This window comes from Puccinia triticina, chromosome 14A (genome assembly GCF_026914185.1).
Source record: "Puccinia triticina chromosome 14A, complete sequence".
NCBI lineage: Eukaryota > Fungi > Basidiomycota > Pucciniomycetes > Pucciniales > Pucciniaceae > Puccinia > Puccinia triticina.
The window spans coordinates 2,683,770-2,813,152 of record NC_070571.1 but is presented as its reverse complement, the minus strand read 5'-3'; the positions used below and the strand labels follow the sequence as shown (position 1 = coordinate 2,813,152).

General features: G+C 46.0%; 14 protein-coding genes across 14 annotated transcripts; 9 read left to right on the top strand and 5 right to left on the bottom strand.

Moving 5' to 3' along the window:
* Positions 1–13,371: 13,371 nt before the first annotated feature.
* Positions 13,372–16,249, top strand: PtA15_14A270 (uncharacterized protein; the record flags this gene model as incomplete). The annotated part of the gene is made up of 2 exons (XM_053162969.1): positions 13,372–13,679; positions 16,243–16,249. 2 exons carry the CDS (start codon positions 13,372–13,374, stop codon positions 16,247–16,249), a joined length of 315 nt encoding a protein of 104 aa, XP_053026942.1.
* Positions 16,250–41,580: 25,331 nt separating this feature from the next.
* On the bottom strand, positions 41,581–42,056 carry PtA15_14A269 (uncharacterized protein; the record flags this gene model as incomplete). Its single annotated transcript, XM_053162967.1, has 2 exons — positions 41,581–41,927; positions 42,017–42,056. 2 exons carry the CDS (start codon positions 42,054–42,056, stop codon positions 41,581–41,583), a joined length of 387 nt encoding a protein of 128 aa, XP_053026941.1.
* Positions 42,057–53,838: 11,782 nt separating this feature from the next.
* Positions 53,839–59,389, top strand: PtA15_14A268 (uncharacterized protein; the record flags this gene model as incomplete). The annotated part of the gene is made up of 18 exons (XM_053162966.1): positions 53,839–53,896; positions 53,984–54,195; positions 54,298–55,314; positions 55,410–55,602; positions 55,672–55,774; positions 55,844–55,935; positions 56,004–56,140; positions 56,204–56,315; positions 56,395–56,512; positions 56,583–56,778; positions 56,858–57,031; positions 57,098–57,297; positions 57,372–57,541; positions 57,620–57,831; positions 57,919–58,135; positions 58,225–58,358; positions 58,437–58,784; positions 58,868–59,389. 18 exons carry the CDS (start codon positions 53,839–53,841, stop codon positions 59,387–59,389), a joined length of 4,215 nt encoding a protein of 1,404 aa, XP_053026940.1.
* Positions 59,390–68,203: 8,814 nt separating this feature from the next.
* PtA15_14A267 (uncharacterized protein) lies at positions 68,204–70,990 on the top strand (the record flags this gene model as incomplete). The annotated part of the gene is made up of 2 exons (XM_053162965.1): positions 68,204–68,415; positions 70,963–70,990. 2 exons carry the CDS (start codon positions 68,204–68,206, stop codon positions 70,988–70,990), a joined length of 240 nt encoding a protein of 79 aa, XP_053026939.1.
* Positions 70,991–80,643: 9,653 nt separating this feature from the next.
* Positions 80,644–81,906, bottom strand: PtA15_14A266 (uncharacterized protein; the record flags this gene model as incomplete). The annotated part of the gene is made up of 3 exons (XM_053162964.1): positions 80,644–80,775; positions 81,602–81,744; positions 81,852–81,906. The coding sequence occupies 3 exons, from the start codon at positions 81,904–81,906 to the stop codon at positions 80,644–80,646; spliced, it is 330 nt and encodes a 109-aa protein (XP_053026938.1).
* A 256-nt stretch (positions 81,907–82,162) lies between these two features.
* On the top strand, positions 82,163–86,743 carry PtA15_14A265 (uncharacterized protein; the record flags this gene model as incomplete). The annotated part of the gene is made up of 7 exons (XM_053162963.1): positions 82,163–82,579; positions 82,647–82,701; positions 82,880–82,977; positions 85,832–86,109; positions 86,181–86,300; positions 86,379–86,591; positions 86,674–86,743. The coding sequence occupies 7 exons, from the start codon at positions 82,163–82,165 to the stop codon at positions 86,741–86,743; spliced, it is 1,251 nt and encodes a 416-aa protein (XP_053026937.1).
* Positions 86,744–90,186: 3,443 nt separating this feature from the next.
* PtA15_14A264 (uncharacterized protein) lies at positions 90,187–91,385 on the bottom strand (the record flags this gene model as incomplete). The annotated part of the gene is made up of 4 exons (XM_053162962.1): positions 90,187–90,516; positions 90,693–90,785; positions 90,858–90,918; positions 91,264–91,385. 4 exons carry the CDS (start codon positions 91,383–91,385, stop codon positions 90,187–90,189), a joined length of 606 nt encoding a protein of 201 aa, XP_053026936.1.
* Positions 91,386–96,275: 4,890 nt separating this feature from the next.
* On the top strand, positions 96,276–96,479 carry PtA15_14A263 (uncharacterized protein; the record flags this gene model as incomplete). Its single annotated transcript, XM_053162961.1, has 1 exon — positions 96,276–96,479. The coding sequence occupies one exon, from the start codon at positions 96,276–96,278 to the stop codon at positions 96,477–96,479; it is 204 nt and encodes a 67-aa protein (XP_053026935.1).
* Positions 96,480–99,612: 3,133 nt separating this feature from the next.
* Positions 99,613–100,423, top strand: PtA15_14A262 (uncharacterized protein; the record flags this gene model as incomplete). Its single annotated transcript, XM_053162960.1, has 3 exons — positions 99,613–99,641; positions 99,736–99,988; positions 100,109–100,423. 3 exons carry the CDS (start codon positions 99,613–99,615, stop codon positions 100,421–100,423), a joined length of 597 nt encoding a protein of 198 aa, XP_053026934.1.
* Positions 100,424–103,693: 3,270 nt separating this feature from the next.
* PtA15_14A261 (uncharacterized protein) lies at positions 103,694–106,412 on the top strand (the record flags this gene model as incomplete). The annotated part of the gene is made up of 9 exons (XM_053162959.1): positions 103,694–103,823; positions 103,923–104,005; positions 104,106–104,200; positions 104,264–104,373; positions 104,477–104,566; positions 104,696–104,899; positions 105,001–105,060; positions 105,154–105,407; positions 105,558–106,412. The coding sequence occupies 9 exons, from the start codon at positions 103,694–103,696 to the stop codon at positions 106,410–106,412; spliced, it is 1,881 nt and encodes a 626-aa protein (XP_053026933.1).
* A 907-nt stretch (positions 106,413–107,319) lies between these two features.
* On the bottom strand, positions 107,320–108,826 carry PtA15_14A260 (uncharacterized protein; the record flags this gene model as incomplete). Its single annotated transcript, XM_053162958.1, has 5 exons — positions 107,320–107,338; positions 107,419–107,486; positions 107,585–108,022; positions 108,117–108,335; positions 108,419–108,826. The coding sequence occupies 5 exons, from the start codon at positions 108,824–108,826 to the stop codon at positions 107,320–107,322; spliced, it is 1,152 nt and encodes a 383-aa protein (XP_053026932.1).
* Positions 108,827–109,017: 191 nt separating this feature from the next.
* On the top strand, positions 109,018–109,614 carry PtA15_14A259 (uncharacterized protein; the record flags this gene model as incomplete). The annotated part of the gene is made up of 1 exon (XM_053162956.1): positions 109,018–109,614. The coding sequence occupies one exon, from the start codon at positions 109,018–109,020 to the stop codon at positions 109,612–109,614; it is 597 nt and encodes a 198-aa protein (XP_053026931.1).
* A 543-nt stretch (positions 109,615–110,157) lies between these two features.
* On the bottom strand, positions 110,158–110,681 carry PtA15_14A258 (uncharacterized protein; the record flags this gene model as incomplete). The annotated part of the gene is made up of 3 exons (XM_053162955.1): positions 110,158–110,247; positions 110,345–110,442; positions 110,528–110,681. 3 exons carry the CDS (start codon positions 110,679–110,681, stop codon positions 110,158–110,160), a joined length of 342 nt encoding a protein of 113 aa, XP_053026930.1.
* A 2,228-nt stretch (positions 110,682–112,909) lies between these two features.
* Positions 112,910–113,269, top strand: PtA15_14A257 (uncharacterized protein; the record flags this gene model as incomplete). Its single annotated transcript, XM_053162954.1, has 2 exons — positions 112,910–113,012; positions 113,082–113,269. 2 exons carry the CDS (start codon positions 112,910–112,912, stop codon positions 113,267–113,269), a joined length of 291 nt encoding a protein of 96 aa, XP_053026929.1.
* Between the last annotated feature and the right edge of the window lie 16,114 nt (positions 113,270–129,383).

Here is a 129,383-nt window from a genome sequence, read left to right as displayed (position 1 = left end):
TTAGAGGGGCAGGTCTTTCAAACCACCCGTAAGTTGTAATAGCCTTTCAACCTATTAGCAATTTATTTCCCCCTCAGAGGATATTTTCACCAAATAAACATTTAGTGTCCCACAAGAGTCCCTACATCTGGTGTCCCAACAGTGGCCGATTACCTTTGGAAAGATCATCAAGTCATCAACCAATTTAAGCAGATCATCAGTAACTTCAACTAACGGGGGATCAAGATAGTTGGACGGCGGCAAGACAGGATTTCAGGAACGGATAACGGCAGGAACAGGATTTCAGGAGTGGACGGCGAGGATCAAGACGAGGATAGGATATCATCAGCAAGTGACCGAAGGGATAGGATTTGGCGTACGTGGCGGGATTTGGATCTAATTCTGGATTACAACACCAGGGAGTGGGAATACGGGGATTTGACCGAGCAAGAGAGAGAATTTCTGAGTGAATACTGTGATCAAGTCACCAGGAAGAAGTCAGAAGATTTGGAAGAGCAACTGATTGGATATCAGCGATTACCCATCATGGATCCACCACTTCAAGATCAGTCAGCTATTATTCAAGAGCAGTCTGCAATTATTCAAGAACAGCGAGCAGCTATGAAGGAGCTAAAGGAAATGATGGCAGCATGGCTAGCAGAGAAGAAGGCACCAGAAAACGTACCTATACCAGAAACTCCAGTTCAACAAGGACCGTCACTCCAATTCGCAACTTCAACTCCATTCACTCCAAGACCAGTGGGTATGGACACAACCATTCAAGGAATTACGGATAGCGTGGGGGAAACACCTGGATCATCACCAAACTCTAGTCAGTTCAGATCACGAGCAGAGATCAAGTTAGTGGACGAGGAAAAGGGTGTTTTACTAGATACTAAGAAGATGAACTTACATTTTGATGGGACTGAAGTGGAGTTGTTCATTCAGCGTGTGGAAAAGATAGCTTCAATGCAAAAAGCTGGTGGACAAGATGTGGCTTTACAATTGCCATTCTTGGTGAAGGACCGGAAGATTAGTGAATGTATTGAGAACATGGAGGGCCATGAGAACCGGGATTGGGAGTTGCTGAAGAGGGAACTCATTCGAAAATGGGGAAGGGCAACACCAAAAAGGCGATTCAATGAGGGCTCAATAGGCACCTTGGTTGAAAAGTATGCAGACAAGGGTGGCATCCAAACAAAGGAGGAGTACCGGTCGTTTATAGGTGATCTTGAGGAAATACTGGCATACTTGAAGAAGATGGGATACGAGGACGTTAACACGGAGAGTGGGGAACCACTTTGGAAGGCAATTTCAACGGAGATACGGCGAGACGTGGCACGTGATATGGCGCATAATAAGAAATTACGCAAGACCAAGGACGGAAAGGCACTGGTACCTAAGTTGGAACAGTTGAAGGAATATGTGGAGGCATCATTGGCGGTATTGGATATGGACGTGGGTACTACAAAAGGTAAGAATGTCAGCAAGGATTCAGAAACCAACAAGGAAGTTCAAGCAAAACCCCAGCCAGAGGCGGGCAATGATAAGGTAAAGGCATTAGAGGAGGAAATTAAGAAATTACGTACAGATTTGAATACTAACTTGAATACTAACCCAAATTCTAGACCTTTCCCACCTCATTTAGCAGCACCAAGACAGCCAGCACCAGGATTTAGACCAGTGGGACCAGGAGGACCACTGTTCCCACGGCCACCAATTCAGTGTTTCTATTGTAAGGAGATGGATCATACAGTTATGTTTTGTTCACACCTGAACGGAGATATAACCAAGCGGGCAGTTTTCAAGTCGGGACCAAACTATTACTATCCCAACAAGGAACCAATTCCATCGGACACAGGGGATTCTATTCGGGAACTGGTACGGCGATACGCGGAGCGGGTTGAGTTAAGCAGGGAAGGAGCGGAAATACGAGCTAATATGGCGGCAGGAAACACGGGATTGGAGAAATCGCATGAGCCAACAGCAACCATGATTTCGACTAACCAATGGGAGATGTGGAGTCCACCAGAGATGCATTACGGCGAGGAGGATGAGGAAATTCAGATTGGGTTTGGCTTGAGAAGATCACCTAGAAATGCAGAAAAGGAGAAAGAAACAGAAAGTCAGCCAACTCAATCCAAACCGGAGAAAGTGGAAAAACCCAAAGAAGCTATACCTAAGCCCCCAGCGCCAAATCAAGAAGCCAACAAAAAGCCAGTAGCAGGACGTAAGAGGAGGTCAAGTTATCCAGGAGCATGGGTGGAAGGAACATCGGAGGACGGAAGCAGCGAAGGCGAGGAGAACCAGGAACAGGAGCGGCTACCGGAGAAAGAAGCGGAAAGCAAAGAGGAGGAATCAGCAAAAGAATCAACGGAGAAGAATGTGGATAGAGTCAAAGTTGGGGGGGGATTAAGGAAGAAAATACTGAAGCAAAGTTTCACACTCACCTTGGAGGAACTCTTGCTAATTGCACCAAAGTTTCTCCAAGACTTGAATAATCTGCCGGCAGGAGAGGTCAAGATGGCGAATCAACAACAGAATTCAGGAAGATGCAACCGGAATGACTTTGAGGAAGAATTTGACTGTAGAGGACGTCCAATTCACCCAACAGCACCTTTGACTTACGCATGCCCGTTGGGATTTGTGAACATAACTATTCAAGGACGAAAAATTAAGGCATTAGTGGATAGTGGAGCTGAACTGAATATTATGCCAGAAACGGTTGCGCTGCAGTTACAACTGCCCACCAGGGAAATCAGTATGAATATTACGGGTATTGGCGGTCATTCTTCACCCATTGTTGGCTTAGCAGAATCTATTCCATTTCATATAGACCTGGAGGACAACAAGGCGGCTAATTTCTTCATTGTTCGAGGCAAAGTGTATACAGTGTTGGGAAGACCATTTTTGGCGGATCACAAAGTACGTCTGGAGTTGTCCAAGTCACGAGGAGAAATCCTGAGTTATGAGTTGTGGGATGGAGAGAGGTTGTGTATACCCATCTGTGCTCCAGAAGTTCCAGGATGGGAGATGGGACCGCCTAGAAGGATTGCTGATAAATGTTCTCATAGTATTCAAGTGGGCCAGTATCAGACTTCAGGAACGGACGGACAAGCGGATAGCGGAACGGACGGACAAGCGGATAGCGGAACGGACGGACAAGTGGGTAGTGTAACAGACAGAGGAACGGATAGTTTAATAAATGGCGGACTGGAGAGCCGGACGGACAACGGAGAAGACGGCATAACCAACAACGGAGCGGATAGCGTAACCTATAATGGAGCGGATAAGGGGATAAATGGTGGAGAGAATAATCAATTGTGTACCACCTGGTCTATTAGAAAAGAGCCAAAAGAGGATTTACAACAAACAATGTGCCCTCCAAACACCCCTTCAGATGAGATTTCATATTATTTTGGTACGCCGGTGGAAATGGTAGAGCTGAAAAATACCTGGGACCTTGAACCTAGCAGTACTACGGCACCTCCAGCAGTCGAGCTTAAGGGGGAACCTGAGGACGGATGGATAACAGAAAACTTGGACCAAGTACTGAATTGGGATACCAGTTGGACAGACTGCCCCACATATACTTCATCAGGACAAATACGCAACTACAAGGTGAACAGTGCATTAGGATTGGATTATATAGATCAAGGGTTTCCCACCCAAGAATTTTTACGAATATACCCAGAAACACTTCCTTCAATGGCGAACGGGTATTGGGCAGAGCTTCCAGGGCATACGGCCGGACGAATTGGGTTCATTATGTTGTTGAATGGTGATGGGGTGGAAGGTTATCTGAAGAATGAGTTTATCTGGCCAGGTCATTGGTTGATTCAGAAAGGTAACCAAGAGGATTTACACTGGGAAGATGATGGAAAATACAACAGGGTATGGGATGCTCTTAATGAGAAGGAGAAAGGTGAAATCTTAGCAAAAGCAGCATCCAGAATGGTAGGATTGTGGAGAATATTCAGATTATATGGATTGGTGTGGGCCACACAAGAGCAACAAGAATTAGTCAGGAAATCATATGCCACTTTTTGGAAGGCATGGGAGCATCTAGCTTGCGGTTGCTGAGATTCTTCTAAAAAGATAATTGATTGTACAAAGAGACACAGCTAAAAATACATAAAAATCAGGGATGTAAGTTACAAGTAAAGATAAAAATATTAATGTGTTCTTTGTTTGGTTTGCTTGCACATTAGACTTTGTAAAAGTAGAAGGGCCTAGAATTACCCACTGTGGGGATTTCCGTGCTTAGTTATTTTGTTCTTTCCTCAGTTAATTCATTGTCTTATTCTCAGTTTGTTTTTAGTAGGGGAATAGCTAGTAGGGCCAGAAATCATGATGGTTTGTTGTATTTCAAGCTTCTTTCTGTTTTAGGGGGTTCATGTGATAGTGAGAGGTAGAAAAGACAGGTCGGTAGCATAGGAAGGCGCAGAATTGATGAACAGAGCAACAATGAGCTAACAGGAACAACGGAACGGAGATCGGCGGGTACAATGGCCGGGGGCGAGTGGCAAGGACGATGGATGTATACGTGCAACGATTGGGCTTGATGCTTACAGATGGAATCAGTCTGAGTAACGGCGATAGTAAGATGGCGCGATGCTTGGGATCATCAGCGCAGCTAGCAAGAATAGTAGACGATCAGGCTAATACGATAATATGATTTGGTGGAGTAGTTAAACAAGGAGATCAGCGAGCGGATAGCAGTGGAGCTGATTCATTTGCAATATTGATAGCGGCACTGACTTTGATATGAAAAAGAGAAAAGATTCATGTCAGCAACGGCACGTGTGGGCAAGTAAAACAAACAGGACAAACGAAGATTAGGTGGTCGGTAGCAATATAAAGCACGGCGGCGGTGGACTAGGCAGCGTCTTGATAACTATACAGGTCAGGTGATCTCAAGGAGAAGAGAATGTCACAATCAAGGAGCAGCAAAGAAACCCTTGGAATCGGCCCGGCGTTAAACAAGTCGCGGTTGGCATCTATAAGATCAGAATTTAAAAACACAAACACATCAATCAAACAGATCAGCAATGCTAAAATCATATCAATAGTAAGAGATAGAGGATGATGTTCTTACCTGCGGCGAAGGAAGCGGATGAAAGGGGTGAGGAGTTGATAGGTTGAGCAGGTGGGTTAGTGCAGGTTAGTGCGGCAAGGTCCGGTACGATCGGACTCGACTATGATATTGCACCTCGAGAAGCGAGTTCAGATTATGTAATCAAGAATGGGTCCGGTCGGAATTAACCTAAGGGAAGCGTTGCAGCGAGGCAAGCTCAAGGAAGCGACGCGCAATGGCGCGCAAGGATATCAGGACATCACAAATTTGGACAGGCAATAGTGGAGCATGGATTTCATCATTTACCTAGGCCTCCTTGGCAAGAGGTAAAACTGCTTAGGCCTCCTTGGCAAGAGGTAAAACTGCCTAGGCCTCCTTGGCAAGAGGTAAAACTGCCTAGGCCTCCTTGGTAAGAGGTAAATCTGCCTACTCTCTCCTCAGCAAGAGACAAAACTGCTCATGTCTCCTCAGCAAGAGATAAAATTGCTATGTGTAAACGTATACTTGGCTCCTCAGCATGAAATTCAAACGGCTATGAACAGGAAATTCAACAACAAGCGCAATATGGAATTACAGATCAAAATTGGAGGACTACAGAATATTATGGACAGTTTTAGGCATAGGAATTCAAGCATTTTTATACTTCAAGACTTAGTATATAGAATATATTGGAAAGCATTTGGTAGGCAAACAGTTTCCCTTGTTTAGCTGAGGGAATAGGGTGGGCCAATTTGAAAACAAGTTACATTTTTTTTAGTATGAAGAGTAGTCAGTCATTAGAGGTTACAATCATTGGGATATTCAAAGGATAGGAAAATGGACGGACGGACGTTTGGAACCGGAAGATACTAGCGGGCGAAATGGATGGGGTGGAATAGGACTTGGAATTTTATAGCAAAACAACAGGGCAAAATAAGAGTATTTTGGATTAGCGGGGTTCATCAATTGCGGGCATCAGGACTGGAAAAATTTGTAGAATCATATTGAGCAGGTATCAGGAGGGAAGGATGAAATAGGCCGGATCTTATTAAATACTGCTTGTCAACAACCTTTTGCGGAATAAACTGGCTTTTTCCTTGGAACAATGTCATTGGTGTGGAGAGGAAGAAAGATAGGATTGGGATTTTTTTGTCTTATACTGGATCATGGATGGATGTCACAGAACAACAACAGGGATTACAGTTAAGATGTAGTGGTGAATTTAGACATTTGGAACTTGGAATTGGACTAGTTGTAGGAAGGGGAGATGAATCACTAATTTTAGAATACCTTATTTCAACTGGCGCTTTGGTATAGGAGGAAAATAACTATTGGACACGGCAAAAATGGGACTCGAAATATTAGATTGGGAAGAACGGAAATCACGACTGTTGGACAATTCTTTTTGTGAATAATTGAATATGGTTCTTTTGGCATTTGTCACGAATGCTGTGGACAGCATTAAGTTGGGGGGGGATGTGGTGCTCCATTGGTGTGACAATGCCAAAAGCACATTGCAGAGGTATTGAGACAGCATAGATACAGCTATCATTCATTATAAGAGGAGGAAGTTATATATAATACAAGCAGTGTATGTGTTGATGGGAGGAATGGATTCATTACAGATACAGACAGATGGATGAGGGATAGTGTTAGCACGGACGGAACGGCAGACTAGGATCATGTAGGATGGACGGCGTGATCAGGGATGGAATGGAGGACCATGACTAGGTAGGATGGCAGGGAGGTGGAAGGATGTTATCAATAGAAGAGGTGGAAGGTATTGGGAGCACATGTCTCAACCAGGAATGGAAGGGAGGATGGTGTGGTGTATCAAGTAAGGCAGTGTTGTAAGGGTATATTATCTTTATAAGGGTGGTATATTACTTTATAAGGGTCTAGGATTCAGTAGGATGGGATATGGATGTAAGTATTAATTAGGGAGGAGGAAGAAGGAAGGATGGAGCAAGGTGGGAGGAGAGGCTTTGACCCCCAATATTCTGGATGGAAGAAGGCAACAGCTGGACATGCAGGCATATGGTAGGTTACGGAAGGTTGTTTGGGTCACCTAACAACACATGATATCATGCAGTGCAGCATATGCAGGCAGATAAGGTGTTCAAGGAGCCTGCCTGCAGAATCAATTACATCATTCTTTGGCAGGCAGTGCAACACATGCATATATTGCTGTGCAACTGATATCCCCTCCTGCAGAATCCATTACCTAATTGTTTGGCAGGCAGTGCAACACATGCATATCTTGCTGTGCAACTGATATCCCCTGCAGAAAATAGCCCTCACAAGGAGTTCCCCTGGAGCTAAATTCCCTCACCCTTCAATATATAAGGAGGCCTCTTTCCCCCCTTCATCAGATCTTTTCCCCATCAGCCTACAGAGGTTTGGTCACAGTGGTTAGTTTAGTTACAGTGGTAGTTTAGTGGTATTTTAGTGGTAGTGGTAGTGGTAGTGGTAGTGTTAAGTTTGAGTCAGTAGTAGTAGTAGTAGTCAGGAGCTCTAGTAGTAATTAAAGTGCCTTATCAAGAGATTGTTAAGGAAGAGATTATTACCAACTTCATCAACAACAATTATAACAAGTAGTAGTAGTGTAGTAGCAACCAGGAGCTCTAGTATTGATTAAAGTGCCTTATCAAGAGATTGCTTAAGGAAGAGATCATTACCAACCTTCTCATCAACAACCCAACATCAACAACAATTGTATTTTACATAATTGATCCCACTGGATTACATTATCCCTCCAGCATCAGAAGTTGTAACAGATCTGCAAGAATAGTGATTTGAGGAATCTAGGTCTGATAGAGATTACTATACAAAAGTAAGATCTATCTTGGAATCAGCCACATCTTTATAAATATTGATTACAAGACTCTTAGTTATTTGCATAGTACCATTAGAGGGGCAGGTCTTTCAAACCACCCGTAAGTTGTAATAGCCTTTCAACCTATTAGCAATTTATTTCCCCCTCAGAGGATATTTTCACCAAATAAACATTTAGTGTCCCACAAGAGTCCCTACACCGGCTATAGAATGTAAATTGGTACCCATGGGGGGTGCCTAGTACTGCTTGGGGGGTATGGCTCAAACTTAACTAAGTCCCCCACCTGAGGCTTTGCCGGAGGGACTTATGACTAATCTGCATTTCTTGCATGAGAGATCCGGATAATTGACCACACTGATCATTATATTCCTCATTACTCAGTCAATTCTCAACCCCTCCTCACAAGACCCATTTTTTCTGAATGGCATTGCTCTCAAGAAAAATATCATGTATTTTATATTCCTTGTATCTAGCTCATTTATCTTTAAAATAAATATTTCAAAAAACAGAATAAAAATCAAAATAATTGTGATGTCAAGCACATCACTGCATTTCATTCTTGATTCATTTAGTATTTCCACAGTGCACTGACCTAACTGCATTGGGACCCAATTGAAGCTATCAAGCCTGATCAGGATTACATGATTGATGATCTCCACTGAGCCACCCCAAACGGAGAAAAAAATATTGTTGATCCCATCAAAAAGAAAAGAATAAAATTGATTGCATTCAAAATGGCTGTCGTTGTTGGCCAGCCAATTGGTGCTCCCCACAACAATGCATCTATTACGCTACAGTTGGCGTTTACCACCCTAATTTAGAGGGTTTTTAGAGCCGCTACGCTAAACTAAATTGTAGCGGACGGACTATTACAATTACAGCTAGCTCAGATTGGGCAAAAAAGTGCAATTTTTGCTACAAATTACAGCTAATTTAGTGTAGCAAGCCGCTGATTAGCTGCAATTTAGCATTAGCAGGTTGGTATTACACTAAAAATTACAGCCCCAGATTATTAGCAACAAGCACTACGATTTAGTTTTAGCGGTGCTAATTAAATTTAGCGTAATAGATGCATCGTTGCTCCCCACAACCAACAATTTGACTTCATCTTTGGATCTTCATGCGTAAGATAAGCCTTCAAAAACTGCTTTGGGTTGAGGCAATAAGCATGCAAGACTTTGTCAAATAACTTGAGCTTATCCTCTAAGTGCGGGAGACAGGGTAAGCTTTTGAGACACATGATCTTGCGGGGAGGTATTTGGATCAGGTGTATGCGTCAAAGGGATATGTTGTACCAGGATTCTGATTGGTTGAGGAGATTGACAATCAGCGCTAAGAAATCTAGGATCAGAGCTAAGGAGAGAGATTTGGTGAAAGGAAGAGGCACACATACTTATATAACGTTGAATTGGTGAATTGACCTTGAGATAACTGTGCACGAGCAATTATTTTCTGATCCGGTGGAAATTCCAAGAAACTCGAGGAAACGGAAGTTTCAGAAAAATAAAAGAAGGGGGAAGATGGAGGCAAAAAATTCTGAAATTATATCAGAAGGAGGGGCAGATGCAGGCATATCATCCACCCAAAACTTAGAAGGTTGGGTATTGTCAGAGTTGAGTTCTGGGGGTTCAAACAAAAACACCACCAAAAAAAAAATATCTCTCATGCAAGAAATGCAGATTAGTCACAAGTCCCTCTGGCAAAGCCTCAGGCGGTGGATGTTAAGATTTCAGCTCAACAGGTTGAGGCAACAAAAAGGGGGGCTATCTTGAGGTGAACAGATAGGACCAAGGAGCAGGGTTGAGATTGTTGAAGCTCAGACTTGATGATTTTTATTTCATGTCCGAGGAGCGGACTTTAACCAGACAACTAGAGAGCCCCCCAGCAAGATCCAAAGGGGGGCATAACCACAATAACAGGGGACAGGACAGGTGACAGGACAGGACAGGACAGGAAAGAATGACTGGACAGGTTACTGAACAGGTGACATGGACAGGACAGGAACAGGAGACAGGAACAGGGGACAGGAACAGGGGACAGAAACAGGGGACAGAAACAGGAGGACCACTTGGTCAAACAGGGCAGGAAAGGATTAGACCACTTGGTCAGACAGTTAAAGAGGCCACTAGGCCAAACAGGAAGGAAAGAGAGAAAGTGAGCAGACAATAAAGCTCAAATTCTGACAGTGGAGGGACTTAGTTAAGTTTGGGTATGGCTCACATCTGTGGGGTGGTTCTGCCACTGGGTGTTTCACTTGGTACCTGGTTTTGGACAAAGAGTGGTGCAGTACCTGGGTACTGCCCACAGGTACTGCTTGCCCCCGCCGGGGAAGGAGGGTAAACCCCACCCCCTCAACCCTTGGCCCACTTTGAACTGCCCTTGATGGCTGAAAACAGGTCATTGAGGACATTCCTGCTGTAAGAACAACTCCTCAATAACCAGTGTGTCCTGTTTGTCTGGGGGAGTACCCTTGATGACCATGTCACCAAGAGGTCCTCCCCTCAATTTCCAACCTGTTCTGTTCATCAAGGGGAGTAACTCTTGATGACTTATACATTCCAGTCATCAAGGCCACCTCTTGATGAAATTTTTTATGAAAAAGGCCAGCAGTACCCACAGTACCCACCAGGTGGTGCCGGGTGTGGTACTAGGCTGACTTTGGCTGAAAACCCAGGTCTTACCCTGGTGGCAAATGGCACCAGGGTCTAATTTGACATTATCTATGGCCGGCACAGGTCATTTATAAAGCAGAGTATACACACACCAATCATCAAGCAGAGTATACACATCCCTTGATGACTGGGTCTGTTCCAGCTATTTATAGGAGTACTCACCTTTATGAATTTTTTTTTTCTGGCCGTCAAGAGAGGTAAACACTACCCTGACATATTCTGTTTGGTTTATAAAGAGGAGTAATCCCCTCAATGACCAGAAAACCTGGTAATTGATAGGAGTAAGTACTCTCCTTGATGACTGGGTTTGTTTTGGACCAGAATGGACCTGGTGTGGTGTTCAAACTGGGGCAAGAGTCAGGATCAAGAAGTTTGGAATTGAGGATTTTGGAAAGGCAGAGTGAGATATTCAAGTTTCTGCCTCAATTTTCAGATCTGCGTTGTTCCACAAGATCCACAAGAAGTGGTGTTCAATATTCAAGGTTTCAGCTCCATGCTGCTGGAAATTCTTCAATTTTCAAAGGACTAGTGCTGCTTGATTGTGCATCATCCATCTGTTCAGTTATTTTCTTTCCTTTTTTTGGACATGCTCTCATTCCCCAGTATTATTGAATTTCTTGATTATTGATTTTTTTTCTTTTTTTCCCACAAATGTCTCTTTTTAAATGATTTGTTTAAATAAAACAAGGGTTGGCTTTCCAAAGCCAGACTTTTTAATTCAGGGCATGTCTACATATGGGGTGATGGGATACATCACCCTGGATGGCTAAGATTGAAGGTTGTGTAAATGTAAATCTGAACTTTGGAGCAGGGAAAAAAGTAATAGGAGCAGAATTTGACAAAGCTGAGTTGGTGGATCCAAAGCCAAGAAGCTCAGGATTTTTGACTCCAAAAGATTCCTTGATTGGGTTTTGGTAAGTATCTTTCCTGGGACATGGAAGTTGGTTTACACCAAAACCCCAAGATCCTCACATACAAGACACTGCCACTTGGGTGTAAGTTCCTCCTCCCTGTGGTCAAGGGTTGTGTGTCACACCTGGACAAGTTTCCCTTTCTTGCCAAAACGGGACAAGGGTCTTTGACAAGTTGGCAGAGACCTCAAAATTAAAAGCGTGCTGTGCACCAAACTCCATAACTTTATCATCCAAAATTTTTTGACAAGTCCAAGCATTTGTGAAAAAACAATAACAATAGTTAGATTAACAGTGTGGTATGTCAAAAAAATAGTACTTTTTTTTAAAAAAGAAAGAGGGGGGTTCGTCAATTTGACGGCCAAACTTGGGCGCTTTTGAATGCAGAGGAGGACTTGGCCTAACTTAACCAAGTCCCTCTAGTGGGGGAGGGGGGGGATGCTGTCCCACAAGGACCCTGCAAAGGAGGTTAGTGGTTGCTTTTCTCCCTCAAGGAGGGACTTAGCTAGGTTAGAGCATCTCCACCGTGAGTGCTAAAATGTGTTGCCAAATCTTTGGGTTTGGCAACTGGGGCGCAGTTTTAGCAACCTGCAGCAAGGCAACTTTGCACAACAAGTTGCCATAATTGGCAGCCTGTGATTGTGAAATGTTTAGTTTTGTATTGCTGTTGGGGGAGAAAGTGAGAGTATCACATGAGAGATGTGTGATACTTGCAAGGGTGGTGCAAGCCTTAAGGTTGGGGTGCTTAACCTGTTTCCAAACTTGCAAACAGCATAGCTCCCTAGCTTAACAAAGCCACAGCACCTAACTTAACACAAGACCCTCTTTGGAGGGCCTGGTGCAGCCTGGCTGGCGCGGAGCGCCCCTCGCAAAGAAAGCCTCCAAAGGAGGGACTTGCGCCGTATTATAGTGGGTAGGGGGGTATATGCCGCCGGCGTATACCCCCCTACCCACCCTACTCTTTTTGGCATTTGGCAGGGCATTATTTTAGAAACACTATCAAATTTGATCCACTCAACCTTTTTTTTCTTGTTCAGTGTCCCATGACTGCCTGCTTCTCCTCTACAAGCATGCCAAGATTCAAGTGTCCCACACACTTGAACATTGGTCTTTTTCCTTATTTTCCATGGGCAATACATCCGCAGGCTGCTTATGTGATGTAAAGCCAGTCAGAGTACAGGGAGTGGTGCCATCAAACCTGAGCACTTTGAAAGTCTTATTATGACAGTAAAAAATGGCTAGAAGGTCCAAAAATAATGCTACATATCCTACAAGATGCAGGAGAAGGAAGTGGTCATTTGGCTCAGCGGAACCTTCATGCTATTCCTCACGACTGAGGAGGTACAAGCAATAGAATGGAGAACAGCAAAAAAACAAAAAAAGAGTAGGGCAAACACTGGCACATAGTGTGTCCCTCCTTCGGAGGGTCCCTGCGGGACGGCGTCCCTCCACAAAGAGAGGGTCTTAGTTAAGTTAGCCACAGCGCCCACCAGACTTGTGTTAAGTCAGATAGCTCCTGAGAGGCGAATTTGCCGATTCGAGCAGGCTTTGGCGGTTTGGGGTGCTAAATCTGGTTTACCCGCGGTGGAGATGCTCTTAGGGATGCCGTGGGCTAGAATGCTTGATCTGGAGAACCTTATAACTGGCTGGTGAAAATTGATTGAGATTGAGTTTTCACCAGCAAGCAAGGTTTAGCGGATCCCTCATCAAGCCATTAGGCGACGGGAAGCCCTCCACTACAATGCAACTTGCCAACTGCCGTGGATGGCCTGGTCATGTGAAGGTCGCGGTTCCGGTCGGATTTCAAGTGTCACTGGCGGGTGAACCTGCATTCTTCTGCTTGGCTCCCGGCACAATGGACAGTATCTCATCCCAGTCCGCGCGAAACACGGGAAACGCGATTGTGGACGAATTCAGATGGCCGACTCAAGCAACGAACCACCAAACCTGAATAGGGAATCATCCGACTCCAGCAGTGAATCATACAACTCCGGCAGTGAATCATCTGACTCCAGCAATGAATCACACAACTCCAGCAGTGAATCACACAACTCCGGAAGTGAGCTATCCGACTCCAGCAGTGAATCATACAACTTCAGCACTGAACCATCCGACTCCAGCGGCACCAACTTCGAAATCGAATCATTTGCATCCGACTCCAGCGCTGAACTATCCGACTCTGGCGCTGAACTATCCGACTCAAGTGAATCAATTGACCATCTAAAGTATCAGCAGTATTGGTACCTAGGAGGTATGATTAATTCTCATCAAGAAGCATCAAGCCCGGCATTTATGAATCCTCAACTTATGCGCTGGGAAATTCTTTGATCCTGATCTGCAGATCGCGTTTCCGAGGGATTTAGACATCTGATAAGCAAATACTCGCCAAATACCATTCATCGTCGTAATCAATCGTCCTTTGATGTGGAAGTCAATTCCAAGCAAGTTCTCTTAGATCGACTAGAATCAAGCCTCCTGCCTCTCCTGCGTCAACAAATCACTGCTCTCTCACGATTACTAAGCCCTTCTGTACTAATGGAAGACCCTGGGACAAAACTCCAGCTGTTATTAGAAATGCAACCAGAGCTCGAGCGCACCATCGATCAAATTATATCTATTGTCAACACTGTCTTTCCGGAATTGGTATCTACAGCTAATCGAGCCGATGATCAGCATCTTGGGAGATTGAAGTCCTACAGGCTTCAGTACCTCAAAATTGCATTCCTTGACGATGAGGAGGGGTTCTTGACCGAATTGGGTCTAATTTCTCGTCGGGCCTATCGACTCATTCAAGAAATGAAGTTATCATCGAAGAAGCTAGCTCGGAGTAATTCGCATGAAATATACAGAAGTTGGCTGGACACTCACGTACAATATGCATTACTTTCGATCAACTCCGCTATTGTATCGCTAAGTGGATCCGACCTCGACGTTGCCCAAGATTTTTGGCCAGCCGAGTTAAGTGCTATCGAGAGGAGGATATGGAGCATCACCGCCAATGCCAATCTACCGCCCACCATGGAGAGCAACGGCCAACTGGGCGCAAGGAGTTTCACCCGCAAACCAGCCCTTCAGCTAGCCAAGTTATCAATACCAATAATGAAGCTATCCAGGATTTTTTTCCTCAAGACCTCGAAACGCGGGCTGAATTCAAAAGGGCTCCCGTTCTTTACCAATATGAGTTCGGTGCAAATCCAAACTCTAGCGGATTCGATCAAAATCGTCGATGGCGAACTCGACGACTTCTACTCTCAATTGAATGCAGACAATACAGACGACCTGGCTATAATTAGTCGCGAGCTCTTGGACACAGCCGCTAGACTGAAAAATTACTTAGACATTCCTATGGTTCTTCTGCTCTTTCATTTTGTTCACACTAAAGACTTCCCGGATAAGGATTATTATCATAGTTGGCTTTGCGATTGGCATAGTCTTTTCCAATTTGCCATTAATAAGTTTATCAATGCTGTTGAATTATTAATTACAGATCAGCTGTAATTTTTTCCTTCTCAATTTGTTTCTTCATGAAATCTTCATTCTTTGTGTCAAGCGTCCTCACCAAAAGCAACAAGCATGAAAACATGATGCAAATAACAAATTGGTTTTGAGGATTTTTTTCTTCTGAATCAGATCCCTCCATGACTATCAAAAATTGTACTTACCCTCCACCAAAATCTCTTAAAGAAAGAGTCTTGGAAAACAACTCCCAAACTTTGGGAAAACAACTCCCATTTCCGGATTTCCTTTGCCGGGACCAAATCTCGACCAAGTTCAAATGTCAACCTAGCCCTTTTTTGTGAGTTGTTTTCCTAAAACAGGGTGTTTTTTGGGAGTTGTAGCAAGGGTGGGCAGTTACGTTATGATACATTACGGCGGGCTAATTGGATACTGTAACTTTTTTTCACTTATCCAAATTAGCCATTTGGGTAATGTAACATTTTTTTGAGTAACCTAATGTAAAGTAACTTTTCTATTTTTGGGTTTTGGAGGTTTTGGATAACATAACTTTTTTGGGGTGAACATTTTTGTTCAATATTTTTCAAAAATTCTTTTTTGAAATATGAATTTAGCTTAACACTGCCCACAAGCAGGTGACAAAATATGGATTCCACCACATTGATGTTTTGCCAGCAACACATCTGAAGTTACTGCAGCTACTTTCACAGTCACATGCAACAAAATTCTTGGTTTGTCACCTGCTTGCGGTGTGTAATGGTTAGTACTTGCCTCTTGTATGTTTTGCAACATGCAACATGCAGGTTTGCAACATGCAGGTTCAATCCTCACTGTACACCTGTTTTGACCTGACACCCTGGGCAGAAACTGGCATTGGTGGCTGTTTTAAATAAGCTTGATCCCAATACGCACTCATATTGAGCAAAACAGCCACAAACAGTCATCTCCCTTGGGAAGTTACCACCAAGTTACCCAAAACTGGGCAAATCTGTAATGTAAACCATTTTGTTGGAAACATCTGGGTGAAATAACTAGAAAAAAAGGACCCTTTTTCTGCGGCAGATATTGTAACTTAGAGAATGTAAAAAGGCACCCGGCACCGCCCACATACACCAAGCACCTACGCGGTGGTGCCGGGTCCCAGTTTTTTTGGACAAAGCCTTGTGGTACCCGGGTACCTCCCCAAGTAACACCCATCCCCCCGTGGGGGGGGGGGGGGGGTTGGGGGCGCGGACAGCCCCAGCTCAGCGCCTGCTTTGATGTGTAGACTAGAACTCATACATATCAATTGTGGAACTGTACTCATTGACCCACCAATATGACTCGCACCAGGCACTAAACCACTTCAACACAGGACACTCCACCTGAGGAAGAAAACATCCCCAGCACCAGGAAAAATTTCAGCCCTCTGCTAGCCCAGAAGGCGGAGATACTGACAAACTGTGGGCCACCACAATGGAGGGCAGCCCGCAGTGCAGGACATCCAACAATGGAGCAGCCAGTGCTTGATGAATCCAACTGAGAGTTGCTCACAGCCTTGAGTCTGTGTTTACCACGGTCTTTTCTGAGAAGCTGTAAAATTCGTGAGTATTGTCTAAAGACTTCTCACAAAGTTCCTCCAACTCCTGCCGTTGAAAGGCATCCCACAAGCCAGCCACTTCAGGCTAGTGTATAAGTACTAGGGACTTTTCCTACCAGGAATAGTCCCCAGATCAGTTACCATGCCCAACCAACTTGTTGTCTTCAACCACTTACGCCAAACGCAACAATTGGGGCTATTATTGATCCCTTTTCCTTATTTCCATCCTTCCTGCTCTCAACCCGGCTCCTTGTTTCCACTAGGTAAGTCGGGCCTTTTTCCCTTGTCCTAGACAGGACCCTCTCTACGAGTCCTACAGACTTTTATTCGCTCAAACAACCTGTCAGCCTTAGAGTCAACACAGCTCACCTAAAGTCTGCCTCTTTTCTACTTACTACATATGAAATTACATCATATCTTTTTCATCTTAAGAGATATCATTGTTTTGACTTCGTTTACTCATGCAATTTTAACCCTAGTTACAACTTACCAATTCTTTGTAACTATACTCCTTCCCTGAGTTCTTGAGTTGTGGCGCGCATGCGCAGTTGTGACGTGTCAGCGCTACCAGGTGCGCCAAACCACATGTACATATGTAATTACATAAGCAAACTGTGAAAATTTTCGAAGTCAGGATCCCCCTTGCCTGAGGAGGATCTACAGACTTCAGCACACCAGAACTACACCCCAGATAACCCAGGATCACCTCCAAAGAGAACACCACGCTTGTCAGCCTTAGAGTCATCACAGCTGACCTAAAAGCTGCCTGTTCTACCTTTGTTACATATAAATTACTTTATATCTTTTTCATCTTAAGAGATAACCTTGTTTTGACTTCATATTCTGTTTCCTCATGCAATTTTAACCCTAGTTACAACTTATAAATTCCTTGTAACTATACTCCTTCCCTGAGTTACTGAGTTATGGCGCCCTTGCGCAGTTGTGACGTGTCAGCGCTACCAGGCGCGCCAAACCACATGTACATATGTAAATTACATAAGCAAACTGTGAAAATTTTCGTAGTCAGGATCCCCCTTGCCTGAGGCGGATCTACAGACTTCAGCACACCAGAACCACCACCCAGATAACCCCAGGATCACCACCAAAGAGCCTACTCTACTCCCAGTATACCTACCGTCACAGGCGCCTAGGATATTGACAGTAAGTAACCTCTTTCACTGAACCTTGATTATCTCAGAGGTACAACTCTGTGTCTTGCTTGATCTGCCTTTTCTTCTTGCTTTGCCTCTTCCTTGATCACAGGGCTGTCCCTCCAATTCTACAGGCCTTTGCCTCTATCTTGATCACAGGGCTGTCCCTTCAATTCTACAGGCCTTTGCCTCCATCTTGATCACAGGGCTGTCCCTTCTTATCATCAGGCCTTTGCCTCAAAATCTAGGTTCAGGGCTGTCCCTCAGGTTTCCCTTTAAGAACCTTGACTGTCCAGAGAGAAGTCTAAAAAACTGTGGCTGGATTAAGACTTATCTAATCCAGATACCCTCCTGAGAGGAAGCTGTAGCACTTCTCGCACAGATTAGCAGCACTCTTCTGAAGAGTAGCATTGCCAGTGGACGTGCATTCCCACTAGAATAACCTAGTACTTCTCTTCCTTCTTATCCTGCTTGGTTTCTCTCTCTCTTTCTCTTTTTTCTTTTATAGTTGTAATTTCTTTATCCCAAGAAATCCAACTATTGCCCCCCCATTTCTTGTGTCCTGCTGTCACTATAGAGACTCAGGCTCACAACGCTCCCAGTGTACCTACCGTCACAGGCACCTAGGATATTGACAGTAAGTAAACTATTTCACTGAACCTTGCTTATCCAGAGTGAAACTCTGTTGCTCTTGACTGTTTCTTCATTTCTTATACTCTTTCAATCTTAAAAGATCAAAAGGTTATCTCTGGTTAAGACCTATAAAACCAGAGCAGAGTAGTAACCCTACTTCTGAATCCCACCAACGTTTCCTTGTTGTGAGTGGAGGCTGTTGCACTCTTTTTGGCCTGGCACAGCTGGCATTCAACTTTTCCAGGTTGAGAATAGCCCAGATCAATTTATAAAGACTTAAATTCTAGGCCTGATCTTCTCTCTTTCTCTCTTTCTTTCTTCTCACTCTGTTTGTATTTCTTTATCCCAAGAAATCCAACCAGATTCCCCCCCTTTTTTCTTGTGTCTTTTTGTCACTCAAGAGACACAGGCTCACATTGGGTTCCAAAACAATGGAGCAATCTACAGGATGATCAGGATAAGAAATGGAAAGCTCATCCGTACCAGGCACGCTCTGTTCAAGGAATCAATTTTTCCTACTCTGTCCGTATCTGACAAGACTTCTAATTGTAGGAATGACTCATCCTCTCTAATGTTTGATCCCACTGATGATGACAAGTTTCATGACTGTTCCGAACATCCTGACACAAGTTTGAACGACAATACCTCCAAAGACTCCAACTCAGACTCCTCTGAAGCTCTGGCTGTCATTCCCGCTCCTACTTCTCCTCCCACACCCACGTCCAATATTACTTCCAAAAACATACTTAATCATCCTCAAAGACCCCAAGCTTTTTTCATGCAAGCTATTGACAAAACACCAAAATTTTTTCATCAGACCGTCAACTGTTGTGAGGCTTCTCAGTGGATCACCGCTATAAAGAAGGAACTTGATGCCATGGAAAGCCTTAACGTTAGGTCTGTTGTGAAAATCATTCCCGGCGTGAAGTTGTTTGGCACAACATGGGTTTTTTGGAAGAAGAAAGATGGATCAAGTGCCATTGAATTCAAGGCTTGCTTGTGTGCTCAGGGGTCTTCTCAAACCTACGTTGTCAACTTCTCAAAAGCCTTTGCACCCATGGGTTGAATAAATTATCTTTGGGTTCTGATATCATTTACTGCAGCCATGTGTTATATTCCATTCCTGCTCTAAGCATTCTGACACCCACTCTTTGTTAGACTTGATGGTCCTGATATAGTGATAAGCAATGCCAATAAGACTTGTCATCCCAGGATTACATACAAGCATAACAGCGGATAATGTCTAGACTAAATGAGCCCAGCATGCATCAGTGCACTTAGCTTACACCGCCAGCAAACAGCTGAATTAAACCAGATTTTGTTGCGCTGACAAAATCAAAACTCAAATTCAAACTGGCGCCCCGGTTTTGTTGTAACCTGTTGTGGATTTTGTCACCTGCTATTCTCAGTGGCAGGTGCAAGAGGTCATGACTCCCTCAATGGCCAGTGCTAACCGGTCATTGAGGGGACATACACACCTAGCTCCCTTGATGGCCCATCTGCACCGGCCATCAAGAGGAACACCCTAAACCCTCTCAATGGCCGGTGTGGTGTGCTGTGCCTGTTGCAATGCCAAAAGCACATATGTAAAGGTATTGTGATAGTAAAGTTACATACAGGTGGAACCCATTAAAAGAGGAGGAGATAATCTTACACATCAGTTACAACATTTACATACATACACTCTTTGGTAGCCACAGCGGATTGGACGGAAGAATACACGACGTGGATACAAAGACAAGGGAGGAGGAAGGAAGGAGGGCCAGAGAGAGGCTTTGACCCCCAAATCCTGGAAAGGAGGAGTATTCTAGTTGGGTGCAGAGTGCATTGAAGGTGGCTTGGTTACATAGCAACACATTCTGAAGGATATGGAAGGTGGCTTGGGTACATGGCAACGCATGACATCAGGCAGTGCAATATATGCAGGCAGATAAGGTGTACAAATAGTGTCACTGCAGCATAATTCCCTCATTGTTTGTGTGGCTGTGCAGTACAGGTGTACATATGCTGTGCAACTGAGATCCCCTGCAGCTAAATTCCCTCAAACACATTCCCCTGGAGCAAAAAATTCCCTCACTCTTCAATACAAAAGGAGCTCTTCTCCCCCACATAATTTCTCTTTTTCACCATCAACCTATAGAGGTCTGGTCACATATGGTAGTTTAGCAGTAGTATTCTTGTGTAGCCTAGAGTCAGTCAGTCAGTAGAGTGTTAGTGCAGTAGTAGAACCCACAATCAACAACCAACCAACCAACCAACCAGCAACAAACCAACAACCAACCAACAACCAACCAACCAACCAACCAACAACCCATTCTCCTTATTAGCATATTAGCAGTAGTAGTAGTAGTAGAGGTAGTAGTACAAATTATAACATCAACAACAGTAGAGGAATTTCACCAAACAAACCATGTTATCCTTACTTATAACTGGTCCAAAAAACATTGAATTAGATATTTAGGTCTGATAGAGATTACTATATAAAAGTAAGAGCTATCTTGGAATTTGCCGCATTTTCTTAAATATTGATTACAAGACTCTTGGTTATTTGCATAGTACTATTAGAGGGGCAGGTCTTTCAAACCACCCGTAGATTGTAATAGCCTTTCAACCTATCATACAATTTATTTCCCCCTCAAAGGAACTTTGATTACCCATCCATCCCTGGAGTCCTACACCGGTTAGTACCGGCCAGCAAGAGTAAAGCACTATTTATACCCTCAATGGCCGCTACTGACCGACCATCAAGAGGTGATACGCATAACCCTCAATGGCCTGTAAGTACACCAGCCATCAAAAAAAAAAACACTAAACTCTCAATGGCCCGTACTGGCCGGTCATCAAGAGCAAAACTCTCTTGGTGATGTGTATACACATCACCCTTGATGACCAGTCAGTACCAGCCATTGAGAGGAACATAATACAATCTTGATGGCCTGGACTGATCAGCCATTGAGGGGAAATACACATCCCACTTGATGGCCAGTCAGTACCGGCCATCAAGAGGAATATAACACACTCTTGATGGCCTGCGCTGACTGGCCATCAAGAGTGAAGCGCTTTGCTCTCAATGACCAGTTGGGTCACTGTGCAAGATGCACATTTTCTCTCAATGGCCAATCAGTACGTACTACTACAGGCCATCAAGAGTGTATTATGTTCCTCTTGTTGGCTGGTACTGACTGGTCATCAAGGGTGATGTGTATACACATCAACAAGAGAGTTTTGCTCTCAATGACTGGCCAGTACGGGCCATCAAGAGTTTAGTGTTTTTGTCTCGATGGCAGGTGTACTGACAGGCCATCAAGGGGTATGTGTATCACCTCTTGATGGCCAGTCAGTAGCGGCCATTGAGAGTATAAATGGTGCTTTACTCTTGCTGGCTGGTACTGACCGGCCATCGAGAGGGTGTAGGGTGTTCTTCTTGATGGCCGGTACAGATGGGCCATCAAGGGAGCTAGGTGTGTATGTCCCCTCAATGACCGGTGAGCACCAGCCATCAAGGGAGTTGTGCTCTCTTGCACCTGCCACAGAGAATGACAGGTGAAAACACACCTGGGGCGCGAGTTTGAATTTGAGTTTGCAGCGCGACAAAATCCGGTTTACGTCAGCTGTTTGCTGGCAGTGTTAGTGGTCAAAGCAACACTCATGAAGTTTGGAGTCATGTGTTCAATTCCCATAGTGCACATCTATTATGGGTTCTGACACCATGAGCTGGGACGTTCAGCAGCTTGATGTAAAGACAGCCTTTCTTAACGCTGACTTACAAGAATCCGTTTATCTCTCAATCCCCCTGCAAGGTGTCTCCGCTGACAAAAAGACCTATTGCCTGAAGCTTCACAAATGTGGATGGCTGGCTGTCTGTGCAAGAAGCTAGGCTTCAAGGCCGTTCCACTCATGAGCCTGCCCGGGTAGTCGTTGATGTGTAATAAGGGATCCTTTGAAAATTGGGGGTTGGCCAAGCATTAGGTGCGTCAGGATTCACACCAAAGATTGACCTTTGGGGGCAAGCCTCTCTGTGAGACAGAGACGGGGCCCTCCTCCAGAGAGGCTTTGTTAAGCTTGAAGAGATGCAAGTGGCAAGTATCCCTCAAAAGACAAAGACCCTCACTAGGCTCTTTTCTGGATTCTCACTCCTTTTTTCAAGCATTTTTGGGAAGATTTCCCTGTAAAGTTGTAATTTTTTCATGCATGTCACATAGCACATTTTGATTAAAATTGATAATATCAATGTTCTATTTGTGTTTCAAACACCAAAAGCTATTTTGTGTCTGTTCTTTTTTCTGAGACAAGTTTAATCTCTTTCTTTGTATCTTATTGTTTTCAAGTGATTATAATTTATAGCAATCAACCTCTACGGAGTGAAAATACAATGGGTAATTCAGCTCATGCAGTTTGGCCTTCAACAGTGACTTGCGAGATGAATCTAAGTGAGTGGAGACAGCGTTTGACTGAGTATGGATTACTCAAGGAGTACAGCAATGTATTGACCGGTTTTGAGGTTGGTTTTGACCAAGGTATCCCAGGACATTTCATAGAGGGAATGCATTATTTTACGCCAGACAGCCCTAAATTGGCAGAGGTGGTGAGAGACAAGATAGAGGATTCAATCAAGAAAGAATTAATAGCAGTTCAAATGTTTGAACCTTTCTCCCGCAATGAAGTTATAGAGAAATTTGGGTTTTTCAGATCAAATCCTCTAGTTGAGATGGTGAAAAATGACGGTGAGATTTGGCAAATAGAAGACCTCTCCTACCCACAGAAAAATGCAAACATTGAATCTGTGGACACATTTGAACAAGATTTTGATACCACTTGGGAAAATTTCAATACAGTATCAAAGTTTTTTGCTGGAGAGAGACACCAGGGGGGGATGTGTTGCACTCTCTAGAGAGTGCCGGACCGTAATTTCTATCTAGAATTCTGGCAGATATGTTCCATTGCTTCATGTGTAACTGAATTGTGGGTTGGTTGTATGTTTATAATCAACTCATACTGATCTTATCTGTATCTAATCTTGTTGTGTCTGGCAAGTTAAACTGAACTAATGGGTATTTCCATCCAGTGGCCAGTGCACAAAAATGGATTCTCCGCCAACCAATTTGTACCCGCCATCAAGTGGAGAAATCCTCTGCTTAATTACTCAGTTGGATTCCCATCAAGTGGAGAAACCCTCCACTTGATGAATGGTTTAGATGATCATCAAGTGGAGAAATCCTCCATTCTATGATCTTTGCTATTGACCATTGAGTGGAGAAATCCTCCACTTGATGATCATGTATAAAGCCCATCAAGTGGAGAAATCCTCCACTGCATGGACAGTTTTTATGGTCATTGAGTGGAGAGCATCTTATCTCAATTACTTGTGTATACCCACCATTGGGTGCAGGAATCCTTCACTTGATTACAGGTGACTGGGCTGTGAAAGGACCATGAGCTCAACAACCAGTACATGTAGGTAATTGAGGAGTCTCTTTACCAGCTTGATTAACCAGCCATTACTGTACATTCATTGAGCTGTGCAAGTCCCAGCTAAAATGCCAGTAAATTCTGGCCATTCGGCGGCGCGCTTGCAAGCTGGGGCGCCACATTATACTGCCTACAGAGCTTGGGAATTTTGGCTTGATGACCAGTATGTGCTGGTCATCGCGCTAGGGTTTTGCCCATGTAATGAACAATAGGTACTGGTCATCAGTTTTGAGCTTGGATAGGCAGCGTATTGGTGTCCATGGCACTTGTCCACCACAACACTTGGACTAACATTGCAGTGGACAAATGACAGGGGTCCCCGAGTCGGGGAAGCCCTATCCCAATAGCCAGCAGAGACTGCACATTGTACCGGCCTTTCTGAGATTGTTTGAAAGCATATACTTTCCAAAGAGCTTGGGAAAGCCCAGCTATAAGGCCAGCATGTGGTGGTCAACAAGCCAGGAATTTCCCAGCGCGATGGACAGCACCACCTGTTCATTGAGTCTGGGTACAGGTGTTAGCTGCTGGCCAATTTCCACCCTGAAGTTCACGCAAACATGAGGGTGGACATTACAGAAGTAAAAAAACCATCCTGAGTGAATAAGGGCCATGCTGTGCCAATCCAAATTTCCTCACCCGGCCACAGTTCACTTGTGCCAACCTTCAAACACCCAGAGACAATTTTTTCAATAATTGTCCTCACATAATTATGCTGCTCCTGCTATCCTAAGGCCAATGATTTTGAGTGGTCTCGATACAGCAGGTCCAAAGTGCGGAATTCATGATTAAAAGCCAGTTCTACGTAAGTACCTGTATGTGATAAGAGCAATCAGTACTACTTTTTTGAACCATGCACATGGAAATAAAGGTACATGTGATAAAATAATGCTTCAAATAGGAGAAAATTTGTGGAAAAAAATTGTGGAGAAGATGTGAATATGGTCAATCTACAAGACAAAATGTGTTATCCACACTGGGATGTGCGTGAAAATTCAAGAATTGACTGCTCACTGTGGAGCTCTCAGACCAGCTGTTGAAGTATTTCTCCAGCTGGTTCCAGGAGCAAGGGAATATTGGTGCGCCTTTCAATATCCACAAATATACCCCCCTTTCCCTTTAGAAGATTTATTTTGGCCTCTAGGCCGTGCGTTTTCCAGTCAGTTGTAGGTAAAGTTTCAGAAATTGTACCAAGTGTAGTCATGTACTAGGCAAGATTTAGATTCACAAATGAACAGCTATTCACACTTCCAACTTGAAAATTATTTTATGCCTCATACCTTGGTAAAAATGATGAGGAAAACCAACTCCGGTATTTTCACATTTCATATTGCTTGGAGTACAAGCCCACATTATGCAGGTCTTCCTAGCTCTGACACTGTTTGATACTTGAAGAATACAAATTGATTTCAAACTACTTTCTGCCCAATTTGATATGGGAATTGGCATGACATAAATATGCTCAAAGAATTCATCTTGCAGCTGGCTGATCCTCTGAAGTTGTTGTATTTTACAAGAACTTTTCATAATTTGATGTTATGTTTGTTTTGAATGAAAAATTCTGCAATTCAAAATATTCCCTGTCACTTGGCTGAGGATATATTTGAGCATAAGGATAGGGGAATTATTGGATAAAATTGTGTGCATTGAAGCTCAATTCCACAATTGTGATAATGATGAACCCAGCACAAAACTTCAGCAGAGATATATTCATGTGTTGGAATTGTGTGAAATATTATTCCAAAACAACTTGAACTAAAGTTACGCCTGTACTGTTGGAAATAAAGTGAACAAAGATTCAAGGTTAAAATTGAACTCACATCAGACCTAATTCAATATAAAGTTACAGCTTGGCACTCTCTAGAGAGTGCGACACATCCCCCCCTGGTGAGAAGGAAGATCAAACTATCCTTGGCCCACTGGGAAAAGGCCTACCAGCAAATCCCCACCAGAATGGACCAGTGAAAATATTTACTAGTGAAGGATTTCAACGGCCAATTCCTATTACAAAGATACTAGGATAAATTTTGGAGGGGTGGCTGGCTGTGGTTCTTTTGGTAGACCAGGAGACACTTGGAAATAAATCATGAAATCTCATTTTGATCTGGTCAACATCTTTAGGTGGGTCAACAACAACCTTTTTGTCAGGGTACTTGGCAGGGATAAAGACATGAAGGATGTAGTGGCAAATTCAAAGATGCTGGGTGTCTTGACAAACAAAAAGAATTTATCCCCTTTTTTGGCAGAAAAAAAGTTTATTGTTTTGTTTGGAACAGACTTGAGAAAACGGTTTGCCTACTGGATGGCAAAATCAAAAAACAAATCTTGCATCTCTCATCTTTCCTCAACAAGAAAGACAAATATAAATACTTGTGGGAAGGCTCAATCATGTAGCCTATATCCTACCACATTTGAAGTGTCACCTGAACTCACTGTATCAATGGCTGATGTCGTGGCAATACCGGAAAGCAGCATGCCACCCACCCAAGGACGTCCTACAGGAGCTGGCCGTATGGAAGGAGACGTTGGAAAATTTTGAACCCACACACATCATCAACTATGGACCACCAGTTGACATTGGTTGGTGTCAGCCTGTATGTAACTAACCGTGTCTGAGAGGGTTGTTACTATCAAGATGATGGTGTAAGATGCCAAGGATGGGGCAATGGTTTCGTGGTAAGACCTGTAAAAGGTTTCACTCTATCAGTAATCTTGACTGAGAGGCTTGCTCAATTAAGGCGCATCCAGATCAACACAGGGTGTTAATAGGCATCCAAGGAATAACTCAACTTGGGTTCGTGGTTTTACCTACAGAAAGGTAAGGGTAATCAAGAGTTGATGTTATTCCTGAATTGAAAGATGGGTGAGAATAAAGGCACTGTTTAACTATGTATGTGTTAAACCTTGCTATAATAATATTCTGAGGGATAAACAGTCCTGGGGGGCGTGTTTATATAAAGGGGAATGAGCAGGAGGGAACATGAGGCGCTTGGAGGCGCTTCAGGACCAGGGGGGAACTGGAAGCGCTCAAGGGAAGCAGGTTCTCATGAGGATCAACATTGGAAATGATCAGGGCAGTGTAATGATCAGTACTGATCCTGGATCAGTAGCTGTGCACACTAGCTGATCATAACCAATCATTGATTCCATTCAGTGCTCTTTGAATTGGATTACATCATGTATTGTTTATGTATTTATATCATAACCAATATGTTATGTAAATAGGTACTGAGGCGTAACAGGGGATAAATGAGTGATACCTGTCTTGGGGTATTTCACGTGTACAGTAATATTACAATGTATTGTAATCTTACTGTTTTGCACGTAAATTAACTCTCATAACAACAGTACATTATGGTAACTATATTTAACTATGGTTATCTGTAATGTAATGTATAACAGGAGTACATTCTTAAGCTTGTATCTAATGATGTACATATGTAATAAAGGTGTAAAAGGAATGTACTATGAATAATGTGAACAATTGCAGGTACTTGGTACGTGTAAGGTACTGTGACATGTACTCTGTGGCTGACAGTTGGTTAGGTGATGCATCAACTTCTTTTGGCATTGGCGTGCTAATATGCAAAACCTGGGCGCGATTCAAGCTCCATGACCCACAAGGCTGTCCGCAAAAAAATTCTTATTTAAAAACAGTCGCGGTTTGTCTTGGCTTACTCATGCATTTAAAGCTAAGGTTCACCAGGGAAGAAAGTGTTGCACTCTCTAGAGAGTGCCAGACCATAATTTTTGTCTAGAAGTCTGCCAGATATGAGCCATTTCCCCATGTGCAAATGAGTTGTGGGTTGGCCATGTGTTTATACTCAACTAATACTGATCTTATCTGTATCAAATCTGGTTGGATTTGGTGAGTTAGACTTGTATAATGGCTTTCTCCACTCCACCGCCATTACACACACATATTCTCCACTGACTGGTGTGTACCGGCCAGGAATTTGAGACAACCTCCAATTGATTACTGTGTTGCATGGCCATCAAGTGGAGAAAACCTCCGTGTAATGACTGGTTTAGATGGCCATCAGGTGGGTGATTCCCAACTCCATGATGCTGTGTAATGGCCATGAAGTGCATCCATCCTCCAGTTGATGAACATGTATCCCAGCATTTGAGCAGAGACATCCTTCACCCAATGACTGTTGTGTATGGCCATTGAGTGAATGGATTCTCATATCAATAACTGGTGTATACTGGCCATTGAGTGGAGATGTCCTCCACTTGATTACACATTAATGGGCTTTGAAACACCCAGCTAAATGACCAGTACATGATGTTCATCAAGCAGGGACTTTCTCATATTGACGAACCAGGAAGAATTATATATTGCGCTGGGGAAGTCCCGGATCAATGCTCAGTACATGCTGATGCTGGCCATCCAGCTGGGCTTTGGAGAGCTAGGTGGCCATTATATACTGCCTCGCGAGCTTGGGAAGTCCTGCTCAATGACCAGTATGTGCTTTTCATTGGGCTAGGGCCTCTATGTGATGACCATCAGGTACTGGTCATTGGATTTGGGTTCGGCGAGGCTGCAGATTGATGTCCACTGCAATTGTCCACCATAACGTACGGCCGAACCTTGCGGTGGACAAATTACAGGGGTCCCCGAGTCGGGGGAGCCCTATTGCGATGACCAGCACTTATTTGGCTTCGGGGACGCAGCAGATTAATGTACACTGCACTTGTCCACCGGAACGTACGGCCGAACGATGCGGTGGACAAATGAAAGGGGTCCCCGAGTCAGGGGAGCTCTATTGTGATGACCAGCAAGTACTGATCATTGTGCCAGCATTTCTGATCTTTTGAGGCAGTACACACTGCCTGTCAAGCTCAGAAAAGCCCAAATGGATGGCCAGCATGTGGTGGCCATTGAGAGGCAAATTTTCCAGCGCGATGAACAGCACCCACTGTTCACATTGAGTCTGGGTAAATGTGTGATATTTTTGGAAATTTCCACCCCAACATTCGCCCAAACATGAGCGTGGACATTAAAACAGAAAAAAAACCCTCACCTGGGAAACAGGGGGATGCTAAGCCAATCTGTGTTTCCCCACGCGTCCATAGTTCAATTGTGCCAACCTTCAAACCCACATACACAAATTGTTTTAACACTTTTCCTCACAAATTTTGTGGCACTCCTGCTGGCCCATGACCAATCATTTTGAGTGGTCTGGATACAGCCTGACCGCAGTGCAGAAGTCTCAACTGACAGCAGGTGCTACATCAGCACCATGTTATGAGAGAAATCAACACCATGTTGTTGCATCATAGACATGGATACCTGTGATGAAATAATGCTACACCAAAGAAAATTAATGGAAAATGGTTGGTGAAGAAAAGATACAAGATGATCAGTCTACAAGACAAATGGTTCTAACCACACTGGGATATGCGTGGGGATTTAAGCATTTATTGGATGAATTCCTGTCAAGATCTGCGGGTCTCCCAGAAGTGATCTAGAGCCCAAAAATCTAGACGCTCCTGCAAAAATTCAGAATTTTTGGGTCTAACTCAAAAGCTGTGAAGGTTCCAGATGTGACAGGAAGTCCTCCACTGTTCACTTTTGAGTTCTAAGACCAGCTGTTGAATTATTTTTCCAGCTTGTTCCAGAAGCAAGGGAATATTAATGCACCTGTTAATATCCACCAATCTACCCCTTTTCCCTTCAGAAGCTTTATTTAGGATTCTAGACAACATTTTTTGGTCAGTTGTAGTTAAATTTACAAAATTGTACAATTTTTAGTCATGTACTAGGCAAGATGCATATTCCAAAATGAACAGCTATTGGCACTGAAAAATTACAAAATTATGTTTCATCCCTTGGTAAAGATGGTAGGGAAAACTGAATCCACTATTTTCACATTTAATATTGCTTGGAGTACAATTGCATATGAAACAGGTCTTCTTAGCTTTGGTGCGGTAAGGGTTTGATACTTGAAGAACAGAAATATTATGTCAAACCACTTTCCTCCCAATTTGATATGGGAATTGACATGTCAGAAATATGCCACAAGGATTCATCCACCAGTGTGCAGATCCTCTGAATTTGCTATATCTCACAAGTATGTTCCATAATGTGATTTTATGTGTGTTTTGAATGAAAAAATCTGCAATTCAAAAAAATACCTGGCAGTCGGCTAAGGATACGTTTGAGGATAAAGATTCATACATTCTTGGCAAAGTTTGTGTGCAATGAAGATCACTTCTGCAATTGTAATAATGATGAAACAAACACAAAACTTCAACAGAGAGATGCTTGTGGGTTGGCATTGAGTTATAGATCATTTCACAAACACTTGACCTACAGTTACACTGGTATTGGGAAGAAAGTGAACAAATAATTAAATTTAACATTGAACTCACATCAGACTAACTTACATACAAAATTACGGCCTGGCACTCTCTAGAGAGTGCAACACTTTCTTCCCTGGTGGTTGCAGAGCGGAAAAACCTTGGTTGTGTGGAAATATAACACTACAACGGAAAACGGAATCAACAACAAACAGTCCAGAGACACCCAGGCGAACGCAGAATGGATGAAGATTCAAACCATCCTCATCAAGGAGAACATTAACCTTGTGGTGCGAAGGGTTTCGTCAAAGGACAAAGGTGCAGACTCTCTGTCAAGATTTGTGGAAAGATAACACTACAACGGAAAACGGAATCAACAACAAACAGTCCAGAGACACCCAGGCAAACGCAGAATGGATGAAGATTCAAACCATCCTAATCAAGGAGAACATTAACCTTGTGGTGCAAAGGGTTTCGTCAAAGGACAAAGGTGCGGACTCTCTGTCAAGAGGTGTCAAGTCAGGCCAAGATGTTTGGCACCAAATACGTATAGATATCCCAAAGGATTCAGAGGCCATTCTTTCCCAGGTGGTATTTTTGATATAAAAGGGCAAATGTAACACGTTTAATTTTACTACTCCCTGGGAAAATTGAACTATAGAAAATAATGAAGCATTCACAGCGGTTTTTTTTTGGTGCACTCATGGTCTCAAGGAAACTAAGGATCAAAGATGGGGGGCTTGCGTAGGCTCAGGCTTCTCCCTGAGTTAGTGGTGTAGCACCATCCGCCCATCTTGCTGCTGTGGTAACAGCGGCCCCTTGTTTTCCTCTCTGCTCCAGGAGGAGAGACTCTTTAGATCACAGATCCCCGGCTCAGGAAGATAACTCATGACCGGTTCACACCTAGTGATTGATGGAACCTAAGAGGTTTCAAGGGAGCTCTCTTCTGAGACCCAAACACCAATCCCAGTGAAAACCTATACTCAAGTAGGGACCACCGGATCTACAGTCAGGATCCCGTTGCCCCTTTGCAGCGGGGTCCTTCCAGGAAAAGTGTGCAGGAGAGAAACAAGCAGAGACAGCTTGGACCTGCTAGCCGCCAACAGGTACCCGCCCACAGACACAAGGTACCAGCAAAGAGGTACCTGATGACATCTTTAGTAGATGTCTTAATTGTAGATGTCTTAATTTAGGATGTAGAGGGGCAACTAGAGCTCTCTAAATACCAACAGGAAGTCATCCAGTTCTCCCGGCAGTGCTGATGCGCACCCTCATCATTTTTTTGAGGCCTAAACTCAAAACCTGATTGAAGGAATTTGTTCTGAAGGTCAAAGGAATCCTGAAGGATATTCCATTGCTCTTGAGTCTTAAGATCCATTTTTGGATTTTCTGATAATATTCAGGATTGAATTATCTAATCTGCAACAACTGAGTGGCTACAGGTGTAGGATCTGCGGATATCTGCAGGTTTGTGAATCCAAGATCCACAAGGCTTGATGGTTGTAATTCCTTATTTTACATTTCTTCTTTTTTTTTTTTTTTTTTTTTTTGAAAGATTAGTACAGGGAGAACAGTTGGTATTGACAAGATGAAACCAGCACCATTTGAAAGCTAAGGTCCAGAATTATATTTTGGATCTGGGAAAGGTCGGCAGGAGCTGTGGATGGAGGAGGCTGGGTGAGGCTAATTATTTTTACTCCAGCCATTTCATGATTTCTTTATCAGCCAAATTTTTGACTTTGTGCACAGGTCTTTGTGGTAAGCCACAGCAAGCCTCTCACTGGGGTGGACTTGCGTTAAGTTAGGTTTGGTCTGATGTTCTCCGATCAGGTAATGTTGGACCAACCAACACCAATCACAGGAAGTGAACCGGTGGTGTAGCAATGGAGATTTCTCCAAATTGGCTATGTTATTTTCATCCCTTGTTGGAAATTTAACCTCCTCTTTGATCTTCCCGTTAGGGTCCATACACAACAATACAAGTGAAAATTGATTGTCAACAACTCTGACAACAAGCTCAATGGCCCAGCAGACCGGAAATATGAGGATTTCATCCTCAAGACCAGGTACCAGTCAGGGTGTCAACGGGTTGGGTTTGGGTTGAAAAACAGCGCCCAAACCCGACCCAACATTTAGCGCAGGTTGGGTTGGGTCGGGGCAGATTTTAAAATATGCTGCCTGAACCCAACCCAATGTCATACTATTTTGGGTTGGGTCCGGGTTGGGTTGGTTCAGGTCTTGGGTTGACCCGACCTCTTAGGCGCCAAAAGCCCCCAACTTGACTGTTGGAGGCGTCATAGTCGGGTCGCAGGCTGACCCAATTAGGAAATAGGCTGCCCAAACCCAACCCGACAATTTTACAAGTCGGGTTGGGTTGGGTTTGGGTCATGTCATTTTCTTTAAGAATGTGCCCAAACCCAACCCAAAACCCAACGGTTCTTGGGTTGTTCTTGGGTCGGCCCAACCCATTTACACCCTGAGGTACCAGTCTGCCCACAAGATGGCCTTTAGCAAACGTTGCCATTGCCATACTATCCAGGATATTCCCAGCAAAACTGCTATGTATGTAAATAGTTTAAAAACCCCGGGGTGGAAGAAAAGGTACCACCCAACTCCACAGCCGCAGCGGGGATCAAATCTCCCCCGGAGAGGTATAACACCAGGCCATAACACTCCCCTGCAAGCCAATATCACTGATAAAAGAGGTGATATTGGATTAGACACCAACTGGGCTGGTGTAAAACTACACACAAATCTAAGTGTTACTCCCCAACAGACTTGTTAACTGTCAACTTTCACACATACTGGCTACTATACTAATACTATTTTCAAGACTATACTATGTTTCATCTAAAGATGGGACTTTTGGCGCCCATGAACTGTGGAACTATTTTAAGGCAGCCACACTCCTAAATCAATAATTGGAAGTTACTGGCGCGCAGCAAAAGGAGCTAGGTCCATTTTAGGCGCCCCCTCTACTCCACAGCTAGGTGGAGGCTCACAGAACCTCTGAGAACAGACACCTAGCCAAACTACAATCCATGATACGTGCACACACAACGAGACGGGTTTATGTGATACTACCTCAGATTGAGTAACACGGAGAGACCGGTCCATGGACCAGAGGACCAACCATAGAGACACCTAAGGGCGCTCTAGGGTCCTCAAGGACAGACAGGTGAGTATTTAAGCCACTGGTGCGTCCAGCAACTTCCACCTCACCAGTCCCACTCATTCCATCCTTTGCGTTTTGGAACTTCTACGCAAGGCGGGATCTGAGCTTGGAAGGGATATAGCAAAAAAACCAGGAAAGTTTAAGCTAAAGGTGCTTGAAGGGCTGCCTTCCTATAATAACTCTGGGAGAAATTTACACTAAGAATTTTAGTGTGGCTAAATCAGAAGAAATATTCTTAAGTATTTCTACTGCAGACCCTAAAAACCAAGTATCTGCGCGTGGGATGAGAGGTGTTATAATTTGATGTAAGTGACTTTTTAGAATGGTCAATTTAAAGTTGTTATGTTATTAATTTCTCAAGTTTTATTTCAATTTATATTATAACTATTACTATGATGATCTTACTATTTATATGGGTGATGGAAGTGGAAGTAATTTCTTAATATCACTATTTATGCTGGCATGTGGAAGAAAGGAAATAAGAAGGGGCAGAAGAGGCCTCCTTATATAGTAAATAAACTAGTCTGAGAGTGGATTTTACAAGTGTGAAATGGTATACTACTTTGGGATGCTGTACAGTTGTAGTGTGAAATAATAACCTATATCGGGAAGCTGTACGTGATATTTGTGAAATAGTATACTACTTTGGGTTATGATCACTTGGCTTGTTCCTCCTTGGGGTGAAAACATTGTCTAAGCGTAGATTTTCTAACATGTTACATGTGATAATGGAATCTTTCAGCAGTGTCCCCTTCAGTCCTAGAGTAGATTTGTACTATGTAATGTATGTGATTTGTATGTGAAACTAGGATTCTACTATGTATTTGATTATGTGATTAAGTAGACTGTTACTGGTTTTCTGGGTGATAATATAATTGGGAAATCTGTGTAAGATGTTGGTTGTAATATGTTTTGTACTATAATGGTTTTGTTTGTACTTTATAATATAATATTATGTTAAATTGTTCCTTTTTTGATGTGTTTGGAAGTGGATTAGTCTCACCACACTGGGACCAAATGCGGGCACCAAGGCGGTAAAGTTAGCTGTTCCAGTTCCAGCGGGAGGGGGAAGGGCAAAGCTGGAGGCAGAGACGGGCAGGTTACAAATGCATTGATATTCACCAACCGCTTGGCTTCTCTGATCTCCTTTGTTGCCTTGATCCCATCCTTCACTGGTAATTGCAAGTCCATCTACAATTGTCTGAAAAAAAATCCTTCTGAGGTTAGCAGCTCCTGGGCATCCTTTCAAACAGCTCAAGTGCCAAGAACCTTGGCAGCATTGTCAGACTGCCCTCTCTCAAGGTAACCAGCATCAGCAGTCAAATGGTCGGGCAAAGGATGCGGCGGATGGAGAGACTCCTCTATCTACTCGCCACCCTTGCCCTTGTCTTTGTCCCCTGGCAGTGGCACCCATCCAGAGCTTCCCTTGATCACATCTTGATCCGTCCAAAATTGCAACCCTTCATCTCATTCCCCCCCCCTCTCCTTGTTTTTTTCTTTTTTTCTCATTTTTTCTGGTTGTAAAATGGTGTTTTTTGCTATTCTCATCTGTTCTTTTTATCCATGATAATGCAGATTCTGCTACCCTGCGGGTGGCAGCTTTCAGTTCAGCTGCATAGTACCAGTTGACCCGAGATTGTCGAGGAGTGACCCAATGCTCCAGTCAGAAGCCGGGCCGCCACGGCCTGTCTAGTGTTGTTTGTAAGACAAGGAGAGCTCGCCGCCTCCATGGAATGCCCGTGGCTTGCGTGGAATCCATGAGATGATTCCGGCGAGGCCACCCTCACAATTCTTGGTGTGGCCCACGTGGGCGTGTGGACTGACAGCCGCTGGTCCGCCCCCTGCAAGGGTCAGCCGTGGAATCCTCGTCAATTCCGAGTCAGTCCCGCGTGGAGGTACTCCCCGGGTGTATGCCTGCCGGCGGATGTTTGGTCGGGGCGTGTTTGCCGGCGACTCGACCGGGCGAGTTAACATAACTTGCCTGAAGTCGAGTCAACTTCACCTGAGCTTGAGTGTCGGCGGGGGTGTGGCCAGATTGGCGGCAATTTGACAGCGCGGGGGTCAATTTGCCGGTGGCTTCCACCCCCCGTCAATCTGACGGGCGAAACTTTAAAAAGCGAAACCGCCGTGTATTTAGCGGGTAATCGTATTCGAAACTAGGTATGGTGATGAGGCATACTGAACACAGATTTTGACCTGAAGTGGGGTTCTTCAAGTATCAAGAGGCCAAACGGGCGAATGTACATACATAGACACGTAAGATGATGAAACGGAGGTCCTTTCGATTTCTGTCGAAGAATTGGGAGGAACTGGGTGCTTCGCCTAGCGGTAAGTTTCAGACCTTGACACTGTCCCTCAGCGAGATCACAGTATACAAAAGGGGTTCAACTCTTCTAGACGTCTGCGACTCCAGACACCGGCACCGACCTGGTTGACCTCACGCTTTCTTTGCCTTCCTTTCAAATTCAATGCACGCCATGCCTTCAAAGCGCCAACGACTAGCCTCAATCGTTTTGTGCTGCTTTCAGGCGGCCCACTACATAGCCAAGCCTGGCTGGGAACAAGCCAAAGAAGGTATCTTTCATCGTTTCCTCTTCTCCTACATGATATATTCGAAATACCAAAATCATATGATTTACTGACATTGTCCCTCAAAATACAGAAGCCACTTCCTTACTACTAGGTGCTGGGGATAGTCGACAGCCGTTGAGTTACGATGTAAGAATTGGGTCAGCCGCAGCTGAAATTTCACAACTAGCCTCACTTCCAGTTGCCCCAACACGTCAGTGACATGTCTCATCACGTAGTAGTGTAAGCTTGAAAAGCAGAAGAAAGTGATTGTTTGTGATTAAAAATCAAACTCTGTGAGGGATAGGGGTCGCGGTCTCTCCGGAATGGAAACCAAGTGCTCACTTTCATGGAATCACTCTCTTTTCAACATTCTCAGGTTTTTGGAAACTGACGCTAAAAATATTTGAATAAACATCAGGGCCAGAAGCACTGGATGATGATTTTAAACTTTTGCGCAAACACGTCTTCCTGTTCAAGGCCTACCTTGACGGGAAAGGACTTCTTTTCAGGAGAAAGCGGTACATCTTTGCACAACTAATCGACATGTTAATTGCAAGAAATAACAAATTACAGGGCCACCTTGAAAAACTAAAAGGGATTCACAAGATTATAGAAGATTGTATCATAGACGGGTTACTCAAGCCCACCAATGAACCTCACCTGCCGTCACCAAAACTTTCTGCTGATCAAATAGGGAAATGGCTCAAAAAAGCTTTCCAAGGAGACGAGTTTGCATTCTACTCAGATTAATTTGACCATGAAATTTCACAAACTTAGATTTCCATTGATTGCAACTTCCTTCCAGATTGTCCAGATTGGAAGACCGTTACAAATCTACGGGTACAAGCTACAGATGGACAATCAGAAAATTAAACACGGAAGAGGAAAAACTGTAAGCCTGATCAATTGAATTTCTCTCAGGGAGTTCTGTTGAACCGGCCAAACTGACAGGGCATATTCTGGATGTGTTCATGGATAGGGTTACATGGGGATGGCTAGAAAGTTTACACAAACTGATGCACGAAATTGTGTCGATTCAAAATGTGCGCGGAAAGCTCAGAGGCTTCCAAACCAACCAACACGAAGCTTCGGAATTCCTTTTGCTCCAGCAATTGGTGTTCAGAACCGTCGAAATTCTTTACAATAACGGAATGATTCCTCCCAAACATCTTGAGAATTTCTTAGGATTGGAGGGTATAAGAGAATTTGCTAAAATTAATCACTATGTAGATAAGACTCCCACCCCTGTGTACCTGATACCAAGGAGGAATTATCCAACTACGTGCCCATGGTATTACTCCCACTTGGAACTCCTGGATAGACAATGTGGCAGCCATTGAACTTCAATTATTCAGTTTTTTGTTCATTTAGCTCCCTTGATTTTTGCTCTGAAATGGACATGTAGTCACACATATACCATCCACTTTAATTTGTCCAATACTCCATTTCCACTTGTTCCTTGATCAGAACATATCAAAATCTTGGCTTATGTTGTAGTCAAGTGATACTGCTCTCCCAGCACTTCGGCCCAAATGATAAACAATAATTAGAACTTCAATGAAAAATATTTCCAGTTATTTTGAATTTCATTTATAACTTCTTTCTGGTTAAATACAGATTTCAAAAGTGGTTCCCAAATTGGCTGAACCCAGTGCCAATTATGAAACAGCTGCACACACAGGCAATTGCTGCCTAAAGATGGCAATTGGGACCCAGGTACTCACCACGGGTACCCAGACCGCCGACCTTTTTTTTGCCAAATCAGATACCTGTACCCGTACTTGTATTTTGATCTCACATCCACACATCTTGGCTACAACGGACATCAAGAGCTTTATAAGCTATTGAGCTATACCAGTCATCATCAGCTTTATAAGCTAGGGGTGTAAACGGGTTGGGTTTGGGTCAAAAAATGGTGCCCAAACCCAACCCAACGTGAACCCCGGGTTGGGTTGGGTTGGGACAAAAGTTCAAATCCACTGCCCAAACCCAACCCAAGTTACAGGGAGTCGGGTCCGGGTCAGGTCTTGGGTCAACCCAACATTTTATGCTTAGCAAATCTCAGAAATGAGTGCACAGTTTGTAAGCAAAAGAAAAAAAAATCTGTGTGTTGCTGTAGGATAGATTACAAGAAATAAATAAAATAAAATGTTTAGTCATCTGTGAGTTCTTCTGTTTCCAGAGACTCCGGGTATAGGCTTTTGTGGCTGCGGATTCAGTCTTGCGCACATATGAGGGCCTCAAGACTGAGTGTTTTGGGCTTCATCCTTGTTTGGTAGTCACTGAGCACTCTTCCACCGGTTGAGAAGGAAGATTCTGAAGCAATCGAGGTCACCGGAACCATCAGCAAAGTTTTTGCCAGCTTGGAGAGGTTTGGAAATCTTCCCTGGTGGGTGCTCCACCAGGCAAGAACTGAAAATTTCCGAGATTCAGACACAACAGGTGGTTCTTGAAGGTACAGATTGAGCTCAGCAGTGGTTGATACAGCTTGGGTGGAGTGAATCTCTGTGATGTATTTCTTGAAGCACATGTCAACATCATCGTTGTCTAGAGTCAATTTTTGTTGAGTTGGTTGACTAGCTGTGGATTCTTGATCCACATGCAAGTTAGTTTGCTTCGACAAAAGCTTGTTAAACCAGGTAGAGAGCGTTTTTTTATAGCAGTGACACTAATTGCTGCTTTGTCCGTACCAAGATTGTCAGCAATGAGAAATTCTAGCATTGCCAGTTTTCAGCGAGGATCAAAGATGAGGTTGATCGCCGCAAAGTCCTTCATCTTCTCCCAGTACTTGTCAAATTTCTCTTGCATTGGTGTAATTAAGTCGCTCAGGTCTGCTTGGCCATCCTTGAGATTGTTTGCGCGTGCTTTGAGTTGTGTTTCAATAGTTTTCATGTATTTTTAAATGACATGTGCTGTTGGATAGTGTGTCATGGCCAGTTTGTTTGTAGCTGGCAAGCAGTAAAAGAGATACACCGCTCAGATAATGATATGAACATTCAGTGAAAAAAAAACCAACTTGAAAAAATACTCACCCACATTGAAAATGGCCAAAAATTCCTTCATAGCAGCAACGGTGGGCCAATGCGTTACGTTACAATATTTAGGCCTAAACACGTAACGCAAGGACCGTTATTTTTGAGAAAAAGGTGTTAATTTTATTGAAAAAATATCAAATTTTCAATACTTTACAATAACTTACAATACATTTTTGACTGTATCCATGAAAAATGGCCAATACTTGCTGTTATTTAGGGTATTTTTGCGTATTTTTGCACCTGTGGGTGTTATAGTTAACTTATTTTATACACTCAATAATCTTAATTTTCTGTATTGTAACTTATTTTTTGATACTTTACAATACTTTACGGTTACGGTTAACTGTAACGGCCCACCGTTGATAGCAGATATCTTGTGCCACTTGGTGTTGGTTGGGCAGTTGGTGAAGTTGGCATCTTGCAAGGCCAAGTTATTGAATGCTTCTTTGTGTGGAATTTCCAATTTCAACATCAGATATTTTGAGTTCCAGCAAGTCGGAACATTGAGCAAGGGGAGTGCTTGCCCTTCTTTCATTTGAGCTAGGTTGATGGCCTCCTTGAAGAGCTGTTTGCAAGAGGGAGTGCTTCTAGTTTATTGGAAACCATCCCGGATCTTGTTGATGGCATAGGAGAAATGCTTGAGGCCATCCTTAACAATAAGATTAATGACGTGAGCAGCACAACAAACATGGAAAAATTTCACATTCATATCTGACAGATTGGTGCTTTGATCTTTCAGAACTGAGCACACTCAAGCTAGGCCTGTATTGTTTACTAGTGCGTTGTCCACAGTTATAAAGCCAACCTTGTTGTAAATCTTCCATTCCGCAATAGTCGTAAGTAACTGTTCAGCAATTGCTATACCAGTATGAGGAGTTGGAAACTTCTTAAAACTAAGGATTTGTTTGCAGAGGTTCCAATCAGAATTGATGAAATGGCAAGTTATTACCATGTAGGGTGTCTGGTTTGATGAGGTCCAGACATTGGTTGTCAGGGAAATCCGATTGACTTTGCTAATATCTTTCACAAGCTGGGCTTTCATTGACTGATATAATTTGAGGACCTTGGTTGTTGCGGTGCCATGGCTGAAGAGTTTGAATCGTGGTTGCAAAGAGTTCACAAACGCTCAGAATAGGGGCTGCTTGACTAGAGTGAAAGGATGTTTGTGTGCAATTACAAACTTGATAAGTAGATCACAAGATTTCTTTTGAGAAAAGTTCCACATTGACAAAGAAGAAACCAATCCATCTGCAAGTTTCATCAGAGACTGTTTGCTCTTTGTAGCATAGGAGCTACATTGTTCTAGGTGGCGCCAAAGATGCTTTGTACCATTCGTGCTCTTCCCATCCAGCTCAGATAGACAATGGGCAAATGTTGCCTTCACATTTTTTCCTGGGGCGCAGCCAAGTATAAATCAATCAATTTCTTTTTTCAAATTTGAAAAAAAACATACCATGTGCCTTTTTCTTAAAATGTGTCCAGATATCACTGATGGCCTTGCACTTCCTTACAGATGGATCAGATTCAGTATTTTGATCAGTAGGCTTGCTTTCTCTTGGGTTATTTGGAGTCTGGGATGTTCCTGGAGTTGCTAGGTTGTTCTGAGTCAAGGCAGAATTGGATTTGGGAACATGAACTTGAATGTCGCAGGATTTGTTGGATGATGATGGAATGGCATGCTTATTTGCTTGCTTGGTGGATCGCGCCATTCGTGATTGAGTAATTGGAGGTGTGGCTGTGAGACTCTCAAAGCAGGGACTTGGATTGCAGAGCAACAGCCTCCTCAGGAGTCAGAGCATCCGCATCCGTGGCTAGATTAGCCAGGGCTAACTAGCTCAGATTACAATTGGAATAGGTTAATCCAATCAGCCATCCGCACGGGTGGGGATTAGCGGGTCCAAGGCTGTTGGAGCTTATGTGTTTAGGTGCCTATATGTTATGTGTTTGGCACCTAAACACATAAATTCCATGCTGAAAAGCATGATGAATATTCAATTTGATCTTAGTCCCAGGATTAGTGGGGTCTACATTTATACCCCACTAGCTCCAAACAGAGCTCCGGGTCAAGTTGATCCCCGGTTGACCCAACCCAATGCGGGTGCGGGGTCAAACTAAGTGCCCTAATCCGGGCTAACTTAGCGCCTGGTGCGGATGGTCTCAGGGACCTTTCCTAATCAGGTATTTGTTGGGTTCACGGGCCAACCCAAATGCAAAAAGTCCTGCCCAAACCCGACCCAATTATCCAATTGGGTCTCAGCGGGTTGGGTTGGTTTCTCAAAGGGAGGCCAGAAGGCTGCCCAAACCCGACTCAAAACCCATTGGGTCACAGGTCTTTGCGGGTCGACCCGACCCATTCACACCCCTATAATATAAGCTATTGAGCTATACCAGTCATCATCAGCTTTATAAGCTATTGAGCTATACCAGTCATCAATAGCTTGCAAAGCTCCCTTATACCGTTCATTGAGAGTATTGCAAGCTATTGATCACTGGTTGTAATGGTCATTAGGGGCATGGTAACTTCATCTGCTGGCTGGGTCATTGGGGGGGGGGGGGGGGGATGGGGTTTCTGAACTCCAACATGAGACCATGAGACATGGGCAAATGGAAAGATAATATTTTCTTCTGATTTGATCAAGGAGATAAGATAGTGTACAAGAGATTGAGATTATAGAGTACAATGTAGGAAATACATTCCACCAACAAAAGCTACAAGAGAGGGAATGAGGTTACAGATTAAGGTTGGCCAACACATCAGGTCAAGTTGGCCATTGCATGAGCGAGGTGGCTGAACCCAGTCGCAGCCCGGCGCTTACAAGGAGCTGGAGCAAGAGGGCGGGGGGGAAGGTGTTCTTGAGCACCGGGGCAAGGGGCAGCTGGGGTGCCAAGGTTCTTCTGGGGCACACCGGCGTACTGGCTGCACAGGGTCCACAGGTGGGGGTGGTCAACAGTGACTTGGAGCACATTGTCCGGCTCAAATATTTCCCTCAGGCTGAGCAGCTTTGACTGTACCATCAAGTAGAGGTCCTTCTGGGAGGCGCGGCGGAGGGCTCGCCGGAAGGCAGGATCTTTGCAGGCAAGTTTGAACCGCCGGAGTATCTCTATAAAGCAACAAGTGCACAAGAAGTAAGTAAATAAGATGCTTGCAGTATATATCTACCCATACATGTTTCTACAAAAGATTGCTTACCAAGGGCTTGAGCCGCCTCAGATTGGGGAGTATCCTCCATGTCAAAATAAGTCAGGGAATCTTTTGCCTAGCGCTGGAGGAGGATGGGAAGTAGAGATATTGGGAGGATATGTCTTATCTTTGAAGGTAGAGTTGGTGGCTGTGGAGTATGTATACCGGAAATACTTTTTACCTTGTGCCTAGTGTAAGGTAGACAAGGGCGAGGAGGAGAATGGGCGCCAGGAGTATTGCTGGATAGGTTGTGAGAGTAGATAATTGAGAAAGACTCAGACTTATTTATATTGTACCACTCTGAAGCTGAGCCCAGCTGCTGCTTTGTTCCACCGGCAAAAGCTGCTCCCCTTGTCCATCAGTGCTGCTGCACTTTACGCACTGTAACTGCTGAGTCTTCAGGAGACCGCTGCCCACGCGCCCTTGGGAGACAATCACACTCAGTGGTTCGGCTTGGCTGAACAACACTGCCATGGGCGCCTTTGTTAGAATCTACCTATTTTTTGGGGCCATCCAATGCATTGTGAAAATCCGGTATTTGGGATCCCGGTTCAATGTATCTTGCCAAGCTTGTCAAGTCAGCGGTAAGATATGATCCCCAAAATTTTGATCCAAGGCAATGTAGCCGTTGGTAAGCTTATGATGTGGGTCGGAATATAAGCTCTCCCTCTAGTTCTGCAATTTTTCTCACCTGCTAGCCCCAGAATTATCTTGATGCGCATTTCTTCACCCAATCATGCAAAAAACAGTGGTTTGTCTTTACTATATTCCTTAGAGATTCACCAATGAAAAGGCACAAAGAAAGATGTGGAAGAGGAGAGTCATTGATACAGGTATTCATCTTGCAAAGTGATATCATACGCCCAGTAAAGTGGTGAGTCAATCTCTGCAGGACGGAAATATTGATGCTGTACCTCCTTCCTCCGGTCGAGTGTCAAAACACCTGTGGCGTTGTGCTGACTGGAGAGAGCATGTACGGCTTTTTCAACTCCGCAGGCCAGAGGATAGTGGACCTTGGTTGGGATGTATCTATTGTGTCAGGCACGGTGATGCCAAGGGTAAAACTCTTCTAGCTACACTGGTGACTGCGCAGCGGTGCGGTGGAGCGCGCAGCAAAAAGCGCGGTGAAAATGCAAAATAACTGGGACAAGTTATTTTTAATAAACCCAAAAAAAGGGGTTTAACGGATGGGGCCAGGAGCGCCTGGGGTGTTTAAGTGCCCTCCGCAGCTCTTACAGGGTCTGCGCACGGGGTGCGCAGAGGTTTTTGTAGCCTGTGACTTGAGGGGCCCTGTGAAAGGGGGTATTTGTACGTCAAAACACACCCAGGATAGGGTTTTGGGATAAACTCCTGGTAGAAAAGGGAAAAAAACGCAGACTTACTCTAAGCAAGAGTCTGCGGCAAAAAAGCGACCAATTCAAGAAACCAAGGTCAAGGCAAAAGGCAGGCTGGCAAGAGCGTCAATTTAGACAAGGGCGGGGCTGACTTAGGCGACGAGGTGGTTGAAATGTATCTGGGGGACCTTTAATCGCCCAAAGTCCCCAGTTTATATAGTCAAGCTACAACCGGTAGGGTTGTAGCTCTGTTTAGTTATTCTTCCTTTGGCTCTTCGGCCGGAGGAGTGGAGCGTCGGCAGGAGTGTTCGTGGATTCTACAATCCACGTCGCTCCTGTCATACATCTTTGGAGATGGCGGGCTCTCTCCCTTGATCCAAGGGATGGTATTAGTTTTCCAGTCATTTTGTGACTGTTCATCTACGGCCGGGGGAGTCTCAGTAGTTCACTTTACTGCTACACTGCTCTGGCTGTTTCGCATTGGTCTTTCTGTTGACACTCTCCTAGTTTGATTGAACTGGAGAATGTCTTGCTGTTGTTCCAAAATATGGGTTTATTTTCTATTTCTATATTTTCTCATGATCTTACACATTTGTTCTCACACTATTTGCATATACATAGTCTATTATGGTTTTATTATCTCATCAACCAAAATATGTACTTACAATTACTATATATAGTCTCTCTTCATGAAATATATGTCTCTTGGGGGAGTTTTCTTTGTCTTAGTCAGATATTAGGATTCATAGCTCTACAGGTTATGAGCCCGCGCTGTGACCAGCGGGATATATCTTATTGCTAAGCTTCACCCTTCTGTGGATAGCTTGTTGATCCGTCTACTCTCCTCCCGAGAAACATCCTTTCTCAAACATATTTACTTCCACCCTTCCGTGGTTTTATCGTCAAACATCTTTATGGTCAAGACAAGATCTGATTGGCCTGACCTTATTCGTCCGGATTTTTCAGCTAGAGTAACCCCACCCCGAAGACCACTCACTTCCATCCCCAAAGAGTCCTTTGACTTGAATCCTTTTGTATCTGCAGACTCTTCACTCTCATCCGCTTCGTCTCATACCATGTCAGCCAAACAGTCAAACATTCCCTTCCCTTACTCTTCCGTTGACCACACCAACTCCAACCAATCCCCCGCCAAAAATTCCTTTCCAGACGCCAGAGAATCTAAACCCCCCGAGTCTCTTGATGCTATTATTGCTCGGGAATTGGAAAGAACAGGCCTCGCCGGGATAGATGAAAACCTCCTGAAGGTTCTTCTCATTCGGAACCTTTCAAACAACAGCCAGACAATTGCTGCGGCCTCATCCTCCCTTGTCTCCAGCCAACTTCAATGGCATCAACTCGGTCAGCAAATTTCCCCTCAACTCTCTCTGGACGGAACAAATTTTCCGTTGTGGTCGGCTGCAGTGATCAACACCGTCAAGAGCATAACGCAAAATGCCAAGTTCTTCAACACTGACGTTTTGGCGACTGATCCGGCGACATCCAACGGCGTTTTGGCACTCCTTCAACATTCGATTGATCCGGCGCTACGCTCATCCCTCAACGGGTTGACCGCGTATGGGGCCTACCAGTCTTTGAAGAAGCAATTTGCGGGCACTCCTGGTCTCTTATCCTGAGTCGATGGTCCGACAGTGCACAGGCCCCAGATGCATCGGACTCGATATTGTCCAGTTATGAGGCTTTGAAGCGGAGCTGCATCAATCTGGATGAGAGGCTGGGGGGTTTGACAGTAGATAAGTGTCTAGCTCTCTCTTTTCATGCCACCAGTGCCACCCACCGGTATCAGCAAATCATGGCTGATTCCGTCGATTCCCGGATTGCCATCAAGCCAGACCACATTGTCACCTCGGAGGAACTCCTACATATGGCAACTTGTCTCCATCAATCGGCTTCGGCTTCGGGGACGGCATCGGCAATGGCTGTCTCATCAACTTCCGGCCGCGGATCTCCCTCTGGTTCCTATCGTGGTGGACGCGGTCGAGGGGGTTTTCGCGGGTGAAAAACAATCTCCCACCGCTTGAAGACCCGAGGAAGAAGAACCCGGCGTGGCGGCCTCAAAAATCAAATGTCCTCTTGGGGCGATTGGTCACCAGGTCTGGAGAACTGGCGTCAATCTCAGCGACACCAGAAAATTCAGAGGATCTCCTCTGCGACACAGGCGCTACGCATCATGTAACGTCGCATTGGTCTATTTTCTCCCATATACGTCCTGCCAATTTACGGTTGCGTGTCGCGTCTCAAGACCGCATTCCCGTAGACGGCATTGGAGACGCAGTTGTGCCAACACGTTTTGGAGATTTGTATCTCAAGGATGTCTTACTGGTGCCTTGGGTCTCCGGAACTGTCATTTCGGTTGGTTATTTCGACAAATGGGACGGTGGTGTTGCTTTTGAGGACGGTCGTTTCACTTTTAACCAACGGAACCAACTCTTCCCAACGTACATAAGTCAATATCGATGGTTTATTCCTTCCCCCACGTCTTCTGCTTCCCTTCAGTCATGTTATCTCTCTCCTCAATTGTGTTCCATCTCTACCTCGGATCTCTGGCATGCTTGGCTTGGCCACATAGCAGTGCGCTTCTTTAATCGGACCATAAACAATCAATGTGTACATGGAATTCCTTTAAAAAAACTACCCCTTCCAAAGTCGAAATGCCATTCGTGTTCTCTATCGAAAAGCACACATGATCCCGTTCAGTCTCCGTCTCGTGAAGTAGCCGACGCGCCTGGCAGTGTGGTGGGAGTAGATCTTGTTGGCCCCTTTCCTGAGGCCCTTGATGGGAGCACTTATGGACTCGTTATTCATGATGTGTTCTCACGTATGACCTCGGTTGTGGGTCTCAAAGGCAAGGCGGTTTCGGATTGGATTCTGAATTTCAACAATTTGACCCCCCACACTATCAAAACGATTTGATCGGACAACGCTGGAGAATTAACGTCAAACAAATTCAACAAATTCCTTCAAGATCATAATATTCGCCACGAGCTGAGCATCCCGTACGAGCATCATCAGAACGGCAATGTCGAAAGGACAAATCGGACGTTACTGGACATGGCGCGGACATTTTTAATTCATGCTAAGTTGCCTCCATTTCTCTGGTTTCTAGCCATGAAACAGGCCGCCTACATCTTCAACAGGGTTGTACATACTGGAGCTGAGAAGTCGCCGTATGAATTATCGATGGGAAAACAGCCATCCCTTGACATGATCCGCGTGTTTGGCTGTCGCGCGTATCTGCACGACATCAACTATCCGAAGCAGTTCGTGCCACGGTCTACGGCTCTCATTTATGTTGGAATCCTGGACGACTCTCATGGCTGGCTCTTGTGGAACCCGAACTCAAAGAAACTCGAGCGGGGAGCATCTGTCATTTTTCACGAGGACGATCTGCCTTCTCAGCTCACCAACTCGGGTTCTGTCAATGCAATACTCAACTCGATTCGGGTCGAAAGGCTGGGCGATTTCAGTCAGCTTCGTGAGCTAGAGCTCCAAGATGCCTGCCTTGAGTCTACGGTTTCGGAATCCCCGTTTGTGTCCGATGCGCCGTTCACTTATCAACAAGCAATTAATTCGACTCTCCGGGCCGAATGGAAGGCCGCTATCGATGCGGAAATTGGGATGATGGTCGATCTGCGAGTTTGGGAAGAGGTACCTGAAGCCGAAGCCAGAGATATTCTCACATGTCGCTGGGTTTTTGCTCTAAAACAAACACAAGAAGGCGAAATTTCGAAGTTCAAAGCCAGGATAGTCGCTCAGGGTTTCAAGCAAGTTCACGGGAGAAATTTTGGCGAGACTTTCGCGCCAACGCCGACTTTTCCTTCTCTGCAAATCCTTTTGGCGATGGCTTCCCGTTTTGGGTGGCCTGTGGCCTCCTTTGACGTGAAGAGTGCATTTCTCCACAGTGATATCGACTATGATGTTTACATCCGCCCTCCGCCCGGCGTCAAGGCCAAGCCAGGTTGTGTCCTCAAGCTCCAGAAGGCGCTGTATGGCACCCGCCAGGCAGCTAGATGCTGGTGGATCCACTTGAAGACTCAACTTGCAAAAATTGGTTTCTGTCGGAATACATCTTCTGACACGCAAGGCGCCAAGAGGCGCAGGGGAGAAACTGAGTGCGATGCAATGCTTCGTAAGCCCCTCAGTTTCATCCCTCCAGACAACAGACACAGCCACTGACCCCGTTGTTTCGTTGTCCTTACAATAGGCAAAACGTGCAACAATCCCCCGAGGGCGCAGAAATTGGCACAAGAACACGGCAACATCAGGGCAGCCTCAGGATCCAGTTCTTCGATCCTGTGAGTATATAAAGAGCAGCTCAAGCTAGCTTTCGGAGCACCAGACTAATCATCATCTGCTTCCGTAGACCACTGTCACAGAGAATTTCAGATAGCTCCAACAGCCTTACTACTCGCATCAGTCACCTGACCAACGAGTAAGTCACATCAGCTCTATAATCTTTAGATAAAGGCACATAGTTGCTAACTAAGTTGCTTTGCAATCTCAGCCCCAACAGGATCAGTTCAACGCTCTAGAATCAGCAAAGACAACACCAGCGTGCAGAACCTAAGAGGTATTCCGCCTCCCAAAAGTCGTCTCTACGAACCAGGCATCATGCTAACATGATGCGTAATATTATTTCAGAAATCTTTATCTCCTTTTCCGTTCTATAGCCGATCCCACTCAATCATCTCGCATTCACCGTCCTTAGGCTTTGTGCCCTCGAATTCCATCTCTTCAACACTAGACTTAGAGACACGGCAAATTCGCCTGCTCTTAGGTAAAATCCACTCTCACTTAGAAATCAGAATCAGAATCCAAATAAATCACTATCATGTATATAGCTTTCATATTGGGTCTGACATGAAATATATCTCTTAGTTGTCCATAATCTTACAGTTTCGTCCCGAGTCCTGAAGATCAGTCAACCTATGTCTACCAATCCGGCAATGACATGGCTTTCTTATGGGTGCATGTCGACGATGGTCTGTTCACAGCAAGTTCCAAGGCGCTTTTGGAGGTCCTCAAGTCCCGTCTCTCATCCGTCCTTGACCTAAAGTGGGATGAATCGTTGTCAAGCATCGTAGGGCTGAGGGTCCAAGAGGTGGATGGCGGTTTCCAAGTCAACCAACCTATGCTAATTGAAAAAATCTTGAGTTTTCAGCCCTCCGCCATATGTACTCGTACTCCAATCTTGTCCACCAATCTTGAGTCTAACCCCTCGAATGGCGACATGGATATTGACTATCTCTCGCGCATTGGTTGTCTTCTCTATCTAACTATGGGATCCCGGCCCGACATCACATTTGCGGTCAATTTCCTAGCTCGTTTTTCGATGGCGCCGGATGCTTCTCACTGGGCTGCTCTTGATCACTTGATTTCCTACATTCAATATAGTGCGAAGTTGGCGCTACCTATTGTGGCTTCCAGACCTGTCGAGGAAGGCGTCGTAACATACGTTGACGCTAATTGGGGTGGCGAGGCTTCCAGATCAGTGCATGGTTTCATTTCCACCGCATGGGGAGCCCCGGTGTCGTGGTCCTCTAAACGGCAGACCTGCGTTGCGCGATCAACTTGCCAGGCTGAGTACATGGCTTTGTCTTTCGCGCCGAAAGACGCTTGTACTATAGCTTCTGTTTTATCTCAGTTCGTCAATCTCCCGCCTCCTCTTCTGTTGTGCGACAACAAAGCTGCTGTTCAAATCAGCTCCGATTGCCGAACCCGAAAAGAACATCAACATGTCGACCGTGAATTTCATGTGATCAATGAACTCCTGTACTCTGAGAAAGTCCGCCTCGAATGGATCTCGACCGACAGACAACTGGCCGACATCTTCACCAAGGCCCTTGGATGGCGGAAGGTCTCGTAATTCTTGGCGTTGACAGGATTGCGTTTGCAATCCATCACTTTGGCAAGTAACAGGGGGGAAGTATGCGCTAGCTGCGAGGAACATGCGCCCCCCACATCTGTCCGTCTCCCTCCACAAATCTCAAATCATACCGGCGGTTGATTGGTTCTACAGCAGCTAACCATTTTCACCTTATACTTTACAGTGGTCTCTGCGGCGGTTGAATTCCCTGGATCTTTCCATTATTCCTTTATTTTATCTTTGCATCCGGTCATTTTCATTTCTTGTCTCTGAATTTTTCTCTCAAATTTTTTGCTGTTTCTTGTTGAGTTTTTTTTATTTTTCTTTCTTTTGAAGCTTCTTAACATTTTTGTTTCTTTCTTATATATGACCATTTTTTTTCTTGATTTGTGGTTGATGAGGGGGGGAGTGTTGTTCCAAAATATGGGTTTATTTTCTATTTCTATATTTTCTCATGATCTTACACATTTGTTCTCACACTATTTGCATATACATAGTCTATTATGGTTTTATTATCTCATCAACCAAAATATGTACTTATAATTACTATATATAGTCTCTCTTCATGAAATATATGTCCCTTGGGGGAGTTTTCTTTGTCTTACTCAGATATTAGGATTCATAGCTCTACACTCGTGACCCGTTCTCTTAGCTTGAGAACGGGTTTTAACCAATTCATTAAGTTCTCTGGCTGTTTCTTTTCCGCTGGAGTTCTACCATTCATCCCTCAACTCGGTCTAGGATTTGAGGGGATATATCTTACATAGTTTTTTATGTGCGGCGCTCTGCGCCGTAATTAATATTTACTAATGAATACTCTTTTTAACCTTGTGCGCGGCGCTCTGCGCCACTGTTATTAACAAAAAGGATGTATTTTGTTCTCTTATCTCACTGCCAGCATAATTAGCTGGGTTAAGGTTATCCCAGTTAAACTGGGATGAACTCAACCAATTTAAACTTGGTTGGTCTCAACTGATGAAATATAAATCTAAGGTACCCCCCTTGGATTTATATTTCATTGGTCAAGATCAACCCATTTTAAATTGGTTGAGTGCATCCCAGTTAAGCTGGGATGACTTCATCCCAGCCAAATATGCTGGCAGTGTCTTTAGCGGCCCCTTGCGCCGCTACTATATATACTAGAGTAGTTAGCCGGGCTCTAACTTATTATAGTAGCCCGGCTGACATATTGAGCTTGTCTCACGCCGCCGATTGTCAATCAATCCCACTCTTGCTTTCTCTCAAGCTGTCGCCAGGTGGGGTTGATGCCATTCAGGAAAGAAACTCCCTATTGTGCCGGTTGTGTATTTGGGCTTCTTATTTTACTTATTTCACAATTTCCACAATTTTTGGCACCAAAACAGGATTCGAGATAAAGTTGGCGCGCGCCGCGCCATGTGAATCCTGGAAGGCGCATAGACGACTAGAAAAGAATAGATAATATTATATTTAATTGGAAAAAAGAGATGTTGTAAATGATTTATTGGACAGGATGTCATCCAGGAAGTTTAGTGTATGTAGTGCAGCATATGATAGCATCAGATAACAGATCAGAGCGGGGAAATGTTGTTTGGGAACACCACTCAAAAGATCAGATCAAGCTGGAAATTGCATCAGCCTGTTGGTTCAGCCCAGGTGCGTCTTGTTACTCCGCAGGCTTGGGCAAAAGTGTCAGCGGTGGGTTACTCGGGGGAAGATGCGAATCCACTTGATGGAAGTCTACTGGAATAATCCGGTGGCTCTGAGTTGTAGATGGGGTTGAATCTGATCCAAAGAGTTTACGCCCAGCAAATGATAAGTTTTGAGAAATTCAGGCTTGAGTTTCCAGAAAGTGATTTCTTGATATGAGGGGAACTGGCTATTTGAAGTAGTGATTTGTTGATGTGTCTTGAAATAAAGAGAAATGAGTAAAAGATGTTTATTATTTTTGTCTCTTCTGAAAGTCTGGGGAAAAATAGAATCCAGTGAGTACAGCTTATATCTCACACCCTGGCCAAGGCCAGAAGAGGGAAAACCCCTCTCCTGCCTCTCTTCCCACACTTGCTACGGGCAGCTGCGGCACAGCAGCCTGTAGCAAGTACCAGGCGTCCATTCTGCCAGCTGGGCATTCACTGGCTTTAGGGTTAGGGTATGACGGATTGACGCAAGGTGTTGCTTGGGTGGCGTGTTCAAAGATTGAGCTTCTCAATCATGTGAGCGGGCCCGGGAGCTACTGCCTAGTAGATCCCCAAGCCAGCTCCGTGTGGGCTAAGGGGAGTTAGCCACCTCCTCACTTTAGTCGCCGCTACCTTTGCTCAGGAAGCTCAAGGTTTCTGGGCGCCTCCTTCTGGGAAGGAGAGTGAGTCTGGCTCTAGGGGGGTTGTGTCAACCCTCCTTTCTGCCGCTAAACTCTTAATGGTTCCAGGTATCTTAGGTGATTAACACTCTAAGGTCGGAGCCCGCCGGGCGGGTGGGATCCACAACTGGGTGGGTGGGTGGGCGCGAAAATTTCCTTTGGGTTTCGACGGAAGGGAGTCGGCCGGAGAGTACGTTAAGGTTCTGGTCGGCGATCCTGAATCTAGTCTCCCCGGTTCCTGCCGGCGACCCTGGTCCGTGGGCGGGGAGCCGCAGCCGCATCTTCTCCCCCGTGCTGAGGTCTCTGCGCCTTCTTGCGCTCTGCGCCCGCAGCGCGCGTAGAGTCGGTTCATTGGGCGCTGCTTCATGGACGTCGCCCACATCCGCTTGCTCCTGTAAACTTTCAAGAAGCGGCAGCCAAATCAAACTTAAAAAAGTCCCTTGAGAATTTGAGCCCCCGGGGGGTAGGCTGAACTCACAAAGCGAGCCTCCATCAGGAGGGACTTACACTGTAGCTCCCCACATTGGCACAGCAAGAATGCCACTTTGATTCCAGTTATGTTCACAGCTGGTGAACAAATGTGGTCTTGTAGGGCTGATAGCATCCTCTGGGAGAAAGCTACACAAAAAATCAACCACCCAATGTGCACACAAGCTGCAAGGTGCAGCGGTCAAGTTGCGCACTGCTTGTAATTCCAGCTGTTTGGCTAACTTAACAAAGTCCCTCCTCTGCGGGCTGAGTGGGGAGAAGAGTGACGCCAACTGCAGGGAGGGACTTCGACTTATGTCGGGGTGCTCGCCTGAGAGCATCGGCCAAAAGCCTGGTTCAACTTCAAGACCCTATAGCTCGCTCGTTATGCAAGCTACATATGAGGTCCCGAGCATTGACAGATGCACCCGCATCTCATCTTTCTTCCTGTCAGCTCAGATTTACAAAGGAAAAAGTAGAACAGACAAGCAAAGCCAAAATAAGAGAAACAAAAACTTGACCCGCACAGACCTGCGGGGCCAGGCACTGCCTGAGAAGACCGCCGTCTTGAGTCTGGGTGAGCTTTTCAAAAATTTATTGAAAAAAACTTGAAAAATGTGATGATGATGTGATGAGCTCAAAAATTCAACAAAGTATAAAGCAGCTTAGCTTCCGATAATGGGAGGGGTAGCTTTGAAACTACAGGCTACAAAATTCAAAGTGTGAGTTTGCATCACTTTTTGGTGGATGGTCTCCCACCCAAATGGTGCGATAGCCCGTAAGCCCCTCCCTGCGGGAGGGGTGGCTTCGCCACCAGCCAAACTTAAGCTCCACCCAAATGAGCTACCCCCCGGACCACCACCCGAACTCCGAACTCCAACCTCCTGCATGGGGAGGGACTTTGATAAGTTAGGCTGTTTGGGGATTTTTGTGGAATTTCTGTGGGTGGCATGATTTTTGCCAAACACCTGAAATTATGTAGGTTGGATAGGAAAAATCAGGCCTACAACCTAAGCTATTTTATTCCAAAGAATGTCAAGCAGCAGCGAGGGACTTGGGTTAAGTTCGCAGCCAAATGGAATTTCCTGCACAGCCATCTCGGCTCTCTGCTGCGGAATGGATTATGTCAACAGAGCAACTGCGGACTTGGCCACAGGAGGGATTGACAGATCCCGGGACGTTAGCAGAACTGTCGCAGAAATGACACGTCCTGGCAACCTCTAGGACCGCCATGGCACGTTATGGCTGTCTTGTTGGCTGTAGGTCAGATTTTAGAAATATTTATTTCATTGATTGGTGATTAGTTTGTATGCTGTCTTGACTAACCTAGAAAAATTGCTCATGAACAATTTCTTGGGAAAGAGAGGTTAACAACCAAGTGGCAGGAGGACTCAACGGCTGTAGTTTACACAAATCTGTGTATTGTAGTTTGGCCTTGTAATTTACTTCTTGAAAATGGATGAGAACTGGGAGTTGACCGCAAGAAATTCCAGGCGTATGTGTTACGCAGTGATCCATAAGCAGGAGGTCCGGGAGAGGCTTGACTTGTGTCAGGTGCTGTCCGCATCCCGGGTCCAACGGCCCGGGCATCATGTCGCTCTCCATCTCCATCACCCTCAGCTTGGCGATCGATCAACTCCGAACCTCAACCACCCTCGAAGGAACGACCCGCGAAGGCGCATGCCATGAGGCAGCATAGCTTGACCACCGACTAATCACTGCAAGTCAACTCCAGCCGCACTACCGTACCTAGTCTGAGCTTGTTTCTCAACCGCACATCACAACTGATCCTCCCTCCCCGAGGGCCACGATGGCCACAACGAGTACTCCACACTTCAAACAGGGTGACCGGGTCTCAATACCAAAAGGTGTGTCCAATTCCGGCCTTTTATCAGAGGAAATAAATCATACCACTCCACCCAGTTGCTGAATCGCACTTGTACAATTCTTACCAGCTGGTGCAGGTCATGTGGCTTTCGTCGGCTCCACCGAATTTGCTAACGGCACCTGGGTAGGCATCATTCTCGATAATCCTACCGGAAAAAACGACGGATCCGTCGATGGTAAACGCTACTTCACCTGTCGTTCTGCATCGGGCGTCTTCGTCAGGCCTAGTCAAGTCACTCTCTTGAGTGATACTAGTACTAAATCTAAATCAACTACATCCGTAAGTCAGCATTACCCTTCCCAGTCTAGTCTCTGCGATGATTATCACACTGGATTGACTGACTTCACATATATCAACAAAAAAAAACATATCTACCCTCAGCGTCTCTCTACTATCCTAACACCCGGAGCTTCTGCCCTCAGTCGACCCCAATCAAGCAACTCTAACATCTCCACTACAAGATCCTTAGCAGGAACCTCCACTCGCATTAACTCCAAGGCTACCAACCTACCCAACTTCAAGTCACCCCCTCCAATAACTCGTTCTTCAACCCTAGGTCCAATGTCTCCCCCAAATCGAAACCCTCGAACGCTTCTGAAAACCAGTGCTGAAAGTTCCTCCAGGGCTAGCCGGAGCACAATGGCATCTGTCAACAATTCTGTCTCCGGTAGTCCAAGCGTAAGTAGAAGAGGCAGTACCACTAGCGTCTCGCGTCCAGACGCTCTCGCCTACGCTCCTAAAATGACTCAATCAACCAGTTTCAAGGGGCGGCAACTCACCCTGGGCGCAGCCTCCAAGAAAATCGTTCCTCCTAGCTCTCGATCACCCGAGCACATGTTCAGCAGTCATGCCAAGCCACCCGACTCTCTAGCCAATCTGATTGGACTCACTTCCAACACAGGTACATCCGACCAAGCTCGCTCTGATGATCTATCACTTTTCGAGGAAGACCCTATGCAAGACTTGGGGGACGTGGACGGCTTAGATCTAGATGAAGCAACTCCAGTCAAACGAGCTGTCAACCCGCTACAGCCGCCCCTTGATCCCAAATCGAGCCCCCAAATCAGCTCTCAAAATCCTAGTACTACCACACCCGTCGATCATTTATCTCTGACCTCAACACAGAAGCCCCCCGACGCAATTCACAAGACACCTGTTCGGTCAACGCTTGATGCCGGCTCTGGATCCCCTTACCCCAACACGGTCCCATCACGCGTCCATGAAGAATTATTAACGAAATACAAACTCATGGAGGCTAGACGCAATGAAGACAAAGAAAAACTCAGAGAACTAGAGAAGCTTAAGGAAGATAACGAAAATTGGTCGACTGTGATCAAGCCGAAGATGCAGGCTAAAGTTAATGAATGTCTGGAAGAAATCAAATCTCTGAAGAAATTGGTGCGTTTGTCATTCTCAAGTTCATAGTTTCCCAATTTAAGATCAGGTTTAGGTTTACCCAAGTTCTTCTGTGGACTGAATCGGAGATACTGTAGAATAAAGACCTGGAAGTTTCTCGACATGAAGCGGAAAATCGCCTGGCCGACTTTTCGGATGAAGTTGAGTTAGCAACATTAGACAAAGAGATGGCAGAGGAGAGACTGGACCAGACCGAATCGTTGCTAGTCGGCATGAAAGACGAATTAGAAACGCTCAAAGTCGAGCTCGTTTCGTTGCAAGAAATCCAAGGTATGATAAGGTTAAAGTCTCGCCATCGCCATCTTGAAGCCAACCTCTTTTTCAATTCTATTCTAACAGCTCGGATCGAATCCGGTGGGTCCGAGGAATCAGACCAATCGACCACACTGAAAGTCATCCAGCTGGAAAAACAAAACTCGCGTCTCAAGGAGGCTTTGGCACGGTAGATATGCATTTCCCTCCTCTTTTTCTTTCTCGAGAAACTCACTTGTTAATGGCTAATTTCCTACAGGATGCGAGACCTGTCTCAAGAAGCAGAGCAAGCCAGTCGGAAACGAATAACCGACTTAGAACAAGAATTGGATTTATCCGCCGAGTTGCAAGGTAACGACAGCCAGCATGGAGCTTGATTTGTCTGTAGTGAACTGATTCCGGTTATTTCTGGCGGCCAGGCGAATATAGCGTCCTGTTGAGCCAATTAGAAACGGCTGAAAGTCAAGTAGAAGAATTAAAGCAACAGCTGGATGCTTCGATGGGAGTCGAAGATATGCTCGAGCAATTGACGGAACGAAACCTGACTCTCAACGAGGTAAAATCCTCCCAACTTTTCGGTCCACGGCTTTCCTGACATTCTTGTAATACCCCGCCACAGAAAATCGAAGACATGAAGATGATCATAGAGGATTTGGAGGCTTTGAAAGAACTGGCCGATGAGCTAGAGGAAAACCATGTCGAAACAGAAAAACAGATGCAAGAAGAAATTGGTAAGTCTCATATTGAAAACTATGTGCTCACAAGCTCAACACGCCGAATGATCTATTCTTATTCTACTATCACCTCCAGACTTCAAAGATCTGCAGTTGCGCGAGCACAAAAGGCGCAATGAATCTTTGGAAGAATCTGTCGCGGATTACGAGAACACAATATTGCAATTCCGAGAGCTGGTTTTGAGCTTACAAACGTTAGTACAAGGTTGTCCCCGCGATTTTGTCCCGAGGCCTGACATGTTTTTATTTTTTCAAATGTAACAGTGATCTCGATGCTATGCGTGAGCGACAACAGATCCAACACAATGAGTCGCAAACATTAGCCAGTCAAACGCAGGCGATGTTGAATCTGAACCGCAAGCTACAGAACTCGAGCGTGAAGGGGCAAGTGAAGGCGATAGATCTGGAGTTGCGCAAGTTGGAATCCACCCAGGCAATGCTCCAATGTAGCATAATGAAGGTCAGTGCCCTTCGGATCACTGTTTTCTAAACAATATTGAGCTTGTCGAAATGGGCCTGATGATATGTTTCATACACAGCCATACCTACTCCCCGCTTATTATGAAGGAGATCATGACGCCGTGGAGTCGCTCATGTTTTTCACCCGCTTGGCGGCCAAGACGGATCTCGTGTCCTCAGTGATCGAACAGACCAACAACATCAGTGAGATCTCGAATGGGACTGTGACCGAAGTCATCCTCGTTGCTTGTGATGTAAGTGCTTATTTTTTTGTCCTTAAGAAATAGCAATGGGGAATGTTGACCAAATCGGTGATACAGACTCGATCGAAGTTGGCCCGGCTCTCGGCGCTTTCCAATCGCTTTGCCGCATTCATTCGCTCTTGCCCGCCCGAAAGCTTCATCAAGATGGGCGGCGTTTACCAGGAATTGATGGCTGCAGAAAAAAAGATGGACGGGTTTATTGATGCTTGTAAGAGGGAAGAACTCAAGGAAGGTGATGTTGGGAAAGAAATTGAAAGGTTGGTCTTTCAATCTATCAGCCCAACTCACATTCCTCTACCTTTTTATAACTCACTTACTCTCTCTTGTGTAGGTTTTTGCCACAGATGCGCCATCTGGCAGAGATATACATGCCCGATTCTGACTACGATGTGGCCGAGCTTCAGTACGGGGATATTTATACCCTCGATGTCGACTTGGATTCGATCTTAGTTTGTATCGCGTTTGCCAAGCAAACCATTGCCGCGCTGAAACAAGATGGCCGTTCGTTATTGACTCCTACACAATTTTCTTATTGCTATATGAGCCCATCGCTGATGTTGTTTCTTCATTTTCTTTTAGAGATCGATCCTAATGCGGATTTATCTGACATAGTATTCCGTCCACTCCAAAATCTACTTGGGCAAGCACGCACGGCCAAGGTGATATCCAAGAAGTTGCTGCGCCGGTTGCAGGACCTGATGCGCCAGTCTTGTTCACTGAACCCGAACCATTCGAATGCTATGACGGTCCTAAAAGACAACACATACGACCTCGCTAACGTCTCTTCACGCGTAAGCAACAATTCACACTTCCATACTCATGGGCAGAATTTGCCAGTATCTAATGCTCGAATGTTTGGCAACTCCTTTTTAATTTAGTTGGCAGATCTGGTGGGACGGTATTGCTCGGAGCTCGTCTCATCCAAGGAAATCTTTCAGTTGGATACTTACAATGACATTCTTCAAGAAGCCACGCGTGACATCGTCAAACACACCGGAAGACCTCTGGAAGAGTTTTTCACTCTACTTAGTCATTTGGCACGTGACCTGGGGATAACCCTTGGTGTAGCAACTGATCCCGAGCATGTCGCGAGAAGTAAGTGCTGACTGCATCTTCATTGGTTTTTGAAATCACCCGTTTGCAACTTGGCCGACCTTCTCTTGTTTTTCTCGTGGCCATTCAAGATACTTACGAACATCCCTGGGTCGCAAGGGTCGCCGAGATGAAATCTTCTGCGGCGATGAATGTTGACGCAGAGTTGAAAGTCCTGAAACTCAGTGAGGAAATTCGCGAGCTTGTTAAGGATACTCGAGCCAAGGTATGCATCTCTGGAAATTTCCGCGCAAGACAGGCGACAGATTGCTCAAACACTGTTTTGTTCTTGGGGGTTTTTCAGGATCATTCTTTACAAGAAAGTCAAGTGAAAATCCAGGTGATGGAGAAGAGAATGGAAGCGGTTAAGAAACAAGCTGATGCGATGTCCGAGCTTGAGTCCCGTCTCAAGAAAGCAGAAAAAGAAGTGAAACAATACGAAGAGCTTAACGAATCCATGCAGAACGAATACGAGAAGATGGCGGAGCAAAACAAAGAGTTGAAGATCCAACTAGTAGCGCTGGGAACTGATGAATCCAGGAATAGCAAGAACGCAGCGGCCACTGCCCCTGCACCCCTCGCGGGTATCTCGGGGCACGATTTCTATGTCCCTTATGAGGGGAATCTGGAGACCACGCAACTAGTGGAACAGGTAAACACAACACTTGCTAACTTTTATATCATGGGAAACACCATATTGACGATCCGCCTTGATGACATGACACACTACCACAGGTTGAGTCACTCAGGGGCGCGACCCGATTCTTACGAGCCGAGAACTCTTACCTTAAGTCCCAGAGTCTGCTTAAACAGCTCAATGCCCTACCGTCGTATAGCGTCCTACCGCCCACCTTCCCGCCGGTCTTACCAGGCGATGCGGACGGCAACCCGTCTTCGCCTGGCCCTGGCCAGACGACACAGGAGGACGAGCTCCCCACGGCGAGCCCAGCCAATCCGACCGACCAGCTTCGCAAGTTCGCGGAAGAGTCGAAGCGGCTCTATCGCGAGGCGCTCGCCATCTCCGCGAGCCCCCGCGTCGTCGACCTTTCTATCGTCAAACGCCCCGTCCTCCTCCATCCTTCCTCTTCCGCTACTCCCGGTCTGGAACAACCTGATAAACGCTCTGCTGCGACTAAGGTGTGGCAGTTCAAGGAACGCTTGCCCCAGGTCCAGGTCGCTAAACGGAGAGAAGAGATTGAAAAATTGCGCGCTAAGATCGAAGCATTTAAGCAACGGACTCACCAAATCACCTTCTAGCATTCTCCTCTCTTTCCCGTCTGGATGATGTCTTGATTAATCAATCCCTTCTCGGATCCTCCGTCTTTTCATTGATGCTCTCTTTTCGTTCTTCTCATGCCTTTTCCATCTTCTCTTGATTTTGTTTAGTGCATGTACATCTTTGTAAGCTAGAACAGTACTCTCTTATAAGACCATGTTGTTTTTACTTTTATTTATCACATTTTGGGAAATGGAATTGGGCCCTCAATGGTCAACAGCTTGACTGGCAGCCTTGATTGGTTGATCCTCAAGCATGCCTTGAGAAGCAATGAAAGTGTCTGGTCTTTTCAATTCAATCTTTTATCCTCAGCCCTTCAGCCTCCAATTCTACATAACTTCAATTTGCATCAATTACCACTATAGGGAATCAAAACCTCATGTTTCTTGACCACAATCAAATCATCAGCAAGGGTCTGGGAAACCTGTCAACTTTATGGATGATACGTAGAGCATAATTTGCCTGGCCTTTAGTCCTCCAGCTCATTGATATTCCTGTCAGCTTTGGAAGTGGGCAGTTGTCAGGGGTAGTATCTAAAGTGACTACCTCTGAATCAGAAAACAGAATGTAGAGTTCAAAGCTTGTTATGCTCAAGAAAATTACAAGGATATAAAGATAAAGTGGAGTGATTAGAAGAAGGAAGTGGGATCAAGGGAAAAAATGGAAAACTCAGAATAGGAGATAACTAAGAAAGGCCTGTATCAAAATACCTTGTTGTGCCCTGTTCACATTGGCAAATTTGTGACAACTTCACTGATGCTCATCATAAAATTTCATAAAACTTTCATGTTGATTCAGAATGGTTGGAAATGAAGGAAACTTGATTTGTAAAAAAAATGTAAATTTTATCATAAGCATCTGTAAACTTGGATCAATTTTACCAATGTGAAAAGGGCTAATGGATGACTTCCTGTCAAAATCTGTGGGCCTCCCAGAAGTGATCTAGAGCCCAACAAGCTATATTTCCCTGCAAGAATCTAGACTTTTTGGGTCTACACCAACATCTGTGAGGGTTCCAGATTGCACAGGAAGTCCTCCAATACACTTCAAGGATAATTAAATTTCCCAAAAAAAATACTCAAAGTTTGAGGTTGGGAAAATCATTGAAAAAAAATCACTCTGTACTGAAAAAAAATGCAAACTGAGCGTGCTCAGCCAAAAAAATAAAAATGTGTCAGACTGAGTAAAAAACAATGGGTCACATTTTTGGGGTGATTTGTTGGACGGGCCTGCACAAGGCCCACATGGGCCCCTAACAGGCCCGTTGGGCCCATTGAAAAAGTAGTATTTGTTTGGAATTCCGATGCTCTGCTAAAATGTGAAATGGGTCAAACTGAATAAAAAACATGGGGGTACATTTTTGGGGAGATTTTTTGGACGGGCCTGAATGAGGCTCACATGGCCCCCACAAAGCCCACTGGGCCCATTGAAAGAGTAGCCTTGGTCAAGAATGCCTATGCTCAGCTAAGAAACAAAAATGTGTCAACCTGAGTAAAAAACATGGGGCCACACTTTTGGGGGGGCTGATTGACAGACCTGCATCAGGCCCGTCAGGGCCCACCCAAAGCTGGTTTGGCCAACCCAGAAGTAGTCTTGGTCAAGAATGCCCATATGATGTTTCAGAACAGCACCAATTGACCACTAATCAACAGAAGATATTGAAGGGCTTCTCACATCTGTATGACATTTGTGCACTCACAGAAAGTATGTCCAGGCCCTTTCCTTTTCCTTGGAGCCCTGTTGGCCCGTACGGGCCTGATACAGGCCCGTCCAAAAAGCCTCCCCAACAATGTGCCTTTAGGGTTTTTACTCAGTCTGACACATTTTATTTCTTAGATGAGCATATGCTTTCTTAACCAAGGCTACTCTTTCAATGGGACCAGTGGGCTTTGTGGGGGCCATGTGGGCCTCATTCAGGCCCGTCCAGAAAATCTCCCCAAAAATGTACCCCCATGTTTTTTATTCAGTTTGACCCATTTCACATTTTAGCAGAGCATTGGAATTCCAAACAAATACTACTTTTTCAATGGGCCCAACAGGCCTGTTAGAGGCCCATGCGGACCTTGTGCAGGCCCGTCCAACAAATCACCCCAAAAATGTGCCCCATTGTTTTTTACTCAGTCTGACACATTTTTATTTTTTTGGCTGAGCACACTCAGTTTGCATTTTTTTTCAGTACAGAGTGATTTTTTTTCAATGATTTTCCCAACCTCAAACTTTGAGTATTTCTTTTGGGAAATTTAATTATCCTTCCAATCCTGCCGCTACCGTTCCGCGTGGGTTTGGGCTGAGTAACATCAATGGTACTCAGTTCCTGTGTGTTTCTCTTTGCAATCCCCTGATTTGGGATTGCCTAGGTGACCTGGGAGTTGTCCTCACAACTCCCCGAGCCGCCTGAGTGTGGGAAAGGTCCTCTCCTCAACTCTCTCCTGGCGTGCCGCGTCTCTCCTCCTCGTGACGGAGAGCTTGGCGCGACGGAAAGGTGAGCTGGGAGGGTGGCCACTGCTCCTGGGGAGTGTGGCCTCTCGTCCTGTGTGAGCACTAAGATGTGGGGTCTGAGCCCGACCCGTTACTCCAGGTGGCCTGGAGCCTGCTCAGACCCAACACTGCAGGAAACCTGGTCCTAGTGGAGGCCTGATGCCTCGACCCATCCTATATTTGCAATGTTATTCATTACAAAGCGTCTCCCTTCCTTCAAGCAACACCTATCATAGCTTTACACTTCCGTTACTTGTTCGATTAACTCCCCCAGATCCCGAGGGACTTTGACCCGTAGTTGGTAGCGGGTCCTGTGGTTCCTCCTAATTCCTCTGGATAATTCGTCAGCCCTATTCTCCGCGGAAGCAACGCGTTTTGCAATGAGATTGATCTGGTGTTCAACGAGCATCGCCTGTATCTTCTTCCATTCGGCGTTGACAAACCTGTCTTTTGATTTCCTCTTTGTGACGACACTCTCTGTTGTCGTGTTGTCTGTCCATACAATGAACGTTTTCCCTTCTCTTGCCCCGAGCTTGATTAGCATCAATAGGCCTAGTCGTACTGCGATGGTCTCCAGTCGCGAGATCCTCTCTTCCTCCCGTTTCTCCATGTCAATGTTTTTATCTAGCTCCTCTAGAGATCAAAGGCGGAATTGTCCCCATCTTCTGCCGATAATCACACCTATCCCGAATCCAGTCGATGCATCGCCGACCCATCCTACCTCGGTCGGCTCTTGTCTTGCAATTAATCTTGTTGGTTTGAAATTCGATAGTGTCGTTAGCCACGTGTGTAGATCCTCCTCGGCGTCTGGGGGTATTGGGCGGGCGGTTTCTCGGTGCACCCAGTCTTTAAGCCATCTATAAAGACCACATAAGTAGCACCTTAAATGAGGTAGGATATACGCTACATGGTTCAACCTGCCTGCAATGACCTCCACGTCATTGTATGTGAAGATTGCGCCCATTTCGAGGAAATCTTGAATCTGATTGATCCTTTTCTTGAGTTTTGCTTCAGGAAGCCGTACGGTCTTGTCGGTTCCATTCCAGATGAAGCCGACGTATTTTTGTTCCTCTAGAAAGGGTGAGTACTTTTCTTTGTTTGTCTTTACCCTCAGTTCGTCGGACCGTCTTACTATGTCGGCCATTAGAGTCGCTGAGCTGGGCTTTTTGACAAATAAGTTGTCGTCGACCCATCTAAAGACATTTAGGACATCGAATTCTGACAGCATCAGCTCCTTCCACGCATCTGCTGGCCGGCCAAAGGATCCGCAGCCCGCCACTCCACCAAATGCGATCCTGGTATCTAGCAGGAGTTGATTGTTAAAATCTGGTACCATGAGGTACGGCCATTGGTCCGGCGCGGTTGGGATCTGGCGGTACGCCTTTTCCCAGTCAAAAAGTGCTAAGAGGACCGGCTCTTTTTGTTCCTTGAGAAACCTTGCTACCGCATTGAAATCGTCCCAGGACGTCTTGAAATCATCCGTGTCTACGAACGAGTTTACGGAAGGGATTTCCGTCTTCCCGTGCGGGAACGATAAGTCATTGATTGGCCGCAAGGACCCGTCGCCGTTGACTACGGCACCCAGAGGATTAGTCCTGAAGAAACTGAACCGCTCTTATACCTGGTCGTACGTAAAGGGCCCGAACATCCTACCAGCTTCTATTTCTTTCCGAATGGAGTCCTCGATCTTGGTTTTCGCCAACAGAGCTGAGGTGTGGTTTGGGGGGGTGAAGTAGCGAATGTTGTCCGATAAACTATGTGGTGGGATCCCTTGGTTGAACCCATCTTGAAAGCCATCCAAGACGTCTTGGAATCTTGGCAGGAGGCCTGCACGCCGTAGCGCGGTTTCCCAAGCCTCGGTATTCATCTCGCAGGATACGTTTGTCGGCCATTTTGCTCCCTTAGGTTGATTGGTTTGCCCTACCGCTAGTCTTTGTCTCATGTTTATGACTTGTCGGCTCTGTTCAACCCTTGTCTCGTAGCTTTCACTCTCCCAACTCTCTACACTTTGCACAGAATGTACCAGATTGGGTACCATTAAGTTAGATTGCGAACTCTATTTGCATGTGTAGATGGAACTCAAAAGAGTGCAGAGAAGTTGCTACGGTCCCTTCATCAGGCGTACAAGAAAACAGAGGGTGGATTCAACTAAGAAAATTGCTAACTAGTAACCTCTCCCCTTGCCATAGCTACTCCCGGGTCTTCCTCCTCCTCCTCCCCCGCCTCGCGATCATAGCCTTGCCCCCACTTGCCTCCCTTAAACCCGTTGCCTTTGCCGCCGGTCTCCTTCTGGTTGCTAGGACCCCTCGGGGTTTCTGGGCCAGGCTTTGCCGCGGATGTGATCGCCTTGCTGGATTGTTGCAGGTGGAGCGGAGTCCTGTTTGCTTGCTCGCCTTTTGCCTTCGCCTGTTGACCAGTCGTAGGGTCCCAGCCAAACCGACATCCACCTGCTGCGTAGGGGTTGTCGGTGAATTCCGTCTCGCCGAACCTAACCGTTTTGGCGTGGACCTCTTGCACGATCTCCGTCCGGAAGATTGATATGTTCGCCACTGAGAGCCGCCCACCTGGTACGGGTACCCTTTGGCATAGGGCGTTCATCCGAACGTGGATGTCGTACCTTAGCGCCGTCATGAACCCCTCCCTCCTGATAATACCGTCTGCATTCCTCTTGTGGGCCACCAACCAAGTCGCCAAGTTGGCGTGGGATGGTATCTTGCTGACCGCTCGAAGAAAGCCTTGATGATTGACCGACCATTCTTGGTAGGTCTGGAGGTATTCGCTTGGGTACGGAAACCCGGTATATCTGAATCGGTCTCCGCTCGCCTCATCTGATTTACTCCTCTTCTCTGCGTGGTGGAGAAAGGCTTGTTCTTGCCACCACTCGTTGAAGATTGTCAAGGGCAAGGGAGCTCGGAATTCTAGGAGATTCTTGGCAAAGAATTGAGGAAGGCCAATATCGTCATTGTTCGGGATGGCCGCATCGTCGAACAGGGCTGCTGCTTCCGGTCCGGAGGAAGTCAGCATCTCGTCGTAGTCCCTGACTTTCGGTATGGACGATAGATTCAAGGCTGGGACCTTGAAGCTGAGGAGTTGATGCGGGGGGGTCGGGATGGCTGGTGGTGTGGTTGATGATGAGATGGGAGGTGCAGCGATTCGAGTGGGGAGGTCGGTCCGGGTTTGCCTGCCGGTGTCTGTCGCTGACTGGGTTGGTGATTGATGGGCTGAGGTCGTAGGAACACTTGTGATGGTATTCCCCAAGCCTTCACAGATCTTGAATAGCATGGTCGCCTGTTCCGATTTGCCTGCCGCCTCGGCCGCTAGCGCTTTCCCGATGACCTTTAGCATAATCTCTTGTATCCCCTCGCTACCACCTTGATTCTCCCTAGCCCTGATTTCCTGCTCTGCGTCCACCGGATTCTCTGCTAAGCGATGTAAGGCGCCGCAATCCGTCAGCTCCTTTCCTTAACCCTATCCTTCCTCCTTCCAGCATCTGTCGACGACTTACCAGTACCTATCCGGTTCCCGAGTCCTCCGATCCTATCCTCCCCCAGATCTCCTGACTCCCCTAACCCTGCTACCCTATCCTCCTCTCCTTCCTCCTCTCCTCCCTGATCCTCCACTCCTTGCTCCCCTGGCCTCTTTGATGTCGCTCTGGTCGATTGTCTGGTTGGCCCTTTCACGGTAACCTTTTTTGATTTCTTTGGGGGGGCTGGCGGTTGATCTTCGATCCTGTTTCCTTCGACCCTTTCCTCCTCCGCCATTGTAGGTACCCCTAGCTCCTCTTGCGTCCCGGTGATTCCTTGTGAGCGGTCGCTCGCCTCACCGCCTTCCGGTCCGTTACCTCCGCCTGACGACAAGCCGGCTGCCACTTTCACGGCCGAAGTCGCCGCTGCAATCGAGTTAAAAATTTTGTCAGTTTGGTGTGTTTTATTGGCGAAAATTCCTGTGCAAATTTCCTTGGCAATGTTGCGTTCGGCGTTGAGCGTTGTGTTGCCGGTTCCGTTGTGCTAGCTCCTAGCCGGTACCGGTTGCTCCCCGACTCACTAGGTTTGGGACCTGCCAGGTGCGCTTCAGCTGCGCACTGCGGTTGCCTCCGCGCGCTTGCCTCGCGGTGGCTCCACTGCCGCTGTCCCTTGGACTCGGCCCACCTCCCGCTGCGCTCCCGGTAAGCGCACATGAAGTGAATAGGTTGGGATCAATGCAGCTAGAAACCAACTGTGAAAAATATAATTGAAGGGATTCTATATTCAAGAGAGTCCCTTCTTAATTTTGTCTTTGGCAAAAGAATATGCTATCCTTAAGCAATACACTTTTTTATCAGTATATAATGATTGAAATTTAATTCTCTGATTGCAGTTGGAATTGGTATGGCAGTGTACTCAAGGCTGGCGTCAGTTTTTTGAATTAAGAGAAGATTGAAACATTTTCAGATGTGAAAAATGAAAGGATGTCCTTTGGGTGTTTATCCAAGTTTATTAAAGCCTCTGAATCACAAAACAAAACCTCAAGGGTTTCCCCTACAAATCTCCAAAAATCCCCCAAAAAAAATCAAGGGTTTCCCCTTTACAACTTCCATGAAAAAAACATGGAGGGTTTTCCCTCTACAAATGCCAAACTCAACAAAAACCTGCAAACAGCCACCTAACATCAGCAAGCTGATGCACCGTGGCCCACCGTCCATCCCTGTCTAGCAGGGTCAAAAAACGGTGAGAGGATGACCCCCAGCGCGCCGCATTGAAGGCATTATGCAAAGGGGGGCCAACGAGTTTAGCCCCTCAAACTGTGCAAGTGCAACAGCGGAGGGGGTTGAGGACGAACCGCACGCTGGAAGTACAGCGGCAGACGAGCGTGTACAGCCTCTCCGTCGACCGCACGAAGTGCGGGAGAGGCTTGTGTCTAAAACGCGCATGCTTGCGTGTCACGGTTGGGCTTTTGAGGTCATTTTGTTTTGTAAAAATCCTATAAAATACATCCAACTACCCAGTGGATAATAATGTTGGGCAGGGTGTGCCCAAGATGGGGGTCTTCATCCCCATCAAGAAGGATTTTGAATTTTTCAAAAATTGTATGTGTAGGATTTTTTACAAGCCAATTTTAGTCCAGCATGACTTTTTTTTTTTTTTCTTCAAACCAAACCATTCCTTATGTAGTCAATAGAGGACAAGACAGCCATCCCAGGATAGTAAATAGAAAATTTTTGGAGGAATTTTGTGAAGGAGGGATCCTGGTTGAGAAGCCAAGAATCAACTTCAGTTCAATCCTGAAGAGCAGATTTTTGGATTTTTGTGATCTTGCAAAAATTCCTGCTGGTCCAATTTTCAATATTTTTGTTTGAAAATTGGATGAGCAGATCCACACAATCCTCCTCTATCTCCCACCCAACTTTTTACCTCCGGGGAGATGGATGTACAGGAGGTGCAGCCGTCCAAACGTCGGCTACACCAAAACTGGCCAACCGTGACGCGGTTGTAAGTCGGTTTTAGACTCAAGTCCCTCCTTCGGAGGGGTCGCTCCGCGACCTGGGCTGCCCGCCCCCCCGCAGAAGAGGGACTTCCACAAGTTCGAGCGGCAGAGGACGTCCTGGGGGACACAAACAAGCAAGCCAAACCTCTTTTTATAGACAATCTGGCACTACCTGGCACTCAACAGACTCCACCAGCGCACTCGACTGCCAAAGGCCCAAATCCGTCTAGCCTTGACAACTACGCCACCGCCACGCACATCCGGTACCTCTGACCTGCACGGCAGTGCTTTGACCGGCTAGGCGTTGTCAACAAGACCGGAGTTTTTGCTGAGACCCTGGTCTCCCACCCATCTGATAAACATACATACAATGAAGTCACCGCCTCGCCGTTGTACTTGCCAGGGGCGCGCGTGCTCACACCACAACCCTTGCCCCTCTTGCCGTTGTTCTGCCTCCCAGCCGTTCCCTCGCCAACCACCAGACATGCAAACCAGCTGCTACAGCCATCTCCATCTAAAACCAAAACCAACACCCAACAGACCGACAGCCGGGATCCAGCCCTCACCCTGAATCAGACACACCATCGACCTGATCCCGCTCGCTATCCCGCCCCCCGCTACTACACCCACACCCCTTAAATACCCGTCTCCTGAAACAATCAACAGCGCACAAGTCACCGGCAAAGTGAGCCCCCCCCCCCACACACACACACACTCTCTCTCAAACCACTACTGAAACAGCCTGTGGGATTTTGCCCGTAGGTTCTGGATTTTGAGATCAGTAATATGCCTTGCTCCTCGCGATCAACGGCGCCCTGGAACGGACGAATGTCAAGCAACAGAGTAATATCCGGATGCTGAAAGCCTGGCTGGCCGGGGCCGGGCCCCTCTGTCATCCAAGCGACGCCAGCGAATCGAGAATTAAGTCTGCCTTTGGCGGGACTGCTGCTGCCACTGCGGGGGGCGAGGAGGACGAGCCACTGGAGGGCCTACTTGCTCAGGACCCGCTCTTTTCCCACCTCATCCACGCCATCCAGCCCTCATCCACAACCCCTCCAATGCACTTGTCCCCCTAACCCCTCCACACCCCCGCTTCATCCACCAAAAAACCAGCCCGGGCAAGCCACACATAAAACCCCTTAACCCGGTTGCACCAACGGCCTCAACCCGCGCGAGATTGAACCTCATGCTGACCTCTTGATCTTGTCTGTATCAAACTTGTTAGCCAAAACAGCTGATCACACCAATAGAAGACCCGACCCGGGTATTCATCACCGAGATCCTCAACACCGACGCCCAGCTGAGCTCTTCCCGCTTCAACTCGCCCGCCAAGCCCCCCACACCGACTTTCTCATGGGAGATGCCCGGAGAGCGCAGCTCCTAGGGCCGCGGTGTCCACACAGCCACAGGGACACACCCAGCGCTACCTGAGTCGGAGTTCTCCTGCAGCTAGAGTGATCACTCTGGGAATTTCCCAGAGAGGCGATGACGCCATGGAACTTGCGCCAGAGAGAGGTGACAAGTTCTAGAGCCAGGCTTGCGAAGCCTAGGTTTCTCCCTGGGAAAGCAGAGGCCTTCATCAGGAGGCCGACAAAGCAGCCGCTGGCAGCAGGAGTTTTCCCTGCTCCATCTCAGCTTCGTTGTACTGCTTTTCCCCGGAGAAACATTTTTCTTTTTTCACACCGCTTACCCACCCATCAAGACAGAGCCCAGGAGTGGGGCTTAGCGCCTCGTCCCCCACTCCCTGGACTCTCATTTGAGCGCTGTTTCTGCTCGGGAATGTGTCTCGACACTGCCAGCCAGGATGAACCTGGCCACACTGGCAGCAAGAGACCACTTTCTCCTTCGACCCACACACGGCTAGGCGCATAGTGAGACACGGGCTCCCCTCCCGGAAGGAGGGCAGAGCCCCGACGCCTAGCCGCGTCAGACTCAGTAGCCGGCACAGGTGAACAGCGGAGAGACTGGCCCACGCCACAACGCGTGCGGGCAGTGCGCTGTCACACTGTGCCCCCATGGGCGTACATCCATGGCGGGGTGGACAGTCTCTACCTACATGCACATCCAAACCCGCCCGTCGAGAAAACTGCTTTGCGGACGATCTCAGTGGCGCTTGCGGCACATCTCGACCGTCCTCACTCGCCAAACCATGCCGCTATCAGTGTGATCTAGCTGCCCCTGCCCATCACATCCTCTTTCTCAGGCCCCGACAGACCTGGGTTGGGGCCGGGTTCATCCAGAACCCGCCCCCTTGACCGCCTGGACTCTGCTCTCCCCTCTCGTAAGAAACAGAATCTTGGGGATCCCCCGGCTCTTGCCGTTTACCCCCGTCCTCATCTCGGCGACGCAAACAGTGGCCGGCCCCAAACAGTGGCCGCCATTAGGCCTTTCTTTGTTGGCAAAGTGTGCGCTATCACTCTGGCCTCCCTTACACCTCCCCCTCCCCCTCAAAAACACACACATACTTGATGTCGCGGCTTGTCCGCCCGTCCGGCGTACACGCCGACCCGCCGCTCATAAGTGCACCCCAATGAGAAACCCATCGTCGACAGGACAATTATTTCCCGGCCTCTGCCAATCAACCCTTGGCGTTTCTGAGGACAGTCACGTGGTCCTGCTTATAATAGCCTTTCTTGTCTCCCCTTTGATGTCACCTTATCATCCTCGCTAAACACGCATAACCGCCCCCAACTCCAACCAAATCATACCAAATAACACATGGGTATCTGCTCTGTTACCATTCTCTGGTGTTGATTTGTGAATTTATATAGATATCTTACCTTTACCCAATCATTCAACCCAAAAGAAATGCAGATAGTTTATTTGAAGAGTGGAGGAGGACGGGGTGCAAATGATCTCAGATGGATCATTGCTCTCCATGAATATGTATTACTCTGAGGAAGAAGATTCTGGAGGTGGAGAGTATTGTCTGCAATTAGGTCTCATCAGTTCAAATTGATGTATGTTGTTGACTGATGCTACATTTTTGACTGATGCTACATTTTTGACTGATGCTCCATGCACATAATAGCTCCTTTTCAGCTTGATACACAACAGATTACTTATCAGCTGCAGGCCATGACTATTCCCCCTTTGCTTGTCAGTGACTGTATACTATTCTTGACATGGTCAATTGGCATCCAACTCATTTCTACAAAATCAAAGTTTGCTGGTTTTTAGTTTGCCTGATTGAAATATCCACAGCCAGCTGAGCAGTGCATGCTTGTTTGTAATGAAGAGATTTGCTTTCTACTTGGGATTTCTGAAACGGGGATTGATGCAATTTACACACTGACTCATCCAAAACGGTGTTATTCATTTTTAAGGTGTCACTGTTAGCCAAAGAATAAAAAATGCAAGTTCTCTGCTTGATAACCCATTAACAAGCCACACAATTATTAGTGTGCAGGCTGGCCTTCTGGTGTCTTTTTCAGGAAACATTTTCTTGAATGCTGTGAATTGAACCCCTGATGCCCTGCAGAGGTGCAGCCATCTTGTCTCATATTATTTTTTTGGTTTCTGTGTAAAAGGGTCTTGCACAAACAATATTGATTCTTGCTTATCTGTAAACTGATCATTGTACCATCAATTTTTGAATTGTTGCTTATCTTAGTGATCATTATACAACTACAAGTGATTGATGCATATTTGTGAAAACATGCTGTCGGAATTTGGTGATGCCATTTGTCAGGGGAAAATATTGCATTTAAAATTGGAAAAAGGTGCATTTATGTTGGAGATTAGGCAAAACATTGTGAAAAAATGATGTTTGGTAATGCCATTTTTTATCCAAGATTATCTGATTTACTATTGGGCCTTAGGCACATATGTACCTTCAAAACTTGGCATGTCATTTATTCAGGAAAAGATAGAGGTGAAGCAAATTGTATATGTCACATACAGTTTAGGGTGGTGATTGGGCTGCATCTGAATGTTCTGACTGAAAATAAGGAACATATGGTTCACACAGGCCACACTTGGTATCATGTAAGATAGACTGAGTTTTTAATCCTGTGCCATAGATCTTGTGGATGGGCTGGGTCTGATTTGTCTATCCTTGCCAGAGCCCATACCTGTGAGTGTGTTTTTTTCCCTGCAGCGGCGCAGCCGCCTTGGCCTCTAGTCAAACCCTTAAACCCCAAAATAATTACATATCTGTATGATTCTTAACAGGGTTTTTTTATCAAAAAGGCTTTATTCTGCGTGAGATCCCACAGGGTACAAACTAGAGCCTGTGCAGTGTGATTTGGGTGCAAGCCTTTCTGTGGGACAAAGTTGTCTTGATGGAGCTGCCCTTCAGGCTCTCACTGAGAGGCTTGTGTTAGACTTGTGTAGGAGCAATCCTGTCTTACTTGTTTCTAGTTTGGAGTGTTAGATAACATTTCACAGACCACAGCGCAGTACATACTTGAAAACCTTCTGTAAAAGCTTGCCCTGGAAAATCTAGGAATTCATATGGGTACAGATTCTAATTGTTTTAAACAGGTTTTAGTTTGGGTGAATTTACTTTGTGTTTTGTACATACAGCTGCATCATCTGATCTTGTTACATTCAATAGCCGCTTACCCTTGTTCAGGTGCTTTTCAGATACCCTTTATTACCCCAATTTATCAGATAATTTCAGCTTACCTTTGCTCATTGGGTGAAACTCTTCAGTTCAGCAAGCATGGGATGGGGAAGATCTATGTTTCTTGGGCTTTCAGCCATAATTTTAATTACCAGTGCCAATGGAGAGTTCATTCAATTTCCCAATGGAAATCCAGTGGAATCTATCTGGAGCCAGTTATCCCCAGTAGGGACACCAAATACAAACCCAGTTTTCTCACCCTTTGAAGGATTTGATGAATTTTCCAACCTCAATGAAAATGACTTGTTTTCATTCCACTTCAATGGCCATGAAGGAAATCCAGAGGTCAATTTCATCCCCCCAAGCAACACAAATGACTTTCAGGAAGTATCTACAAGACCCAAAATCGGTCTTCACCCAGAGTTCTGCATAGATCATCCAATATCCCAGCGCAAAGAACAGATAACCAACAAAGCTTTGGAGACAATAATGCCAATAAATTCAGACAATGTTTTTGCTGGTACCAATCAAGATTCTGTCCAATTTCCTTCTGGAAATCCAGTGGAGTCATCCTGGAGAAATTTCTCACCACAAGAAACAAATCTAGTTCCCCCATCATTTGAGGGGCTTGAAGAATTTTTCAAATTCAATGGAAATGACTTGATTTCATTCTCCTCCAGTGGCCATAAAGGAAATTCAGAGGTCCCTTTCATCTCCCAAAGCCACCCAACTGACTTTCAGGAAGTATCCAAAAGACCTGAAATCAGTCTTCACTCAGATTCCTGCATATATCATCCGATAGCCCAGTTCAAAGAACAGACAACCAACAAATTTTTGCAAAACATAATGCCAATGAATTCGGCCACTAATGTTGCCAGTGTCAATCTAGATTTCATCCAATTTACTTCTGGAAATCCAGTGGATTCAACTTGTGGAAATTTATCACCACCAAATACAAACCAATGTTCCATTTTATTTGAGGGACTTGGTGAATTTTTCAAACTCAATGGAAATGACTTGTTTCCATTCTCCTCAAGTGGCCATGAAGGGCATCCAGATGCCATCATCCATCAAGGCCACATAAATGAATTTCAGCAAGCATCTAAAAGGCCTGAAATCAGTCATCACCTAGATCTCTGTGTAGATCATTCACTATCCCACCATGGAGAACAGACAACCAACAAAGCTTTGCAAAAAATAATACCAATAAATTCAGACACCATTTTTGGCGGTGCCAATGAAGAGTCCATCCAATTTCCTTCTGAAAATCCAGTGGATTCAAGCTGGAGAAATTTATCACCACCAAATACAAACTCAGGTCCCACTTTATTTGAGGGACTTGATGAATTTTTCAAATTCAATGGAAGTGACTTGATTTCACTCCACTCCAGTGGAAATGAAGGACATATGGCGGCCACTGGTATCTCCCAAAGCCACCTCTCTGAATTTCCAGAAGCCTCTTCAAGCCTGGAAATCAATCATCTCCCAGATTTCTGTGTAGCCCCGCCACTTGCACCATGCAACAAACAGACAACCAAAAAAATTATCCAAACAAAGATTCCAATAGACCCACTGATGGTCAATTATTCACTGGAAAGAGAAAATTATGCTTCAAAACCAAAACAATTTGGCCTTCAAAAGGATCCTCAAGCTTGGCCGGCCCATGAATCAATAAATCATACCAGTCATTCAAAACCAGAAACCTTTCTTATTAGTAGGGATAGTGTTGACCCATCTCCATCTCAGTCATTTGGTGGTCAATATCAAGCTTCATATGTTTCCTTGGGCTCTGAATTTTGTTCAACAAGAACAACTACCTCTCCAGCAACATCCAAAAGAAAAATTAATGGGAATCATCCAATAGCTTACCAGACAAGCCATTTCAGCAGTACAATCAACATAGGAGACAAGAGTACTTTAAAAAATTATGATTCCTCAACCAAGAAAATCTCAAGTGTTGAGAAGGTCCCTGAGGAAACCATTTCAGCAGCAAAAATGAATGTAAATAAGGGCACAAAAAGAAAGATATGTCAAATTATGGAGCTACAATCTCTTTCAAACCTTCCAATTCATTCTGAAAAAAAATATTACGAGGAAGCTGAATGCTCCAGAATTACTGGAAAATATTCCAAGGATTCTAATATAGAAGTTGATGAACATTCTGCAATACAGGGAGGAAGGCAAGAGGATGCATTGAAAACTCCTTCAAATGTGCAAATCCCCCTGAATGAAAGTGAGGTTTTACCAAGGAAGAATTTCAACAGATTCAATTTGAACCATATCCTGAATTGTGAGAAGGTACCACAATATTATAAGGATTCCCTAAGGAAAATAGCTAGTCTAAGAAGAACTCAATTTGTGACTGAAGAACAACTTCTTGAAATTAATTGTGGATGTTTGTGCAAAAGCCATCCTTCTACTGAATCAATCAAGTCAGGAGATTATAAACTCATCCATAAAGTAAATTACTTTCTGGAAAAAAGAAATTTATGGTACATTTATTGGTATTCAAACACCAAAATCAATATAAGGGATACCAGAGTGCATAAAAGTCTACTATCATTACCTTTATTTTTATTTTATGTTGAAGTCATCATAATAATCATTCCTTGGATAACACAGAAAAAACAAAATGAGGGACTGAATTATAAAGAAGAAATAGAGAAAGCCATCAATTTCTTCCAAGAATTCCATATTCATCTGTTTTATGATTCACAGGAGAAAGCCAACAATAGATGGAAAGCAAAGAAGCATTTAATTCAAAAATATCATCACAAAAGAAGCCAAAGACAGTATACAATGGTAATCCTTTGGCATGTTTTAGATCTCTGGGTGGAGACTACTCTTGATCCTAAAATATGGAATCATCTTTCATCATATGGTGAAAAAACCATCAATTCAAGAGCAAAGAATATTATCAACAATATATTCTACTTTGGAATTATAAATTTGACAAAAAACCTTGAGGAGAAAATGAAACAAAAATGATTGATCTATCATTAGTTACACTTGTAGATTCTGTGCAAATAGTTTTTGTTTGTACCTGTCATAAAGATCAAATGGTCTGGCCAACACAAGAGCTTGAATACCATTTTTATTGGATTTTTCCATGAGAAATCATTGTGCACTACAAAAAACTTGTTGCACACTGTTAAAGTGGTGCAATTTCCTAAGTTTTGAAAGCCTCATTCTTGCACAAAGTAGCCAAAAAATTCTGAAACAGTTAAATATATGTTTGCCATGATTCAATAAATTACACCAGGTAAAATGTGATGACAGCTGGTGGCAGGTGACATTGAGTAAAACATGTTCAGACACCTGAGCTACTGTGGCAAGACTCCACTAACAAAACAATGGCCCCTTTGTGGTCATTGGGGAGTCCCACTCAATGGTTTTTGGAGTATGATTGGAGACTGAACAAGAGTCTTCTTCACATCACCTGCCCTCAGGTTATCTCAATTTTTCCCTGGTGTTATTTGGAATTTTCTCCCTGTGGGAAGATGAATTCCAGGTCCCCAAATGACTGTACTTTTTTTTGATTCTTAATGGGTTTTTACAGCATACAAGGGAGCTTCAAAAAACTCCCAAAAAATTCACAGAGACCAATTAAAGGGCCTTCTATGGATTCGTCAAAAAAAAACTTGAAAATCTTGCCTCCTTCACCCGCAGTGCGCGAAGTGTTTGGAAATGCGCGCACTGCACAGTGCGCGACGAGTTTTTTGCAGTGCACAAAGTACATCCGTAAGTAAAAAGGCTGAGAGATGAGAAGATGTTGAAGTAAGAGATGAATAAAGATGTTGTGGAAAGTAAGGAAAAAGAGAAAGAATATCAGAGAGAATATAAAGCCCCAATCACAACACCGCATTGTAATTGCTTGGTCTTGGTAGAAATCTTGAGACTACATGTTGGCTTGTAATAATCTGGGGATCCATCCTTCCAGGAGGGTCCCTGTCTTTAAACCTTTTTCAAGCATATGTCATCACTTGGGTGAGGTTGTTTGCTTATTCATGAGGGAATATAATTCCCTAATGGTCCTGAGGACTGGCTGAAACAGTCACTAGTACTTGGGACCCGTATTTTAAATAAGACTAGAGTCCAAAGCGGCTACGCCGCTGCAGGGTGTAAAAACCGCCTCCTCCCACATTTCCATCTCCTGTTGTTTAGCCCACCCAGGCCCAAACAGTTTTCAACTATTTATAAACAACTAGAGTTCAAGGCGGCTACGCCGCTGCACTTTCAGGGGTCCAACCTTTACAGCCCCCCCTGACCAAATCAAAACCCCAAAGATATGATCTCCAAATGTTTGAGTTGCATTCTTTTGTAGATCTCCACTTCAAACTGTCCCCAATCATACTTGACCCTCAAGTTGAGTTGTTCTCAACTTCTGCTTAACTGCTCATCATCTCAATTAACAAGTGAACCATGAAATTCACAATCTCATGGTGTATTGGGCCCTGTCACTGATGTGCTCTCAATCAATTCCCTGCCCTTAGCTAATTGGAGTATTGGTGGCAGGACAATACAAATGATCCTTGTGGATCTTCAATATTAGGGAAAAAAATTGTTCAAACAACTCTTGTGAATGCTATGGTGTTGGGTTTTGTTGATCTCCATCTGGGGCTCATGTTGAATTAGCACCTAATTAGCCCAGCAGAGACTCATGCCTTCTGCACCCCGTCTGATTTGTGATGAAGATTTTGGGAATGAGATCGGTCTGAGAGAGAGAGAGATTCATATCCTGTTTTGCTAGATGTTTGACCAGGCCTATCTTCAAGCTGAGAAGCAACAGGCCAAGGGTAGGCAAAAGGAAATTTTTTGCCTGGAATGTTTTCCAGTGGATCATTGTAGCTTTTCAGACTAATATACTCATAGGTCAGTTTACACACACACTGTTTATCAAGAAGATGTAAATACCTTATCCCAGAAACTTACAACCCATTGAATGGTTGATTGACATGCGCAGTTGGCGCGGGAGCAGTGGGTGCATTCTACGGATCGCGTCTACACGGGCCCGAGGCGGAGGCGAAGGTGTTTTTGTCTGCCGGTCGAACTAAGAAGCCTTTCAGACAGAGGGCATCAAGATCTCGAGTCAAACATATGGCACGTACAGGGTCCGGCCAACGCGGGTGTTCGAGTTGGTCAAGCGGGCCGACGAGCTCGGCCCGCTAGTGGAACTGGAACCGGACGCAGATCCGGCTGGGATTTTGTGGTTTTCTGCACAAAGGTGTTGCCCGACCGGTTGATGACCCTGCTCTCCTCGCGCCTCTCTTGAAAACACCCAACGACGGCCGCCATCCTCCGACATTGGTGCTCATCCAAAACGGCATCGGCTTCGAGGATGCCCACTGTCAGAGACACCCCCAGGTCCTCATCCTCAGCGCCGTGACTGTCGTCAATGCTGAACAGCTGCAGCCGGGCTGAGTCAGACATAACCAATGGACGCGGATCAGTATCGGGCCCTATCTCGACCATCCCCATCCTCCAGTCGCCTCTCAACTTGCGCTCCATTCGCAAACTCGGCTCAAGCTCCACGCCAAACTTTTTCGGCACGGCCAGATCAACGATGCTAAGATCTATGGCGAAAGAGAGCTCCAGATCCTTCGTTGGCACAAACTAAAAATCAAGTCAGTCCATCAGACCCCTTCGCAGATCTATGAGGAGATCAGATGGGACTGACAAGAAGATGTAACATGAAAAAACTAAATGCAGTACTTCCATGAAACCGACCTTGATCCTGTCCGGTGGAATGGCGCCCTCAGAGATGGTGAAAGACGGAGGCCTGCAGGAGCATTTAGCGGGATGCATGGGGGAGATATTTGGGGCAGCGTTGAAAATCTTTGGGCTCGCGGAGTTCCCGGCCGAGTTTGCGAGCATAGAGCAGATCTTGCGGTCGACGGAGCGCGCCGGTGAGTGGGCGACCATCAAGCCCTCGATGTTGCTTGACTGGGAAGCCGGTCGGCCGCTCTAGACCGAAGTGATCCTACAAAGGGTGAATTAGCTTCAGTTTGAGATCATGTACCCCACCCGAACCGACAAGATCAACCTACTGAAGGCCTCTAGAGACTTACGACAAGATATGAAAGCAGCAGCTGTGCCAGCGCCAATGGAGCTGAGGTAGTTGAGATTATGGGCCAGGTGGGTTTTTGGTTGGGATGCCGAGCAAGTGGTCAATGGAGCGCGAAGAATTTTTGATATTCTGAGAGAGGTCTTGACAAGAACGGCGGGATGGGCCAAGTTGAAATTGGTGGCAGACGGGAATATGTTGCGGGCGCGGATTGCATCGCAGAGGTGGTGGTCGCAGGCGGCTTTAGATTGAAGGCCACAAAGGCCGGTCGTATTAGGCGAAGAAAATTGACAGAGCAGTTGGCGAGACTCCCAAAGCGCTCGACTCCCTGCCAGATTGGTATGTACCTTGTTGATTGCCGTGGCACTGGCTTAGGGGTAGTGAGAGGGGCTGTACATACAAGCAAGGAATCACTGTATTCACCTGGCAACGGGCACAGTGGCTTGTGGCTTTCTGGGCCATCCTGGGCCAAGGTGATGATGGTGCGCTCTGCAATCACAGCTTCTTCAGTATATAAGGGGCCTTCTACTGCACCAAGGTTCATGCCCCAGGTGATCCTCCCTGCTCTTGCATTTGCAGAGCACTGGTGGTGATCCTCCCGCTCCCTAATTGCACTTGCAATCGGCTGAGGGGTTTGCAGCCCCGACTTTTGCCCCACGCACTTGCGCCAGGCTGAGCGGGTTAACACCGGTCTCTTTTCACCTGTGGCATGTCACAGGCTGGGAGTTCGTTAAATCCTTTGCTTTTTTTGTAGATATGTTTCAATTAAGATTTGTATTGTTTGTTTGTTCATTAATTTAGCTTGTTTTACTTTCTTTTTTTTGATTGCTTGTATATAGGGGGAACCCTTGATTTTTTTTTTGGCAAAACTGTGGTTTTAATAAACTTAGATTTTTACAACCTCATGATTCTGTGGTCTCCATCATGACAGTTCCCACTGGCAAACACAAAACTCTGGCCAGGCCCAGTCCCTCCCCACACCCATGAATTGGAAACCAGAAGGTTCCTGGAATCCCATTGTTACTCAAGCAGCACCACCCCCCCAGATTACCCCACATTCCCTGCAGATTAAAGATTGTGCTGCAACTCCAGCTCAACCCCCCCCCCCCAATTGTCAAGCTTGGCCATCCCACCACCCACACAGTTCACGTCCCCCACTACCCACTGTAAACCCAACACATAATCTGATTTATATGGCTTGAGGAAGTGCCAGCGTCAGGTATGCTTGGGTCAAGGATGTTTTGCAATTGGTTGCCTCCTCTTGTCCCATTGGGAATGGAGTACAAGCAAGAAAAGGGATGTCTGCAACAGCACAAGGTAGGACTCAAAATTAGCACAAGTCCCTCCTTGGGGGAGCACAGTGACCTCCAAAGGAGAGACTTGTGCCCAATCTCCCATATTTGGCTTGAGGCTTCCCAGCCAATTGTCCAAAATTCCCTTTGAACCTGTAACAACAAAAAACTTTATTTTCTGCATAAAAACCCATCAGCCTCAGGCCAACAATGGGACTTTAGTCCTAAGTCTCTCCTTTGGAGACACTTCACACCTCTTTGGAGAGGCTTAGTTAATCTTGGGTAGGACTCAGGATTGAAACTGGGATGATGATGTTGCCATTTGCTTGTGATTTAGAGCCTGGATCCTAAGGGGTAAAAAGACAGAATAAATGCTCAGCTAAGATTTCTACCAGACACAAATGAGTAATATGTTGATGATTAAAATTTTATCATATGGTTGCATTTCAAAGGAATTTACATAACCCACCTAAACATGTTGTAAAACAAAGTAATAAAGCAGGAGAGAGGATGAAAATACTTTTTTTGAAACCAACTTTTGGTTACCTTCACCAAGGCGCAAGCTTCATGAAAGATGGAAGGAATCAGCACCCTCTGCTATGACAATGGTCAGATTCTCAGCACCCAAGTCTTGACTTGAATACTTGGTTAGTTTAAGGTACTAAAGGATTCAACAGTATCCATACATCCATATATTTCAGGTGCTTGCCAGTTTCTGCTAAGAGGGATTAACATTAACACGTATCATAAGGGATGGAAGATATTTTTCCTGGGGAGGGCCCTGGTTAAGCGGCCTTGCAAACTACCTTTAAAGCGGGGTGCAAGCCACAGAAACCATTGATTGGGGTGCACCTGATCTAGTGAGAATAAAAATCAGTACAAACTCAATGGCTTTTGAGTGGACACAATTTTTGACTAACCAGTGATGGACTGCAGAAAATGGCGGTGCAATGGAATGTCTTATGATAACATGATTTTGATCAGGCCCAGAATAGCGGCAGAATGCATATTTTAACCATGATAAGCTCGCATGGCAGATGTCAAAGTTAGATTGGAAAAATAGGGATGGATAAAAAGTTGGTAACAGGTATGACAAAACTTGGAATTCAGGGAACGGATAATGTACCTTCAATTGACCAATGTTCCGACTCGGTGTTTCCAAAGATGTTGATGATTTCTTGCGGCGCGGAGCTCTTGAGATCTCAGATTGGGAACATCAAGAAGCCTGCCATGAACATTTTGATCTGTTGAGTAACACCTTCTTACAAGGTCAAGTAAGTCACCAGCTTAATGAAATCTATGATGTTGTCGATTGTGACCAAGGTTTCTGAACTATTGGCTTTCATCTCCACAGAAGAATGAACTCCACAGTTAGATCCTTGACTGTAGCGTTGTTGATTGGGATTTGCTGAATGGCTTCGCGAGCTCCGCTTTCGGAATGACTGGCATCAGCTTTGATGGCATGTACTCGTTACTGGCGATGGTGATTGATAGCGGATAATCCTATACCAGGCAAGCAAAGTTTCAGCTGAGAATAATTTCAACAATTATTGAGTCCATCAACGCTTTGGCCATAAATTAGTTCAGCACCTTGAACTTCTGAGCCGCTTGATACCTCTCTCTCTTTCTGCTGTCCAATCCAAGTATATTAAAGCTTCAGGTTTGTAGAAAAAAAATCCAAGGGTTCCCCCTGCAATTGAACAAATCACAAAAAAAAATCAAAGGTTCCCCCTTTTACAAAAAAAGCAATCAGAGGGCCAAATTCAACCTACAATCCCAGAAATACACAAAATAAAAGCAGGCCATACAACAAAAATGACAAAAAAAAGTCCCGCACCCAGCCACCCAGCGCAGCAAGCTGACACACCGTGGCCCAAAGCCCATCCCTGTCTGGCAGGGTTAAAAAGCGTTGGGAAGAAGACCCCCAGCCCTAAAGCACAGGGGGGTCAACGAATATCCCTCGCCGGACTGCGCAAATGCAACAGCGGACAAGGGTGAGACGACCCTCAAGCTGGAAGTACAGCACAAGAGTCGCCTGAGGAAATAATGATGCCATTGCATAGGTATTTATAGACCAGCTTGCCAGTATTCCCCAATCTTGCCCTCTCACCAACCCTCTCCTCTCCTTGCAACCGGACTTCTGGCAACGCCCGCCATGTCGACGCCCGTTCCCCCTGCCTTGACACTACACAAGCAGCCCCCTCAAGCCATCACGCCACCGCCATTCCGGATCCGGTTTGTATCTTGACCAACGGTCGCCGCGGCCCGTGTCATGACGAGGATGTGAGTCATTGGTCAACTTGGCCCTTACTACTAGGGTACGGCCCACTTCTTCATCTGGTTTCTGACTAGTTCGATTTACATCCAGCTCGGCCCAGTACGCCTGGCCAGGGTCGCCGCTTGTCGGCGGCAGCAGCAGCGCTTGGACTGGCGTCTGGCTCGGGTAGGTGAGCCCCGCAAACTGACCTTTGACTCCGCCCAACAGCAAGAGCAACAACAAAAACAACAGAAGATGTGACAGGGGAGATAACAACTTCGGTCACTTTAGGTTTATGTACCCACTCAGCCCCACGGCGCACGACATAAGGCGCGACCGGCGATCTCAAAGTCCACGGAGATCGTATGTAAGCTCATGCTCCAAAACTCAAATTACTGTGGAATTGCCCAGAAATTGCGTTGGCTATCTCGACAATCTCAAGGGTTGAAAATGTTGTTTATGCTTTCGTTACACACAGCTTTTCCTAACCGGGGTGTTGGCGCTAAGATGGCATCATCCGAACCCTGCCAAAAACAATCATTTTCTTCAAAAGATTCGCCCCATCATCATTTCTGGAGGGCCAGTCTTTCGTCGTCTGCGCTGTCTTTTCCTTCATGGTCACGTTGCCCACCAATGCAAACACGAAGTTCGAGCCAATGCCGAAAAACTTGCCTGAATTTTGATTGGCCCGGGCCAAGGGCCGGACTATCTGCAGGCGGGCGCACAAGCAGACCGACCTGGAGCGCTCAGCGTGGCTATTCGAGCGTGCGACCTGGCAGGGCGGCGGGTGTGGGACCGGCATGCCCATGTGGGACCTCTCCCTCCGGCACGGCTGGGGCTGCTGAGTCCGTCATCAAAGACCTCAACCAGTCCCGCCATCTTAACAACAACAACAACCCCTCCGGGATCCCCGCCTCCCCGGCGAAATCATCCTCCCCCCTCGATAAACAGAAAGACGACGTCGCAAGTCCGAGCTCGTCCTCGCTATCTACGAGCTCGGCCAATTCTTCCTGCGCGGCTGGGGGAGCAAGAAGGATAAACAGCTTGTCCGTCTCTCCTTCCCCCTTCTTTCCTTGAGTCTCGCCGTTTTGACCCCTCGGACGTTGTGTTTTTTTAGGTGATCTATGACGTTGAGTTGGCGGCGAAGCTGGGCGACCCGGATGCCCAACAAGGTACGTTGGCTTGCAAGCGAGGCCTTGGTGCTGCTCCAGCCCCGGCGTCCGGCGCAGAGCCACACACACAACCAGCTGACACCCAATTTGTGTTTGTTTTCTTTGTTTGTGTGTGGGATGGGGGGGGGGGGGGGGGGGGGGGGGGGCAGAGCTGGGGCTCTGCAACGCCAACGGCAAGGGCACCAAGAAGATCTCAAGCTGGCAGCCAAGTATTACCGGATGGCGGCCAACCAGGGCGTGGAGATGACGGGCTCGCAGTGGGTCTGGAAAGACAAGGTCCGTCTCTCCCCCTCCCTCCCCTCCCAGTGATCCTCGGAGTGCTTACTTCCCCTCCCCCCCGCTTTCTTCGCAACTCTCAAACAGTAAAATTGATCCCCCCCCTCGTGGGGGCCTGAGCCTTCTCGGATGGCTTCCGTGTTTGGCCCCGCCTGGTCTCCATCCTTATGTGTATGTACCGGATATAGCAGTACGTAGCAGCAGTGTACACCCCGCCCGAGGGTTCATGTTCTGACCAACAACGGCCACGGAAGCTCCAGTCGCGCGCGCTCTCGCCTCGACCCCCTCGCTTGCTTGCCTCCTCCTCTTCCTTGCGCCCGTGCATTCCTCGTTGCCCTGTACTCTTCCCGCTTCCCATCACCTCTGCCATCCTATCATCACCACCATCACCGTCCTGCACACCCTTCCCTTGCTGAACCGACCCCTCCCTGTTGTCATCCATAAATAATTTGCCCTTCCGCCATCAAGTGTCTTGGCTTTGTCATCCTTCCTGTCTTCTTGGCCAGCAAAACTGGCCAATTGTGCTGACAAATTGGGCCTAACTGTTTTTGATCTTTCTTTTTTTTGGCTTGGGGTTGATTTAAGATTTGATCATGTACATATAGATACATATTAACAAGAACAAAAACAATTCAAATTTTTTGTTGCGCTGTGCTGTTTGGAAATGGACCAGATTTCTTTTTGGCTGATTCTTCTTTGTGATTACCAGCTTTTGAATGGTTCATTATTCAGCACAGTGGAGGACTTCCTAGACAGTCTGGTACCCTTGTAGATGTTAAATTAGGCCCACATAAATGAAAGGGTCAATCTAAATGCACACCACTTTTTGACTAGATGCACGCCAAAAAAGTGGCGTGCACGCCTGTACGCCAAAATAAATGGCGTACAGGAGCAGTGCACGCCATTTGTTTGGCGTGCGTAGCCCTACACGCCAAAAATACTCTTTTTTGGAAGAATTTTGGCGTGCACAAACCCTCCACGCCATTTTTTTTGGCGTACAGGCTTTGCACGCCACTTTTTTGGCGTGCATCTAGTCAAAAAGTGGCGTGCACCATGTTGAATGCAATTTTTTTGGCGGGAACAGTTGCGCACAACAAAATAGGGTGTGACCACTGCGGCCCAATGACATATTCATGTACTATTCATAGTGCCTGCGCCAAGCTCTGCACTATGAACAGTGCCTCCACCAAGCTCCACCACTATGAATAGTGCCTCCGCCAAGCTCCACCACTATGAATAGTGCCTCCGCCAAGCTCCACCACTATGAATAGTGCCTCCGCCAAGCTCCACCACTATGAATAGTGCCTCCGCCAAGCTCCACCACTATGAATAGTGCCTCCGCCAAGCTCCACCACTATGAATAGTGCCTGCGCCAAGCTCCACCACTATGAATAGTGCCTGCGCCAAGCTCCACCACTATGAATAGTGCCTCCGCCAAGCTCCACCACTATGAATAGTGCCTCCGCCAAGCTCCACCACTATGAATAGTGCCTCCGCCAAGCTCCACCACTATGAATAGTGCCTCCGCCAAGCTCCACCACTATGAATAGTGCCTCCGCCAAGCTCCACCACTATGAATAGTGCCTCCGCCAAGCTCCACCACTATGAATAGTGCCTCCGCCAAGCTCCACCACTATGAATAGTGCCTCCGCCAAGCTCCACCACTATGAATAGTGCCTCCGCCAAGCTCTGCCACTATGAAAAATATTCATCCTGGCACTATTCATAGTGGCGGAGGCACTATTCATCATGCCGTTGGGGCGCAGTGGCCAACTGTGCCGCCAAAAAAACTGCATGTAAAACAGTGCACGCCAACTTTTGACTATATGCAGGCCAAAAAAGTGGCGTGCAACGCCTGTACGCCAAAAAAAAATGGCGTGGAGGGTTTGTGCACGCCAAAATTCTTCCAAAAAAGAGTATTTTTGGCGTGCAGGGCTACGCACGCCAAACAAATGGCGTGCACTGCTCCTGTACGCCGTTTATTTTGGCGTACAGGCGTGCACACCACTTTTTTGGCGTGCATCTAGTCAAAAAGTGGCGTGCATTTAGATTTACCCTAAATGAAAATGTCAAATTGATAATAACTATCAACCATAGATGTGATCTGATGGTATTCTGATTTTTGATAAATATATCTACATGGTTTTTACTTATAAAGTTAGATCATGGGCACATCCAAGTATATTAAAGTCAGTGAAACATAGAATGAAAGATCAAGGGTTCCCCCTAGAAATATACAAAATTACAAAAAAAAGATCAAGGGTTTCCCCTTTACAAAAGCTAAAATCCACAAAAAACATTCTGGTATAATTACAAGTCACTCAGACACAAGAAAAAAAACTACACTCAGCCCGCTAGCATCAGCAAGCTAATGCACCCGGGCCCACCTTCCATTCCTGTCTAGCAGGGCTAAAAAAGGTGGGTGGATGACCCCCAGCGCGCGCAGTAAAGGCATTATGCAAAGGGGGGCCAACAAATATTGCCCCTCAGACTGCGCAAGTGCAACAGCGGAGGGGTTGAGGACAACAGATAGCTGGAAGTGCAGCATATCCAATTGCCTGGGGAGACAGGTTGCCTCGGAGCTATCCGCCTTTTAAGCTCTCCGCTCATCATCCCTGGACTCAATCCTCAACTTACTCAGGCCAGAATGTTTGCTCCCCTCACGCAAACGCCACGCCACGCCGGGGCCCCGTAACCGTAACTGATTCCACGGAAACCGCGCCAGCCACTGCAGAAGACAAGCCTCAACTTCACCGTTGCACAAATCCTCGGCCGTTCTTCCTCAATCAGGCCATCCCCCAAGTAACATGCGGCAGCTTCATCTGCATTGAGACGACTACGCCTCATCGTCCAGCTCCGCATCCTCGTCGCAACCCTCGCGCTGGCCACCAGCGCAACGCTCTGGCTGCGCTGCCAACAGACCGACTGTCTCTCGCTCGCCGGCCTTGGCTATTTGCTCATCTTCGACGCCCTGGGCGCTGCTAATGCTGTGCTCTTCGACCCCCGTCCGGACATCGGAACGGACCGGCTCTGGGATGCCTTGGGCCTCAGAGACGCCGGCGCTAGCATCCGCTTGCCCTTTGGTTACGCTCCCCTTCCCCTAATCCCCCTTTCCGTTACATCAGCTGACGGGTGTTTTTTCACAGGAAGGCAAGATTGGCTACCCTGAGCATCTTCTCCCAAACCCTCTTCCTGCTCTTCAGTGCGATCTACGTCTGCAAAGAATCTGTCGAGCACATGATGATCAGCCACCCGGATGGTCCGGACAACGCTGGCAGGGGTGGGGGAAGCCATGTGGGCCACTCGGAGCGCCACCAATCCGAGTGGGTGTCTACCAGTTTCTTCCAGAATATATAAAAAGACTGAGTGTTTGTTGTTTTGTTTTGTGTGTGCGTGTGTAGGATGGAGATCTTGTGCACGCTTGTGGGCTCTGCTATTGGCCTCGTCCTCTTCGACGCCCTGGTCTCGCGCAACCACCATGCAATGGCCTTGATCGCCGCCTGCGGGGGGGAAGGGACGAAGAGCGGGGGCAGCGAGCGGAGGTTGAACCCGTTATCAACGCTGTTGCTGAGATTTGGCTTATTGGTGATGTTCTGCGGCTGCTTCACCTCTCCGTAAGCCTATATCCCCCTTTCTGCAGAAGAGAAGCTGGCGCTGAAAGACGGTCTTGTTGCTCTTGTGGGGGGGGGGACACAGAAGCCAGTCCAGGAAGGCCAAGCAACCTCTCCTGGCCAGCTACGGGCTTGATTTCTTGCTCAAGTGCTAGAATCAATTGTAAGCAGGCTTGCTAGCAAAAGGAAACTTTTTTGCCAAGTCTTAAATGTCTTGCTTCCCACAATTTATCGCTTAGATTCAATCTTCACAACTCCAACACCGATTTTCACAATGGGTTTGACACACCCGTTTTCTCTCAAAAATCACCGGCTTTCTAAATACTTGGGACTCAAAAGTGAAACAACAGTCTTTTACTAATTGAAGCATTGATATGTAAGCCTTCGCAGCTTCCCATCTCATCAGAGCAACCTTTTGCTTAAATCATGCTCTCGCCGGCTCCTCAAGGCGTGCAAGAAATGCCGTGCTTGCCAGCGTGGAAGCCTTTTTCAACATTTGAAAAAGTGAGACAGCTGTTGGGTGTTTTTGCCCTGATGTTTCTTGGTCAATTTACACGCACACATGATTACCAGATGCTTGATTTTCCCAAAAGCTCATTCATGGCTCTTGGAAGATCAAAGGTGGCGTGATGGAGAGGGCAGTGATCAGCGATGGGGGCGATCTCCTGGACCAGATGATCAGTCTCTTGACCGCTGGCGCCGTTGGCAATCTTTTGGGGGACCCGGAGCTGAGCGGGCCAGTGAAATCCCGGATGCTACTCAACCCACCCTTGCAGAAACTCGTACTGCTGATCATTCACTAAATTAAGGTATAATCTGATGTTCTTTTTGATCTGTAAGCCTAAGAAGATCTATTTTAAGAGATGAATTATTTTCTTCAGTCACAATATCATCAGTCAAAAAAATGAGAGGAATGTTAAATTATTTATTAAAATAAAAAGGCACACACTTGCTGCCACTAAAATTCAGATTATCTTTGGAGGTATCTCCTACTTAATTGAGAAATGTAAAATACACCTAGGGAAGGAGTACTAACTGGATTCAATTTGAGAAGAGCTTTTTTATTTGGGAATATATCAATTAATTGGACATAATATAAGTTAAGGTGTGATCAAGTGTTGATTTGCATTGTGACATGGGAAAAGAGACTCTAAAGAAGAAACAAAGGTATACTAATTATTGAGATTGCAAGCACTCAAATGAGGTGATCTATTGGAAGATTGAACTGCTGAGTTGATATCTCTATCTAGGTGAATCAGAGAGCATATCATCCAGGGGGTATTAAATCTGTCTTGAATTCAGTGCGCAGTGCTGCCTAAGGAAAGATTAAACAAAGGAGGTCAAGCAATGAAACCTTGGATTTGCAGCGGCGCAGCCGCATTGGCCTCTAGTAATTCCCAAAATCACCAAGTGATCTATCATTCTAATGGATTTCCATATTTTATTTTTGAGGGATCCAAACAAGAAACACTACTGAAACAAGACAACATGCCACAGTTTGACAAAATGGATTCATATTTCAATACATTAATTTTATCTTTTTACCTTTCAGCACATTGACCAAAATTCTTTTGCAATCAATCATAGTGTGATTCTATTGGTGGCCTCAAAGAAATAAATCTGTTTTTGGCAAAGTATGTTGATACACCTCCTTTGGTAAGGAGTATGCATTTTATGTTCAGTGGTGGAGCAGCCTTGTGAGTAGATGAAAAGTTTTAAGATTATGACTGGAACAACTTGTGATGATGTGTAGCTTGAAGTGATTCCAATGAGAAATGTGCCAGTTTCATCACTCCGGTGTGACTACTAAAAGTAAAGACAACATTATCATGACTTTTTGAGGATGTGGTGGTCATTGTGGGTGATTTTGTGCCTTTTTCCCCTGCAGCGGCGCAGCCGCCTTGGCCTCTAGTCGTCTATAGGAGACGGGAATAATCCAGTGCGACTGAAAACACAAACGCTTGGGGGTCGTTCTCATGGTCCCACCACATTTGGTACTGTCTTTCGGCAACAGCTTTCGAAGCTAACAAGAAAAAACTCCTGAGTGGGTCTACAAACCACACAGCGATCTGCGTTCGAGTATCACTTCAGAAAAAAGTAAAGCTCACTTACCCTAAACCAGTTCCCACTTCATCAAAATAGTCGACCTCAAGCATTGGACAACAGGAGGAATAAAGCTCGAAGACCCGGATAAGCAACCCCAAATTATAATCCTCAGTTTTTGCCTTTGAAGTCTTCCTAAAGGACCCAAATTCTTGTCCCTGCGCAAAGTTGACTATCAGACCCAGCCTGAACGACCCATTTTTGTATCAGACAGTACTGGATCAAGGGGGATTGTGAGTTAGTGATTCCACTGATCAGCCTACAGCTTAGATGTAAACCCGTTAGTGATCCCGCTGATCAGCCTACAGCTTGGGCGAAAACCTGCAGCTCACCGCATAGCCAAATGATGTGCTTTGAAAAAATGAAACCTACAGGAGTTTCAACCCAAGAAAGCAAAGAGTGGAGGGATTCACATACACAGGAAACTTTGTTTAATTCCACCCCTGGAAAAAAAATCAATTGACAGGGTAAAGTAAACTGGCATTTTGATATTTTTCCATGGTTTGTTTTTGTATCGGAAAAAATATATATCTTGTATAATTTGTGTGGAAATGTGTAAAATGCATAATTTTAGATAGAATTATTTTTCATCACCATGTTGGGATGATAATTTGTCACATCAAGAAGTCAGAACTCTGTCACTGTTTGCTCTTTTTTTCATTCATCATTCTTCAACCCATTCTGTTCTCTTCTACCTTCATTATTTATCGCATTAAAATAAACTGCAACTTTGAATTTTTTCTGTGGTTTGGTTTTTGTGTTGGAAAAAAAATCAATCTGCCAAATTAATGAGAAACTTGCTTGTGTGATTTGTCAAGGATATTTAATTGTTTATAACATATTCCATTTATTTTTTCACGTTTCTCCATGTTACGTAATTAGATTTTTCTCATGCTGTGTTGGTGTGCGTCTAGTGGGGTTCTCACATTAGCTACACACTGCAAAAAAAACTTGGTCAACTGCTTGCAGTTGACATGCAGGATACTCAAGCCAAGCTACCATTGTAACTCCACCTGAATGCACAAGTGCCTTTGTTGGCACAGTCACTGTGCAAGGTGCACAGTGACTGTGCATTGAAGCTTGGGTTGAGTCAAACCTTGGGTAAGGCTGGTGTAACACCACAAGCTTCCTCAGAGTTACCACATGTCAACTGCTCACAGTTGACACAGTTTTTTTTGCAGTGACAACTTCAATCATATACATGCATGCCTGCGTTGAAAGTAGCTTGGAGGGCAGAGTCAGTATTGGGGAGAAAGATCACATCTGAAGCCTCCCGGAAACAAAATCCGAGAGGGTTGCAATGCGCTACTGGCTTGCAATTGGCTGGCCACTTGACTTGGTTGGATAGGGATGATGTCTGGTTTTGTGGTGCAGGGCATAACCTGGGGCAGGGGGGGGGGATGGAAGGGTGGGACGGGGCGGGCGACGGGGCTGGCCGACGCTGGTGTCGACAAGGGAGGAAGAGGGACAATCTCCGTTGATACGTTGGCTAGGCTTACTGTGTTAGGAGGGACAGGAATGGCAGGGGCCATGGGCGCGAAGACGTGCGCGGCGAACTTTCGAGCTTGCGGATGGTCCGAAAAAGGTCGCCCGCGGAGCCGGAGAGCAGGGTGTTATTGGACTTGAGGATTCTGCGCATGGTCTGGAGCTGTTCAAGTCTCTCTCGTCCATTCACAGTTGTTTTTGATGGTGGTGGTGGACGACAGCGGCGTCGAGGATGTGTTTGGGCGGGCCAATGAGTATCTAGGCCGTGAGCCCGGGCCTGCTTAATGCCGAGTCTCCTCCACGCCGCCCATCGGGTCCAGAAGCGCGACAGCTGCTGCAGCTACATTGGCAACGGCGGAGGATTCTGACAGGCCCTGGTAGGCTGATTTTGGTTGAAGCTAACAAAGAAAATAAAGTGTGGTGAGTTTTTTGTCTATGGTCTTGCTGAGTGGGAATGGGGAGGGCGGTCTTTTTGAAAGGGGCTGGTTGCTATTGGTTCTTAGCAAGCCAAGGCACGAGCTGGTGTTTGAAGCTGGTAAGCTGGGGTAAGCCAAGGAGGATGTCGATGACGGCGGAGAGCAAACAAAGATATGGGCGGGGACGAGGGCTCTGGGGAGGATGGAGGTAGGTCAGCGGTCAACCAAGGCCATGGACGCCTTGTTGAGTGTGCAGGAGCTCCACGGGTTCGGCCCGGAGGCTACAGATCTGCATCTCCGAGCCGAACCCGTTGAGCTCCCGCAAACTGAACAAGAGAGGGTAACGAGGGTGAGCACGGGATCTGTTTGAGGCAGCAAGAGCAAGTCCACTGCAAAAAAAACTGTGTCAACTGTGAGCAGTTGACATGTGGTAACTCTGAGGAAGCTTGTGGTGTTACACCAGCCTTACTCAAGGTTTGACTCAACCCAAGCTTCAATGCACAGTCACTGTGCACCTTGCACAGTGACTGTGCCAACAAAGGCACTTGTGCATTCAGGTGGAGTTACAATGGTAGCTTGGCTTGAGTATCCTGCATGTCAACTGCAAGCAGTTGACCAAGTTTTTTTTGCAGTGGTCAGTATCTTCTCTTGTTGTGCCCAGTCGGACGCACTTGCCGTCTTGTTGGTCAAGCATGTTTGGCAGCCGCTCGTAGAACACCGTCGTAGAATGATTCTGCTTTGTCGGGTGTCGCTCAGCTATTGCTAGGAGCATTCGCTTGTAGATAGGGTCCATCTGTGTACACTTCAAACTCAATTTGGACACCTGTTTAGCTTCGTCGGGGAAAAGAAAGCAACAGAACATGAATGTCAGACCTGATTTCCTGGGCTGTGTAAGGCGGACAACCACTTGTATCAACTCATCGGAGATTGGCAGGGGGGAAGCCGCACCGTCTCGGTCACCAGGGTCCTATTTGGGGGCAGTTGGGATTTGTGCTGCTGTGTAACTGTAAGAGAGAGTTAGGGGTTAAAAAAGGGGAGAGGATGGGGGTATTAGCTGATGTGGGTTAGAAAAGGGGCATGAGAAAAATATGTTTTGTGAGAAAAACACCTGACCAAGTCGGTGAGTGAAGCCGCGGCTGAGTTGGTTCAGTGGTGATCTAAAGGCGGTGGTGGGGATGGAGACGGTAGCAGTGGCAACTGGCGACGAGCAAGGCGGTAGCGACATGGTGTAGGGCGGGCACTGGCGAGTGCTGGATTCTTATTTAAAGGAGAGCAGGTCACACCAAATTATCCCCCCAGGGGATCCGGTTTTGTCCTACCCCCTCCCTGGGAGCCCTCTAATCACTTGTTTTAGGCCCTCCCTGGACTACTTTAACAACCGGCCCACTTTTGCTTGTTGCTAAGGCACAGCTGGAGGGTCATCAATAGGGCCTTTGGGGATTTTCAACGTGTGCTATGAGATGAATGTGACTTTTTTGTTGCATTTTTTGAGAAATAAACACCCCAAAACTTAGATCTAGGGGTCTAGGATTTTGTGGATTTAAGATAGTGGGATTCTTGGCGTGGGGGGTATTTTCTCCACACGCTCTATTAGAGTCAGTCTCTTGGCTTGTGGAGCTAGCCCCTCCGCGCGCTCTGGAAGCAGTCTCTTCATGGCGCGTGGAGGTGACTCCTTGGCTGCGCGCGCTCAAGGCTGACATTCGCCCCCACTAAAAAAGAGAGGCTCCGCTCTATTATAGTAAGTTTCTCAGCGCGTGGAGGTAACTCCTTCGTGCTCTCTGGAAGCATTCTCTTGGTGTGTGGAGGTGACTCCTTGGCTCCGCGCGCTTGAGACAGACAGACAAGTTCTAGACAACTATCAAATGCGCCTGAAAAAAGATTCAGTGGAGGCATTAATATGCCAAGCGTAACAAAGCCCGCGGCACCGCCAAGCCGTAGGTGCAAGCGTGGCTTACAACTAACACTGAGATTCTTGCATGAGAGAATCTCAAAATGAAGCATGGGAATTCTTTCTCTTTGATTATAAAATCAGGTTTCCATTTTCTATCCCAGCTGAGCGCCAGCATCTTGGCTACAATCCTACATAAGTAGCCACCCCCCAAGTGTTTTCATTTATTTTCTATCTTTTTTGGAAATCAGTGATTTCTTGGCGACTTGTCCGGCTTTTACAGTTTTATCTCCCACCTAAATTAAATCTTAATTAAAAACACACCTCCCTTGCCAGTAAGCGGCCAAGTATCTCAAACTTTGAATATTTCTTGGGGACAAGGGCGATGGAATCCCAAAATTCTGAAGATACAGTTGGATTCAGAAAAATACAAGCTTCCATTTGTTAAGACAAAAAATGAGCTTGTCAAAAACTGTGATCTGCAGGTGGGGATTACATTGGCCACCACCAAAACAATGAACATCCAGATTCTCTCAGGCCAAAATGCCTGATAATTAATAAGTCCTCTCCCTGCGGGAGAGATCTCAATTCTATGCATCTCTCCCAGGCCAAATGGGTGCCCCCCGGCCGCTTTGGGGACAAGGGCTTAGATATGTTTGTTAATATGCATGCAAGACTGGATCAAGGCCAGCAACCAAGTGGAATCAAAGTGATTTTCCTGCATTTTTTCTCTTTTTATAATTTTTCTGAATCTTGTAGGATAAAATATGAAGCCAATCAATGACCTTCAAGGGTCTGAATTTTTATTTTTTGTTCTATTTTAAATCTTTGGCTGGGTCCCACGGGCTGTCCATGGGCAGCCCCACTGCTAAATGGGTTTGGGGCAGGTTGGCATTTTGAGAGAACTTGCCCAGCCCAACCTGTCCACTAAGGTCTTGGGCCAGGTTGGGCTAGCCCTTGGGTGGCCCAAGCCCGTCCAATTGCCCTCCCTATTCATTCTGCACTGGATTAGGTATTCAGGAAAACATGAAAACATGAGGTACAGTGCACCACAAATTTCCTGTTAGCCACAGAGTACATGTCACAGTACCTTACACATACCAAGTACCTGGAATTGTTTATATTACACATAGTACCTTCCTTTTACACCTTTATCCAAGTTTATTAAATCCACACAAACATGGAAACCTAGATCTAATTTTTGGTGTATTTAAAATTAAAAAAGAACACAACAGAAGAGCACACAATTTGGACAATACAGGTAGCCATTGAAAATATCCCCAAAGGCCCTATGGATGACCCTCCAGCTGTGCCAAAGCAACAAGCAAAAAAGGGCCAGTTGTGAAAGACTCTGTGAAATAGCCGTCAAGGAGGGGCCTAATCAAGCAGCTAGGGGGCTTCCAGGGAGGGGACGGACAAAACCGGAACCCCTGGGGGGACAATAGACACCAACCCTCCCCTCCTTCAATATCCAAGCTCAGCAAACCTTTGCCTGTCAGAATGTGACTCAGCAGCCGCCTTGGCGTTGCACAAACTGTATCTTTGCCAATGTCACACCCACTGTATCCTTGCAAACACCACACCAACGCCCACACCTGCCGCGGCGAAGACTTAAATATTCAAGCTCAGCAACCCTTTGCCTGTCGGACTGTGACTTGGTAGCTGCCTTGGCATTGCGCACACCATATCCTCGCCAACGCACCACCCACCATATCCTTGCAAAAACCACACCAACGCCCCTTCCGCGGCGAAGACGGAGGCGCTTGTCAACTGGCTGTTTGAGTTGAACCAATGCTGCCATGAATTCCGTCAACTTTCCCTGTCCAAGAAACGGGTGGTCGTCCTGAAGGCGTATTTGCAGCAGATTGGGGGGGGGGGGGGTGTTTGACAGCTTTGAATGCAGCAGACTGATCAGTGTTGTTGGCAAGGGGGGGCTTGAGTTGGGCCAAGATGAACGTGGGGATGAAGGGTCTTGAACAGCTGGCCAAGGTGTACATCAGCTGCAACTGGATCCTGGCCAGCTTGCGGGGCTGGCAAGGGAACAATGACCTGGTGAGAGCCCCCACACATCTCCATGACTCCGTGGGTTGCATTTCTATGCCAAGCTCTATAACAAAATGGGGAAGGAGAAATTGTTGAACAGTGTGGAGGTTGAGCAGCTCCTGATGTCTTTCGAGGCCAGGGCAGGCTTTGATTGGACCCTGTTCACTCCTCTGGTTGGTGTGAGAATAAAGGCTGGTACGTCGGAGGAAATGTACGCTAACTGCCTTCTTCAAGAATATATGTGTCTGGGTTGTGTGATTATTGGTGACTTGGCTCTGCACTGCTACTATCTGCTAGTCTTTAGCGCTCCTCCCTGAGGCTGATCTATAGCGTAATAATCCGCAAGTAAATAAAGCTCCGCACTCCACAAGCACAGTATCCGTAAGTAAAGATAAGGTCCGTATATCTCTCATAATACTCTAGTACGTCCGTAAGTGTAAGTACAATATTGATGAGTAATCCAATGATAGGATAATAGGATAAGGAAAAGAGAAGAGAAAACCGTGAGCCTCCCCCATCCTTCCCTCCACGCACGTCACCATTCCCACCCAATCTCACAGATCCAACACTTTCCCGTACTAGTCATTCAGCTCCGCCCACTTTCCACACGTCATTGTCCCAGACTCCGCTCCTCTCCAACGCTTGCCCTCTCACCAATGGTGAAACTGATACTTTACAAGTATCAGTATTGTGTGTGTATTGTATCAAAATAGATGTATTTTGGATGTATTGGTTATCAGATACAATACATGGTTTTCCAAAACTGTGTATTTGGGTGCCCAATACAATACAATACAGCATGTATCAGGGGAAATACATGCTGTATTGTATTGAAATACATGTATTTGTGATGTATCTGATATCAGATACAATACACACTTTTCCAAAACTATGTATTGCCAATACAGATACAAATACATGTATTGTATCAGTTTCACCGTTGCTCTCACCATCCTCTGTCTAGCCCCGCCAGCCAGTCTCTCACCACCTCCTCTGCCCCAGTTCCACCCGCTGGTGGAACCTGCTTCAGCTGCCGTGGCTCACCTGCTGACGCGCCGCTGCTACCAGTCCACGTGTGTAGTCCGCCGCAGTCCGGCCCTGTATTTCCGCTCCGGTCCAAATACCCAACCCAGAATCCGCAATCCGTGGTCTGTGCATTCCATACGCGCGCGACTTTCCGTAAGCTTTCTTAGTGTGCTTTTGCTGACATCATCCTCAGTGCTTATGTCACAGGAATGCACTCTGACTGAGCCGCTCTGTGAATTCCTGCCCGTGCTATCTCTGAGTGGAAATTCTACCACGCATGCCCATATAAATCACCACATTGGCCGGTTTGAGGATCTTGCTAAACGGGCCAACAGAAAAATAGATTCTGAGGAAGATCCGAGGACAGAGGGCGGGGGAAGTGGAGCAGAAGAGGTGTCAGATCCCTCCCGGGAAATCCTGCCGGTGATTGGGCTGTTGAAGGGGCAGATGAGCTACATAAATGTTGGCAACATGGTGGAGCCAATAGGGGGCTTCGCAATCAGCATTTTTGCTTCCCGCGGCACTAAATTTTTTTACTCAAGGGTGACATACTTGCTTAAAGGTTTGGCGTGAATTCCCGCAAGAAATCGCCCCAAGGATCCTCATAACAATACTTGCAAGCTCTTGAACACCTTCCCGGGTTTCCTTATTGTTAAACCCCCTGATGGTCAAGGTGAACTGGTGAAGCCAATTGCGCAGGAGCCCAAGAGCAAGCTGCTGCTCAAGATGTTCTTTGATCCCTTATTGCTCCGGACAATCAGCCGTCGCGGCGAGCTCCATATCCAGCTCCACCTGCTCTACGGCTGGCTCAAATTCTCCCCGCCGAATACCTCGCCATCCACCTTCCAGCCCCAGCGCGATGCTGTTCCCTCCCCACGGTCGCCGTCACCGCGGCGAACAGGCTGCTGCCACCCTCAACTGTTCCAATGATCTCTCCGTGTTCCCCGTTCTACTCAACCGTTCTGCCCATTGCCCCCTGTGAGCCTGAGTATTTATAGTGACAGCAGGACACAAGAAAATGGGGGGCAATATTTGGATTTCTTTGGATAAAGAAATTACAAATATAAGAGAGAGAGAGAAAGAGAGAAAGAGACTGAGCAGATTCAAGATTAAGCAGATATTCAAGGTTATTCTGCTGGGAATGCATGTCCACTGGCAATGCTACCTCTTCATGAGAGTGCTGCCAAGCTGTGCTAGAGAGTGCTACAGCCTCCTCTCACCAAAGAAACGTGGAGGGCTTCTGGATTGGACAAGTTTAATCCAGCCACAATTTTTTAGCTTCCTTCTGGATATTCAAGGTTCTTTAAAGGGAAACCTATGTGGTTTGTTTCTTACAAAAACCACAGAAAAAGAATGATGTTAAGCAGGGGCAGCCCTGTGATCAAGGATAATGCAAAGGCCAGCAAAAAGAAGAGCAATCAAGCAGAAACAGAGTTGTACCTCTGAGATAAACAAGGTTCACTGAAAAAGGTTACTTACTGTCAATATCCTAGGCACCTGTGACGGTAGGTATACTGGGAGTGTGGTAATCTCTTTGGTGGTGATCCTGGGGTTATCTGGGGTGTGGTTCTGGTGTGCTGAAGTCTGTAGATCCTCCTCAGGCAAGGGGGATCCTGACTAAAAAAAAATTCACAGTTTTCTTATGTAATTTACATATGTACATGTGGTTTGGCGCGCCTGGTAGCGCTGACACGTTGCAACTGCGCATGCGCGCGGCAACTCAAGAACTCAGGGAAGGAGTAGAGTTACAAAGAATTGGTAAGTTGTAACTAAGGTTAAAATTGCATGAGGAAACAGAATATGAAGTCAAAACAAGGGTATCTCTTAAGATGAAAAATATATGAAGTAATTCATATGTAAAAGTAGAAAAAAGGCAGACTTTAGGTCAGCTGAGTTGACTCTAAGGCTGACACCCCCCAACCAAGTCTTTCTTGGGCCTGAGGCCGCCTCAGCCTCCCTAAAGGCAATTTGGGTCCAAAGACACTTACCCCCTCCTCTTGAAACTGGGAACATAGATTTACCATGGATCAGAGACATGTATGATTATTGATATATTATATTGGTATCTAGGCTCAGTGAACAAAGTTGTCCTTTTGAGATGGAAATCAAAATTGAGACTAAATCATCACACAGGAATGGGAGTTACTGAGGAGGGGTATTGCAGTGCATATCTATGGTCTCCATGCTGTCCTCAATCAGGGAAAAAGACAGGCTTGGACTTTGTGTTTGCAGCGGCAGAGCCACCTTGGCCTCTAGTTACATATATATATCATTAGATACAAGCTTAAGAATGTACTCTTGTTATACATTATATTACAGGTAACCATATTTAAATATAGTTACTTCAATGTACTGTTGTTATAAGAGTTAAGTTGCGTGCAAACAACAAGATGGCAACATACCTTAACATTACTGTACAAGTGAAATACCCTCAAGTCAGGTATCACTCCTTTATCCCCTGTCACACTTCATTCCCTACATCAACACCGCACTTATTACACTAAATTACATTAGCTCCTCTAAAAATTGAATGTAGCTGATAGTTTTCAAGCTTTCAGTCTTTTAGCTTTAGCTGTAATATCAAACCGCTAAACTCCGCTAACGCTAAACTACAGATAAATTACGGCTAATTAGCTGACCGCTACAGCTAATTAGCTATCATTTGCAGCTAAACATGCAATTTTTTCTCAAATAATTTGTAGCTGTAATTGTAGCTGAGTTTGTACTACAATGTAATATTAGGGGGTTTCTAAGTTGGCCAGATGCAACTTGCATGCACTTTTGCAAGCCAGTGTTCAAGAATGAACTTGAACACCAAGTTGCAAAAGTACATGCAAGCCACGCTGTACTACACCCCCTAAGCCTGCTTGAATGTATTTTTGAAATTTGGTGTTCAATAAAAGCCTTGAACACCAACTTGCAAAAGTGCATGGAAGTCGTGCATGGCCAACTTTGAATCCCCCTAGCTTGGCGGCCGCAAAAGCCGCTAAATTGCAAAGCTACAAAGCTAACTGTAGCGTAATATGTTCAGCCAGGACCCTGGAAACCTCCAATAAATGAGCAGCATGAAAATGTATGAATTTTTGCATTTTCTTGCAAAATGGTACGCAAGAAAATGGTATGAATTGGCTTGGAAACCCAAAAGGGTACGCATGAAATACCAAATAAATGTATGAATTTCCAATGAAATTCAGGTAAGTTGGCTAAAACTCACAAATCACCGCTTAAAATTGGGGTATTTGGGACCCCTGGTTGGATTTAAGCTCTAGCGTATGCATGAGCCAAAAAAACCCATTCCCCGGTGCCCCCCAATGTATGAATTTAGGTGAAATTCAGGAATTTACATACCACCCATTTATAGGGGGTTTCCAGGGTCCTGTGTGGCCTTGCCTACATACATAAACTATTGATTATGATGTAAATCCAAGTTTATTAAAGCCTTGGAATCACAAAACAAAAATTCAAGGGTTTCCCCTACAAATCTCCAAAAATCACAAAAAAAAATGAAGGGTTTCCCCTCTACAACTTTCAGAAAAAAAAACATAAAGGGTTTTCCCTCTACAAATGCCAAAATCAACAAAAAAAAAACTATGAAAACCAAAAACAAAACAATAATCTGCACCCAGCCACCTAACATCAGCAAGCTGATGCACCGTGGCCCACCATCCGTCCCTGTCTAGCAGGGTTAAAAAATGGTGAGAGGATGACCCCCAGCGCGCCGCATTGAAGGCATTATGCAAAGGGGGGCCACCGAGTAGAGCACCTCAAACTGCGCAAGTGCAACAGCGGAGGGGGTGAGGACGAACCGCACGCTGGAAGTACAGCGGCAGAGGACGCCCTGGGGTACACAAGCAAGCAAGTCAAACCTCCTTTTATACATAGACAATCTGGCACTATAGACTTCGCCAGCGCACTCGACTGCCAAATCCATCTAGCCTTGACAACTACGCCACCGCCATGCACATCCGGTACCTCTGACCTGCATGGTGATACTCTGACCAGCTAGGCGTTGTCAAAAAGACCAGATTTTTTGCTGAGACCCTTGCCTCCCACCTCATTGGATATGTACCAACAAATTCACCGCCTCGCTATGTATTTGCCATGAGAAACGGATTGCCAGGCGTTTGCGCGCTCACACCAGCTCAAACGTCAACCCTTGCCCTGTTGCCATTGTTCTGCCTCCCAGCCGTTCCCTCGCCGACCTTTTTCAAGCCCACAAACTTGCAAACCAGCTGCTACAGCCATCTCCAGCCAAAACTAAAACCAACACCCAAACACCAGCAGCAGCCAGTCCTCAGACCATCATCCTGCATCCAGCCATCCCCCCGGCTCAGACTGACAGCCGGGATCCAGCCCTCACCCTGAATCCGATACCCCATCAACCTGCTCCCGCTTGCTATCCCGCCCCCCACTACCACACCCACACCCCTCAAACGCCCGTCTCCCAAAACACTCGTCAGCACACAAGCCAACTGCAAAGTGAGCCTCATCCCCACCCTCACACACACGCACTCTCTCCCAAAACGCTGATGAAACAGCCTGTGGGGCTTTGCCCGTAGATCCAGGATGTCGAGATCAGTAATGCCTTGCTCCTCGCGATGAACGGCGCCCTGGAACGGACGAATTTCAAGAAACATAGTAAGATCCGGACGCTGAAAGCCTGGCTACCCGCTGGTCCCCTCTGTCTTGCTCAGGACCCGCTCTTTGCCCACCTCATCCACGCCCTTGTCCACAACGCCTCAAACACACTCGACCCCCTCACCCCTCGGCTCCACCCGCCTGCTTCATCCACCAAAACCCAGCCCGCGCAAGCCACGCATAAAACCCCTCCACCCGCTTGCACCAAGTTCCTCAACCCGCTCGAGATTGAATAGCATGCTGACCATTGTTTTTGCTTTTTTCTGTATTGAACTCATCAGCCAAACAACCCATTAAGCCATCATAAGACCCGACCCGGGTATCGTTCACCGAGATCCTCAACGCCGACGCTCAGCTTAGCTCTCCTCGTTCCGACCGGCCTGCCACGCCCCCCGCAAAGACTTTCTCGCAGTCTCTCCCTACTCATGCACATCCTCGTCTCGCACAAGCCTCCGCCTCTCGCGCCCGGCGACCACTCCTACAGCCCTGCACCCCCTCGCTCGCAATCTCCTCCGCTTCATTAGATTGTCTCGCACAAGCCTCTGCCTCTCGCGCCCAGCGACCGCTCCTATAGCCCCGGCGCACCCCCTTGCTCGCAATCTCCTCCGCTTCAGTCTCATCTCCGGGGTTATCGAGCTGACACTCCTGATGTCTGTCTGGATGTGGCTTGTTGGACCTACACCTCTGAGAGTTAGCTACACAGTCGTCTCTTCCTCAGCGGGGTCAATGGGGTCCCCTGAGGAGAGGGCAATCACCACTTCTCTTTGACTTGCCCTCTCCAGAAAATAAATGCTGACCTCCCTGGCGTCCCTTACCTTGTCTGTTTCACACACCTCACCAGCTTTAGGTTGCAAACTCTCACAAGGGTAGTAATACAGAATTCAGGCAATGTACATATGAAGTTATTTTGGCGGAGATACCAAGTTGAAGTCCAACCTGCTGCTACAGCTAGGCAAGAAGCAAGGTCAATTTGAGTTTTCATTTGAATCAAGGCCCTTACTGGTTGCTGGACACAAGTTAATCAGATGTATCAAAACAAAGTAGTTCTGGGAGAAGTACCTAAAGCTCTTTGCACTGGTTGGCCAATGATAAGAAATAATACTGATATGCCAAAGTGGGATATGGCATTGCCACTGCCCCCTTTTTTTGGTGGCAATCTGATTTTCAACTTACCAACAAAGGGTGCACCAAAACTGGAGTTCCTATGAGTGGTCTGGTAGACTGTCCTTCTGGATTTGGGTCTAGCCACAGTAAATGAGAGGAAAATTTGCAGAATGAAAATGGGAGGTGTCCTGGGGGTTAATGCTATTGATAGGAGGGGTAAGTAAAAGTTCTGGTGGGATAAAGGATGAATCCAGCATGTAATAACTTACTGGTGGGCAAACACCTCTCACAGTAAATTTAGGCTGATGTGCCAGATTTTCTGGGTTGATTGTTGCTGAATTATTTTGGGTGGAGGATGATTTTTCTTGTTTGCATCAAATTTTATGTCAACAGTTCTAATAGGGGCTCAAGATTCTCCCAGAAGATGGGTATAAGCAGCAACCAATGTTATGCTCTATCAGGAAAACTTTGAAGTTTGCAGCGGCAAAGCCGCCTTGGCCTCTAGTACATAAACAATACATGAAGTAATCTAATTCAAAGAGCACTGAATGGAATCATTGATTCCAATGATCAGCTAGTGTACACAGCTACTGATCTCTAGTCTTATGATCAGTACTGATCATGGCACTGCCCTGATCATTTCCAATGTTGATCTTCATGAGGATCTGCTTCCCTTGAGCGCTTCCAGTTCCCTCCTGGTCTTGAAGCGCCTCCAAGTGCCTCAAATCCCCTCCTGCTCTTTCCCCCCTTTATATAAACACGCCCCCCAGGACTGTTTATCCCTCAGAATATTATTACAGCAAAGTTCAACCCATACTATAGTTAAACAGTACTTTCATTCTCAACCATCATTCAATTCAGGAATAGCATCAAACAACACTGGGTCGCTACGCTAACCATAGCGGTTAGCGTAGCGTAGCGCAGCGCAAATGCGCTATTTTTTAGCGTAGTGTTAGCGCAATTGCACGCATATGCGCTAACGCTACGCGCACGCGGTGCGCAGCTATTTTAGCTGATAGCGTAGCGTTAGCGCAGATGCGCGCAATTGCGCTAACTCTAAACATGCAGGGCGCAAAAGAGCGCGCGCTACGCTGCGCTACAGCGCCTTTAGCGGGAAAAAAGGGCTTTTTTTCCGCTAAAAGCGCTGTAGCGCAGCGCAGCGTAGCGTAGCGACTGTAGCGGCGCGCTAACGCTAACAAAGAATTGGCGCGCTGTTAGCGCCGCTGAAAATTAGCGTAGCGTAGCGGCGCTAACAGCGCGCTAACGCTATGCAAAATAGCCGGGCGCTTTTTGCCGCTACGCTAACGCGTAGCGCTGAAATAGCGTAGCGTAGCGTAGCGTAGCGTAGCGACCCAGTGTTGCATCAAATCTTGATTACCCTTACCTTTTTGCAGGTAAAACCACAAACCCAAGTTGAGTTATTCCTTGGATGCCTATTAACACCCTGTGTTGATCTGGATGCGCCTTCATTGAGCAAGCCTCTCAGTCAAGATTACTGATAGAGTGAAACCTTATACAGGTCTTACCACAAACCCATTGGCCCATCCTTTGTACTTTACACCATCATCTTGCTAGTAACAACCCTCTCAGACACGGTTAGTCACCTACAGGCTGACAGTTCCATACTATGCAGTAGTTGGAAACAAAAATATATTCTCAGATGTTGGGATTTTTTCTTATTCCATAGGAATTGAATGGACTTGAAATTTCTTGACATGTTACAACACTGATTGAAGATCAATAAAAAGGATTGAAGATGATCATTGGAAAAAGACTCAAAACATGGGGGAGTTCTTCCTGGAAGTTTCAAATTTTTACCAAACTATGGAGGCACCTCAGTTACATTTGAAGGCCTTGATCAACAGCATGATAAAAAGTTGACCTGCTGTATGGGATTGTGTTTCCTGACCAATCAGCAGAAGTTCTTCATTTTGCAAAAGATTGTTAATAACAAAACACCTTCAAATGGGCTCTACAAGTTTTTTGTAATTTTCTATGATGAGCCCTTTTAACAGTGCTATGCAATGTTGTGTCAAAAATTGAGCTTGTCACGCCATCTGATTATGTGACTTATGAGGTTACGCAGACAAAGGTCACCCCTGAACCTTTTATGGCATTCACAAAGTGGACTGGAATGGTTGATCATGTCCTTCAAGAGCCCAACAAGTAGCTAGTTGCTAGTCTTCTGTCTGGCTGAGGTCTTCTCTTGGTCAATTATTTTGCTTGTTTTTTTTACCGGTGAAAGGCTTTCAGGGCAAACTTGTTTGAGGTCGCGTTGTTGGGATTGCTGTTCTTTGAGTGAATTGTTTGTGGCCGAGACTAGGTGTGGCTGGACTTCCCTATCAAGAACCATCACCAAACCGGAACTGCTTGACCGGCCGACCAGCGTGTGTCCGTTCAAGATGTCCAGCCCTTCAGAATCTCCGTCATCTCCATCGTCAGGCTCAAGCTTGCCACCACAGGTGATTCATCCAGATCAGTTGATGGATTGGAAGGAGTGGGAAGGATGCATGAGGAAGATACAATCGCGTGGTATGTCCTATATCTTCGGTTGCACACAGCGCTTAGCCGAGGTATGGCACTTGGAATATGTTCTTAACTTTTTGTTGCTCTGCTTGACGAATCGCACAGGACTCACTCGCTTTTTGAATCGTTACGTGGCTACCAAACGAACGGACATCGACAAGTTCTTAGTCAACCTCGAGCTTACAATCGTTCAGTCACCTTTCCTCACTCGCATCTAACATTGTCATTTTCATCGCCGCAGGATATTTGCCGCCCTTTTCTGATAAAAACGGCTCACAACCTTTACAGTCGATCGCAATCAACGAACAATCATCTGATGATCGAGACGAAGACCTGAACAAAATCCAAGCCCTTGTCAGGCTAGAGAATTCAATCCTCAAGTAGTCAGTACATCAATTTCTCTCCTTGTAGGACTCCATAGTCGACTGACCCTGAATCGACATTAGCGTGAAGGCACGCAAAAAGCTTCCCGAGCTCAATTCCATCGATGATGCAGTTTCTTTAATCCAACGAGCCAAAAAAATCTTGATCTTGACCGGAGCCGGAATTTCCACTTGTCTTGAGTCTATTCCAATCTTATCTTTCCATCTACCCTCAAGCCTATTTTCTCAAATTGACACCACAAAAATGCGAAAAATGTGACGTCCACCTTTCTCAAGCATGTGGCATCCCGGACTTTAGATCTGAGAATGGTCTATACTCCCAGCTAGAAGATTACGAAGGCTTAGATGATCCACATGACATGTTTGGTGAGTCAATGATCATATCTTCATTTTTGCGCTTTTAAATATAATCTTACTTTTGCTTCTCTATCCGTTATACATCAAACGTTCGGCTGAACAAACAAACCGTTTTAAATACTCGCTTGTCGTGACAAGATCTGAAATTCTTTAAGTCAAATCCATCACCATTCTACAAATTCCTCAAGACCATTTTCCCTTTTTCATCAACCAGCAACAGCAGCACTAACGGTGCAAGCACCAGGTCCGCATCTTCTCCACCGGCCAAGCCAATTCTTCCATCCGATTCTCACCGGTTCATCAAATTAGTGGAATCTAACTCAAAATTATTGAGGAATTATAGTTTAGTAAATTCTCTCTTACTGTTTCTACAAACCGCGCTTAATTTATTTGCGCCTTCATCTGACAATAACCATTCCCTTCGATTCTATTGAGGGAAAAAGCTCAGAATATAGACACTTTGGAAATGAGAGCTGGTGTCAAGAATTTGATCCAATGCCATGGTTTGTAATTCATTTTTTTACGAGTACAGAGAGTGCTGATTCAAGAAGGGAAAAACACGTGCTGACAGCAATCTAACCGGATCTTGTGATCAGGCTCATTTGCCAAATTTACTTGTCTGAAGTGTCATGCCAAGTACCCAGCGAGTCAGTTTGAAGACTTGATCGCACGAGGCCACGTGATACTTTGTCCGACATGCAGTAACCCTGAGACTACCGAGGCCTGCAAACCGAACTCGCATAAGCGCAGAAAAACAGATTCTTACAAGTTCGATGCCCCATCGTCTGATGATGAGCCGGACATTGATTGGGTTAACTTGGGACTCATGAAACCAGATATAATATTTTTCGTATGTTTTTTTTCTCGCTTTCCCATCTATCCAATTTCTCTTCGCCCAAAGATACTGTTCGAAACATCTATGCGTGAGCATAGCTTGAAAGTTCATTTTCGTTTTCTTCCCCTTTTCTGCTACGACTCGATCTATAATTACGTAAAAAAGGGGGAAGGCTTACCGGCAGAATTTGACGAAGCGATTGAGAATGACCGGTTCGAATGCGACCTGGTGATAGTGATAGGGACCTCATTAAAAGTGGCGCCGGTGTCGGAAATCATCAAATTCGTGCCAGTGGAAGTGCCTCAGATCTTGATTAATAGGGATCCGATCTACAACGGGAGGAGAAAGACGTGTCCGATTCCGGGCGAGGGGAAGTTCGAGTACGAGGGGGACGAGTTCGAATTCGATATCTGTCTGTTCGGCCAATCTGACCTGGTCCTGCGTGAACTATCTCGACGACTCGGTCCTTCTTGGCAAATAGCTCATCCCACAAATCTTCCTGGAACCTCGTCTGACACAGATGGCGGTCCTGCAAATGCTCTATCGGGTCCACCAGATCAAGCAGAGGATCCATCGAGCAGTAAAGGGAAGCAAGCGAGTCAGTTTACACCATTTGGTCAGCACATCAAGCATATCTGGCTGTTTCCCGGCACCAATGTGAACCATTCGTGGTTCGATAGATGGAGGCTGCTGGAGCAGGCTGGTGAGAACCCCGCCAGCGATCCTCAAGAGCTCAGTAGCTCCGAAGATTCCGACTCTGGAGCAGCACAGGAAGAAGTCCACAGCCCGGCTCAGAAGGATCTGGGAGAGAATCTAGACGGTCAGATTCAACCAGCAAAGGAAGAACAAGTGGGCGACTCCATCCGCTGTAAAGATGAGAAGGATCCTTCAATCGATGCTGCTCTTGTTGGCCGGATTGGCCACGCAACTCGGGCCGACCTAACCGCCGATAACGAACCTCCAGCTCCCCTCGGAGAGGGAGACACGGATACTGACCAAGCCAAGCAAACATACCAATGACTTCGAACCGCAAGAATTCAAAACTTACGGTAGCGCTTCTCACTCGTTGATATTCAATTCATAGCCAACTGCCGCCGTAACGAAATCACACAAGATGCTAATGTTCACAAAATTCATTTGTAGGCTAAATCGTATTATCAGAAATTTAATGGCTATATATTCATTTTCAGAAATAGGATTAGACGTGATCTTTCCACACAAGTTAAATTGTCATTATCTTGATGCAGGAAAACTCTGGCCCTAATCTATTCATACATTGGGGCTGTTGCTATTGATGTTGTCTTTTGGCTTTTTGAAGCCTAATCCTTTTTTCTTTTTCCTCTTGATGTTGGTTTATTGTTTTTGTGGGTCGTCTCATCAATTTGGGTACATTTGAGGAGCTAGTTAGATATGGAGATACTTCGTATTATAATGATGGTGCAGATTACATACTTAACTCTTATGCAACTAGGACTGAGCCACGTGCATTTTGGTACCTGTTCAATAAGCTGCACGAGAAAAATGAAATTGAGGTAGGTGAAAACAGAGCCTGGAGTGGGACTGCGGAAAGCTCTCAACAGAAACAAGTACATAGCACTTGTTGGATGAGGAATACATACTGACAAAGCCGTCAAGGAAAAGACTCAGATAAACGCTGAAGCATTATTCCTAGGAAGTTTTTTTTTTGCAATTTCACCTAGCCAGTCAATATAGAGCATGAAAAATAGTGAATCTAAAAGCTATCAAGATGGTTGATTAAAGGAACCTTTCCTAGATCATTAAACATTGTGAGATTTTCTAAAGACGTGGTATTTTTTATGATTGGTTGCGCTATAACAGGTACATAATTATAAATATTAGGCAGAACGAGAGAGAGCTCATGCGAGGGAGGTTGGTACAAATTTGCAGACGGTTTTACAAGATTAGATTAAAATGTGAGTTCGATCCTAGATAACAGTACCATGGGGTCAGTTGATTGCGAAAAAACCATTGAGCCTAAGGGTCGAAAAAACAAGAAAGGACCTACTTGAGGTTCTCTGAGGTGATCCGGATAGCATGTACTCCATGCTCGCCCGGCGTGCCGTTCTTGGAGTCCTGAGAGGTGTTAGTATAATCAGGATCGAGGGTCAGTAAGCTAGGGAAAGGACATAGTAAAAAGCATGTCCAATCGATGATGAGACGGGGGAACTTACATCGGTGATTCTGAGCCCTACAGGGAGTTCGACTTGTTTGGGCTCAGGATGGTCTTTAGCAGACAAATGATCCTTGCACGGAACCACATGGCCATGCTCGGGAGCTGGGAGATGGTCCTTTGGTTCGTTGTGAGGGCTTGAAGGTGGAGGAGTGGGGGGGTGGTCTTTCTCGAGGGGCTGATCCTTTGGTCCATCGTGAACATCCAAACCAGGCAGAGCGGGAGGATGAGCGAGCGAAGAAGCCGGGGTGATGGTGTCTACGCGTTCGATATGAATCCCGGCAATGGCGGCGATCTCTGTCCTGTCTGCCTTGGCTGTTTCGGGTCCCTGGGGCCCTGGCTGGGCGTAGACATCTCCAGCTGGATGGGGCGCGCCCGAAGGAAGAGTGACGGGGTGGGCGACCGGCCCTTTTGCATCAGTTACTGGAGGGGGCGGGTGCTATTGCAGAAAGGATAAGTGAACACGGTTCTCAGGATCATCAGCCACCTAGATCGGACGTCACTGGACCCATTTAATGCGACGATCTGCTTACCCCCTCCGCGCCGTCCTCTTTCTGAGCTGGAGGCCCGGCTCGCAAGCCAGGCGGAGGCTGATCATCCCCGCGAGGTTTGGCATGGCCATCTGGTTGAGGTTTCCCATCTGGATTCGGCGCGTCTTCGGACTCCGCAGGAAACGTGTCGTCAATTGAGGGCGGCGGATTTTGGGTATTCTGTTCATGACCTTTCCCGCTGTCCTTTTGGATGGGAGAATTCTAAAGCACGTGCCGAAAAGAGATCACGAGATATGTGAGTAAAGCAGCATGCTTTGCCTAGCGTTCAACTCAAGTCCACTCACCTGCCCGAGTGCCGGGTTGGGGGGAAGCCCTTGGGAGTGATCGGCATCGGGGGCGTGTTTGTCTTGAGGCTTCTGCTCGGCAGCTGGGGGCGAAAGTTTCTCGGGGCCTTGGGGCTCAGGAAGCTCAATGAGCGGGACGAGGTCCTTGGGCGGCGAGCTGCCAATAATTTGGCTCAGCTGTTGAGAGATTGTTCCGGCCTGGCCGGATCGCGGTTGGACGAGGTGGGCCTTTTTCCTGATTCGTCGGTTGGCTTGGCCGCTAATCATCTCGTGACGGGCTGCAGAGAGCGGGGCAGATCCGAGAGCATTTGACGACTCCCGGAGAGCGCCGATTGGGTAAGAAGAATATTCTTGGGTGATAGCCAATACGGCCAAAAGGAAGGCACTTCGGCTTCGGGCTGAATGCATATCGAGCGAGGCTGGGCAAAGCTGTAGCGTTTTCTTGATCCTTGGGTAGGTAATTCTGGAAAGACTTGAAGCTGTCTTGTCTTGGCTCGGAATGGTCAGTCGAGTGAGGCACCTGGATATGAGGGGATGGTGGGATGGGGTATACATACCACGCTTTATATGTCTCCAAAAAAGTCAAATCCCCGACAAGCATGGACTGTGGGGCCGGGCTCGGCGTGTACCGAGCTGAGTCAAACAGTGGATCAATGACAAGCTGCAAAACGATCTGGCTGTTTGGACTGTTCATCAAGCACATCCTGCTCAAGCGCGTCAAAGGGCTGCCGACGGCGCGTCAAGCGGGGGAAGAGTTGTGCAAAACGGAAGGACAGTCATCAACTGTATCCCGATCATCGGCCAGCAGTGGTGCCGGGCAGATCCTCGCCGATCTCCTCCGCGTGGATCAAGCGGGCCCAAGGCCTCCAATTCTTCACATCCGAAAAGATCGGTCAAGCATCGAACAGGTCGGGTGCCCGATTGCCTCTACATACATCCATTCCTCCCTCCGGTCGGAAGCCGGTTGTCTTCCGGGTTCTATCCAGTGTGGGCGGGTGGGACAAACTAAACAGCAAGTCCCGCAGCTCGAAACGGGCCTACTCGCCACCAAATACTTCGTCATCGCGTTGGCTCTCGTCGAGGAGCAACTGACAGTCGAGAAAGCCAGCGACGCCAGCCGAGTTAGTCCTCAGTCCAGACTCAAATCTCTTGATGGTGTCAAGTTGAAGATAGTTGACCCTTCCGTCAAATCCTAAGATTCACTCCTATTTCTTTCATGACCAATCTGGCAATCTGAATTCTCTCCCTCGCCAACCGTTCTCCTTCTTAGTTCATGACGTGACCAGGATGAAACTAGGCAGTGCTAAATGTGCGTTGATTAAATAAAAACCCTATCGGTCCATCCAGCCGAAACGAAATTCCCAGAGTTTGTTCTAGCTAACCCCAAACGTGAATCTCCTGTGCACTGCAGTTTTTGCCCTGCTGAGAAGCGATGAAAACAAGCGGGATCACATAGCCATAAGGGGTCCCTCCAACCATAGATGAAGCATCACTTTGAGGCTGAAGCTCAAATCGGGCCATAGGTGCTTTTTAAACCCAGCATTATTCTTGATCGACAACCGAAAAGCTTGTGGAGGAGGCTGAACCACACACCAAGGTGAAATCGTCCTCGTCGGTTCGGCCCAGATCTTACCGGGTTGTTCAGCGGGGATCAGCCTTTCAATGAATAATGAACAGCCTGGTTTTGAATTTATCACTTGGCTTGCGAAAATATGTATGTACAACATTCCCCTGGACAATCAAACATGATGGGCTTTGTGTTTTGCATCGACATCACTATCGCTCACGCATCCGGGGAAATCCTCGCCACATTTTACATGAACACCGTCCTATAGATGATTGATATCAAAAAATGAATCAAGAACAAGAAGGTAATCAGCGGTTGAATTTACATTGGACCCCAGACGTAGATATGAATTTGCTGACATTGGATACAGGCTTGCTATATTCGTCGCAGCAGTATTTTAATAGAGTGTGCCCGGCACCTGGAGCGCGACAGTCTGCTGTGAAAGTTGGTCGGGAAACTTTTGGAAACAAATAGTCAAAAGGTTAGCTCCAGTGTAGATATCCTGCCGATACCTCAACAAGATTAAACAAAGTCAAACGTACTCTTGCAATCCGTCATCTGCTGCCCAGGATTGCCCAGACCCGTAATGCAGTACAGCCTGGGATGATCTCCGTGGCATTTGCCATCAGCGGCAACTTGTATTGATCCAAGGGCAGCCGTGAAAGATATGAGGACGATTGATTTCAGGAACTGCATGGTAAAATCGTCGCTACCAAATATATGCCGGGGGGAGTCGGGTAGAAAGCTTTATGTTGTAAGTAGAACTGAGGATGAGGCTCAAGTATTCGATTTGGAGTCCGTTAATTGAAAGGCTAATTGAGGGGGGAGGTGGGGATGCGAGGGTGGATGTGGTATGTAGATTGTCGCTTTAAATAAACGTGTTCTGTTCCATCGTAAATATTTATTTATGTATCTTTCCAGTCGAGGTGGCCACGCCTTCGGCGAAGCCTCAGGCAGGGACTTCGTTGATTCAACGCTGTATCAGGGCCACAGTTACAACGTAAAATATGTATGCAATCAAGCCCCTCCGCGAGTCCCCTTGGCTTGACTGTCAGAATCTCAAGCTCCCGCAACAAATACCAGGGGGCCAGGGACAGTCGAGTTCCACCAATACCCTTCAATTCATTAATCATATGTAAGTTCACCCGAGAATCAAATCAGGGCCCTTGTCGTCGGCTTCGACAGGCTTCGACTCAACACAGCCGGGGGAATCGGAAAACGCCCGTGCGACCAGGCGCATCAGCCATGGTACCCCTGACAGGCAAGGTCGCCTCAGGTCGCCATAGCCCAGATCATCAAGCAGTTGTGCTTTCGGCCCTTCTCGGCCAGACTGCCTCAGCTACGACAATTTGGAAGAGTTGGCGACGGCCGCTACTTTCTCCGAAGCAACTCTTTCTGAAATCCACCCCTTCTCTTTTTTCCTTTGACTCTCTTCCTCTTGAACCTTTTGCATCATTGAATTATCACTCAGGCACCTAACCATCTCTCTTGCTTTCTGTGTTTGCTTATCCGTAGGGCTTATACTGTAGCAACATTGCTTCTACTTTGCATATTCATAGTGCACAAGGTCAAATCAAATCTGCACTTTTTAAAAAAAAGCAGCCAGCTGAGTCAAGTCCTCCATTTGGTCAAGTGCCCTCCTGCCGGTTGCTCAGGAGCTCTACGGAGCCTAGCACATCCGAAATAGAAGGTTTCACGACGGAGACTAGGGCACTTGCTTGAGATTTTTTTTATTGAACTACATAATCCAGTCCATATGTACTAGAAACCCGCAATCACCCGCCCCCAAGAACTTGGAACATCATCTGATGGAACAGTAAGGGCGATCCAAGGTGAGGGTGATGAATGTGGTCCCCACGATCTGGGTCCCCGGAGAGAAACTGGCGGGCTGAATGGGGTACAACAATCCATTGATTCTGCACCAGCAGATTGGCACGCATTGTTCTACTGAGGCTGACATGTTATAATTTACGTTGACATGTTATAATTGAGACGGGTACACATGTTTAAAATTGTTATCACTGCCGCCAGTCAGTTAGACTCGGAGAAGCAGACCCTCGCCGAATGATTTCAAAGCCATTTTACATGAACGGTGCGTGCTATGTCAATCCGGCGAGCTCCGCTTGCTTGACTCTCGATGGATCCATCTACCACAATGAAACTTGGGAACCCTTGAGGTACTTGTGAGCTGATTCAGACCTTTGAAATTTGAAGGATACGGTATACATGTTATCAGTCACCGCGAGTCAACAGAGAAGGCCTCCCTGTCAGGCTGTGCATTGAAGCTTGGTTGAAACAACCTTTGAAAAAGGTTTGATTAACACCACAAGCTTCATCAGACTTCCCACCTGTCAACTGGTGGCAGTTGATCCACTTGTTTTTGCAGTAAGTCAATGGCCCTTTTATAGTTATCAAAGATGATGTTAGATATCTATATCTGATAGGGTCATGGCGAAGTATGGTGGGGAGTCACGGTTCTAATGAGGACTGAGAAAAACCAGCTGGATGGTGTCATGCGTAGGTCAATCCGGCGAGCTCCGCTTGCTTGAATCCCGAATGATTCTTGTAAGTGTGTCACAAGGATCCTTGAGTACCTTGGAGGTAGTTAAAATTGAGCTCAGTCAGACCTTCGAAACGAAGTTTTCCTCTGTTTGAGCCCGGAAAACTAAGGAGAAGTATTGTTTCGCCTCTGCCACTGCAATTTCCAATCCAATGGCAACCCTTCTGGTTATTCTACAAAGGTAGGAAATTTCTTTGCGGCAACACAGGGCTGCTTGTTGCTTTATAAAATTCGCTTTCGCCAGTACCTTTCCAGACTCATCCATTGATCTCCTTCTCCCAATTCGGCAAATAAATTAGGGCACAAAAGTCTAATAACAAGGAAACCCTCTTGATTCTTAAATCACAAGAACAGACATACTAAAATGCGGTCGGCGATCTTTACCGGAATATACCTAGTCTGGCTTGCCTGTTCGACGCACTATGTCATGGCGGCGCCCACGGGGGCCGTCAGAGCAAAAGCTGGAGGTAATTTCAGGTCGTCAATTGTTAGAAAATACGTCAAGGTGACTGATGCCTCTTTGTGGGATTTTGTAGGATGCGCTTGTTGTCTTCACGTCAAACAAGTACCGCCGCCAAACCCAGTGATGCAGGAGAGTGAAGCGAAGGTTGTTTCTGGAACGGAAAAATTGATTGATAACCCTAGCAAAGGTGAACCCCCAGCCGTTCCAAGCATCTCAAAGACCCCTATTTCGGAAGAGAGGCCCTCAAACAATGACGCTTAAGATCCCCTGAAGCCCCCCAAAGGCAACATTTAAAATGGTGTGTGGAGTCTTTATTGTGGCATTTTTGTTTCACACACTGATTTCACACAATAATCAAAGTTGCGGGCCTATTTCCCCAGATCAGCAGGCCCAACACAGATGCAGATTTGTGTTCTGCTAAAAAAACCATGTCTTTCTATATATATTACTTTCAATTTGAGCCCATCAAGAAAAAAAAAAAAAAGCCCGTGAAAGATTCCTGAGATGCTTTCGATTCTGGCTTTCTGCCCTTAAAATTAGAAACCCTACCCTCGCCCCAAAGAGGAATAGTCTCTTTCCTTCCACGCTGTTCCAGTAGCTAGTTAGGCCTTCACCTCAGGCCACCCCTTGCATGTCTTATTTCAGTCTTCAACACTTGAAATATAAACCTCAGCGGTTAGGAGTCCATAGGCATCAGACATGCTCCCTCACTCATTGTAGGCATATTCAGATGTAGGCCAATTCCATTTCACATGCCGGTGATTTGTGACTTTGAGACAATGAAAAAGATATGCTGGAGTTTCTATCAACAGGGCCAATGGTTTAAGTCTTTAAATGTCTCAGAAATGTTTTGAGCTTTGAGTACATAAAAGTCAGAATGACATGCTAGAATTTAGAGATGGCAACACTGCACCCGCCGCGGGTACCCGCCAATGGGTGCGGGTGTCTAAGATGCTGGGGAAAATTGAGCGGGTCACCCGCCCACACCCACCCACTTCTGGTGTTGCAAGCCTGTCTCTAACTTAACACAAGTCCCCCACTTCGGAGGGCCCTGGTACAGCCTGGGCTGGCGCGAAGCGCCCTCGCGCCAAGCGCGACCTCCCAAGGAGGGACTTGGGACTAATTTCCACATTTTGGCCTGAGAGATTCTGATCTTCCAATGAGTTTGGCTGGTGATTTTGTGCCTTTCCCATTTTGACCGGGTTCCCAAAGGTCCCCATGCATGCCCTTTGGACCATAAGATTTACCTCACTCTTCTCTATCTTTTCCCACTACACACATGCCAAGAAGTCCCCGCATTCTCATCCCACAACCCATCAAACTTATGTATTTTGAGGTATCTTCAGGGTATTCTGAGCTGTATCATGTGAATGTATTGAACTAGCTGAGAAAAACAGTACAGCATTCCATTCATTCCCCAGGAACCAAGCTCTGTTTTAGATGCCTTGGCAAGTCAAGCTTGTGCCACCAATCCTCATTTTGAGGATAGGGACCAGGAGCTAGGAGGGCTGGCTCTTCCCCTAATTCACGGCTTGACTGGAGGTGGGCTACTTTTTCTTGTGCAAGGGGTAAAATACAAAAACCCATTCAAAAGCCACAAACACCCAGAACTCTCAGGAAAAATGTATGACATTAGTCATGAAGCCTCTCCTACAGAGAGTCCCTTTGGGACGCGGGGGTGCCCCCTTCTGTTCAAGAGGCTTAGTAATTAGGCTAGAGCCTGTCTGGGCACTCACCAAAGTTTGTCCAAAAAAAGGCCAAGTGCGTGTGGCCAACCCTAAAGCCTGCTTGGCTGATCCTCAGCCCTCCTGGAACACTCCCAACCCACACTTGGCACATCACAAAGTGGGCGGGTTTGGCACAAAGCCCCGCTGGGCCATTTTCAAGCAAGGGTGCCACACACACCAAAAGCTGTGCTGGCCATCAAGGAGAGAAGTTTACCTCCTTGATGGTTGGTCTAAAAACTGGTCATTGAGAAGGGAATGTAGTGTTACACCAAGGAACTCTTTGTTGTAATTTTTTATTTATTTCAGCCAGTAGTAGTAGTAGAATGAAGAATAAAGAAGCAATCTTTACAAGTAAACTGAACAGGATTTGACAAAAACAAAGAACTTTCAAAACTAGAACAAAAAAATAAGCTGTGACTCCTTGAGTTTTGATGAATTCTTAAAGAACCTAAGATTTGATTGCTAAAGAAACTAAGACCAGATCTAAGGACAAAAGTAATTAGAAAAGAGAAAAAGAACAACACATGATTTTTGAAGAAGAATTCATACCCGGCAAAGTGCTTAGAATAGCGGACAGACAACTAGACAGAGAGAGAGAGTGGACAAGAACGGAGAAGCAGGGACTAAAGACAAGAGAAGAGATTAGTAATGATTAGATGATTGTGAAAGAGGACTGGTTCCAAGATTTGACTGTTCACTTCTCACCAAGTTGAGAAAGGGACGAGACGTCCAGAAGAAGTGTTGATGAGCTGAGAGTTGAGTCGAGTTTTGTGGTCGGTGATTGAATTGAGAGTTTGAGGTCGGTGATTTGAGGGAAAGGAAAGGAAAAGGGAAAAGAGAAAGGAAAAGGAAGGGGAGTAGTGTTTGTCGGCGGATCGGAGAAGTGAGGGATGACTGAGAGCGGAGATCCGACCAGAAGAGTGATATCGGTTGACTGGAGATCTTGAGAGCAATTAGGTTTTGGGTGATGATAGTCATGCTTTCGACAGGCGGTACTTGCTGGTCATGTGCCGCAGTTTCAACTGTTGCTGACCGTTCACAGACAGTGGCCGCGGAAGTAGCGAGATGTTACGTCGAGTTTCAACACCCCCCGCAACTTGATGAGTAGTGAACCAAAAAACAGGTTTCTTTGAGGCGGTTGAGAGAGCTGGTATTGCTGGCTTTGGTCAGTGGATCGGCTATCATATCTTCAGACGGAATTAGAGTAACTGTAATTTCATTTTTATTTTTCAGTTCTTGTAGCCATTTGATCTTGATGTCTAGGTGTTTTGTCTTGGAGTTAGAGCCAAAATGATTGATTTTTTCAATGAGTCCTTGATTGTCAACGTGAAAATTTGATGGCTTGAGGTCTTCATTCCAGAGTTCTTCGGCAAGAAATTTTATCCATTGATTTTCTTGCACCCCGTCCGAAAGTGCGTTGAGTTCAGCTTCAGTCGATGAGAGAGTGATATTTTTTTGTTTCTTGCTGTTCCACGCCACAGGGCAAGATTTCCAGAAGCATATGGAGCCGCTGCGCGAGAGACGTGTCTCTAGGTCATCAGCCCAAGTGGCATCGGTATAGTGTTGAATTGCTTGAGATTTATTGTTGAGATTTGGTCGAAGAGTTAGATGCAAGTGTCTTGTGCCTTTCACATAGCGCCAAACATGAATCACCTGTTTCCAGTGAGAGATTCCAGGGTTGTTGTTGAAGCTCGATAATATGGAAACAGCAGGTGCCAGGTCTGGTCTGGTTCGGCAAGAGAGGTAGTTCAATATTCCCGTGAATGTCCGATAGTTGATCTTGAGCTTCTTGAATTCAAGAGATTCTTCTTGAGTGGCTGGTTTCAATTGAACCGCAACTGATAGCGGCGTTGTAACTGAGCGACAGTCGGAGAGTCCCAGCATGTCTAGTCCTTTGTCGATGAGTTTTTCTTGCGACAGAGTAATGGCGTCTTCTGTCCGTTCCACGTCCATCCCCAGAAGTGTGTCTGGTTCATGTGCGGATGAGTTGGGAAAGCGATGGAGAAACAGACTTTCGAATACCTCAACATTGCCTACAACAACCAAGTCGTCTACATGAAAAAAAATGAACGAGTTCTTGTCTTCATGAATATAGAGACACGGATCGGCGGTAGATTGATGGAAGTTGATGTCATTGAACCATGATGTCAGAGTTTCAAACCAATTCGCCGGTGCTTGTTTGAGGCCGTACAGAAATTTTTTGAGGCGGAGAAAAGGTGCTTTTCGAGAGGAGCCTTCCGGAGTTTTTATGTACAGTTCTTCTTTTAAGGGAGCGTACAGGAAAGCACTTTTTACATCAAATTGGCGCATGGGTAGTTTCTTGTCGACCGCGTACATGAGGAGCATCAGCATCGTGGTGAATTTGCCAGTCGGAGCAAAAGTGTCGCCGTAGTCTTGACCTTCGATTTGCTTGAATCCTTGTATGCACAGCCTAGCCTTTTTTCTTTCGTCAGACGAGAGAGTAGCTGGCTTTGTTTTGAAAATCCACAGAGTGTGTAGAAAAGATTCCGGAGTGCTGAACATATCCTCCCACACATCGTGGTGCTCAATGTTGTTGAGTTCCTTGTTTGCTGCCTTCTTCCAGCCTTTCTTCTCCTTTGATGCCATTGCCTTTTTGAAGGAAGTCGGGTCGGTTGTCAAGTGAGTATATTTGGTTGGTTTGACTTGAGACGTTCTTTCTCTGAGAACTCTGCCGATCGGTGCTTCATTGTCGAGATTGGGAACTAGACCTGACGCCACTTCATCCTCACTGTCTTCATCCGTTGATAGAGTGTTCTCTTCAGATTTGTTTGATTCTGTTGGATCTGATCCGGACTGCTCGGTTTCTGAGGTTGGTTCGTCTTCAATCTCAAATTCCCAGTCTACCTTTTTCTTGTTTGGTGGAGAGTAGTCCAGAAATCGAACATTTTTAGTTTCAACAATTTTTCCGGAGTCAGACAGAATTCGATATGAACGCAATTCATCGGTATATCCAATCAGAATTCCCAATTCTCCTTTGGGTTTGAGCTTGGAGAAGGACCGAGTGGGTTGGATCAGAAAGGACACGCGATTGCCGATTGGATGGAAGTAATTCAGCGGAATGGAACGATTTTTGAACAATTCAAACGGCAACTTTTTTGAGCGATGAGCAGGGATCTGATTCAGCGTAAGTGAACTGACTCTAGCAATTTCGTCCCAGTAGTGTTGATGTACGCCAGAGTCTTCAATTATTGTTCTCATTGATTCGAGAATTGTTCTGTTGAACCGCTCAGCAAGTCCATTCTGTTGAGGGGTGTACGGATCTGAGCATCGCTGTTTGATCAGATGCTTCTGACAGTAGTCTTCAAGGCTTGAGTTGAGGAATTCGGTGCCTCTTTCTGAGTGAAGAGTGGTTGGATAATACCCAAAACGTTTGGCTTCGACGTCAATCAGATAAGACAATGTTTCAGGTACATCGCTTTTTAGTTTAATTGGAATAGCAGCGCAAAATCTGGTGCAACTGTCGACTATCGTGAGAATGAAACAATGTCCTGTTTTTGACGACGGCCAAATGGGACCAACAAGATCTAGATGGAGTTCTTCGAAAGGACGCGAAGCAGCTGAATGAACAGAGTTGAATGAAGCCTTTGTGACCTTCGCAACAGCACACTATTCGCAGTCCTGAGTGATTTTCAGTGGAATTCCCAGTTTCTTGCGTAGTCGGTGATAGCTCACATGACCCAGTGACTTATGCAGATACTCAGCACTGGACAGATTACTGGAATGCACAACATTTTCGAACTCAAGACTCGGTAGATTTGAAATGTAATTGCCAGTCATTTTAATTTCATTGTTTTTTGAGATTTCAAAGCTATTTTTATAGAAATGAACAAGATAGTCTTCAAGCGCCAGACAACGAACTGAGAGAAGGTTTACAACGAGATCTGGTATGAAGAGGACTTGATTAAGAAACAACTCTCCTTGATCGTTCTTCAGTCTGATGGATCCGATGCCTTTGATACGTAGATCATCGCGACCCGAGCTAGTCTGAACAGATCCTAGTTCTTTGTGTTCTAGAGTATGAAATAGATGAGAGTTTGAAACCATGTGAGCTGATGAACCCGAATCAAGAATGAATAGGTGTGGTGATTTAGAGAGAGATGAGTGGAAACTACTGACAGTAGTCTCAGTCTTCGGATTGACTTCTCGTTGATATTGAGGTGGTCGAAGTTTAGGGTATAGCATCCAGCAGTTGGATTCCGCGTGAGGAGCTAGAGTATTGTGCATCGCAGGCGAGTTTTGAGTTTTACGGCGACATTTGGTGGATTTGTCAGTGTACAAGGTGATGGGATCAGACCTGGTACCACTTCCGCTAGCTCGCAACTCTTGATTGTCAGCATGCAATCTGAGATGATCTAAGACCGTATCGAGAGTGATCTCGGAAGCTGAGTGAGTCATCGCATCGGCTATGTGGTGCATATTGGCGGGGAATTTTTCGATAACCAGATGACCGATAGCGTCCGTCGGAAGTTCCCAGCCCACTTCAATGAGTTGAGTCTCATACGTCTTCATGGAGGTTATGAAGCCGGGAATATCAGTCGGAGTATAAGGAGCTCGAACAAAAGACCTGAAAACTCTGGCCTTGTTTGAGGATTGATTTGAAGCGAAGAAGTTGGTGATTGACGCCCAAATGAGTCTGGCGCTGTCTTCGTTTACCACATTGATGACATTGGCTTGAACAGCAGAGTTGAGCTTCGCTATGAAGATGGATTTGACGAGCTTGTTGTTCGCCTCCGAGATGGTGCCCTTTTGAGAGACGACAGTGTCCTTGAGATCGATTAGATCCAAAAGATTGAGAACACGTCGCTTCCAGTCCGTGTAGTTGTCCATAGAGAGGAGGGGAATTCCCTCGATCGACGATTTGATCACGGCATCTTTCAGTTTGTCAGCCATGACAGTCGATTTGTCGGTCGTAGTTGTCGTAGAGTGAATCTGGTCTTTAGAATCCTTGGGTTGATTGTTGGTTGACATGAACGGGTTTTAGCGCTTTCGACTGTTAATCGTAAAGAACCTAAGATTTGATTGCTAAAGAAACTAAGACCAGATCTAAGGACAAAAGTAATTAGAAAAGAGAAAAAGAACAACACATGATTTTTGAAGAAGAATTCATACCCGGCAAAGTGCTTAGAATAGCGGACAGACAACTAGACAGAGAGAGAGAGTGGACAAGAACGGAGAAGCAGGGACTAAAGACAAGAGAAGAGATTAGTAATGATTAGATGATTGTGAAAGAGGACTGGTTCCAAGATTTGACTGTTCACTTCTCACCAAGTTGAGAAAGGGACGAGACGTCCAGAAGAAGTGTTGATGAGCTGAGAGTTGAGTCGAGTTTTGTGGTCGGTGATTGAATTGAGATTTTGAGGTCGGTGATTTGAGGGAAAGGAAAGGAAAAGGGAAAAGAGAAAGGAAAAGGAAGGGGAGTAGTGTTTGTCGGCGGATCGGAGAAGTGAGGGATGACTGAGAGCGGAGATCCGACCAGAAGAGTGATATCGGTTGACTGGAGATCTTGAGAGCAATTAGGTTTTGGGTGATGATAGTCATGCTTTCGACAGGCGGTACTTGCTGGTCATGTGCCGCAGTTTCAACTGTTGCTGACCGTTCACAGACAGTGGCCGCGGAAGTAGCGAGATGTTACGTCGAGTTTCAACAATTCTCCTCCTAAATCAATAATTTTCTTCAAGTTTTTGAAACTAGCTGAATAGCTGATCCTTCAGACCACTGGCTTTTGAGTGACTTGATTGAGTAACATGAATAATCCACCAGCAACTAGTCTGCAAGACAAAAAAAAACAAGAAAGAAAGAGAAAGAGAATTTTGCCGAGTTTGGCCCTCCATTTATCATTAAAGCCTCCACAAGTGCAATTCATAATGCATATGCATGATGTATCACGTCCACAAATTACATGCAACAGGGAAGATTCCCTTCTTGATGATTGATACAAGTATTGCCCACTGAGAAGGGAGTCTTTCCTCCCTAATGACCAGCCTACAGACCGGCTATTGAGAAGGAAAAGCTCCCTTTATGATGTCCAATGTGCAATGTTGAGAAGGGAGAACGTCTCACCTCATCAAGGCACATTGTTCTTACATTTTGAGGCAGAGACAAGGAGAGGGTCTGATAACTGTGCAGTGTGCATGCCAAGTCACAGATCCCATTGGCCTAGAGCTTGATCTTGCCCAAGCGGGACTTGGCTGTGTGCCAAGCTCTGCCCCCCGCGCAACCTGCCCAATGAAGCCTGCTGGGCACATACCCAACCCCCGGAGGCAATTGGCCAAGCAGAAGTTGGGTATGTGCCTAGACACCCTTGCAACACCATATGTGGGTATTTAAGCGCCGCAGCTGCACAAACCATCCAATTACCTTTTAACTGAGGATTGGGAAAGACAGAGCGGAAAGTGCGCAGCGCGCGTGGCCAAGTGCCAAGAACCCTCCATGGTGCCGGAGGATCACACGTTCACTTTCAGTGTTTCTTCAAGACATATTCAGTGACTGAGGTCACCTAGGACACCTCAGGAGCCATGCTTTTAGGGCTGACTCCCCAAGAACGCCATGGGTGGGTTGGGGGGGGGGGGGGGCGAGTGCATGGCACAAGACCTAGCAATAGGAGGTAGTAGGTCAGTGGCCAGGGGGAGACGCTGTGGTACCACCAAGAAGGTTTGGCTGTGTCTCACAACCACAATGGTGCTGAGAACTAGGGTGCACTGTAGCACCCCCAGAGAAGAAGGGCACACCAGAGTGTGCTGGGGTTGGTGCAAGACCTTAGCGGTAATCTTCTAAGTACCCCTTTGTGATGTTGAGTCAACCAGCAACAGAGGACAAAAGACAAAATGCAAACATAAATTTGCATATGAAGTGAATTTTCAAGTTGTGGGTACCCGCCAACGGGTGCAGATGTCAGGATTTGGCCAAAAGTGCCAGTGGGTACCCGGGTGCAAGAGTGCCATCTATATGCTAGATAAGTGGTGAGTTGCATCAAGTACCAGCAATACATACCAGAATCCCATTGAGTAATTTAACATAGCCTGTGTAGAAAATAGATCATACACCAGGGATGCTTGAGGGGCACTCCCCAGGGAGTGCCTTACCTTGAATTTTTTCATAACTCAGTACAATGTCTACTACATCAGGGGGTTTTAAACATGGTGCAGGTACTAGTTCAGGAACCACAATCCAGGAAAACAAAGTTCCTGCAAAATGAATTTTCAAATTATTTCTGTATGTTTTTTGGGTAAAATTGGGTGGGTGTGTTGCAGGTGCCCTGATTTTGTGAATTGGGGGTTCCTGAAACAGGACCTGCACCATGTTTGAAACCCCCTATCATATGTGTAATCAAACATGAAATGATATACAGGTATATATGAAGTATCCATAACTCAGCTGGAACTCTTCTGTAACTCATTAGTAACTAAACTGGACCACAGAACACAAATTTTCTGTAACCAAAGTTTAACTAAAGTGCAAAGCACCACTCACACATTTTTTTTACCCAAGGGTGAAGTCAATCTGAACAGTGTTGGAACCATTTCATCATCCTGTACCCATTGCTGTGGCCTCAACAGAATGTGATTGGTTTGTGATTTGTCACCCTATTGTACACTTGGACAATAGGGTGACAAATCATAGTCCATCAGGGCAGTTACAGCTAAATATTTCTTAAATTTTACCCTCATTTACTCCACAGAAATCCCCCTCTGGTATGGAAAATGTCTGATTTGTCATCCTATTGTACGCGCGTATAATAGGGTGACAAATCACACACTTTTCAGACCAAAGGTTAATTTTTGCCAATTAAATGAGGGTGACACGGTTTGGAAAAAATTCAGCTGGAAATTTCCCTCTGGTCTGGAAAGTGTGTGACTTGTGTGTGATTTGTCAGTCTATTGTACTAGGGTGACAAATCAAACACTTTTCAGACCAGAGGGACATGTCCAGCTGAATTGTTTCCAAAACATGTCACCCTGATCTTACTGGGCAAAAATTCCCCTCTGGTCTGAAAAGTTTGTGATTTGTCACCCTATTGTACGCGCGTACAATAGGATGACAAATCAGGCACTTTTCATGCCAAAGGGGGACTTCTGCCGAGTAAATGAGGGTAAAATTTAAGAAAAAATTAGTGTAACTGCCCTGATGGAATATGATTTCACAACAACAACAACACACTAGATGCTCCACAACAACAACTAAAGAGATCAACAACACCAAAAAGGAACAAAGGGTGGGAAAGGATAGTAGAGAAAAGAAAGCCATTGGACTGAAGACAATGAGAGTAAAGAGAAACAGAGAGAAAAAAAGGAAAGAAAAGAATGTAGGCCGTAGCTCTGGAATCCAACAGCTGCTTGAGAGACCTCTGCCGGAGCGGAGGCGGAGGCTGAAGCCGGCGGAGCGGAGTAAAGTAAATGGAGGCTGTGCAGGACTGAGGATCTGGGGTGGGTAGTTTCATATGGCAGAGAAGGAGTTTATTTTGAGGATTTTTGATGTCCGTTGAGGGACTCCTGTCCGTGCTAAGCAGCGGCAGTCGTGCGGGGGGATGGATGCTGTTTAGGCTGCCCTTGGGGTGATGGTCTGTAGAGATGAGCGCTGAAAGTGGGGGGATCTGAGATAGCTTGTGGTTGGGGGTGGTTTTGAGATGTTCGCCGGGGTGTTGGATCCTTGGCGGCGGTTGTTTGTTTTTGAGGGAGTTTGGAGGGATGTGATCTTAAGAGAAAAGGAAAGAAAGGATCTGAAAAACTCTGGATGAAGATGATCAGCAAGCTGAGCTCAAAGGTTGGAAACTCTGGAGTCTGATGATTGATCAATAAACTCCGGATGGTCCGTATTCTGGGGATCAGAATGCCATGGCTCTCCCATCCTCCAAGTTTGGCGAACTTGGACTCCGGGAGAGCCACATGCCACGTACATTTCATCACATCCTCCCGCGCGCTACGCGCGCGCACACACACACAACAAACAAGAGAAGCAGGAGAAAAGAAAACAACACAAGGAAAGAAAATAAAGGAAAGCACAGTATGATGAGACAGAAAGAAAAGAGCCAGAGAGAAGAAAGGAAGAAAGGAAAGAAGAGACAGAAAACACTCAAGACAGGCAAAACAAACAGAAAGGGAAAGAAACCAGAACCAAACAAGGAAATAAACCCACAGCAGGCGCTGTGTTAGGACCAAGAAAGATGAAGAAGGATGGGGGACTGAGAAGAAGTGGGAATGGAAAGGTGGAAAGAAGGAAAAATGAGGGAGGGGGAAGAGATCTTGAAGGGGGGAGCCAGTTGAAAGTGGGAAGGTGATGAGAAGGCTCTTGAGGTTGGATTCTTGATGCCTTGATGAGTCTTGATGATCCTGGTGGCGGAGTTGATCCTGACTAGCTGGCCACGAGAGGGGCCACCACACCGTGAAGCCCTGTACCAGTCTGGCCACCGCAACGCGCGTTCAATAGGGTGACAAATCACACACCAATTACACATTTTTTAGAACAGAGGGGCATTTGCAGCTGATTGATTTATGAACTTTGTCACCCTTGTGTACCCAGCCAAAATACAGTTCTACTGCTCTTGTGCAAATATTAAAACGTTTTGCACTTCTGATATTTTCTTTATCCAAATCTAGGCAGTTGCGTTTCAGGTGTGATATATATTTGATGAAGGCAGTTCACCCCAATGTGAAATAAATTGGATAAGCAAGAGCTACCTGATTTTGAAATGTAGAACTTATGTTAGGATTGACATGAACTTGACTTCAAGATGAATTCAACATAGTTGATTGACAGTTCACTTCTGAAAGTTACATATCACTCCAAATTAGATTGGTATATAGTTCTTGCCCAGTAATTGAACAATTAAACATCGCATTGTAAGGACTTCTGCCCCAGTTCAGACAAAAACTAAGCCCAAATTCAGCTGTGGCACTCCCTGGGGAGTGCCCCCAAAGCTTCCTTGATGGTAGATTTTGAAATTTCTACATGGCAGGCAATGGTTCCCTTTACTGAAACAAGTGCAGCAAAGCACAAAGGGCTGAAATGAAGTGCAAAAGCAGGAGATGCATGGAAGTGGGTGAGACCTGACTTAAACAAGTCTCTCTGTACTTGGGGCAGAGTTGGTTTGGCCGTCTTGCAGGGACCCTCCAATCAGTGACCCTCCAATCAGTGCAATGCAACAAATCTTGACTACTCTTCCCAGGCAGGGAGGGTGAAAGTTGCAAAAAACCAAAAGGTAATTAAAATGCATACACCACAGGTGCTGCTTTGAGATTTTGTGTCCCAGCGCCACTCCAAAGAACAAACAGACATCACAACAGGCCCATTGTGAAGTTGCTTTGATTAAGCTTGGATTAAAATTATTATGTGTGCTGTCTTTGGGTCACCAAATTGCACTGGTGGTGTAGTCATAAAAAAACCTTTCATTCCAATTCAGACTACCTGAGCAGGAACTCTCAGACTTTTTACAATCTTCTCTTATCTAGTCTGAAAACCCAAAGATAACAAATCTTGATCCTGGTAACATTACAAGCAATGCAAAGACATTTAAGACTTGATCACATGGTATAAAAGTGTAAATTTGGTAACCATACATTGAGATATTTACTCCAGAAACAGTGCACTTAGCTTAGTTGTTAAAAAGCATCACTCGTGAAGTTTTAGGACATGGGTTTAAATCCCATAACAACTTAAATTTTGGTTTCTGACACAGACTTCTCAGAGCAACTCCAGTGGCGAGCTTAAAAAAGCCTGTAGATCAGAGGGTTGGGGGGGGGGGGGGTCCAACCCTGCGTCCCAAAGGGACACTCTGAGGAGGCGCTTATGTATGTTAACTTTGCTCTAGTGGTGGGTAAGGTTCCAATCCGGTGCCCTGGAGCTGGATAGCACCTATTCCACACCCTGACCCTGGTCATATCCGGAATCCGGCTGGATTTTCCCAGATCGGAAACAGGTACAAAAGCAAGGGGAATTTCCCCAGAGAAGTGCAAATTTGATTGGGTATGCCGGGGATTCCCCAATTCATGCGGGTTTGACGGGTATTCCCCAAGAAAAGACCCAATTTTAGGGTGTTTTCTGAGGTTTACCCGCATAAATCCCAACTTTGGAGCACTTTTCACTATCCAACCGGATTCTGGATCTGTCAGCCTTAGAGTCAGCACAGCTGACCTAAAGTCTGCCTTTTCTACCTTTGTACATATGAATTACTTCATATCTTTTTCATCTTAAGAGATATACTTGTTTTGACTTCATATTCTGTTTCCTCATGAAATTTTAACCCTAGTTACAACTTACCATTTCTTTTTAACTTCACTCCTTCCCTGAGTTCTTGAGTGGTGGCGCGCATGCGCAGTTGTGACATGTAAGCACTACCCGGCGCGCCAAACCACATGTACATATGTAATTACACAAGCAAACTGTGAAAATTTTCATCCCCCCTGAGGAGGATCTACAGACTTCAGACACCCAGAACCACACCCCCAGATAACCCAGGATCACCACCAAAGAGGATACCACACTCCCAGTACACCTACCATCACAGGCACCTAGGATATTCACAGTAAGTATTACTATCTCACTGAACCTTGATTATCTCAGAGGTACAACTCTGTGTCTCTTTGATTGCTCTCATTCTGTCAGCTGGCTACGCAGCGCAAGCCAGTGTAACACTTATATTACAAATAATTATAAATAATATTAAATTAATATTTCACGTTTTTTGTGACAGATATCTATGTGATCTGTCACATATAATATAAATCCAAGTTTATTAAAGACACAGTTTTGACAAAATCAAAAAAATAAAGATCAAGGGTTTCCCCTTACAATTACAAAAAATGAAGAAGAAAAAAATCATGGGTTTCCCCATTAACAAAATCTCAAAAAAAAAAAAAAATGCTGAGTTTTCCCAAAATCTCAAAAAAAAAAAAATGCTGGGTTTCCCCATCACAAAAAAGACACAAGCAAGTTTTCAAGCTAGCCTTCCAACAGCGGCAAAGCCGTGCCCACAGGCTCAACACCCAGCCCGTGTCAAGTGCACGGGTCAAAAGTGATGGACATGAAGGCCCCCGGCCCGCAGCGAAGGCTGCAGACCCATGGGGGGCCCACTCTTTGCCCCTCAGACTGCGCACGCGCAACAGCGGAGGGGTTGAGGACAACGGATAGCTGGAAGGGCAGCATCTCCAATCGCGTGGGGATTCAGCTCAACACCCAACTACCTGCCTTTTAAGCTCTCCGCTCAAACACTCGACTCAATTCTCAGACCCCCAGGCCACCAGAAATTTCCTCCTGCCTATGCCTACGACACGCCGTGGCCCTTGTAACGGTACGTGATTCCATTGCAACCGCGCCAGCCACTTTGGATCCGGATGAGAGACCAATGTATACCCTTGACTCCTGCATTCATTTGGCTTCGCCTTCTTAATACAGCCCACGCCGCGGGCCTCACAACCATTCTTGACTACACTTTGACTGGCCTAGATCATCCCTTTGCCCGGAAATTACGCCACAGTGCATGAGTCAGGACTACTCATAGCTGCTCAAGATTGTCAGTGACCCCGCCAACGGGTCCGATTTCCCTTGCGCTCTACGGACTTGAATCCTTGAAACTTGAAACCTATTGAGTATGTGTTTTGATACCTATCAGGACCAAGATTATCCCTCCTTTTACCGTTGTCACCAGGTGTGATTTTCTGACATGCGGCCTTCTTCCATGACGACAAGAGACTCACTCTGCTTGGCTTCAAGTTCAGCCATAACCTCCACTGGACGGTAGAGTCACAAGAACGTTCTCCCAAGTGTCAAACAGGGCGGAAGCGGCGGCGGACGACGCGAGCGGAGTTCATGCGCTCGGCGGGCTGACTCGGCCTCAGGCTCCATTCAGTCCTATGCAGCTCCCCTGGCGTCGTCGGCTACGCTTGCCCCACCCTCGACCCCATCGATATAAGATCCGCGTCATCATTCTACATATATAAGGGCGGCATGCAGGGGGTTTGATGGCCACTATGAGTCCTTGTGTTGACCACCATCGGCGTTGCCAATTCTGCAGTTGGATATCAGTTGGTTTCTCTTTCTCCCCAAACCTCTCCCTATCAATGTGAACCCAACATACCTGACCATTCCCTCAGACAGGGTGACGGAGGCTTGTGGTTGTTCTCGAGAAACGGACTGTTTGCCACCAGGCCCAAGAGCGCAGGCAAGTTGCCCGCAAAGAGAGAAAAAATTAAATGGGGAGGAATTATCTGAAAAGATCAATCATAGCTGGCAGTTCTAAACCCGTACCAAGTGGATTCATTCGTTTGGCACGAGACTATTGAAATCAGCCTTCAAAACGGTGTCCGGAGCGTTCAAGGCTTCCCAAAAACCACCAGCTAAGTTAGATGGAGTGGGCTTTGGAGTTCCAGCCGACCTCGGTGTTGGTCCGGCCACGTTGCCCGCCACAGGGGCCCCGCAACCCAAACGAGTCATTGAGTCACCAAGGCGTATGGTCTCTAAACCTCTACTGAATCGTCTCCCTCCGGCCGGTCATCATAGATTGCTTTTTGCCACTTCCTCGACTTCAAACTCCCAGGCCCGGCCTGCTTGCCAAAGGGCGGTTCGCTAGCAGTCACCATTGCTATAGCTCTTGGGCAATCCTGGGCCACTTACCCAAAGAGCTCAAGGAGGCCCGGGAGCTAGGCATCATTGCCTTGGGCTGTCTACTGGAACACCCCCCACACATTTTTTTGTGCGTAAGCTCATCAAGGTCGCTAAGACCAATATGTACTGGCTGGTTTTTGCCTTGACATGAGTGCGCGGCTACGCATATTTGGGGAACATCCTGAGTGTGTTTGGGGGCTGGGGGGCCATCATGCGGGTTGGTTGCTTTGTCCCTCACCATATCCCACATTGCCCCCCAGAGACACGCCTCCATCCTCAGCGCCAGTGGCATGGCCCTTGAAGAGTGGATTCTGGAGGCCCAGGCCACACACACAGCTTTCTTTAATTTTCCTTTCTTCTCTCTAATTATTGCAATGAACATCTGTACTTGAGCTGTAGTATTAAAATTCCATTGTATCAATGTGTGGAGATGTTTCATGTTCAACAGGAAGACTCTTTTTCATATTTTTCTTCCTCTCATGTATATTCCTACTCAGTTGTAATGGAAATCTCCCAGTTTGGCATGACTGATTCAACAAACCAAATCTGCAGTCTTTGTGCAAATTTGGATAAATGTTTCAAAAAAATGAGTCCAAAGAGAACAGGATCCTGCTTTACTGAAAACTTTCTTTTTGAAAATAAAAATCCAATCTGGTTTGAAAAATGCAGTCTAAACCAAGGGAGAAAATTCAATGCTGATTGATTTTGATAGGCATATGTTTTGCCCCATATGAAATATTGTTGAAATACACTATTTCATTTCATGTCCTCTTCTAATCCATCACTGTGCATTGTTGAGTTGCTCATCCTTTGACAGCCACACATTCTTAAATCTGGATTTATTTATTACTTCTGCCATGAATCTCTATATGGATAATGGGGTGGAGAATGAGCTGAGTTCGCCCATGGCAACTATGGGCCCTTTTTCCACCAGTTAAGTTTTGATTATTGATAACAGGGAAGTGTGAAGACATGCTTTGGGTGTCCATATTTTTGGTCATTTAAAAATTTGTCAAATACCCCACCAGGGT